We start from the raw sequence: 144,179 nt of genomic DNA, 5'->3' as shown, positions 1-144,179 counted from the left end.
TACCTGTGATGTCGAATGGGCACATATTTCCAAAAATATCTGCACTTAAATAACACTGCAATCAAATCAATAAATTAAATAGCGGTTTTTGGTTTTTCCTGGACGAATCGACCACGATTTGCAAAGCATTTATGTGACATAGATAAATTTATTAATCAATTATAATATTTATTGCTTTATGCCATAGTTGCACATTAATAATGTCATCTTGTATACTGTGTACTGTCCCTAAATACAAGCGTTCTCGCATATTGCATTCGAGTGTTTTTAGTTTTTATTTGTAGAAGTTTTGTAGGAAATAAGATGGTACTGCATTACCTCCGCTACCACATTGTATACGCACCGGTCTCAAATATCGACCTGTGTCTTACGACGCATTACTCACCCCAAATGAGGGAAAAAATGACTCCGACATAAAGAAGTCCGCGTAGGGATGACGATTTTATTTAATTAAACATAATATATAACAATAAGTGATTATATTTGTTTATTGCTTCTAAGGGATCACTGTTTTCCAGATTTTAATATTGCAAGTGCAATTGATAGCTCGACTGCGTTACTATTTATTCAAATATTCAAAACAACTTTCACTTTCGGTTTTAAACTAACAATGGACGAAATACTGTCACGCGTGTTTAAATGATTAGTGGTTTGTAAAACCACTAAAAGATTGCCAGAAAGAGTGTTTGACGCATGTTTTGTGTAAACATGGTGTACTGGCTATTTTGCCTTCAGGGTATGGGAAAAGTTTAATTTTTCAAGTGGCACCATTTGCGTTAAAAGTCAAGTATAATCTGGTTTCTTCAGTATGCATAATTTTGACACCCTTGAACAGCATCATGATGGACCAGATTAATTCATTGAAAAAACAAGGAATAGATGCATGCTGGTTAGATTTTGATTGTCAAAGTGGCCAGGCCCTAGCTGACGATATTTCTGATGATGAGGAGGACACAGTTCCACAGGGTCAAGGTGTTGTTATTAATGTGCCTTTAGAGGACATCATTACAGGAAAATTCACGTTGGTATATGCTCACCCAGAGGCGCTTCTCAGCACCGGTAAAGGGACATACTTATTAAGTGCAATGGAACGAAAGGGCATTATTTCATGCATAGCTATTGATGAAGCACACATGATACTTGAATGGTAATTTCTTTAAATGTTCATTTATATCAGTGTATGCTTAGCAGTTCCCAGTTATAGACAATTACTAAATTATATAACTTTTTGGTTATATCCTAGATTAGACCCCTTATCCCGAGCCTTCTAAACCAGGAGTTATTAATGCATATGTATGTATGTCTATTCCATGACTAGAAGCACTAGCATAGTGTTTTGACTATATTTTTTCTGTGAGCCAAGTTGTTGTGTCTATGCATTACATTTGTAACAAAAAGTATTTCAGGGGTAGTGTACTAGGATGGGACTTGAATTCATGACTGTCAATAAGTAAGTGTTAGCACATAATTCCAAGCTTTTGTGGTGTCATAAACTACACATCTTTCCCGACTATTTGTATATGCCTGGTCTAGGCATAATTGCCTTATATTTTCACATATCGGATTGGTGGCCCTCGTCTCAATCCCGGAGTTATGAGTGCAACCCTTGATTCTCCAACATACATGTATCCGTTTGTTCATATGATATTACTAAATACAGATCTTTCTTTGTATTTGAACAAGAAAGAATAAATAGGGTTTCATATTGTAAGTACGTAACTTGATTGTGTCCTCTTTGTGGCCATGTATGTGTCTTGCACTATGGGTCACTAACCAATACCAACAGTCTACGGACAAGCTTGACAAATTGAAATGTCTCATTGTGAATATAAAGAAACCAATCCGCAGAAACATGACTGAAATTGTTTGTTGGTTTAATTACCTCATACCTTTACTTACAGTATGAACAAGATGCATATTGTAAAAATGCTGAATACGAGGGTCACGTGACCCCACCAGGGTCTATAAAAGAAAACGGTTTTCCAGAAGTAAATCATTCTACAGCTGGAGTTCAAACAGATCACATCGAGGATTACTTAGAACCAAAGAAGTCGCAAGATTGTTACGACAATAATTTGGAAGAAATAATGGAAAGTAAAGGACAAGCTTGCGATGATTGTGGGCAATTATTCGACACTAACCATGACGTGCAAAGACATGTCAAAAGCGGGTGGTGTCCCGAAAGCAGGGACAGAAGAAACGATCACGTGAAGAAATAAGCGATAGTGAGCATGAAGAAGATGCGTTAGAAGATAATGAGGCTTATGTAAATTTATGGAAGCGAGCCAGAAAATCAATTGATGAAAAATTCGACAGAATATATAACAAATTGATTGATGACGGAGAAGAAAGTGACGAAGAACGTATTCAGCAACAACGAAAAGGTGTTTTTCAATAATTACACAATGTTAATTGACAATTTTATATTGCCTCTTAGTAACAATGAACTGCACAGCAACATTATGGCTCAGATAAATAAATTGATTTCAAAAGGTTATAACAAAACTTCAGCCGTGACAAAAGTCTTGAGAAAACATAAGACAGAGTTTGAAAATTTATTTGAGACTGAAATTACTGATGATGAAGAAAGTGACGAGGAAGAAAGTGACATCGATGAGGAGACATCTGAAAACTAATTTATAGGTACGTATAGTTATATGCATTTCATTTCTACCTTGGACACTCAGCAGTAAACATGGCTCCAGGGGATGATTATTTAAAGTCAATATACTTCGACCCAAAACACCCAGCCGCATTTGCTGGGCCACAAAAACTGTACAAAGTGGTCAAAAATGAAGGGAAATTTAATATGGGAATGCACAGAATACGCAAATTCTTGCATAATCAGGAATCTTATAGTTTACACAAACCGGTTAGAAGACGTTTCCCACGAAATCATGTTGTTAGTGCGGGTAAAGACGATTTATGGATGGCTGACTTGATCGATATGGTGAAATTTGCTGATTGGAACCAGGGTTTCAAATACATTTTATTGGTGATAGATACATTTTCCAAGTATGTGTGGTTACAACCGTTAAAACACAAAACTGGGGAAGAAGTAGCTCAAGCCTTTCAGAAAATTTTTACATCTTCAAACCGTTCTTCGACCAAATTATTGACCGACAAAGGTATGAATTATGTGTCAAGTGTTATTTTACTACAACATGTATACGACTGTTTTGACAGCTACTACACATTCCTCTATTTATTTTCAAGTCAAGAATTTAAAGCCAGGAAAGTCCAAGATCTAATGAAAAAGAAAGGAATCCGTTACTATCCCACTCAAAATGAAACAAAGGCGTCCACATCTGAAAGGGCGATTTTGAGTATAAAAACCAGACTCATGCGCTACTTGTCGTACAAAGAAACCAGTACATTTTTATCCATATTACAGGACATCGCCGACAGCTATAACCATACCTATCATAGAACTATTGGAATGAGACCCGCAGATGTCAAAGACAGTAATCAAGAAGAAGTACGAATATCAACCTACATGGCTCAAAACCCTAAAAACAACAAATCGAATATAAATCTCAAACGCTTCAAATTTAAATTAGGAGATTATGTGCGTATCAGTCATCTAAAAACTATATTTACTAGGGCGTACCATCAAACGTTTTCGGGCGAATTGTTTAAGGTGTATAAAAGTTATCACAGAGGTACATTGCCTATCTATCGTCTTCAAGACATGCAACAAGAAGAAATCAAAGGCACATTTTATGAAAGCGAGTTACAGAAAGTGGACATTGATCCTAATGAAACATGGAAAATAGAAAAATATTAAAAAGCCGAGGAAAAGGACGAAATAAACAACTCTTCGTCAAATGGAAAAGTTTCCCGCCTAAATTTAACAGTTGGATAAAAGCTTCGGACTTAAATTAACGTTTTTCAGTTTATGTGTACAATAATTACTATTGGATGAAAGCTTCGGACTTAAATAATCATTACTTTGTGTGTTTGTGAGTTTATGTGTAAAATATTTACTATAAAATTATTACTCTATTAATTGTATTTACATGTTATAAATTGTACCATGAAAAAGAGAAGAAAAAAAAACGTTTGTAAATAAATGTAAATATGTAAACACCGGCTTGTTTTGCTTAAACTTTATCACCGGTGTACACAATGTTGTCCGTATGAATGGGTTTCGCTCTCTATCTGTCAGTATAAGGTTTATTGCCTCGATGTGTATCTATCGGTGGTTACAACACATGTGAAATTAAATTTTTGGAGAAAGGGTTAAATATCATAAACGGGTAAAAGATGTTGCGCCCGACAGCGCACTATTCAGTTTAAAGGCCTCAACAGACGGTAGGATTTTGAAGTACAACACCAATTAAAACTAAGATGTACAGACAAATATTAATGTGTGAAGGCTACTATTTCTTGATTTCGGAAACCTTAAGTCTAGATGTAAGGGATAGGACATGTTCTATTTCGTACCGATTTTTTCAGACCTCCCACAATGACAAGTAACAGATAACCAAATTATCTCCTGATAATGGGTGTAATGAATGAAATTCCAGAACAATTAGGGCTAAAAGGTAAACATAGTAGTAAGATGGGGTAAAAATGATGTTGAAAAACTCTTCAGGAGACCCAAAGTTGTGTTAGGTTCGAATCCCAAATTATTTCGAAAAATGATTATGTCACAGTACCTATTGAACTGTTTTCTAATTAGGGGAGAGGAGGTAGTTTGTAGGTGGCCAGATAGCTTAGTCAGTAGAGCTGCAGTACGGTTTTCCGAGGGTCCCAGGTTTGAGTCTCGGTCAGGCTTCACATTTAAAAAAAAAATATATATATATATATATATATATATACAATGTATATATTTTGAATGGAGGTGTTTCAATCATTACTTATGGCGAAAAAAGTATTTAGTGAGTAAAGTATGTAAAGGATCAATGCAAAGGGATCCTTTTTAGGGGAAACCTCAGATGATTCTTACAGTGTAGAATTACCGTCTGAATGCAAGTGTTGTATAGCTTTAACGGACTATCGGCGGATAAAAATGGGTCGTCTGCTGTATACTGTCATAACCTAAATACAAAAATAAACTTGCGCAGCAGTGCATAAATGGCGGATAAATAACGCCGCGCTTGAATGGTTCCGATTTTTTACTAAAAAAATGTGGTCTATTCTTCGGCCCTTGACTACTATTGACAATCTTGAGGCAGCATTAATGCACTTTGGATGCATTTTTTTTACTATTTAAGATATGCAATAATTATTAACAAATTCTGGAAAGGTTTATCCTTGATAGCAACGACAGAAAATTGCTGAGTTCGTTCGACGAGAGGAATGAAAATCTGGATTATTCGCAGATGTTTCCAGTAAAGTACCTGCGAACTCTGCATATTCTGCATATATAGTGTAAATAAGTATACACAATAAGAAATATTTGAAAATACTCTGTGTTTACTACTTGCATTTACTTGTACTCTATATTGATGTCCAATACTCGTTACATTAAAAAGCAATACTCGTGACACCGGCGGGCAACTCGAAAGCAATACTCGGTACACTGACATGTGTATTCTCAAAATGCACTGTCATCTGAGGTTCTATTGTTGATTAAACATTTCCAACATAAACATCACCTTCATTATCACATTTCACTCGATTCAAGTTTTTCTTTTAAGGAAGTATATGCACAAAAACATCAATTTTGACTGACCCGAGCTCATTTATCACGTGAGCAAGGAGACGAATTTTACCTCCTAATTACATTTCAAAGCTATTTCTCAACATTTTTGGGTTTTCAGTAACTAGAGAAATTATCGAAGTATTTGCTTTTCTCAAACCAATTCAAAATGACTAAATATCGTCACTGAATTTACATTCTTTCCTCGTTCAAAGTCGCGAAATGGGATAAAAGTCCTCATAATATCGAGCAATATCCGGTGTACGGTATACCGCAGTGATTATACCATGCAGATTTAGAAATTTACTTTTTATTTACATGTTTATTTCATTTTCTTTATATTTAGTAATCAAAAACTCACTGATAATTAAAATTCTTATCTATTTCTTTTTTATTTTGAATGAATGCAAAACTTTACGTTATCGTATTAAAGGGAGATAATTTCCTAAATAAGTCTATAAAACTAAGTGATCCCTTGGGCAGTGCCAATTTTGATTCCAGTATTTTAATTTGATACAGATCCACTAGATTATGTTTCTTGCTAGCCTCAATAGTTTTGCAAGTCTTTTAAGCCTTTTCACTTACTATATGCACATACAGAAAACGCAAGGCCCCTGGGACAGGACACATTTTGACACAAGAACTTTAATTGAACATTTTGTAGAGTTCCACTTGACAATGTTTCATGCTAAATATCTTTAAGACATAGCCCTTGCAGTTTTCAAGAAGACAATTTTGAAGTATTTACTATGTAAGGAAAAGGAAAAGCCAAGACCTGCTGGGGTGAGGCCAATTTTACCCTAGGGCTGTAATTTGAACAATTTGTGTAAAGTTTCAATAGATAATGCTATATATGATAAGATTTCATTTGACTCTCGATTTTAAGCCCTTCTTTCCCAAATGTTCATCGGAGCAGAACCGTATGAGCTTCATCCTACGATCATCCCAGGAAAATTTCACCAAATTTGACCCAGTATTTTCAGTGGAGAAGCCGTTTGAAAAAAATATGACGATGGATGCACTAATGAGCGCCAAACAAATTTTGATCATAAACACGCCCGTTTTACTCACAACGAGTGAAAAATGTCCATCGGTAAAAATGTTGTAAAGCAACTTCCGTTCCTCGTTGTGAGCACCCATCTATGACGTGTGACACGATAAACAAGGTGAGTTTTTCATAATTTTTGAAGATTACAGACATTTATGTAAAAATATCGGAAGGCAGTTAGCTAGCGATGTGTTTTCCGAGTATGCACATGTAAAGATATTGCCTGTTGGCGGACAATTTGATGGAAATACCGTGCGACGCAGTCACTCGGGGTAGCTGGAAAACTTGAGACAACTTCTCTTTGGACCTAATTTAACATTGAAAACGTCGATTCTGGTGACGTTTTGTGCATTCTAACCTAACACAGATGCCCACAAGTCTTCAGCGTAAATTATTATCTGAAAGTTTTCATAGAAACGAAGATATACTCTTTTTGCTTTAATCCTCGTTGTGAGCACCATAACCTCGTTGTGAGCAAGACAAGCGCAGTGCCAAAATAACTCTGCCAAAAATCATCGAACCATGACCAAATTTAAACTTGACCTGTATTTTCTCACGACATATCCATATGTCAAGTTTGATTTGAATGTGTAATACCCTTAGGGAGATAATAAACGGAAACTGAAAATTTCATATTATTTTCAAAGTAAAAGGGGCATAACTCTGCCAAAAATCATCAAACCATGACCAAATTTGAACTTGACCTGTATTTTCTTATGACATATCCATATGTCAAGTTTGAGTTGAATGTGTTGTACCGTTGGGGAGATAATGAACGGAAACTGAAAATTTCATATTATTTTCAAAGTAAAAGGGGAATAACTCTGCCAAAAATCATCGATCCATGACCAAATTCGAACCTGTCCATTATTTTCTCATGACATATCCATATTTAAATTTGAGTTGTATGTGTGCAACCGTTACATAGATAATGAACGGTAACTGATGATGACGGAATGACAGAATGATGGAATGACAGAATGGAACAGGGTAACACTATATGCCCCGGCCATTATATGGCGGGGGCATAAAAACATAACAATACAATCAAGTATCAATAATAGAATTTTATTCTCCGATTTTTTGTGTTTTTTCAAAGATATAACAGCAGACTGTACAATTATTCTGGAAAAGTTTATATACACAACTATGGCAATCTCATACTTCACAAACATTCTACTGTTTGATTCAACAAATCTGTAGTCAACATTCTCATAATGCACCTTTTTAAAAATTTCCTTTAACAACATTTGAATAAAATTTTGTGACTTGGTAATAGCCTGATCAGAAAGCACAAATGAACAGATCTGGCTATACATTAATATAATATGAAAATGAACAACAATGGAAAAATGCATGTTCAAGTATGCAAAAAAAATACAAAACAAGGGAAACAATGACTAAGATAGCCTGTTTCTTAGGGCTACTGTTTAAAGCAATATACTGAAAAATATTGACCTTGCTGAGGTATAAATCACATTCATGATTGATACTGTCTAATATAGGCTCATGACTGAATATAGGACAACTAATCGGTCTGTAAAAGATTTCTGCAACTCTTCTATATAGAATATTAACAGTTATATGTAATTTCAATTTAATTCAATTTTTTTTATAATTTACCTTATTCCTAAAAATCATATACATGATTAACTTAAAGGTTTAATTCAACATGTCATCACAAAAGGCTGAAAAGTAAAGTAAATATGAGAGAAAAAGCTCACTACAGATTTGTGAACCAAACATTACAATAAAATACTCTTGAATACTCCTAGTCAACAAAACAACAAACATGTTCTCCATTTATAAAATGGAACACAAAAATTGAACAATAATTGAACAAAGCTGATACAAAAAATCCAATATTCCATTATTTCATTGCATGCATACATGTGATTCTGATTCACTCTGGGTATATAATACTTACTATATTATTTTTCCAAATGAATCTCAAGAACTCTACAACATGATAAATAATGACTATAAATCAAACAGTACCATGATATGATTATCCTACACAAAAATTATTTAACGACTTGCTCTTAACACAAAAATAAATCCAGATAAAGACCATACTTACAAATTTCAACCATTTTGAGAAAGAAGTAAAAAGAAACGTGAATAATTTGACTTTCAGCTAAAAAAATATTCACTGCTTCCTTAATTTAAACTCTTAAAAGATATATTAAGTTTCCATTTTGCAAAAAAAAAGTTTTCCTCACAGCTCTTGAATCATGATTTTAAATACTGAAAGCAGGAAACAGCTTGTCTGGCAAAGCACATAATGAACAAAATGTGACATTTTACTTACAAAATATGACATTTCAATAACAAAATGTGATATTCAACTTACAAAATGTGACATTTGAATCTTTAAATGTGATTTTTTGAATTATAAAATGTGACACTTCACTTACAGAATGTCTTATTTTGTTTATGAAACTTGACATTTAACTACCAAAATGTAACATTTTAAATCATAAATTGTGAAGGTAACCTTACAGAATAAGACAGTGTGATTTACAAAATGTGAACCATCAATGTAATGATATGTGTGATATAACATACCATGTATGGTTAACTTCAATATTTGTTAAACAGACCAGACAAGAACGTGTACTAGTATAACATGCTATGTCATTAAAAACATCATCATTCCTAAAGAAAAGTATAAAATCTTACAAACACTTCTTTAAAAAATAGAATGTTTTTCTTAAAAATGATCTTAATGGAATAACTACCATACTAAATACGATAAAAATATAGAGAGTCGTTAGACAGTAAAATGGAAACAGTTCATCCATGAAGAACCATACCTAATGGAGACTGTAACAATAAAATTCTTGTAAGATCATAACATCATAACGTTTCTGTTTGCTCCTGATTTAAACAAGAAATACAGAACATATGAAAAACTGTATGTGAAATGATTATTTCTTTAGCAAAAAAATAAAATATATGCCTTGCCAATCTGTTAATGTAAAATTATTCTGATATATATTTTATCTTTGATTTGTATGCATAATGTTTCACAGTTTTAGCAAGGTTTATCTGTTATAATCTTAACATAGTTTCAGCTGTAAATCATTGATTGACCTTGACACACAATCATGAGAATATTGCAACAATATTGACAGTGTTTCTAACTACAACAACAACAAGTAGAAGCCATGTGTAATACTGAAGCAAGCTTACATTAATTACTACTCTCAATGAATCTAAACAAAAGGATACCTATGAACTCTTTTAAAGTAATTCTTGTTTAAATACTTAGGATATATCAAAATATAACATGTTTATCCTAAATTTTCATTACAACTTTTAAACAATATATTTATTTTTACAAATTCTACAATCTAAGTTACTAAACTTTAGAATCACTACATGTGGAAAATTCTTTTTTTTTCTCCCCTTTTTTCCTCATTTTTTTAAAAAAGAATATCATTAACATGGTTATTTGTTTTTATTTTATATAACTTTACTGGGTACAGTGTGATCCTAGATTATATATGTGACTGGTTCCCATAAAACTGTGTTCAAAGCTATCCTAATGTCTAAAACCATTTTTTGTAGAAACTGAAAAAAAAGTTTAATTTTCATTTGTACAAAGTTGCATTTTAAATAGAGTATCAATTACATATGCCAACCTAGTCAATTCATTTTTATTTACAAGTTAGATAAATAAATACTATATTTCAATTATCACAAAGTTAAGGCTAAGAACTATATTTTGCATATAAATTTATTACACTGTAACACGTTACATGTTATTTATCGAGGATCAATTGGAATACTGTCACTGTAATTCGGTGACTATGTCAATTATTCTACAAATTATTTCTATATATTGAGAGCATACCATCCTAGTTACGACCAAAAGGTATTGTTTAAGACTGGTAAAAATTTATATCTAAAATAATTGAATGAGAAAACATTCCTGTGATATCATAATCAGATGCTTTATGTAATGTATAATTGTTTTGTTTATTTTTTAGTTGTTTTGTTTTTTAAGTGATTCAAAAACATTCATTTTAGCCTTATCATGAATGCAACAGCCCATATTCATTAACTTTTTGTATCTAAGGCAAGTCTTGTGCTTTTAAAAATGCGAAATTCTGTAAATTTATTCTTTGTAGACAAGCCACATGTTGTAATGTAGAAATACCAATACAAGTATATGTCAACAAAATGACATCAATGATATCTATTATGACAAAAAGAACAATTAGCCATTGAACTAAAGATTGCAAATGTTAATGAATAAGGGCCACTATCCCAATTTTTGAAAAGCTACTGTTGGAAAAAAAAAAGTCAAAATAAGGTCTAGTGACATGTGTCTAAATTCTCGCTTTCACCATTAAATAATTTATAATAATTTACAAAAGCACCAATAGCCTAATCATTTTTAAAATTTTCATCTTATGAAAAACTAAAAGCAATATTTCAAATCTTGCATTAAATCTCAATAATAGAAAATCTCAAACAGAAATGCCCATACTTATTATGAATCCATCAATTCTGCAACCAAATTTCTTCCATTCAACATCATCTACATAATAAACAAATTCTTGAATTTTTTTAGAATTCTGCAATTTTTCAGGTTTTATCTTATTTTTCGATAAAAAAAAAATCACATTTCATGGTACAAAAAAGGGGGAAAAAATATTTCCTTCAAATTTATGTCTCATGATTGCCTTCATACAAGAATTATTTCGTATATGACCTTTCACCTGCTGTTTTTGTGTAATGGATCTGTCCTTTGAATTTTTAACAATACAACAAGAGCCATGTCAACATGGCCATCCCCCGCCTAATGTGTTTGCTCATTGGAAGAATGTATATGTAGTAGAGCAGAATAATTCCATTTTAAGAGGTCTTTTGGTAATGAAAACTGATGGCTATAGTGATTACAGATTTGAAACCTATGTGAATACTGATGGCTGAAAATAACAAAGGGCAATAACTGAAAAATAATGCAGGGTAGGTTATCATCCTTGTGTGCTGCATCCCTCCTCAGTAAAATCTATCCACCTATGATGTTTCAAGTTGATACCTCAAATACTTTTTGAGAAAAAAATTGAATTGAAAAATTAAGTATGAAAAATAACAAAGGGCAATAACTCAAAAATTATAAAAGGTACAGTTATCATTCTTGTGCAGTGCACACCTCCTAAGTGAGATCTATGCACCTATGAAGTTTCATTTTGATATCTCAAAGGGTTTTTGAGTTATGCTCTGGACAAAAATTAATTTTGAAAAATAACAAAGGGCAATAACTCAAAAATAATGCAGGGCAGAGTTATCATTCTTTAGCACTGCACTCCTCCTCAATGAGATCCATCCACCTATGAAGTTTCAAGATGATACCTCAAATACTTTTTCAGATAAGCTCTGGACAAAATAGCATGAAAAAAACAACAAAGGGCAATAACTCAAAAATTGTATAGGGAAGAGTTATCATTCTTGCGCACAACATTTCTCCTCAATAAGATCTATCCTTCTATGACATTTCATGTTGATATCTCAAACACTTTTTGAGTTATGCTCCACTCAGGTGAAAAATTAGGTATGAAAAATAACAAAGGGCAATAACTCAAAAATTATGAAAGGAAGAGTTATCATTCTTGTGCACTGCACACCTCCTGAGTGAGATCTATGCACCTATGAAGTTTCATGTTAATATCTCATAGGCTTTTGGAGTTATGCTCTGGACAAAAATCAATTTTGAAAAATAACAAAGGGCAATAACTCAAAAATCATGCAAGGTAGAGTTATCATTCTTGTGCACTGCACTCCTCCTCAATGAGGTCTATCCACCTATGAAGTTTCAAGTTGATAACTCAAATACTTTTAGAGATATGCTCCGGACAAAAATTTCGGACGGAAGGACGGACGGACGGAAGGACGGAAGGTCAGACGGACGGACGGACGGAGACTATTACTATATCCTCCGCCGAAAATTTTCAGCGGGGGATAACAAGAGGGCCATGATGGCCCTGAGGTCGCTCACCTGTATATAGGCCCCCAGAGCGGGGCCAGTTTAAACCCTAGGGCTTTTGTTTTTAACAAACTTTGGAGACACCAATTAGAAGCTGTTTCATGTTAAGTTTTTACTACACACATATAATGAGAAACAATGATCTCCCTCCGCCCCCCCCCCCCCCCAATTTTAACCCAAGGGCTTTTATTTGAACAAACTTGGTAGACACCCATAAGAAGATGTTTCATGCTAAACATCTAAGCTCTAGCTCATTGGGTTTTTTAAAAGAAGATTTTTTAAGTTTTTACTATACACATATAGTTAAAAACAATGACACCCCTGGGGCGGGGCAAGTTTTGACCCCAGGGGTTTTATTTGAACAAACTTTGTAGACACTTACTAGAAGGTGTTTCATGCTTAATATCTAAACTCTAGCTATTTGGGTTTTTTCAAAGAAGATTTTTTCAGTTTTTGCTTTATACATATAAGGAAAATCAATGACCCCCAGGGCGGGGGCCAATTTTGACCCCAGGGCTTTTATTTGAACAAACTTTGTAGACACTCACTAGAAGATGTTTCATGCTTAATATCTAAACTCTAGCTATTTGGGTTTTTTCAAAGAAGATTTTTTCAGTTTTTGCTATAGACATATAAGGTAAATCAATGACCCCCTGGGGCGGGGCCAATTTTGACCCAAGGGCTTTTATTTGAACAAACTTGGTAGACACTCACTAAAAGATGTTTCATGCCAAATATCTAAGCTCTAGCTTTTAGGGTTTTTTAAAAGAAGACATTTAAAGTTTTTTCTTTTGGTTGCCATGGCAACCAGAGTTCTGCATGGAATTAAACTCTTTGAACAATTTTTAAAGGTGACAACCAAAGGAACATTCCTGTGAAGTTTTAATGAAATTGGCTTAGTGGTTTTTGAGGAGATGTCATTTAAAGCAAAAGTTTACGGACGGACGGACGCCGGACAAAAAGCGATCACAAAAGCTCACCCTGTCACTTTGTGACAGGTGAGCTAAAAAATACTACCAACATGACACAGCCTGGTCAGGCTGCACAGATGTACAAGCTGGCCTGGCTCTATACTGGTGGCAAAGGTTAATCACCTTTCAGCAGGTCAAGGGTCAAAGAATGACTATAATCAAGACATTAAGCAAAGTTTTACAAAGAAAAAATATACACTTTTTGACACTTGTAAATTCAAGCACAGTTGGTTTTTTTTGTGGTCGTTTTTTTCCCCAAACAATTTAAGCAAACCAATGTTAAAAATAAAGCTATTTGGATAAAATTTATTGCTATGACTTACTATGACATATGATTTTAATTAAAATAAACATCAAGAATAACGTTCTATTCATATCTGGTACATTATTACTCATTGTGCAAGTGATACAATGAATTTTATGATGAAATTCTGCCTATTTTAATACCATAAACATCATAAAAAGCAGAGATAAATGCATAAAGCAGGTTTAAATACAATATGAATAACCACTATAACAGCTTATAAACTGAGGATTGTTTAAAACATGAAATAACAAAATTCAATAAAAATCTTTATGTTAAAATGGTTGCAAAATATATTCTGGTAAAACAAAATCTAAAGCATTCAAATTAATAGGTGAATATGATCTAAGTATGACTGGTTTGGTTAAAAATCAATAAAACAACCCTAATTTATCATAACTAATAACCAATCAAAATGGCACAAATGGTGTTTCTTTCATTTGCTGTGATTGGCTGAACCTCGACCAATGAAAGGCTTTGATTCTGATCATGTGCTTGGTGTATTTTGAACTGTGGTAGAATAGGAATCAGGTACATCTAAAATATAAACAGCATGCATACCAATTAAAAATACACAACAAATAAATAAAATCTCAAGAATTACACATAAAAAATACACTAACAGCTCGGCCTGCCTGCAAGCCAAAAAAGCATCATAAAAAGCAATGTCTCTTTCAAACACCAATCTTGCTGTGCAAAAAAAGGGGTAAAAACGACAAGGTAACAAAGTTAAACTAATTGTAAAATCAGTTTATCAGCTATATGATATTAAATATATAGTGACTAACTCGAAACAACACTTCAAGAAACAAGCACAGACTAACATCTAAATAAGATCAATATAGAAAGAAAAATCTATACCAAATCTATTAATGGCATGACATAATGTTGCAAAATTTCATTTGATTCTTAAGATCTTGTTATTGCACACACTAGGTCTTCACTTCTGCCATTTGATGACCTATTACTTTCTTCTAAATTATGTTACTTCAGCAACAGTAAAAGCTATACTCATGGCCAGTTAAAATTTTAAGAAAATTTAGTTAAATATATAGTAGAATAAATTCAAAACTGGAATTTGGGCTAGTAAATTCAAAATCTTAAATTCATTGACTGTATACTGCAGCTTGTGAAACACAAGCCTTAACTTTAGACAAAAGCAAAAATCTACAAGCAAATTCGTTGAATTTATATCCCCCGCCGAGTACTGGTTATTATTAACACAACAACTGAAGACATAAGGCTTTATTTATATATTAATCATGGCATAAACAGTAATATTCTTTGAACTTGATAAATATTCAGGGCAATAACAGAGCCATAACTTTGTGTTAAATAGTAAAATCTGGAAATGCCAATGAGATGTATGCATACTACATAACTAATTAAGGGCCATAAATCTGAGTTATAAGTATCTGACTGGAACAAGGCGACTATATGCACATCTCCTCTTAGTTTCCCATAAAGTTTCATTGAATTCCAGCCAGTAGTAGCAGAGAAGTAGCGAGGAAACAAATATTTTTCTATATGGATACTGCATAACTAATCAAGGGCCATAACTCTGAGTTAAAGTGTCTGACCGGAACAAGCTGACGATATGCGCATCTCCTCTTGGTATTGAAGGTTCCCATAAAGTTTCGTTGAATTCCAGCATGTAGTTGCAGAGAAGTAGTGCGGAAACGATTTTTACTCTATATGCATACTACATAACTAATCAAGGGCCATAACTCTGAGTTAAAGGGTCTGACCGGAACAAGCCGACGATATGCGCATCTCCTCTTGATAGTGATGATTCCCATAAAGTTTCGTTGAATTCCAGCCAGTAGTTGCAGAGAACTACTCCGGAAACGATTTTTACTCCATATGCATATTGCATAACTAATAAAGGGCCATAACTCTGAGTTAAAGTGTCTGACCCAAACAAGCCGACGATATGCGCATCTCCTCTTGGTATTGAAGGTTCCCATAAAGTTTCTTTGAATTCCAGCCAGTAGGTGCAGAGAAGTAGTGCGGAAACGATTTTTACTCCATATGCATAAAGCATAACTAATCAAGGGCCATAAGTCTCAGTTAAAGGGTCTGACCGGAACAAGCCGACGATACGCGCATCTCCTCTTGGTATTGATGATTCCCATAAAGTTTTGTTGAATTCCAGCCAGTAGTTGCAGAGAACTACTCCGGAAACGATTTTTACTCTAAATGCATACTACATAACTAATCAAGGGCCATAACTCTGAGTTAAAGTGTCTGACCGGAACAAGCGGACGATATGCGCATCTCCTCTTGATATTGATGATTCCCATAAAGTTTCGTTGAATTCCAGCCAGTAGTTGCAGAGAACTACTCCGGAAACGATTTTTACTCTATATGCATACTACATAACTAATCAAGGGCCATAACTCTGAGTTAAAGGGTCGGACCGGAACAAGCCGACAATATGCGCATCTCCTCTTGATATTGATGATTCCCATAAAGTTTCGTTGAATTCCAGCCAGTAGTTGCAGAGAACTACTCCGGAAACGAAATTCGGACGGAGGGATGGACAACGCCAAAACTATATACCCCTCCCGATTCCATAAAACTATATACCCCTCCCGATTCCATCGGCGGGGGATAATAAGCCTCACCCCTATGTGGGGAAATTAAAATACTAATGTATTTGTACAGATTCAAACTTTAAGGCTAGAGCCTTTATACTACACGACCTGTGTAAAATGGACTGGTAACTTTTGTTCTGCACAGCTTGCTGCAAGTTCTTTCAACATCAAAATAGAGAATATTGAATGAGTGAAAGTTCAATACTGAATTTATAGAACTTGTTGAATAAAATAATATTATACTCGCCAGTCATGCTCATATTATTATTCAATTAACAAGTTCAATAAATTTATTATTAAACCTACACAAATACATGTATAATATTCTATTTATCACATACCAAAAATAAAAACTGATAAAAGTGAAAAATAATCATTTTTCATTGACAAGCCTTTAGTGTAACGACAACATTTAGTGCGTTTTTAAGCTACATTGTATGTTTATAGAACTCAAATGACATTGCGTCAAAATATATGCACGGCCGCGCAATAACGTTTTTACTAAATTGCAAAAGTGGTACGGGTGTGTGATAAAACCTATTAGAAAGCTGTATAGATACTGATCAGAATGCACAAGCATGTAAGCAGGCCTGACTAGATAGTGGTGGCAAAGACAAGCTATGATCACTTCTAACACTGCAAGAGTTAAGTCCCTCTAAAATGGAATTGTTCTGTATTACTATGTTATATTAAATGATGAAAAAATCCATAACATATCTATCAAGTATTGAATGCTTTCTGTAAAAGTATCTCTTATTTAAGTTCATTAAAGCTTCTATAAATCAGGAACAATTAACTACCTAAAGCTGAAGACTTTCATTTTGTGTAGCAAGCTTTTTAAAAGTTGTTCTTGTTGTTTTTTTTAAAATGAGTACAAGACAAATGTACATTTGAACACAACAGCAAGAACAGTGGAAACACTAATATAAATGAAATGTTAAGCTCACAATATCTAAAACAGAATTTACATAAAAACACAAAATTAAAAGCTCCGGAAGGTACTTTTTTTCAGATTTGAAAGCTGTATCAAGTGTCAATTTCATCACCTCATTTCATAACTGTATTACTGTTTAAGAGGAATAAATTTCTTCATCCAAGGTTTTCTGATATATTGCTTGAAGAAAATAAACATGTGATCTACAATGAATTTAACCATATACATGATTGTGCTGACAAGAACTTTGGTACCAATTTATGTAACCTATATAGATACCTCTACTTAATAAGACTTGGTAAAAACATAAAATGCCCTGAATTTATTCCTATAATTTGGCTATAAATGTGTACAAAGAAATACTAAACAATATATTCTTTCAAAAATGTTACAATATCTGTTGCCATTTTCTGAAATAAGCATAGATGCATGCATAGCAATATATAGAAAATATTCTGTTGTATGCTAAAAATATTTTACAGAAATGATTAATTTCCTAAAAAATTTCATGATTATCAAAAATACAGCAATTTATTAATTGCACATTTCGCACCAAATGAAATTTAGATTATATTTTGAGTTTTTTGTCTCTAAAAATGAATTTGTAAATATCAATTAGAGTTTAACAAACAACTGTAACAATGTACATTAACTGACTTATCACTGCATAAATGTATAATGTAAACAATACTATCAAGTGATGATAGGTTTTAATGAAAACAACATTATCCTATGATGATAAGGTTAAAATGTAAACTATATTATCACATGATAATGTGTTTTAATGTAAACAATATTATCACGTGATGATAGGTTACAATGTAAACAATATTATCACATGATGAATGGGTTATAATGTAAACAATATTATAACGTTATAATGGGTTTTAATGTAAACAATATTATCATGTGATAATGGGTTTTAATGTAAACAATATTATCATGTGATAATAGGTTTTAATGTAAAAAATATTTTCATGTGATAATGGGTTATAATGTTAACAATATTATCACGTGATAATGGGTTTTAATGTAAAAAATATTATCATGTGATAATGGGTTATAATGTAAACAATATTATCATGTGATAATAGGTTACAATGTTAACATTACCGAATGAAAATGGGTTTTAATGGAAACAACATTATCACGTGATAATAGGTTACAATGTCAACATAATCACATGATAATGGGTTTTAATGTAAACAATATTATCACATGATAATAGGTTATAATGTAAACAATATTATCACATGATAATAGGTTATAATGTAAACAATATTATCACGTGATGATGAGTTATCACATCAATGATCATGACAATAACACAGATCAGAATGTACATGAGTGTGGGGAACACTACCTCGTGGAGTCAGCGGAGACGACGCAGGCATACCCATTCTCGGCATCTCACAACATTCACATTTATTCAAGGCCGGATGATTGAGGAGTGTACACGCCGAGCAATTCCACATTTCACCTTCAGCATCGGAATCACCAGAATTGATTGTGGGTTGGTGTGGTGGTGGGGGTGGAACCTGTGTTGCTGCTATACGTGGGGGCAATGGGGGCGGTACTGTAAATATTAAAGAACAAAAAATAATATAAACATGTTTATTTACAGTAACACAAATATTTACGTATATAAAAAAAATTAATAATGGTGTATCTTCAAAACACATGATTTCATCTTCTACTAAAATACATTTAAAAACATGTCTATAAAATATAAACTATCTATAATCATTACTTAAAAACCATTTCAAAATTATATCAACTATATGACCGTATCTAACTTTCTACATATTTATTGTCACTCTTCATAATACAACTTTCAACCTGCTTATTTGAAAAATGGATTTGCCCTGCCTTGAATTTGGAACAGTCCATTTGAAATTTGTGTGGGATTTCAGTATAAAAATACAATAAACTGAGCTTCCAACAGTATACTAACAGGTCAGACTGTATGGATGTGCAAACTGGCCTGGTACTATACTGGTAGCAAAGACTAATCACTTTCTGTTCCAACAGGTTAAGAGTTCAGTAGTATAATCATGACAATGTAACTACATGCGTTGAATTCATTCCCACATACTGACTGTCAAATTTTTCAAAAGAAAATATCTTTCTTTCAACTACAGCACCCAAAAACAAGTCTGTTCAAAGTAATTTAAATACCAACCCAATTATAAAAGCAATGAGGTACAAATTATCAAATGTGATTGTCACAAAATGAAAGAATTTTTAATTTTTCAATAGGATCAGACTTTAGTACTACTACAACATTGTTAATGTCTAAATAATGCAACAATCAATAAACACTTTCAAATGTGATAGTAACTGTATGGTTGATTTTTTGTTTAAATGTACTTATGAGTATTTTCTATTAAGTTCCATAGACCGTAAAAGCAAATTTTACAATTCCGAACAAAATCTCCCAACAAAATAGATTCTAACAACTAACAAACAAGAGCTATCAAGCTGACAGTGTGCTGAACTATTCTTTGAACTTGATAGTAAAACAACAACCATGCTGGAAGTTTTCTAATTCTAATAGTATGGCTCTGAATGAAGTTTTAAGTAATATAATACTTTTAAATTGTGTGTAGATAGAACTATCGCCAGGACATTTCATAATTCACAAAGAGGTACAACTCTGTCAAATTCAGTTTTAGAGTTATGGGCATTTGGTCAGCAATCAAAAAGATACGTGAAATTTCTCCTGTCTCAAGTTGGAGGAATGATGGTGAACAAGTGTGCAAAGTTTCAAAACCATATGTCAATGGGCTTTGAAAATATTTGAGATGGTACGCAAACTTTAACGTATATTCTAAGTCAATAAAAAATGCTTGATAGATGTACCTCCTTCTGTCTACAGGTTGGGAGCATGATGGTGAAGAATTGTGCAAAGTTTCAAAGCCATATGTCAATGGAATTTGATAATATTTCAGGTGGTACAAAAACTTTGACATAAGTGATTACGCCAACACAGACGCTCGGTTGACTAGGATAGCTGATCACAGCCCAACTTATTCTTATTGAAAAATCGAGCTAAAAAGGTGTAGCATTTGGACAATTGCTTGTTTGTCTATTTTTTACACCAATTTTAACACATTCAGTCAACATCTATGCTAGAGTTGTCGGTCATGTTCAGAAAAATATGATTATACTATAAAAACATGTGTGAAGTTTTACATATATACCTTAATGGTAAATGAAAAATTATGAGGTTAACAAAACCATAACTATGTGTTACATCAAAACTTGTCAAGCTGAACTAAACTCTGCCATAACTTGTCAAACAGAAAATCAAAATACAGTAAGTTCTAGGGGAAAGTGCCATCATTTTATATTATTGGCATGATTGCAATTCAAGCATTCTATATTTAGTTTAAACAAAGCAGAAATAAATCAATAAAACAAACAGATATATATATGTCAATGGAAAAAGAGTAGTACATATAGGGGGAAAAAGCATCAAAGACAATTTTTAAAAATTGTAGGGGGTAAAAAAAAAGAAATTATAGTTTCTGTGGGTGATTATTAATGTAAGTTACCATAGTGAAGTCCTAATAAAAAGAAAACAATCTTCATAAATCCAAAGAAAGTAGACATACAATATGAATCAGTGACTTGCTTTAAGATTATCATAAAATTCTTGAACGTTATTAGTCATAATTATACAAGTGAAGGATTCATTAAAGCTTAAATTTTATATGAATTAACGGTAAGGAATACAGAACATATTATTTTAAAGATCAAAAAGGAAGACATGCAACTTGTGATTTTTGTGTAGTAAAAACACATAGGGATTAAACGATGATCGAGTATAATCGAAAATTGATCGGTTATAGAACCGATCGGCGATGATCGATTACAAAGTTTAATAATCGATTATCGGTAATTCATTTTCTTGCTGTTACTTAAGTGACTCACTGTATTATAACAACACTCTAATTTATTGAAACAATAATTTTCATTCAAATGAATATGAAAGCATACAATGGAGTTAATAGTTGACAGTGAGGCATGCTAGTTTAAAGGTATACAATGCTCAAATTTTGACATTAGAAAATATTTAAAATTGCTAGACAGTATATATTTGAATATAAAATAAACATGTTTTGACTTCACACAAAGAAGATATGTTTAATATGTATAATATGTAATATTATATACATAATATGTATAAAACTATTCTACATTGCAGATATAGTGTCATTAAAAAAACTGGCAGTTTTGTTAAGAAAGGACCAGCTTAACTTGTTCCCATGTACATAGTTTATTCATTCCTTTTTTGGAAGTGAGACATAATAATTTCATAGATTTTAATGAATTTATTTGATTAAAATATTTTACTCAAGGATGAGCATAGTATATTTTTAAACTAATTTATTTCAGTTGATAAAGTGGTGGTTACATGGAAATGGAATTCTTATAAATATTAAAGCATGATATGTACATTGTACATATTTACTTTGTTATTGTAAATGTTTCGATTATATAATCGATGATTGATCGAAAAGGGTTGTTCGATTATTTTCGATGATCGATTATGATTTTTGTCCGATTAAGAAACCCTAAAAACACACACAAAATAATTTTTTTATAAAAATAAATGTCATTATCATACCTTCACGAGGCTGTGGATCTCTGGGCGGGAGCTCTGGAGGGATTTCTGGCGGAGGTCTTGTAGGGGTACTCTTATGAGGCACATGCGATGCCCCTCCATATATAGAACCACTCGGCCCCATATTGATGGTCTTGTAAAAATTCTGTTGTTCTAGTGGATCAAGTACTCCTAAAGGAGCTGAAGCATAAAATAACTGACATAAACATATGAGAACATGATTTATTAAGTATGCTTTTTTCCTAAATCCACTCACTGTTAATGTCTCATTCTGACTGCAAACTTTTATTGGCAAAGGTCCTTGTCTATGTGTTATTTATGGGTGAAACCAGAAACTTTCATATTTCAGTTCGACAGTATTTGCCTAATTTACAACATCTTCTCATAATGTTGATGTACTACAAGGTAGAACTTAGTTAGTCTAACTATCATAAATATAATTATTCTGGCTACCCTTTCCTGACAAGATGAAGATCTCGAATCACCTACACAGGTTATACTGAAAGAAACACACACTGTTGGTAAGCTTCTACTGAAATTGTGTGAATACCCATATGTGCACAGTGTGTTAACACGAGTGCAGGTATTAGTTACCCACCTCCACTTACTGCACTGTCTGTTAGGGATAAAAATATAGCATGCTCATTGATTGGCTTATTTTTTCTGGGTTTTACTAATTGTGACGAGAAAGAAAGAGATGATAGAAAATTCATGTACAGATGCTTGTACATTGGTTCCTTTTTTCAGGATTTCATACTATGACAACAGGTAACATGTTTTATTCTTGTTTATGATAAAAAGAAAGAATATCAAAATAAAGAAATCTGATTTATACTCGTACAAATCCATTATCCTAGTATTTCGAGGCACCTTCTATCACTTAGAATGCTGAACAGTTATATTCTTTGTATTTATTAGAAAATGTTTCATAAATTTACAGCATCAATAATTGTCTCGATTATCCAATGAAAATCTCTGTTATAAACAAGCAACATACTATAAAACTTTATAAAGATTAAGATAGGTCGATTGTGTAGGTCGATATTTAATGAGGAACTTACTTTGACCATTATTCATGAGATCAACCTCCCGAGTCATTAACTGGATATCTGCCTGTAGCTGTAGATTGTCTCCCTTTAATTTAGCTAAATCTACAGACTGAAAAAAGACATAACTTATATAACAAGTTGTCACTTTTGTCTCCACAAATATAATTCAAGTGACAGAATATTACAAATATACTGGTCAGTTTAAATATTACAATAATATTGAACTTAAATATTGCAATGTTTTATTTTAGTTTATACAAATTTATTAAAGTTTGATTGTGTTGGAAACTAAATGCTTATTGAAACACTCTCGAATCCCTTCCTGGAAACAACAGCTTGCCCCGGACGCAGTTTGAATCCACCATTTGACAGTACACAGACATAACAATAATTACTTATTCATAATTCACTTTCATACCTGTTTAAATGATTTCAGTAAAAAACATAATTATTCTGTTCATACAATTATGACAGATCTTATTTATAAATGCCAACTGCAGGAATTCCTTTTCCTCATCACTGCTATATGTCCATTATGTAACATCAGCAAATTCATAGACATGGACACCTGTTTCTGTAACTGTATTTATGTTTTAGGTGAATTTTTATAATTTTTACACATTTTAATCATTATTCAGAAATATTAGATTTTTTTTTAAAGTCCATTATTGATTGACAGAAATATATCAATGATACATCAATATTGTTTCTATCAATGACACCTTTATGTCAATTTGTACACAAAATAAAGTTTTGATATCAAGTATACCTTCTCTTATAAACAAAGACTTACAGATGGAAAGACAGATGATTTCTGTCGTTTTCTTTCTATCACACGACTTTCTAATGTTGTCACCTCCCCTCTTAATTGAGCCAATCTTTCTTCAGCCAATTTTAAATCATCCACAAGCTTATCCATCCGGGACTTTTGATGAGACAATAATGCTAGAAATATGAGAACATTGAATGAAAATTATCATAATACAAATGTACACAACATGATACACCTTTATACTAAAAATCTTTATAAAACATACACAATAAATATACTTGACATTCTTTCCTTGCTTACTGACTTGACTACAACATATAATGATGTGCACAAAAAGTGTTGCTTTATCATTAAAAAATATTATTAAATTATACTTAAATCATTACAGGCATTTTTACAATTCTATTCATGTGTATTTTGATTTTCATACAAGCATTACAAAGATAAACTTCAATATGATATAACTTTCAAAATTTTTTAAGCATTTACAGATTAGTATTACAAGTAAATATCTAAAACATTCTTAAGCAGGTGATGGATATAGGACAAATGCTTGCCAAACAAAACTAAAAATGAATAATAGTTAACAGATAACTCGTGATATAGTAAACATACCTTGAAGATAGGCAGGGTCATCCTGAACACTACCCGATCGTTGTCTATCTCGTGCCACTGACGATTCTGAACTAAGGCTACTTGGACTAGATGCTGGTGACATGAAGGGTTGTGTGGGTATGTGACGATAATCCATATCAGAAATAAACACTGAATTATTATCTAAACTAGCACTCTTTTGTATTGGGCCATGTGGATGGCCAGGTACTCGGCACTCATTTGGCATATGTGGAAATTTAAGAAATCCACCATCGTCTCGACTAGTGCCAGGCCCTTGAAAGTTTATCACAGTTGGACGCTCTGGTGTATAATGTCTGTTCACATAATTTGGCTGCGATTCCGGCAAGGGATTTTCATTTGACTGGGTGTATTGACCCAGCATCATATTCTTATGAACAGTTTGTGGGCTTACACCGCCCGGATTGGAATTTGGAGGTCCAGAAAATTTGTTAAAGAATTGAATATGGGATTGCACACCTGGAGCCCTTGGCGGGGGTTTTATTATCTCAACTAAAACAGGTCCAGTTATATTTTGAGGGTTAGGTTGGGAATCGTTCATAGAAGGGTTACGTACATTAGGAGATAAACTAGGGTCACTATAAGATCCATGAATATTAGCATCATTCTGGCCACCTGGTGACACTAACGGTCTTTCACCATGAGGCACCGTGTTCTGTGTATTTGGACTTGCCGTGGGATTTTGAAGAAAGATCATCGCCTGAGAAGAATGTTGTGATTCATACTGCTGCTGTCCATAACCACCAAAACTTCGCTGCTCCTCTATTGGTGACCTATACGGAGAGGTCACGGTCGGCGTGTGATTATTATTATACTGCTGATGTGAAATAGGCGAGGAACGATGATCCGGTGAAAATGCTGTATTCTGATTGGCTGTGTATGTCACTTTATGATAGGGGTTATTATAATGCACAGGATGTTGAACCCAGCCTCGATTTGAATTCATTTGATGTGACGAGTTATTTGCAGTCACATGACCAGTCACAACGCTGGGATTAGAAGCTATTCGAATTTGAAAATAATTTGGATGTTGATTAACAACACTATGTTCTCTGCTAGTCTGAATATGCTGAACTTCAATTTGACGTAAATTTTGTTGTGATGTATTTACACCAGCAGGAATCCCTGAGGGGTTTTGTACATATCCTCCACTATATTGAATCTGTCTGTTTCCATATGGCTGAACACCTTGTAAATTGTTACAACTAATATTTGGAATTTCAGCAGTATTTTGATCACTCCTATACATATCCATGAATTGATTAATTTCATTTGGCAATATCGGAGCTGTTGGAGGGTGGTTATCGTCAGTGCCTATGATTGGTCCACGATACCCAGGTACATTCATAAGACTGTGACTCGAAGTTAACGGTGGTCTAGAAGAGGCACTGCTTGAGCTCGTGTTACTCATGTTGCTGCCAGATGAGTCACTTCGTGGTCTCGGTTCACCAAGGTTTAATTCATTTATCCGTTCATTTACTTGGCAGTTTTGATTGCCAAATAAATATTTTGGACTTTCATTGGTTAACATTTCGATACATCTTTCTCTATCATTACAAAACTGAAAAAGAAGTAATAAGAAAATTTAGTTATTGTCTGAATAAATATAAATACAGTCTAAATCTCAGTTTTCTGGAAGAACTAAAAGTAAGGAAACTAGATTACTTAAAACTGTATACATGTATTTTTAAGAGTGATTTTTTCACCTTGTATTACAGAGGTCTATAGAAGGCCTCTTCCCAATAAAAATTTTCTTTAAATTCTTACAATACAGTTCTTCCAAAAATCCAAACTTTCACCAGCTGATTTACTTTTCAAATAAGCAATTTCAACATAAAGTGAGAAACAACTGTATAATGACAACTAAAATACAGTAATGTAAGTTCGAATATAGAAATCAACTCCAGTTTCAGTTTAAAAATGTAATTATTTTATTTGAAAAATATACAGCGTTTCGACTCAAAAGTCTTCATCAGGTATACTTAAATACAGCTAATTTAATATTGAAGTAAATTATGTTAGTATTCAATATTATTTCAGCTAAATTGTGAAGAAACCTTATAGCTTATAAGGACCACTCTTGGTGAAACAGTAACAGTGTCATATATGAAGAGACATGGTTGTGAACAAGAGCTGTCGGTAGGACAGCAACGCTCGACTATTCTTAGTGCTTGATAGTAAAAAAAATGCCTGATACAGTTACCTCCTCCTGTTTACAGGTTTGGGGTCATGATGGTGAACAAGTGTGCAAAGTTTCAAAGCCATATGTCAATGGACTTTGAAAATATTTGAACTATTACAAAAACTTTAACATAAATTCTAAGTCAAACAGAAGGCTGTCAGTAGGACAGCAACGCTCGACTATTTTTAGTGCTTGATAGTAAAAAAATGCTTGATACAGTTACCTCCTCCTGTTTACAGGTTGGGGTCATGATGGTGAACAAGTGTGCAAAGTTTCAAAGCCATATGTCAATGGACTTTGAAAATATTTGAACTATTACAAAAACTTTAACGTTAATTCTAAGTCGAAAAAGGGGCATAATTCTATCAAAATGCTTGATAGAGTTACCTCCTCCTGTCTACAGGTTGGGGTCATGATGGTGAACAAGTGTGCAAAGTTTCAAAGCCATATGTCTATGGACTTTGAAAATATTTGAACTATTACAAAAACTTTAACATAAGTGGTTACGCCGACGCTCGGGTGACTGCAATAGCTCTACTTATTCTTATCGAATAGTCGAGCTAAAAAGGGGCATAATTCTGTCAAAATGCTTGATAGAGTTACCTCCTCCTGTTTAAAGGTTGGGGTCATGATGTTGAACAAGTGTGCACAGTTTCAAAGCCATATGTCAATGGACTTTGAAAATATTTAAACTATTACAAAAACTTTAACGTAAATTCTAAGTCGAAAAAGGGGCATAATTCTGTCAAAATGCTTGATAGAGTTACCTCCTCCTGTCTACAGGTTGGGGTCATGATGGTGAACAAGTGTGCAAAGTTTCAAAGCCATATGTCAATGGACTTTGAAAATATTTGAACTATTTCAAAAACTTTAACATAAGTGGTTACGCCGACGCTCGGGTGACTGCAATAGCTCTACTTATTCTTATCAAATAGTCAAGCTAACAAAGTAGGGTTGACACAAATGATCTCTAGGTATGAGACCTTGACACCTTGACTTCATGTACTAGACCCCACTTAAAATTGATTTTTTTCTTTTAGGGTAGTATGTTAATACTGAAAATTGAAGTTGTCACGGATACAATATATATCTGTAGCTTTTATAAAAGATACAACTTTTAAGAGTCTTTATTATTTTTTATATGATATTCTGTATCATAGATCCACTCTGCTTTAAGGCAACTGACGGTCAGAAACTAGAAACACTTTACTACTAAAGTTTATCAAAACACCCACCATTCACCTATCCCTTTCCTATTTTGAATTTTTTGAGGTAAGTTATATGTCCTTTAATAGTACAAGATAAAAATATGGTATACAAATCCATGCATAGTGAATGATCCTATAAAAAGCAGAATAGTGTCATAACAAATACCTGAGTCATATATTGTGTTACAACGACATCGGGAACTTCAGGGAACCGATTTTTTAACTCCCAAAATAGGCTTACATCTGCCATATCTAATGAAATTCATCTTTTCTTTAAACTGAAAAAATAAAATACATAATCAAGTTTAATAATTCTCCATTAGGAGTATTTACACAAACCTAAAACAAAAATTTGGCTTAATTAAAATTCATGAATTTCCTCCTTTTTTTTTACATAAAATGTAAATATGCAAACATAATACATTAACTCCTTCAAAGGCTTACAATAATATCTTCCATTCTTTTACTTATTTATCTTTTTCCACTCAATTTTAAGGTCCATTTCTTTTTCTTGGTCATACAAATATACAATGTACTAACGAAAAGACTCAAAATTTTCTTTTTGAATATTTTCTGACACAAGCAACAACAAATAATCCTTTATCTTCACAAAATGTGTTTATCTTTTAATAAAAACAACTTAACTTTGATTTTTTTTCAAATTAAAATCCTAAGGCTAAATTCACCATAGATATAAAAACATGAAACAAGAATGAACATAAAATAACTTCCTTATTTAACAAAGGAAGTTTTGGTTTCAACTTTTGTAAATAATAAATAATCTATCATTATTTTCTCTGAAAAACAACAATAACACAATTTAAACAACACCATAATACAAGGTGAAATATTGGAATGGGAAATGAATCATCCATAAAATTATCAAGGTCAATCATGTACAAGATAAACACATGATCCTTACGAAAATATCACAACTGCACCCACTAAATGTCATACTTATAATGTTCACATTAAATTTTAGGGAATTCCCCATTTCTAAAAATAGAAGATCAAATTTAAAAATAGTTCAATAGAGCAACATAATGATCACTTTGAATGATGACTTAAATTGGGAGACTTGTCTTGGTGCAGATATTAATTATTATCTTAAATTTTAATGCATTTTTGAAGTAAAACAATTGCACAATAAATAAAGATATTTACATGTACATTAAACTCTGCTTATAATCATATTCAGGGGTCTGCCAAATTTATATTATTATATCCAGACATTGTCATTATATATCAGAGAGGCAACCAATTTAAAAACAAGTGTCGGGGGACTACAGTAACAGCATTGTTATAAGCGGAATATTGTGAAAAGTGATTTAGTGGAGTTTATAGTGGTATACACGTACATGTACTAAAATAAAAGTCATGTTGAAAAATGCAATTTCCTTTCAGGTTTTGTGATTTTAAATATCTTATACTCACAGAAATTTGCAACTTTGCAAATTCTAAAAAATGTCACATTATAACCTGTATATTTTTTTCCCCAACCTGATATTTTTGTTATGTTTTATTCACAGTTGCTGTTTATTTTTACTTCTTAAATATTTCAGGAATACAAGAGAATACTTTGTAACTTAAGATTTTAGAAATTAATGCATATGAGCCGTGTCATGACAAAACCAACATAATGGGTTTGCGACCAGCATGGATCCAGACCAGCCTGCGCATCCGCGCAGTCTGATCAGGATCCATGCTGTTCGCTATCAGTTTCTCTACTTGTAAAAGATTGGGAAAAAGCAAACAGCATGGACCCCTGATCAGATCGCGGGGATGCACAGGCGTCGGGTTTCATGCTGGTCGCAAACGCTTTAAAACGTTGGTTTTTTTAAAATTCCCCGGTTTCATTTTTAAAAATTTCCAAATTAAATTTCTAAAATGTTTAGTCTTCAAGAATTTGCCCACACTAACTTAAAACTAAAATATGTCAATATCAAGGTTATTTACGGAAGTCATTGAAGTTGGGTAATTGTGATAGAATATGGAATGTTTAGATTACATTTTATGTTAGAAAAACAGATTAATGCAGTTTTACAAATTCTAAAATTGGTTATATTAACATAAAATGGTGCATTCTGGTATGTTTTTCTAGCATTTTAACACTCAAATATTTTTTCATATTAACAAACACAAAACATATGCAATTAATAAAAAATAGATTCATATCCAGTCAGTGTTGTCCCAATCTTCCAAATTTATTTCAATCAGAATTAATTGATCTGCCTGATTCAGTATTGGGTGGAATGTGTACTTAAAACAAAGAAAACCAAGATGCTGATAGTATAGGAGAGTATTAAGTCCATAAAGATTATGTTAAATTTCATAGACTTCTGAGAATGAAGTAAGCATAAAGTATCTGGGATCGAAAATTCCACTTGTCCACTTGTATTTATGAGTAGACATTGGGACTGGACAAAATACAAAAAACGTTTTCCCCGCTAGTCCGCAAAGGGCAATTTTGGGAAATTTTCCAATATAAAAAGAAAGCCTAGAATTTTTAAAACAAATTGTTTTACCCTTTAATGATGGAAAAAACCAAAAAAAAAACTTTTTGTTAAATTATGTTAACTTGGGGGGGACTTTACAAAACTCTCAAAACCCTTGTTAAATTTGGGACAAATCTGACTATGCCCCCAAAAAAGTGCATGAAATTTTTATAACCCAAAAACACAAGCTTTTTTTTCTGTTTTTTTTCCCCTTTTAAAAAATGTAAAGAAAGATTATAATAATTTTGAGCTGTCTTTTGCATCTATGGCATTTCTTAACTTGTCCGTATGATATCAATATAGTAAATTCTTGAAAATTTTCACTTGTCTGTACAAGCTATGGGACAACCTAGGGAATACAGAAAATTTATTTTGCAGCCCCTATTTAAGTATTTCAAATGTTAAAAAAAATAGAACTGATCATTTTGATAAACACATTAATAATTACTTGGAAAATACTGATAAAGTTCTTAGAGATTTCATATGAACATTTATATTATTAGTTATAAAGATTTTTGACCTTATATATATGCAGCCGTGTATTTAAAACTATATAGATGTCATGATTATCAAATGAAAAGCAACATTACAAACATGCAGTATTATAAGATATATGATAATATTTTGCTCAAGAACAATTTATTTTCTGCTATATAAATATATGATATTATTACTAATATCGGATAATGTATCTCACACTTGCAAACAACATATATGCACCCAATACCCACATTCTGTAAATTTATACATTTTTAAATCTGTAATTTAACAGACTTGAATATGATAAAGTTTGAAACTTTTGTTAAAATTAAACAAATGCAGGTTTAAATAAATAAAGTTTATGTAAATATCGCATCATCATGTCAGAACATTTTTATGGAGTTCTAGTTAATTCCTACTTCTTGAATTATCAGGGTTTCTAATATTATCAGGGCACACACAACTGCAGTGTTGCACCTAGAATTTCAAAATTATGGGAATTTGTGCCCCACTCAACTGAAAAATGTGGGGGATTTGAAAAAATGTGGGGACATACATTTACCTTACGATATGACATACCGAAAAGAATTAATATATTTTATGTTTAGACATTTTTGACAGCTATTGTCAGCGCAACAGAAATAGAAAAAATAAAATATTGATGAATACTACAATAACAGGGCTCATCCGGAAGGGCGATTCAGGTGAAAACTTCGCCGTGTATATTCCAATTTCGCTCTTCCGATTGATCAAAGAGAAGTCAACATCGCCGATAAAATCTTAATTCCCAAATAGTAATTACTTAGCGATGTAAAGAGCAGAGATTGTATCCGCTTATATGACGACCGCTAATTATCATTATCCAATCAGAGCGTCGCTTTATACTACCCTTCTACCTGTAAGCGAAGCGATAGACCGCCTACTCTAAACAGTAAATAATGAGAGCATCGGCCCGAAACGGTATAATTGTGTGATAGTTTTGCGAGTTTAATACGGGATTTGGCGATAATTATAAATTGTTTTTTCCCCGATTATCTAAACAAGTGCAATCTTCCCTAATTGATATACACGATGCACTTCGATGGTGGGTTTTTAACCCTAGTAAAGGCGATGTGCAATGGATTTTTCACGGCTATCACAAAACTGTTAGTCAATTAAAAATAATCAATTTCATTACTGATCAGCGACCAGATTAAAAACTTAATCATAGTATTTAATGATTTCAGTCTGTTAACATCAATTTTTACTGTAAAATTGTTATGTCGCTCACGTCATGGCTACAAGGCGAAATGCCGAAACCGAGCAGTAAGAAAGTTACTGATTTTGATAGTTACACCTACGCGAAAATTTAAGAAAGCCAATTCGCAAAAATCTTGCGATTGGTATGTTGTAGACAGTAGGGGTGTTTGGCATTGTTCTCTTTGTAGAAATGCCAAATTTGACACAGTTTACGCACGTGGGCAAGACATCCCGGCGTAACTACATATCGGTCGTATATCATGTAACGTGTATATAACAACAACATTTGTCTGGAAAGAAGTGTTCTTATTGTTTCAAAATAAATTCGTAAATATGACGCTCAGATTAAGATTTATCAATATTGTAAATTTTAAAAAGCATTATTTATAAAGATATTACCGAATTTAACATTTCATGAAAATAAAGGGAGGTAATTAGAAATTAATTTTCTACAATTTCTCAGTCAAATTTTTCATTAAGAAATCAATGTATGTAATTTTAGTGATCAAATATGCACAAATGTTTGCAGTACATATTTTACATATTCTTTGATGTTTGAAAATTTTTTTATAAGCATAATCAGGACTGGGAATCAAAACTGCGTCGTATCCTACAAAATGTAAACAAACGCCGCCATCTTGGAACGAAAAACGTATGTTTTTGTTTATAACTTTTTTTGTTGGAAATGACTGAAAACCAGCAATATGTATTAACACGCTACACTATTTTCCGCTTCGTTCGGTATATGTTGCTTGCACAACTATTTTGTAAAACAAAAGTTATAGCGAACTTACATCTCGAAGCGGGGCAGATTTTTTATGAAAATGTGTGGATACGACGCAGTTCATATTGCTTTATCTATCGTTTTTTCCTTCAAATCAATTATATATTTGTTTCAAAGTTCACCATAAACATCGAAATATAATTTTGCACCATTTACTAAAATTTCATTAAAAAGAGATGTTTATTTTCTTAGAAAATAATGATTTTTACGAAATGATACGACGCAGTTGGAAATAAAATATGATACGACGCAGTTGTATTTTTGCCAGTCTTTTCAACAAGGATAATTTTGGCAAAATATTTCTATTTTATGGAATAATCACTTGCGCTAGATAAAAACCCCAGATCATTTGCGGTGTATAGCAATGTTCTGTTGCTTTTGATTATTTAGAATACATTTTGTCATGTCCAATATAACATTTAATTTGAAAGTTTACATTGCGGAAGCTACTTCTCAGTTAAACATGTTACCTAATTGATCATAATATCTGAAATAATTTCTTATATTTTCCTGTATGTTCAATATTATCCCTAATTTTTTCACAAAAAAAATATAGAAATCTATTAATTTGAATTCATGTTGGCTAGCTACGCTCTAAGTTAACTGTGGTTCTGCATGTTCTGGGTAATGACTGCTTTTTTGTGGTTTGTTTTCAAACTTTCACTCTACACATTAGCTTTACTAGGGACAAGGACCTCAGGTGCGCCTTTGTGCATTATTTCAGACAAAATGTTGCACCTGCAGAGAACCATCGACATTTTGAAACTAGTTTGATAGGTTTTCCACACGAAAGAATAAAAAGTCCCTGGTGGTTTTCGAAATCATAGCAGTTCAGTTCAGTTCAAGTGATTTGAATTCAGTAAACATAAACAGCTCGGCCACGGTCGGACACACCTGTCTGATTTGTTTTTTCAGCAAAATTTGTTAACGTCAGCTGTACAAATAAGCAGCTTTTTTTATTTACTTCTGGCGTGAAGTTATAAGATTATAAATATTTGAATTAATTATAAAGAGAATAACATTTAAATTTCTTATTTCGGTATGACTAGCAGAGAAATTTTCAATGTAAACAGGGGGTAATCCTCTGTGAAGTCATTTTCTGAAAACCTTTGTTTAAGTTTTCAGGCAATTCATTATCAAATAAAAATCACACTTTAGTATGAAGGTATGTTAAGATGCCATGTCTCTAGTCTGTTGAAAATTCGATGCGATAATCTGCCCTTAATTTTCTGTTCAATAATGTGAAAACTTCTTCAATACTGTTGAAAGATCATGTCTGCCTATATCTGTATCAAATTTATCGGTACACAGCGTAAAATACCTTTGCAAAACGGACACCTTCTTCACAAAATAATCTGTAGTTGTATCATATGAAACTCGATTTTGAAAATTTAAAGTTTTTTAATGGAAAAGAATGATACTTAAGTGCAAATATAGAAAATACATTCCGTAGACCTTTCCTCATCGGCGATAAAGAAATGCAATACGACAAAATCAGAGGTAACGTTCCGCAGCGCTGAACATAAAATGACTAAACGGAACGCATAACCTACTTGCAAAAATATATTGTAGCTTATATAACCATTTATAATATAATTTTAAAAATTTAATGTTCAGTTTCAAATAATAAAGCTCATCTGTTCTCATCGATTACCAAGAAAATGAATACAATAAAATCGGCACGTAAAAGACATAAGTAATAACGGAATTGACGGAAATTATTGCTTATTACAAGTAACAAAGGTAGGCATGCAATTTGCGCATAGCTCTCTTCCGATAGCAAGAGACCTTTTCAAAATCTGTAATTCTTTCTCTCTTTTATTTAAAAAAAAGGTCATTCCTGATTAATACTAGTACAGGGTTCAGGAGAGGTTACACTGGAATATTGAATTTTGTATCAAAAATAGTAATCACTCCCATTTCACGGGAACAATTTTAGAAGCATGCTAAGGCAACACTGGAACACGTTGTCATATGGGTGTGCGATCACGTGTTTATTGCACAATGTATATTGCGTTTGATACAGCTTTTCGGAATTTGTAGATGCTTATGATAGGAACATGTACTTAAATGCGACCGAAAAATGCAGCCTTAATAGATTTGTATTACATTTCCATTTTTATGGAATTCTGCTTTTGACTTAAGTTGTAAACAAGAAATGTTGTTGGACGTTATTAGCATACATAGCACATAATTTAAATAGTTTAAAACCAATATGCAGCCTTCAATGAAAATACAACTGCGTCGTATCATATTTTATTTTCAACTGCGTCGTATCATTTCGTAAAAATCATTATTTTCTTGGAAAATAAAGATCTCTTTTTAATGAAAATTTAGTAAATGATGCAAAATTATGTTTTGAAGTTTATGGTGAACTCTGAAAACGAGTATATAATTGATTTGAAGGAGAAACGATAGATAAAGCAATATGAACTGCGTCGTATCCACACAATTTCATAAAAATTCTGCCCCGCTTCGAGTTGCAAGTTCGCTATAACTTTTGTTTTACAAAATAGTTGTGCAAGCAACATATACCGAACGAAGCGGAAAATAGTGTAGCGTGTTAATACATATATCTGGTTTTCAGTCATTTCCAACAAAAAGAGTAATAAACAAAAACATACATTTTTCGTTCCAAGATGGCGGCGTTTGTTTACATTTTGTAGGATACGACGCAGTTTTGATTCCCAGCCCCGATAATTATATGCATATAAATGTGACATTACAACATTAACGATTTTGAGAGAAATTTCTGTTACCAGAACAGAATAGAACAGATATTATTAATCAATATCCAATGTGACTTCATCTTCTTTTAAAGGTGAGGAAAGTAAAGTAAAAAATATGAAATTGATTTTATCATCATATCTATTCTTACACATTATTATCAACAAATGTACATGAAAATATATAAACACATACAGTCTACTCCACTTATAACGAGATCGGTTTTAACGAGATACCGCTTACAACGTACATTCTACTGTGTCCCGGCTTTTTTCCTTCTATTTTCCTTTCATTTTTTATCGCTTATAACGAGATCGTTTTAGCGAGATATCGGTTACAACGTACGTAATTTCGCCGTCCCATGCGTATTTTTCAGAATTTTAACGAGGTCACTTCATTTGCACTTCGTCTGCATCAGTTTCTCACCTTGAGAAAAACAATGATGACCAATAATAAAGATCAATTTAGGAAGAAATTATTGACGCGGGACGAGATAATGGGTCTAGTAATTACCGATCAAATTCGTCAGCCTTGTTTTTGTCAGCGCTCCGGGCTAAATTGTCCTTAAGGTGACGAAATGTCATAACAAAACAATTTCATCGAGTGATTAGCACAAAGGAAGCGGCTAATTTCGGTGTTCATGAGAAATGCACTGCATGACTTTTGAAAACGAATTTTAAAATGTACATATTAATGAAAAAGCATGCGGTTAGACTTAGGTTGTGTTAACATTTTTTCTTTAAATTCTACGATAGCTAGATATATGTATATACATGTATATTTAAATAAAACAAAAACTTTTGATTGCAAAGAGTAACCTCCCATTATATGCTCTTCAGAAAGGATGCACGCGAAAGCGAAAGTAGAAATAAATGATGCTCGACGGTGTCGGATTTCTCAATTTGTTCTGTCCCGGTTATAACGAGACCCGGTTATAACGAGGAATCATCCGAAGTCCAGACGATCTCGTTATATCCGGAGTGCACTGTATTTAGAGAAAGCTTATAAATAGCTGATCAATAGATATCAAAAATAATTTTTTATTCATATTTGCAGCTCAAAAACATTTAGATGCAATTGCCTGATCTACTACTAAATAATTCATCTACTTTTAATTAATACTACTATTAATTAATACTACTATTAATTAATTAATAAACTGGAGAAATATTATAAGTGATGTTAATTGTGTTTATATTATAATTAAAGGATGTATAGCCATGCATGTTAATGCATACACATTGGGTTGTTTCCCTTCTCCCTAATTTTCGCGAGGTCGTCACTTCTCCCTAAAATTTCCCCCCAGGATGAGCCCTGAATAAACACGGGAGAAGACCCAGTCGGCTGCTACACACGATTTAGTATGTATTTTAGTAATTACCGTGAGTGAAAAGCGAAGATAAATTGTATGAAGTTGAAAAGATCGTCAAATGCTCGGCATTGACTTCATAAAAATGGGTGATCTGCATAAAATATGCCCAAACCGCGCGGACTAAATGCAACACTGCAACTGATTATAAAGAGTGATATTACTGATTTGTGGTGACTTGTAGAATAAATCATCACAGTGACCAGCCTTCAGCAACCATTCAAATTCCTTGATATTTCAAGAAAGTTCAAAGATCATCAAGAGATGGTCAGTATTTATAAATAAAATATCTGTTTATCTTATTAATACATTTATGACCTTTTCTTTGATTATAATGTCTTAAAAAGATATTTTTCGATGTAAATTACTAAAAGAAATCTTCTATATAAAGGTTCATTCACATCTAGACCTAAGCTTCATGATAATACAAGAAGACAGGATTACTTGTTTAAGTAACTGTTGGAAATATCACATCAATTTTGTACGTCAAGAAATAGGTGTCCTCTATAAAATCCTTATTTTACCCTAGTTAGTCTTTTGAGAAAAAAAGGCAAAAATGGTCTTATAAATATTCATACAATGTATCTCAATATATAGTTGGGAACCATAGTGGGGTTTTCACAAAAAACATAATTTGCTCAGCAATAATAAATAAAATGTTGTCTAAAAGTACATCTGTAATTTAACTTTTCAACACTTAGCCATAATCCGAGAAATAATGTAACATTAAAAAGTTAAATTCAACAGTGGGAATTATCCTTCTATCGTGTATCACCGTAAGGACTGTTTGTTGAAATTGATATTTGGCCTTGTTTATGACTTTGTTTTTCATGTTTTTAAAGCAAACCAAAATAATTCCTGATAAATGTATTTAAAAAGATGATCGTAGAGAATTTGTAGTCTCGTGACAACAAAAGATCTTCATTTTGTTTCTGCAACGTACCAATTTTACAATAGTTTAACCGGTAGCTGGAAAAAGTTGCAATAAATTTGACGTTTTTCAGTCTATTTTGCTTTGCTGGGCTATGGCGGACGTGATTGCGCATGCGTATTGAAGTTTCCGGTAAAATAACTTCCGTCTTTTTCAATTTTATTACTCTTTATTTTTCAAAATCTTTCTAATTGTATACTAAACTTTTCATCAAAACTCTTAGAATAACATTTAATTGTCCCAAAAGTTAATGATAAGTAAAAATAATAAGTCTAAAATATAATTGTACGTGATTGAAATCCTGCATTTTTTACGGGAACAATATTCTTAACATTTTACCGATGATAAATAGAATAACTTATTACCACAGATATATATATACACATTTATAGCTATATTTAGCTCCATGTTATTACCAAACATGCCAGGGTAATATTAAAATGTTACATCATATATTAAATATATAATGATACTTTAATACACAAAAACTGTATTGTATCTTATTTTAAGTGTACTATATATTATTCATTTACCAGAGAGAAGTTTCTAGAGTTTCGTTTCGTCTAGAACTCGCACTCTAAAAAGCTTTACAGTCACTCACAAGTATGCTATATAAATTCTTTTCATATATTTAGATGTCATGAATATTTGTATTGTTACCTTATGTACATTGTATGTAATTGCTGTTATTGTTTGTTCAGCTCTTCAAATATTGGAGGAAATAAAAGTATCTATCTATCTAGCTATATAAGCTATTTTCCGACATAACTTATTATCCTATAACAATTCAAGCAAACAATCTGTATAAAAGAAAATATATAAAAGTGTTAAGAAGATCAATGTACATTTATGAAAGACTCTGTAAAACAGTTAAGATTTTTCAGCACATATAAATATGGGTAAGAAAGCATTAAATGATTAAAAGCAAATATACATTACAATCAAACATCACATAAAATTACATCATACAAGAATTCTATTTATGTACACAACCCTAAAATCAGAAAAAAGGATTAGAATTTTTTTAAAAATTTAAATTTTTAAAATAAATTAAAGTAAATGATTCAATTTTATTTTATTTAAATAAAGTTGACCTAATTTCCAGTATGATGCTTGAGCACATATCAGTAGCAGCATCTGATATGTACTCAGTCATGAAAATATGGGTGTAACTAAAACATGTACAAGTATCATAATAATAAAACTTAAAATGTTGAAATGTTTGAAATGTTTGTGTAACAGTTGCTGATCTGAGTTGGCCTAGATAAATTCATGGTCTAAGTTAATTACTTAAATAATTAGAACCAAAAAAATAAAAGTAGTAATAAAAAGGTAAAAATAGACTTAAAAAAGCTATTGTCCCCTTTATGGGATATATGAAAAGCTGATCAGCAGCTGTCACATATACAAACACTAACATGCACTGACAAATGACTATACAAATATACACACAAGAAGCACATGAAAAGCATTACATGATAAAAACAGGTCTTATATAGTATTACTCTATGGCAGACAGAAATACAGGAAAAACAAAAGAAGAAACAAAAGAAGCATGCAGATTCACTTGATCCACATTTCAAAACTCAACAAAAAAAACATAACAGTCAGGCACACATAGAACATTTGCATATGAAGCCACTCCAGGTTTGGATAAGCCTCCGAAATTCACCGTAATCAGTTTCTGTTCTTAGTTCATTCGGGAGGCTATTCCAGACCTGGGTGGCCTCATAGCGAAAGCTTTTCTTACCATAAGTCTCTGTATTTACTCTAGGAACTTCAAGTGTGTTGTTATTTCTAAAAGAGTAATAAGAGGATTTTACTTTAATTAGTTCTTGAACATATTTTGGTGATATATTTTGCAAACATTTAAAAACTTCAATAGCTAATTGTCTTAATCTACTGATATGTAAAGTTGGCATATTAGCTTTACTTAATAGAAATTCATATGATGAGCTGTAATCCCCAAAAACTATCTTCAATGATCTATGTTGTAACTTTTCAAGTTTTTCAGTATTTTGTTTACTACAAAAATGCCAAACTAAAGGACAATAGTTAAAATTTGAACAAACAAAGGATTTGTAGATTAACAATCTAGTATTTTGATTTAAGAATTTACTCAGTCTAGCAAGAATGTTGATTTGTTTTGCAGCCTTTTTGCAAATGTTAGATACATGTAAGTCAAAATTTAGTAAAGAGTCTATTTCAACACCAAGAAGTTTCACGCTTTTTTCACAGACAATTTCTGTACTATTAAGACAAAAAGAGGTTAATTTACTAGTTGTTTGTTTTCCAATACAAATTGCCTGAAATTTGTCCGGATTGGCTTGCACTAAATTATTATCAAACCATTTTATCATAGATAAACTTTCATTTTCCAGTATAGATTGTAAAGAGTCAATATTGGTATCACAGTAAGATAATGTGTTGTCATCAGCATAATTGTACACAGTGGCTAATTTAATAAAGTAAAAGATGTCGTTAATAAAGATGTTAAAAATAAGAGGCCCTAGAATGGATCCCTGGGGAACTCCCTTACTTATTGACATCCAGTCACTACATGCTTTACCAAGCTTAACCCTTTGTTTTCTTTTTGACAGGTAGTTGTGCATAAGTTCTGCGGCTGTGTCAGATAAGCCATAGGCCTTAAGTTTCAATACGATCAAGTCATGTGGGAAACAGTCAAATGCCTTTGACAGATCCATGAGTATTGCTGCTACATACTCATGTCTATCCAAGGCATTTTTCCAGTCTTCTATTGGCCGTAAAAGAGTAGTTTGACATCCAAATTTAGATCTAAAAGCTGCCAGAAAATTATGAAAAATGTTGTCAAAGTATGAAACTAGTTGTTTATTTATTGATTGTTCAAAAATCTTCGAGAAAGTGGGCAGAATACTTACTCTTTAAAGGTCTTCACCTATGCTGTACGTGGTTCTACTCAGGTACGTATATTATATATACCTGTTCTACTGTAGAAAAACATTCTCAAACAAGTCAAAATATACATGCAGTAGGTGGTAATAACTTAGACTCAAGAAGAACTGGACAGTACAATACTCATGTATCTCAAAAACACGAATACTGAGTTACATTAATTCATTTTTTCTCAGAATTGTTTCCGAGTTTATAACAAGTGATAATAAAATCTGCAAATTGTTTTATGATAATTTCATCTTCATTGCTCATTTTCCAAATAAAGTTGCTTCTCTAAGACATTTTTTTTCTAAGTTCTATCTTTTATTTCATTATATAAAAAGCTGCATTGACTAGTAAAAGCGTTCCAAAGAAGTTACAAAGTGAAGCTCATCTTCAACTTCATTGGAATTGCACACCTCACATATGTCTACTTATCTTTGTTTGTAATTTGTGAGAACTTATCCTTATCTTTGTAAAACAAGCTCTTATATCTTTAATTATCTTTGATTTCTGCTAAAATAAGGTTCCCTACAAAAAAATGTTTAAAACAGTGCATAAACAAGTACGTACCTTTCCCTCACTATATATATATACTTTGTGTATGATATGATTTGTTTGTAATATATTTTGTTCTGTTTATCTACAAAATAATGGGAATGTTTTGCTAATTCAGAGAAGTTGGGATACCAATGATACATGCATAGTAGCTATATAGAGAATATTATTATTAATTGGGTTTTTATCTTTGCACTATCCGTGTCCCCGTTTTTTAAAAACATAGACTAACAAAGAGTTTATACATAACTTTTAGCGTGTCTTGTTTCAGTAGAAAGCTTATAATGCAACTGGAGTGTGTGTGCGCGCGCGCGTGCGTGTGCGTGTTCCAGACCACTTTTAATATTTAATGATTCTATAGGTATATTGTTTAAAATTTCAATACTATCATTTTGTACATCTGTTTTGAAATTTTATTTTCGAATTACATGTATTTTTGTTACTTCATTTCCAGTCATACATACCCGTCTTGGAGAATCTCCGGCCTCTGGCATGCCGATTGAGTGGGCACTGTCTTTTTTATTTATTCTAGTCATAGGAAAAAAATCCTTCTAGGAAAAAAGCCATTGTAAAAATGCTTCGATTTTTTTCTCACCAATGCCCTAAATAAAATATTTCTGGTGCAGTATGTAAAAGCCATGCCTACGTTGACTTGTTTAATTGTTGTTTGTACAGTTTATCGTGCTATTAGACAGTATATACGTATAGAATTTCAAGTTCATGCATGGAATCTTATTTTCAAGGAAATTTATTTTGTAAAGTAAAGCATGGTATTTGACCTTTATTGTCTATGACGATATTAATCTAGAATACAGGCACAAATGCTGTGCACGAATAATGCATGGTTCAGATGATCAAATGGAATATGATTAGTATAAGTAGATTTTAAATGTCTGGTAAGATGGATATATACTATCTGAAAAGAATCTGGATGACATCTATGATTTTCAAAAACAATATTTACAGTAATATAGTAATATAAATTTATAGATTATTTATTAAATAATGAATAACGTACTATTTTACGCGCAAATTCAGAAGTTGGGGTAGGTGATACAGGGCCCATGCCCTCCGGCTAGTATATCGAACTCCTCCTAAATTTGATATAACTTTACGTGATTTTTAAAGTCAAAATCACGCAAAACAAGCACTAGTGAAAATCATGCATTTTTTTTACTAATGACCCCCTCTGTCAAATAAGAAAAAAAAAACCTTACCCCCTCTGAAATATATATTTACCTTTATTGAAATTTCCCAACCTGCGCCTGGATTTATAACATTAATGATTATCAATAAAATTTGAAATAACACTCAGAAATCAAAACATCTAGAACGGTATAGATAAGAAGGCTATGTGATAGCAGTTTTTTTTACTTGCATTTTTTATTGTTTTGTGATTATTAAGTGGCAATTAATTACCTAAGAAAACTACTGAATAGCTTGTTGTATGTTTTGTTCCTGGAAAAAACGCAGCTTGCTAGTCTACAAGTAGATTTTGACGCTTTTCGTGGAATGGCACAAACGTGTCACGATGAAGGTTCCATAATAATAACCACAAGTATGAACACATCTGCGGATGAAATCTAACGTCACTTTTTCACCAATTTCATGTTTAAGTGTTGAATGGTCATTAAGCCAGTGCTATAGGATGTGTGGAAGGTTGTTTTCACTTATAGGTACCTTCCATGAACAGGCACAAAATGATACAATTTATTTTTAATTTTGCCGTTTCGGACCTTCTTTCGGGATTCTGTTTTTTTTCTATTGTATATCTGGTATAATATTTCAATATATTTACAGACAACTAAAAATTTTTAAAAGCCCTTTTTCCCCAAAATTTTTGGAAACCAATACTGTTTTTTCTCATTAAAATTTTTTTCCCCTTTTGTTTTTCACTTGAGTTTCCCTTTTAAAGAGGAATAAAAAGCAAAAATAAGGAAATTTTTAAGTTTTTAACAGGTTTTCCAAAAAAAAAAAAACCAAAAACCCGTTTTTAAATTTTTGTTTGGGAGAGGGGGGTTTTGCTTTTGGCAAAAAAAAGGGGGTAAACCCTTTTTTGTTAAAATTACATTTAAAAAGGAAAATTTAAAACTAAACTTTCAAGAACTTTTCCTTGTAAGATTACATCCTGGCTTATCTTTAAAAACTTCAGTAAAAATTTCTATTTAAATTTACTTCCCATTTCCTAAACAATTTTACTTAAATGTTTAACAAAAAAGGTTTAAAACCAAAAACCAAAAATTCGGGTAAAAATTTTGGGGTTTAATTTTAACAGAATTTTTGCCCTTTTTTGTTTTTTTGGACAAATATAAATTTAAATCCTAACAAAACCGATTTTCCGGGCACTTCCAAATTTGTGGCCTTTAAAAATTTTGTTTTTTCCGAAAATTTTTGATATCCTTTTCTTATTATGGCCGGGGGGCCATTTATCTTCTCAAAAAATAAATCTTGGCTTAATTTAAAAAAAGTCCAAATAACGGGTAAAAAATTAAAAAATTTTATAAAAAAGAAAATTTTTGTTTTTTTAAAAAAGGAGAGGAAAATTTTGGGTCCAATTTTGGTAATTTTATATTTTTTTAAATATAAAAATTGGATAAAAAACTAAAAATTTTTGTTGAGAGAAATTTTTTAAAAAATTTAAGATCGAAAAATTTTACCCCCAACGGGCCGGGTGTTCTAGCCCTTTTAAGAATATTATGAAAATAATATAACTTTTTGGTGTGAAATTTTTTTTTTGGGGTTTTTAAAAGTTTTAAACATTTTTATTTTTGGCCGTAATTTCATTAGTTATCTTTAAAATTTTAATTAAACCACTAAAAATTCCAAAAGCCAAATTTTAAAGGAAAATTTTTTGGAGTTGGTTGAAAAAAATGTTTTTACCTGATGTTTTAATTAATTTTATTTTTAAAAAAACCATAAACAAAGGGTATTATAAAAGGTTTTTTAAAAAAAATTTTGAGGGGCGTAATAATATTGTAAATAATAAACAGGAAAATGTACAAAGAAAATAAAATAACCAAGCATCATATAACATACAAATGTACTACTAATACGTAATGGATAGATTATGTTTTCTGTTTGTAATAATATGCATCTAATAATTAAGGTACTATTAATTAGCATTCTGCGATTTTTTTTTCTCTACTTTGGAAATGGTGCCGGTACCAGACTTATTGGGAAAAAGATGCGTTATTTTGACTTAAATTGGATTTTTTTATGCATTTTTTCAGCTACAAATAAGATTTATAGTCATCATTAATAAAGACAGCTAACAGCTTCCACAGTCCAGGTAGAACTATTGAGTGGTGATTTATATGAATATGTTGGATTTAAATGATTTCAGAGAAAGCACTTGTTGTTGGAATTTTGAACAGCCATTTTGGGAATTGAAACATTGGAAATTGGGAATTTTAATGTCTATTTTCTATTGGGAACAGTACCGTTTTAGGGTAATAGTTATATAAAGAAGAAAAAAAAAACACTGTCAAATTTGTAGAAGCATGTACGATACATATCAATATTAATCTTCAAATTATATGTAAAATATTCCATTATAAGGCCACAATCACCTAAAAATGTTCGAATTTCAAAATGTTGACGAAATGCACCAGGACATTTGGTGACGAAGCTTCTACGGAAATGAAATGTAGAAACCCTGGCTTCGTCGCATTTATCATTAATAAAAATGTTATTATTATCCTCCTCCTCCTCCTCCTCCTCCTCCTCCTCCTCATCATCATCATCATCATCATCATCATCATCATCATCATCATCATCATCATCATCATCATCATTATTATTATTATTATTATTATTATTATTATTATTATTATTATTATAAAGATGTATTTAATTCTAATATTCAATAAATATAATTCTGCATGTATGTTAATTTTATACACATGATAGTCTTTTTTGTGCCTACTTGCTGATGTGCTTTTAAGGTATTTTTTAAAAAAACCAACAGTTGCATTTAATACACAAAGAGTTTAAATGCTCAGAACCCGAAGAGATTCGTCTGGGAAGAAAATCCTATACATGTAGATAAAAAGAAGGCAAATATCCAGGAGTATTATAATTAACTGACATTGATCAAACTATTCAGAAAATGAAGAACTTTGGTAAATGCCAACCCTTGAAATAATTTTATAGCAAACAGAATTTTACTATCATTTGATAGATTTTTTTCCTTTTTTGTAAATGACTAATTATGTCACTTGTAACTTATATAAAAGGTAAGAATTTAATAGTAATTAACAAACCTTTTCCCTCATTGCCTTTTCTAAGGGAAAAAATTTTATGTTAAATGTTCATATCAAATCTAATGTTCAATAATATGTTTGGTAAAATGCATAAAAAAGAAGCCCGGCAAAAAAAACCTCTTTGGGGCTATAACAAAAAAATTTAAAAAACAAAACCCTGAAAATCCAAATCTTTTTTTTGGAAAATGGGTTTTTTAAACCCAAAGGCTTTTGCGTTTTTTTGATTGGGCCGAAAACCCAGCCTTATTTTAGAAAACTTTTTATAATATAATATGTAAACTGACCTTAACCCCAAAAAAGCTCTTTAAATTTGTATTTTTTGATGGGAATGGATGTACAAAAGATTAAATAAAAATGATCCCCAATAAAATATTTAATGTTAGATAATGCCGGGACCCACCCATCATCATCTTTCCATCTTTCCATTTCAACAAAACAAAACTTTCTTTGAAAATCATTATAATTTTTTTTCCAAAATCCCTTTTAACCAAAACCACCCCCACCCACCATTGTCAATAACCCATCGGCAAATACAATTGAAAAAAAAAAGAATGACGATTGCTATTTTACAAATCACCGCACGTTTCTAGTTGTAACTTAATTCGTCTCGATTAAAACTAATCGTCGTACAGCTGAACCGGGTAAAGTATTTAGAAAATCAAAGGGTGTAGAAAGCCGGTAAGTTTCAAAACCATTATTTGTTATTTTTGTTTTTTTTAAGTGACATCACGTTTGATATCTTGGGTTGAAAGACTAATTGTTAGGTATTAAAAAATCTAACATCCTTTTTTTTCTATGTAATATTCCAACATGATCCTTCATTGGCATAGGAGTCCGGAGGATTCGCTTTTAAATGTTACCAATAATTTTATTCCCGGATTCGTGCAACAAAATGAGTTCGTGACCAAGATATGTACTTATTGTAATTTAAACGAAAGCCATAAAGTAATTTCGATATAAGTTTTATGCCAAAAAAGTTTTTCAAATTAAAAAAACAAAAAAACACAATTGAAACATCACAAATATAAAATTTTATTTTTTATTGCAAACAATTTCAATCTGCCAAAGTTGTATACAAATTATAGTCACAGGCAGGGAGTGCTCGGACCTGGGGAAGGTAAAAATAATAAATGGAATTTTTAGGCAAAGCCTATGAAAAGGGGAAAGTCAATTTTTAATTTTCTGTTTTAAAAAAGGTGTCATTCGGCATTTATATGCACCGCTTCTGTTTTCACTCGGAATTTACTGGAACGATTAATTTTATCCGAAAAGTTGCGACCATTGGGTCTTTATTCTTGGGGGCAGGACGTATCATTAACCGGGTAATCCGCCAACTTCCTATACAGTAAAATCCCAATAAACGGTAAATTATGCTGTCGTCGCACGATAATCCATCCAGGTACTTGCCGACTTTTATTGAGTTTTATCGACGAATTAATATCGTGGATATTTACACTTGGTTAATTTTAAATTAACCGTCAACATGTTATTTTTCTGTTCCCAAATTTTTTAAAAGTAACATATTCTAGAAAGCTGAAAAGATCTAGATTTTTTAAAAACTATATATTTTTTATAAATCAGTGCGTTTTAGCTATGAAAAAATTACGACGAGTTAAACACAGAGTTTTTTTTTTTTTGGTCTTCCGGCCGATTATGTCAAAACTTCCAGTAAAAATAATGATTTGCCCCTTCTGTCGAACCCCAAATATAAAGATTTTTTTCGTAATTTAATGGGTCCGAAATTTAGCAAAAATAACCTAGTCTTCAAAGAAACTGAGAATTTTGATTCTTTTTAACCGTGTAATTATTTACAAGCCTAAACACTAATTTCCGGAATATGTAACCGAGTAGGTACAAACAAAAACGCAAAAACTTTTTTACTCCCCAGCCAAAATCGCGCCCGGAAAACACGAAAGGGAAATTTTTATATAAAATGTAGTAACAAGTATTTTTGGGGTTTCGTCTTTTTTTGCCCGAAAATTTTGGGGAAAAAATTATTTAAAAAAAAGGCTTAAAAAACTGTGTTTTAATTTTTTTTTATTTTTTAAATTTTTCTTTTTGCGTTTTATTTAAAAAATGCGGAAAAAAGTTTCCCGTAAAGGCACACTGCCCCAAAATCACCCTTCCCATTTTTCCCGGAACGCAAATTTTTTAACCCATATTTTTAACTTTTTAAAGGGCCCCCTTTTTTTTTTTTTTTATTTTTTAACAAATTTTTTTAAAAACGAACTACCCGATTTTTTTTGGCCCCCAGTTTTTCCGGGGTGCAAAAATGCGCAGCGTTTTTAATTTTGGGGAAACCCAACATAATGGATAGCTTCTTTTCATAAACCCGTTTTGGCCCTTTAATAAAGGGAGACCCGAAAAAAATTGGCGGAAATTTGTTTAAAACGGGTGGAACATGGTAAAAAAAATTTCTGCAGAGAAAACAGGGTTTAAACCCTATTTTTTAAAAAAACCAAAAATTTAAATTTTTGCAAAAAAATGGGGGTTTAGAATATTTTTTAAAAGTAATTTTTAAGGGAAAAGGGAACCTTTTAAAGGGGCCCCCTCATTTTCGGTCTAGATTTGGGTTTTTATTGGTGTGCTTTTAAAAATTTTGGAAGGAAAATTTTGAAAATTTTTGCGGGGGAAAAAATAAAATTTCCCCGACCTTTTTTGGCCAACAACCTGCTGTTTAAATAGATGAACATATTAACCCCTGATTAAAAAAAATTTTTACTAAAATTGGGCAGAAACCCGGGGTACGTTTTATTTTTAAAATATACGTACCTGACAAAAAATCAATTATGCCCGGTTTAAAAATTTTGTCCCTTTTTTTTTCACAATACTTTAATAAAAAAAATATGTTTGGTTTTTTCCCAAAAAATTATCGTACCTGGAAAAAACGAACCATTTTTTTTTAAGGGGCTCTTTTCGGGGGAAAGGTTTGAAAATTATTTTAATCAATTTTTTTATTAAAATTTTAAACAAATAGAAAAGATAAACTTCATTCTTTAACATGTTAAAAAACCCGGGTTTTCCTAAACAAAATTTTGCCCCCAATTTTTGTGGATCCCCTTTCCCAAAAACAGACTAGAAAATTTTTCCACACCCCGATTTTACCCCCTTTTTGGGAAACCCGTTAACCCAGTAAAAACAAAGGTAATAAATAAAAACATTTTAAGATTTTCCCCTGTAAATTTTTTAAAGAAATTTTTTTTTTGCCAAGGGCTCGAAATATTAACCCCTTAAATTTAAAATTTTTCATCAAAAAAAATTTTCCCTCCCGTCCCCCCATCAAAACTTAAAATTTTTTTAGGTGGGCATGTGCAGAAAGGGGCGCACAAACCGACCACGACAGCAACCCTCGGCTGGGAAAACCGGGGTTGGCCGGGATACCGTTAATATACGTACCTGGTTACCCCGGGAATTTTCCCGCCTTTTTATATTAAAATTTAATTGAAAATGACCCCCGCCCAAAAATTTACCCCCCGAAAAGGGGAATTGACAAAAAAAAAATTTTCATTAAATTAGGTAAAGGAATTCTTTGGTTTTTCTTTTTTTGGGTTTTTTTTTTGGGCCTTTTTTGTGTCGCCTTCCCCCGGAAGTATTTGGCGACATTTTAGGGTTTACTACCTTTCCGGTCGCCCTTGGGTTTTGTCCGTCTTTCCTTCAAAAAAAACTTGTCCCAGCCCCTACTCCCAAAAACTTTCCCAGGAAACAACCCGGGCCTTTTTAAAACCAAGTCAGTTGGGGCAAATTTGCCCGCATTTTCTGGTTTTCTAATTGTTTTTGCCCAGATTTTTGGGCCCCTTTTTAATTTTTTTTTTAAATTTAAATTTTGCCCGGACTACTTCTCTTATACCATTTAATTTTGGCAAATTTCAAAATAAATTTCCCTGGGGATTGATCTGTAGTTTAATTTCCTTGCCCCCCTTTATTCCCAAGCGGGGTTTTCCGGGTTTTAATGATTTTTGGGGCCGGTTAGGGCCCTTTGATAAAAAAGGTTTCTTTTTCTGTGGTTGCCAAAAAACCAAAAGTTCCTGCCCCGGGGACATTTTCCCCATAAAAATTTACTGGGTTTTTGGCCAACCATTTTCAAATTTTACGGGGAAATAAATCATTTCCCCAAATTTTTCCCTAGCTTTTGCATTATTGTTCATTTTTTCCGGTTCAATATTTTTGTCAAAAAGTTTTTAGGGGGCCCCTTTTAAATTTTTTTAATTTTTTAAAAGTTTGTCCAAAACTACCTTTTTTTTAACCCCCTTTTTTCCCAATTTCAATGAAACTTTTAACGGAAATTAAAACTGTAGCCCCCGGGCCCTTTTGGGGCCGCATTTTGGGCCAAGGGGTTTTTTTCCTTTAAATTTTTTGGGGCCCCGGGGTTAGGGCCCCCTTGAAAAAAAAAGGTTTTTTTTCTATGTTTTTGAAAAGATACGAAAAAAACTTGTCCAAACTACTCCTCATAAAAACTAACTGGGTGAATTTTATAAAAAACTTTACGGGAATGTTTCCATTTACCAAGTCTAGTTTTTGCACTGTCTGCCTTTTTCTGTCCCCCAAAAAAATTGGCCCCAACATGAAAGGGGCACATAAAGGAAGGGGGGACACTTTGTGTTTAAACCTGACCCCCCTTGGGTTTTTAAATACACATGTAGTCTATAGAGATTTAAAAAATGGTGTAGAAAGGAAAATGGGGAAAGCCCGGGTGAAAAGGTTTAAAACCGAATTTTCCCGGGGTATAAAATTTTGCTACGGGACGGTTTTGTGAGTGGTTTTTTTTAAATGTACCTTGGTTTAATATTATATATTTAAAGTCAAGTAAATTTTGACCCCTATTCTTCCTTTAAAAAACATCTTTTAGTCTATTTTTAAAGGTAGAAATTGTTCTACTTTTTTTGCCTACTGGGGGGGGTTTTTAGCAATGAATGCCCCCGGGTTTGCTGATAGATTAGGGAATAAACGGGAAAGGGGCCAAAGAGACTAGGGGTTTGGTTTTCCATTTGGAAGCTTTTAAAAAAACCTTGAAAAAGTGATAAAAGTTTTTTTTTAATTATCTGGAGTCGGGAAAATTTGTTTTCACAATGCCCCAGGAAATTATTCCCGCCTTGCTGATGAGCCCTCGAAACGGGAGATTTCCCCATCCTTCCCCTTAATTTACATTTTTCCAAATAGTATTTTTTTTAAGGGGAAAATTTTTGTTTTGTTTTTGAACATTAATTTGAAAAAAAATTACGAGGGAGAAAAGGGGTTTTTTTTAAATAAAGTGGCCCTATTTTTTTCCCCCGGTTGTCCCTGTGCCGGGGTTTACCCCTTTCTTAGTATTTTTTTAAAAATTTTTTACCCAAACTTTTGGTTTTTGTTAAATTACATATGTCTGGGTTTGGATGGGGGAATTTGTCAGTGTGAAATTATGAATTAAATAAAAAAAGGGGTTTCTTATAAAGCGTTTAAAATTCACATTTGGAATTTTTATTTCTTCAAACAACCCTAAAATAAATGCTGTTTAATTGATTGGGCAAAATTGGATTTTTTTCCCTACTTTTTTCAGCCGTCCTTTTTTGGTTGGGGGGTCACGTGAAATGTTCGTAAAATGTTTTTAAAAAAACTAAAACCCGGGTTGTTTTTAAAAAAAATTTTGTTTTAAAAACCCCCTATAAAGTTTTTTCTTGTTCAATAAAAAAAGGGGGTGTGTTAAAACCCTTGGGGGGTTTCCCAAAAACCTTTTTTGCATTTAAAGTTTTAAATTTAAAATTTCATTATTTTTGATCTCTTGTTTAAAAATCAAATTTTATTTTAGATAAATTTTTAAATTTTTTTAATGGGAACAAAAAATTAAGGATTTGGGGTTTAAAATTTTTTTTTTGCCCAATGGGATTGCGTTTTCCAATGAATCGTAATTTTCTTTTTTATTTTGGGGGAATTGGCAAATTTTTTAAAAAATTTTTTAAAAACCACTAAGCTCTTTAAAAATTTTTTTAGTATGATTTATAAAAATTAAATTTTCGGCAGCGGTTGGTGAAAAGGGTTTTGGGGCCATGGACTGGGGGGCCCAAGTTAGTTTTTGGGGGGGTTTTTGCCCCGGATTCTTTAGACCTTCCCAAATTTGGGCCCGTTTTTTTATTTTTCTAAATTTAGGGAAAATTTTGTAAATTTTTAAATGTTTTAAAGAAAAAAACAAAAGGAAAAATTTCTCTACGGGTTCTACTGTGTATTTTTTTTTAAACAAAACTTTCTTTCAGCCATGAAGGTTCTCTTCTAAATTGGGTTTTTTTGGGGGCCTTTTGGGATCAAAATGGGAAAGTTCGGAAACAGTAGTTTTTTTAAATTTTCAAGTTCTTTTTGGGAAAAAGGATCCCAAAAAACCACTATTAACAAGATTCAAAAATTTTGGGATTTCCCCGTAACTTTTTGTTTAAAGTATTTTTTATGGGGGGAACAAGCAAAATCTTTCTATATTTTTTTATGCAGCGGCAAGGCTGAGTGGTTCATATGTTAAGACTATAGATATAGGATGTTTAGCTGTGTGGGCAAGATGTTTTTGCTTCAGGGACTTTACACTCATTGCTCAGTACTGGTTGGTTCCAGGAACAGATTAAAAGAGTGTTTCATTAAGCTTAAAATAATAGCTTCTTACACAATTAAACTAAAATAAACTCTGTGTAAACAAATTTTTTAAAAAAAATTTCTGATGTCTGATATTAATGTATTTTAATAGTTGTAGAATTAGGTGCAGTTTATTTTATAAATTAGTTGAAATTATGGAGTTATTACAAAAATGCATGAAGTCAAGTTCAGAGTGAACATTCATTTCAGTACATTATTAATACGTTTTGAAAACTTTAATGTTATTCCGGGGGTATTTTGCAGCTCGACCATCTAAAAGTGGCAGATCATTGTCTGGAAACTGAATGTCCACTGGTGGTCGACCTTCAATAGGACCAGGGGGCGGCCCATCAATTTCAAACAGTCGACCATCTATGTCTGGTAGTAGAAAGTCTATGATACAGATTCCTAGGTTTGGTCAAGCACAAAAAAGCAGGTAGGTTGAATGAAGTCTATTCATGAATTTGAATTAAAATTTTAGTTTCCTAAACAAATGTCTTTAACATTGTCATAATGATAAATTAGAAAATATTGCATGTGAATCAACCTTTTTAAATCTTTATTCTTACAGCCAAGTCCATTGACAAAGAAAGTCCAGAAAACTTTATCTTCATTACTATTTTGTTAATATGTTGTTTAGAGTTATGCCCCTTTTTCACATGGAAAATATTATAACTAATTATATAAATACCAATATCTTGAACATTCAAAATCACAAACATTGAATGTTATTTATCTTGTTGAGAAATTAAGTGCATAACAACCTGAACCATAATATCATAACACTCTTGAATTTATTTTTCATTGTTGCCTTTAAGCAACAGTGAAGCATTGGTATTTGCAATATTTGTATCCAGTGCTCTTGCATCATGTTTAATATTTGTCATGTTAGGTTGTCTAGAGGAAGTGGTATAGGAATGAGAAGTAATGGTGTCCCAAAAGATCCAAGACCAGTGTCAGACAAGTCTTATCAACAGAAATCTATAAAGATAGTATTAGAGGTTAGTTTTAATAAAATATAGTAATATATCATACTTGGGCAATATTTCTCTAATTCTCAAACTTGATATAAAGAATTTGATGAAATAAAGGACACTCAAAGCCAAACAAAGGAATGCTCATTAAAAATAAAAAACCTACACTGTGTTGTTTAAAATTTTGCACTTTATGTCCAAAAAGTGTATTTATCTTTGTTAGCATGTTCCTATATTTGTGTCATCATCCTACTTGAAATGAAAAGTGTTGCTGAATAAAATAAGATTTGCGTTTGGGTATTTATTTATTTTATGTTAATAAATAAGGGTCTGTTTGAGATATTTAACGTAAACTAATCTCATGAAAAAAACCAGTTTACAGTTGCTGTCGTTTAAGGGTGCATTTACGTTTATATTGATTTAATTGGGCGGAAAATATAAAATCCCCCTTTTTGGCTGGTCCTTCCAGCAAAACATAAACTTCAGAAAATAATACAAGGTGTAATATGCAATGGTTCTGTAACAATGATGAAAGTCTGTTGGATTACAGTAAGCCTGGACAAAAAAGAGTCGATAGATGTTTTTAAAAATATTTATTTTCTTGATTATTATATGAATTTGATTACAGTTGACTTCTTAAAAAACAGAAATTTTAACGCTTGTCTTCAGGGCCCAAAAAATCTTCTTTGTACGAGGCCGAATAAGGCTGCTTCCCCAACCAAACCCTAGAGCTTTTTTTTTCCCCAGTTTGTCTTTCAAACTTTTCCCAATCTTTTGAAATTTCCATTTATAATTTAGATCAAAATTAAATTATGGTGTTGTTTTAAGGTTTTTTACTGCCTATTAGTATTTCCAGTGCTTTTGCTTTTCTCTTTTTGAAAGAAACTTGTTAAAAGTTTGTGTTAATTTTGAGACTCCTTTTTCCAAAGTATGCCAAAAATCACGCATATTTCCCCAAGAAAAAGGCTGGGCCCCTTCCCCCAAATGGGTGTTTTGGCCCTTGTCTTTCATGAAAAATAAAAAAGTGTTTAAAGTTTTTTTTCAAAATTGCTTAAAATATATTTCTAAGTAAAAAAAAGTTTATTTAAAGATATGGTTTTTCCAGAAATAATAACCAGCAAAAAAAAATTTTGATGCGTAAAAATTTAAAAAGGTGATTATTTTATTAAAAAATTTAAAATATTTTGTTTGCATTTTAGTTTAAAACTGTAAAAAATCTAAAACCCAAAGTCGCAATTTTTTTGAAATTTTTTTTGTTTTAAATGTCCTGAAAAGGGTGCTTTTTCCCCGTCTTGCGATTATTAATTGTTAGTCTTTCAAAAGAGTTTTGTGTTAAGGGGGAAAAAGCTTAACTTTTATTTTTTTCTGCTTCGTTTTTAACTGAGCGGGATATCCCCAAATTTTCATTAAAAAAATTTCAGTCCCCAAATCAAAAAATTTCTTAAAAAATTGAGGTGAAAAATTTTTCTTTTTTTCCCTTTTTTTCTTGTATCATGTACTATTAAAAATGATGTAAGTTTGTATTATGCATCGAAAAAAGCTGAATTTATTTTCCTTCATTTACTTCATTATTAAAAAAAATCTAAATGATTTAAAACCAAAATTTATCAAAAAATGTTTCGCTTTAAAAACGTTGTTATTTTTAAATTTCCTAAGTAATTTTTATTTTCCCTTGTTGAATTTTTTTTATTAAATTTTCTAAATTGTATTAAAAAGATCTTCTTTCCTTTTTTAAAAGAAAAAAATTCATTGTACGGTAAAGTTTATTTTTTTTTAATTTCCTATTTGTGTAAAGTTTTATATAAAAAATTTAATTTATGGGTTTTTATGCGGGGTTATGTTATGTTCCCGGTTTTTTACGTTTTTCATGGATTCATTGCCCAGTACAAACTCCACCCAAAATAGAAAAGGGTTCCGCGAAATTTTTAAGTAACGGCTATCTTTTATATTCGAATCTATGTTTTTATTTGGGGTCTTACTGGCCTCAAATTTGTACCCTTTCCCCTTTTCATTGAAATTATTTGTAGGTTGTTTTATTTTATCTTTTTGTGATATTTCTGGTGTCTAGTACAAATTAGTTCGATTCATGAGGATAATTTAGGCGATCTGCCATGGTGCATTTACTTGAAGGCTTGGTGTTTACAACGGATATTATTAGACTTTTGTTCATTGTTGCATTCGCACTTAACACTTCTTCAGTAGTTCTATTTTGAGAGGAACACATAGGCTTTAGAGGTAGAAAAATAGTATCTCTGTTTTACGTTTCACAGTTTTAAGATGTTTAATGTATGTGGTAAAAAAGTGAATGTTGATTAGAATATATGTTATTTGCCATGTTATGTGCAATGTGTCAGATGATGGGAGATTGTTTGCTCTGGAAAAACATAGGGGGTAACTACCAGTATCTAGTTTTTTGTTGTCCGTTCTTTGTTATACATGTCTTTTTAAGATGATTTCTTTATTGAGGATAATGTTCCAAATTGATTTGATTTTCTTTGTTAGCAACTAATTGTGTGATTTGAAGAAAGAAGAATGTGTCCTGTATGTTGTTGTTTTTAATTATGAAAAATTGTGTTAAGAACGAAGAAAAAACATGGTATCAAACATAGAAACTGTTGTTTCAGCAATATTCAAGTTTATATTAGATGATATATTTTTTGTATGGATTATTGGCATTTTGGTTTACGTATGGATGAGCTTATTAGGGGAGCATATGGAGATATGTGTTTCACGATGATTGATGGTTTTGGATAGTGACTATGTCAGAGGCTCAGTAACAGCTTTCTCTTGTCGGTTTTCTGTGTCACTTGACATTTGGTTTGTTCACACAAATGAGGTCGCTGAGCAATTTAAAAAAATCTAAATTTTACTTTATTTTATGGCATATATATGACAGTTCATTTTATTTTTTTATTAAATAGACAGTATGATTATTAAAATTGATTTATTCAGTTCCATTGTAGTGTATATAGTTTTAATGTAAGATTGAATACCAGTTCTTACCATGTTTCATTTGTTATAGTTTTTACTGCTTGAATTTAAATAAGTTAATTTTGTACAGCTGTTACAATTTTATGGTAATGTAAAATCATAAATCTTGGGTTGAAATCCACACTTGTTCTGTTTATCTTTTATGATGGCAAGTCTGTACCTTTTAGGATTTGCGCCTTTCTTACTGTCAACATGGAATAGTAAGTCGCTTTTTGTTTTTTGTAAGAAATTTCTACATTATCTTTTTTAAACTATTAGTGAGATTATTTACACATGATGTTTTGTGTTTAATTAAAGAGCAATTTATTTGATTTTTGTGTGTCTTATAAGAATGGATTATTTAAAATGGTATTTGTGTTTATTAAGAGCATTTATGTTGATTTTTTTCAGGTATTTAACAGTATGTATTGTAGTAATACATCTTTCATGTTATTTTCAGATATTTTACCAGTATGATGTAAGTAATCCTCGTTCATGTGGATATTTTAGTATTTTTACAGTATGTATGTAGTATTCTCGTTCATGTGATATTTTTCAGATATTAACGGTATGTATGTAGTATTACCATGTTTCATTGTGTATTTTTCAGATATTTTTACCCGTATGTATGTGTATATCACTGTTCATGTGAGATTTTCGATATTTACAGTATGTATTGTAGTACTATCATCGTTCATTTGACTATTTTGATATTGTTCAGTATGTGTGTACATACCACTCGTTTCTTGTATTTATCAGTATTTTACCAGATGGTATGTAGTATACATCGTTCATGTGATATTTTCGATTTTACCGTATGTATTGTAGAATAACCGTTCATGTGTTTTTCGATTTGACCAGTTGTTGTAGTTACATCCACTCGTTTGGAGGGCATGTGTATTTGGAGGACATTCTCTCGAACTCATAGTAGTGACTTTTAGTATTTTCTGTATGGGTTAATGTTTAATTTTATAAACAGCAAAACTTTATGTTTACATGTTTTCATTGCCAGTAGTCTTTTATGGTTTGAGCCATAAAGTCTGATGCTAGTATTTCCTTTGTGTAAATTTATCCTTTATATATGTCAGAAGAATTTTAGGATTTTTTAATCTGTATATGTTCTACAAATTTAATGCGTAGAGACTGCATAGAGTCAGAATTTCCATAAGTTTTGATGTGATACTTGAAGCGTAGGAGCGACTATATGACGTCATACCAGTTAAAGGGGAAGTCGCCAGTGACTTTACAGTGTTGGTGAACTTGAAAACCACCAGACAACAAAAACCATTTAGTGTAGTTATTGTTGCATGTGAATTGTATGCTATTAATTTAAGATAATTTGGTCTTTGTTTTCAGGACACACGGTTTGGGGAGGTGGCATTGATGGTTAATAGAGAAAACATGCCTAGAATCACAAGTTTAGAACTCCTCGGAAGGTCTGTAAGTTGTTTTTATAGTACAATATTTTAGTAGGTGATTTTCATTAAATGAAATATTTCTCACCAAAATAATGTCACTATCTACTTTATTTGACTTTGGTTAGCTAAAATCCGATTTCAACGTCAAGTTTTATGTAATGTTATGAAACATGAGCTTTTGAGGACTTTGATGTCACATCTTGCTGCAATGTTTAATGTTCACAAAAGTTGCATCATAATTGATATAAATAATTAATTGGTAAGGGCTCTTTAGGATTGGTTTGATCAACTTAAGAAATATTAGTGAATAGTAAAAGAGAACACATGTCAACAAGATTTCTTTGTTATTTTGGACCTTTTATGAAGGCAGTCCATCAGGATTACAATTGTTAACTCGTGATGAAAGACTGTCGTTCTCATGGTAGACACATAAAGACAACCTTCACAACAAGCTGACGAGGTCGAGGATTTGTGCTAACTGGGTATGTACACTTTAAACATAAATTTCAGTCAGCATTCATTTTAATATACAGTTCGACAGTACAGATTTTTGTAAGTGTTACTCAAGGAATGTGGGAAAATTATCTTTGGCAAGGAAGAATGATATGAGAAATGTTGTTTTAAACATATTATTTTTTCATGTAGCACATGATTACAGTATTGTTCTTGTAAAAGTGTTGATTTTTTTTCATTATCTTTTCTTTTCTTTTTCTCTTTATGGTGAAGTGTATAACAAGGTCTAGTGTTGTTCAGGGCATTTTAGATGACAGTTGTTATATTATCAATAATACATGATTGCCTTTTAATACTGTCTTAAGCTTATTAGGATGTATTCCAATAGTGTTGAAGTAGCTTGCTTTCATTTTGTATTTCTACCAGTGCTTGGAGATTATTGATAATAATATACTTTCTTTTACCAGTGTAGTCTGGATGCGGTATTGAATTATATTGCTATTTAGTTTTAGGCAAAACTGCAGTGATAAAAATCTAAGAAGCATTTCTTACTCTGTTGTGTGTCTTGAGTTGAAATTGTTGGTTTTCCAATTTTAGTTAATCCAAATTGTTTGTAAAAGTAGAAATATTAGATCTTGAATTAAGTGTTGTTTCATATGAATTTCTGCAGAAATTACTTTAAGTTTGTCTAAGTATACTACAAATAGTTCTTGAACTAAAATGTGCATGAGAGAACTGGAAGTAGAGAAAGTGCCAGTATTGATGCAGTATGTGCGAGAACCAGAGTTTATCAGCGAAGTGCTGGAATTTAACTGGACGACATATGTTATAAGCGCAGACAGCGGAACTTGAGAAGAAATATAAGCTGTATGAAGATATCTGGAGAAGAGGAGATTGGACTTCAAAGAGTTAACAGGTGATTCTTTATATTTGTTTGCATTTTAATTTGATTTGTTTAGATTGTTTTGCTTTAATTTTGTGATTATCTTGTGCTTTATTTCTGAATTATTGTTGTGCTTAATTTGTAAAATATTGTTTGTGCTTATTTCTTGAAAAATTATTTGGAAAATTAGTTTTTCTGTGTCATTTCGTATTTCTGGGCACACTATTACTGTGCAATTTCTCTATTTGGATGGGTTGTGATAGTAGAAATGTATAATTGTATAATTTGGGAGTCTTAGCTTGTCTGCAGCAGTCATGCGGATTACATGACGACTAGTTCTTATAGGTCTCTGTGGTACCCACATTAGTCAGAATAAAGATATGTTCTAGAGAATGAATCAGCACAGCCTGTCTGTCTAATTGTCTAGTAGAGCAATGTGTTGGCATTAAAGTGAAAGTTGTTGTGTTGGGCATTGTCTATATATCTTCAAGCGGATATTCTGTGTGTCGAAAAGTTCGAAATTAAAAATTAAAGCATTTCGCGAGAAACATGGATGCACAATTGTTAAAGGGTGATTATAAGTTTTGTAGTTGAGGAAATATTTACGGATTTTATAATGGCGACTTTCGCCATATTTCCATGCTATATCCATATAAGCCTCCTCATACCTTTGAAACTTCCTAAGCAACTTCCTTTGTCTATTGCTTTTTAGTAAATAGAGGTATCGAACCAGAGCTATCTGATTTGTATAAAGAGGGGTGTAGCTCCCTGTGTTACGATTGCGGATGTGTTTTGATTGTTCTTTTATTTTGCATGTCAATAAAACGTTGCCTGTTGTACAATGAACCCGGGGAAAAATAACCAATGACGGACTTGAAGATTGATATTTCTGTCGTTGCCTTTTTATCCATCACTAGTAAAACCCCAGTAAAATGAGCAATCAATGGGATGCTATAGAGTAGGTGGTTAAATAATACTGCACTTTCATTACCATGTGAGTTCTGTTACGATTTAACTCTGACACAATGTATCAAGAATGGTCCCCAACTATGATACAATTACTATTATATGACATTGTTGTAATTTGCTCTGATATCATTGATTGAAAAATTAATTAAATAGTAAAAGATTTAATATTTATAGCTTTTGTGTACTTTCAGATCCATCAAGAGTGTCAAGCATTTAATTGGCTGTTCAAGTTTGAAGCTAGTATACCTTTACAGCGCTGAAACTCATCTGGTAGTATTGAATGATAATGAAGAAACTTGCCTAGTACAGATGCACTTGTCCAACTTCACGCTTATTAGGTTTCAATATTATATTACTTTGTGCATTTTCAATGAAAGTGAGCTTTTTGCTTTAATGCTTATTACGAGATGATGAAAATGACTGTGTTAAAGTACAGAATAGGTTTTATTTAAATATGGAAAGTGTTTTAGGTGTCTATTTTTTATAAGTTTTCTAAACATCAAATGACTTTTGCACGATTATGATATTATTTTGATATTCTTACTGTCATTTTTCGTCATTATCGCAGAACGTGATTGTCCACTATCATTTGGTGCTCATTTACTCGTTGCACTTAGAAATCATGTGAGATTAGTAGTGTTCCTTCGTAGAAATTGTAAATCACTGGTCAGTAGTCAGGGAAGCATTTAAGGGACTTCAGATGTATCAAATTGTTGTTGAATTCATGTAAAGTGATAAACATCTAATCTGCTTGTGTAGTGCATTTGACTAAACATGTGACGCGGAACATTCAATAGATACCAGCTGTTTATAAGAGTTGATATTGCGGTTTACGTACAGTTTTGATATATTAATTTATTTGGCAAACAAATAGTTCATACATTGTAGGGTCATATAAGATATGATCAAGGACTTAGTAAACAGACAATTTTTTTTCTTGTAGTTGTCAATGTTTTGTAAGATACTCAGGTTATGGATTTATGTTTTCTTTTAGTTCCATAACACTGCCAATGTGATCGAAAGATAAAGTAAGGAGCATTTAGAACAGGTAACATTTACCAACAAGGTTTGAAATAGTTGGTTAGGGTTTCAAAATTATGACCATTGATCTTATCAGAGGATGTTAAAATTCCTTAGTAATAAGATACTCACATGTTAACATACTTAAAAGGTGTATGAAATGTGGTTTTACCCAGGTACATGATTGTGTCTGAAGTAAAGCACAGAGAGGCATCCAAGGTGTGCAACAGTGTAAGCTTAGCTTGGGGACAAGTTTCAATATATGTTATGGTGTGATGTGACAATGTGAAAAACATGCACAAAAGAAACAGATAAGGGGATAAATCTGAATGAGACGGCTATTGCAACATTAGTTTGATTGCTGTTAGGAATAAGTAACTTGTCAGTGCCGCCTGCATAAAGTACATCAATGTAATTTGACTTGTTTTTTTTTACCATTTCCTGCTATATTTTAGCTTAACAGCATTTAAACTTTTTATTATAATAACGAAAATTTCTATATTCATAGCATGTCAAGTCCATTATATGAATGGAGGTGTGTTAGGTTAAGTAAAAGCATTTTAATGTAAATATAGGTAAATCCGTATTTGTTATTTTCTCACTATATTGTTATACATGATGTAAAATGTATTACAGGCATCAGAGTATGTGAGTGATTTACAGAATGAGGTTGGTTTATTAGAGAGTAAATATAAGAGAGCAGAGGACGAGGTGGAGGCTAAGAAACAGGTGTTGTATTTGACAAGTAACATACATGTCTCATCATTATGCCATCAGTAAAACATAATCATTTCATCTTGGTGTAGTTACTTTAACATTTGCTTTAGCGGATTAAATCAAGATTATTGTCAAAAGGCTAAAGACTACAAATTTTCCTAGGCCAGATTTGATTGGCCAGAAACAAGGGCAGAATTTACACAGACCAACTAAAATCCTGAGATTTGAGACAAAGCTCAAAAAAAGTTTTGCACGTTTTCATAACTTCAAGATTTTTAGAAAGATGTTAAAAGTTAATGCAGTTTGTATTGTAAGATAAAGTTGTCTTTATCAACATTCTAACTACGTATTCTGTTACTATACAACATGTGTTTGCCGGGTCTTCACATTAATGATATATAATCAGCTGTTATTCATTTTTATGTACAGATGTATTTCATGATATATAATCAACTGTTATTCATTTGTATGTACAGATGTATTTGAAGGAGATACAGAGAATGCAGGAGTGTGTAGAAGAGCTACAGAATGAGATGGTACATTTAGAAAGTGTCATGTTCCTATCCCAACAAGATGCTTCCACTGAGAAGAAAAAACTTGACTCTTGGTTTGTTCTAACAAGTCTTATATTTGCATTATTTAATTGGAAATTTAATAAATTAATTTAATGATTGATCAGTTCCTTAAATTTTAACATAATTTCAAAAGTAAGAAGAAAATGGAGAAGTACAACATGAACACCAGAGCTGGTTTAGGTTATTTATTTCCTACCAGTTTCAGTTCTGTTGAACCTTCATCATAATTTTCTTAAATTTCTTATGTAAAAGCCTCTGATGTAAACTTTCTTTACTGGTGCAGCTATAGTTAGTCATACATGATACTGAATGAGTGTAAGTTCAATACTGAATTTATTATATTATGCAAGCCACTGGCAAGCATAATATTATTATGTTCAACAAGTTCAATAAATTCAGTGATGAACTTGCTCAAATTTAATATTCTATCTATCACATACTCAAAATAAAGACCTTTGAAAGTGAAAAAGTGTCATTTTTCCTTGATGCGCCGATAGTATAATGCTAACATTTAGCACGTCTTTACACTATGTTTGTATAACGCTAATGACGTCACGTCAAAATATATGAATGATCGTGCAATACCATATTTACAGAGTTGCAAAATAGGCACGAGTGTGTAATTAAAATGTATACTGTTTCATTTCAGAATTTTATCAAATTTTTAAATTGACTTATTTCACAAATACATGTATCCTATTGGGATCCTACATATTACCGGACAAAATATGATGTTTTTTCGCTGTAACTTTTATTCAAAACAATTGCGGCGGTTAAATAAAAAAGAATGGCATTTTATCCAAATAATTTTGGGTTCTTAATACAAGTAAACATTACTTTAACAAACATGAAATTAAATTTTTGACCGTAGAAATGTGTCTTTAAAGTTGGGCATTATAAGAGAGAAAAAATCGTGTAAGCAGCTCAATTTACTGGACATTGCATTTCAAATTTTTTTAAGTCCTGAATTGAAATTAATCTTTAAAAAATCAGCAAGGAAACTACAACTATTGAAAGGCAAGGTTAAGATATTGAAAAGAAAACAGTATGTCACTAAAACAAGACACTGCAGCCATGCTTGTTACGAAGAGGCCAATTTATGGAGTGTAATTGAAATTAACACTATTAACTCAATTAACGTATTGATTCTTAATAAATCTTAAACATATAAAACATTTTGATATTTAAATGGAATTCTGTTTTTTTCATTCATTTTCCTTTTGGTTATCATGTAGCATGTTACAAAAGCTATAAAATCTATTGTATTTACATTTCATGTAGAGATTCTTCCCATGGGCGTAACCCGTTTCCTTATATGTTTTTAATGTGCGTTTCTTCGTTAAAGACAACAATGAGATACTTTTAGGACTAAATTATAAATTACTTATTTATCATTAAAATATGTTACGATTGTCTCCTGAGATAATGTGGAGAAGAATTGAAAGTAATACCTATCTAAAATAACCCATTAAGGGCCTCTTTATTCCGACATGCACAGAACAGATTATTCCCCCGCATGATCAGGTCATGGAAGAACTAGTAAACAAAAGAGCATGGTAGTAAATAAAGAACCGAATCAACCATATTTACCTGAGAGTGGTTTTGTTGTTATTTACTTTGAAATAGAAAGTGTGTGTACGATTCAGACCGGATGATTTTTTAATCAAAGCAAAAATAAATGCACTATTCAGCAGTAATAGCTTTTGTCCAGTAAACTGATTGTCCGGTAAACATGTAGGATCCCAGTACTGTAATTTTGAACAGAATATTACCTCCATATTATCCTTAAGGATGGTCTTGTAAACTTTCAGGTGAACTTTCAAAATACAAATGTGTTGGGTTTTTTTTATAAATAAAAGTTGTCTCCCTTTAGTCATTTATTTTATATAAATTAGGTTACTTTTTTGGTATTACTAAAAAACAAACTCATACACTCAATGTATACGATAGTGAATAAGCTTAATTATCATCCTACAAAGAAAACTATGGCGGCATCGTGGAGTTATTTACTCGTCTGACTAATAACCTGAGGATCTCTAGTTACTTCCTTAAAACCCTGTCCGGTTACAAGCCATTGTTCCCTTAAGCAAGAAACTTGACACTCATTGCTCAGTACTGATTGGTTCTAGGAAAAGATTTGAGAGTGTATCTGTAAGCTTAGTGGTAGTCATAGCTTCCTACACACTCAAACTAAAATAAATTGTGTATAAACCTAAAGAAAACTGTTTTTACTGCAATTTACAAATATTTATCTTTATATGAAAATATTGTTCCTGTTCATCTTAAAATAAATACATCATGTCTTTGTTCACACAAAATGACCATGAATGTTATATTGGATGTTTCTTTGCATTGCTGGGTTTTAAGTCATACCAACACTTTAAACACATGTTGAAAGGTCGTACAGGAATTTCCTAGCTTTACTGATGCAGGAAGACCGCATACGACCCTCCGTGCATTATGTCTTGTACGACCCTCATTATGTCAGACACATGGAACATCTTTATAGAAGCACCTTGTGTAAGCTGGGCAGATAGCATATTCACTGTGTAACCTGGGCAGATAGCATATTCACTGGATAGATTCAGGTCTGTAGTGATGAGGGGCATGCAGTTCAAAATATGTGACCTTTATCACTGGGCCATGGGAGCCCAGTTTAAATGCGTATTTTCTAAGCATGCTTTTTAACTAGGCACCTTTCACATAGGAAACATTTTCGAATGAATCTGTAACAATAATTAAAACATCATTTCTATAAAGAATCAGTAAGCTAGTTGAATCTTTGACTATAGTCTCTAGAATTAATGAAAACAAAATATTTATGGACTTGGATTTGTACATTAATTGGTGTATAATTGTTCACACATAGGTCATTACAAGAAAGAGAGAAGGCAAGGAGAAAATTGGAACAGCATAAAAATTTCTTACAGGAAGCTCTTCAAACCTTTATGGAACATATGGAGAACATGCAGGTAGAATTTGTATTCAATATAATCATTGTTGTAAATGGAACTTTTATCCTGGTAATCTACTTCACTCCTACTGAAGTAACACTTTTTCCTTACATTAATAAACTGCTTTGGAAAGTTACTATTATTTTTAAGTCACATAATGTTTCTTTTCGACCGGGAAATAATGAAATAAAGGGCAAGATTTTTGATTTGTAGAAATTCAAGTCATGTATAATTCTTCTAAATAGACTGCAGTTATCTTTATGAAGTTATGGAATCGTAATTCAAAGTATAAGAAATGTAACAGATATCATCATAATTGATTTGTCTGCCTGTCTGATCCATTAGCTAAGTAGGGAGAGCATTGGATTTATAATCCAGGTTCCAAGGTTATAAACAATTACCCTATGCTCTTCAGATCTCAGATTGGTCAAAAACCAATAGAATTTATATTGACCAATGAAAATCCTGAGATTCGAGACCGATCTCAGAAAAAAGTTTTATTATCTCCAGACCAGGGGAGAGGCGAAATTACTCAGTGTCAAATGATCACAGACAAAAAGTTTTATATCCATTTTTCACTCTTGAAATTTTAGGCAAAGTTAGCAGAAGCCCACGAAGATTCTGAAGCCTTGAAAGAGAAAGTTAGACAGGAGGCTAATGCAAAGGGCATTGAGTGACTGAAGACAGTGTGAGATGTGGAACTGTTTATGTCCACATATCCAGAATAACTCGCCATGAACTGTGTAATAGATCAACTCGAGTGCTGTCAAAACTGTTGAAACCTGTATCACTCTTTGAGCCGCGCCATGACAAAACCAACAGAGTGCGTTTGAGACCAGCATGGATCCAGACCAGTCTGCACATCCACGCAGTCTAATCAGGATCCATGCTGTTCACTATCAGTTTCTCTACTTGTTATTGAGTTGGTAAGCGAACAGTATGGATCCTGATCAGACTGCGTGGATGCAAAGGCTATGTTGGTTTTGTCGTGACACGGCTCATATATTCAAGACTATGTTGGTTTTGTTGTGACGCGGCTCATATATACAAGACTTTGGTCAGCTTGGATGTAATTCAGTAGTCTTGTTATGTTAATTCACAAAGACATAGCTGCAGGCATTAGTGTTACATTAAGATGTTGCTATTACATTTAGTTGTCACAAACAGTTTAACAAGTGTAGTTATGGCAAACTGTTTAGCAAGCTGTTAGAAGACAAATTCAGTTATAATCATTAATTTGTCTTTCCTCTCTAAAGACTGTTAGAGATATTTTTAAAGTACATTTGAAGTATTTATTGTTTAGAATTGTTGCCTCAATATAACAATTAATAGACAGATGCTAGCAGTTACAGGTTACCTTTACACTCTAGGTACTGTTGTCAAAAATATAACTACAATGTGGGTTTTAAGAACAAGAAGACACATTGTTTTAAAAAAAGTTTACTAGATTGAAAAAAAGGGTTCAGAAGAAAATATGATGATGCACATTTAGCAATTCACAGTACACAAATTATTCTATTTCTTTTAGATATTTCTGGCAATTTTTGTTGCTACCTCTTGCTCTGTTATTATTATTATAATATAAATGTAAGTGACATCCTTTCTGAGAAAGTAGAACATTGGTTGTTGTGACAGTATTTTATTGCTTAAAACATATTGAACATTGTGAAAATTTTTACTGTTTTTGTTTTTTATAATGTGGCATTTAACAAATTTTTGCGCCATATAAGACATCCATGTTTTATCCTGAAAACTACTTTTTTCTAGCGTATTATACTTTCCATAGAATTTAAACACAATAATGCTTGTGAAACTGAAAAAATGTTCATAGATGAAAAATTCTAATCTAAAAACATGGCAAGCATTAACATAGAAACTTTATATACTTGTATATATTACAATTTTCCTTTATACATACATTAAAATACCTACATGTAGCTTGAGCAAATTTATTGAACTGTATTGCTGGCTCCCATTTTGATAATATATTGTATTTCCTCTTGTAAGGACATAGCTTTGATAAGATACGCAAACTTTCTTTTATTAATATAATAATCAGTCTGACCATAATCCTGTAATATAGCTCCTGGTAGGCTGTACACAATAATTTGTTAATGCTTAAAGCAAAATGACATATATACAACAGAAAAAAACCCTGATAATACTTAAGTATATTTTATAAGTTATTAAAAAGTGAAGAATGAATTGGTAAGAAAAGATACAACATACTGCATCTTGGAAAGGAAATCAGAGTCTTGCATTGAAGCAAAAATGCATTTGTGCTCTTTTTTTGGCATAAGTGAAGTACCAAATGAAAAGTTTCCTGTATACATATAAGCATTTTGTTAAACAGTTAAAATAATTTGAGAATTTGTACTTGTCATCTGACATACCGTGTTTCATAAAGTCAGATACACAGAAATGGAATATGTCAGACCACTAATGGATGGTCATCATTAACTTCCTATGTACCTGAATTCTGAATTATGAATTAGATGAGATAAATATGAACTCTCTTTGTAATTTACAATTTTTAAAAAAAATTATTTTATCTGTATCATTGCTCTTTCTTTATGTTTTTCTGATAAAATACCATTATACATGTAATTCTATCTATCTATATTTCCCTTCTCAATATATCCACATTGTGTATGTTTTGTCATTTTTTACAAGTAAAGAAAAACTATAGTTGAACACTGATTATTTTGATTTTATCTTAATAATATAACATACTGTTTGAATTTAAGTGTATAAAGCTATATATCTGCTGCAAAAATAAATAAAAAAATAAAGCATCCACATTGCTTGTATGAAATATTTATAGTAGTGATTGTCTTAAAACCAATTTATACACAAAATCATTGCTAAATGGTTAAAACCCTACTTAAAAAACCAGAATAATATTTTGTTCTGGAATTTTATTCTATTTATGTACAATATTCATGTGTGTTAAATAAAGAGACATTCTATGTTACAACTCTTTCGAGAATCGTCCATGAGATTATAGAAGCAATATAATTTCACTGTTGATATATTTTAGACATATTTGGATATTTGTTTGTTTTGCATGTAAGATTGAAATATAATTTCACTGAGTGAACACCAGATTCAATATTTTCACGAGTGGCGTAGCCACGAGTGAAAATATAATAGCTGGTGTTCACGAATGAGATATATTTCAATCTTATATGTAAAACAAATAAATTTCTTTTTATTTCATGCTTTTTAAGTGATTTTTAGGATTTTTTACTGATTTGCCGCGTAACGTCGCGCATTCTCCTTTGTGACGTCACATCATCAATTTTGAAATATAGTTCTGTTAAATTTCTCTAATTTTGTTACATTTTTAACATGATGTATGGTGATATCGACTTTCTTTGCCTAAAGAAGCAAAATGTATGTATGATGGCATGTATTTCTGCCATTTAGTTATGATTTTCTTTTCATCCGCATTCAGATAATGTCCGGCTACAGTGAACATTATATTTTGTAAATTTCAATTTTGGTTTATCAGAACATAATCATCTGATGTATTACAATAAAACACTGGAAAGCATGAAATAAAGCTTTATACCCTTTTAATATGTCTCCAGGAGAAATAACATACACATGTTTACACATTAGTAAAGCAAAGGTTATAAAATTATCCTTATTGGTTTCTATATAGCCTGTCACTGCTGTCCATTTTTTTCCAATATGGATGAAATACATGTACATGTAGATGGTTGTTAATGTAATCACTGAAAAATCTGTAAATGTATGGCACAAAAACAAACATGTTTAGAAAAATTTGTACATGTCGTCTAACATATGACACATGCACAACCAACTTGATCAAATCCTCTCTTGTCTTTGTCACATCCTCTTTCATCGTGTAGCTGAAATACATGTATTCAAAAACATTTTTAACAGATCTCACCATAAACTTTTAACAACTGAGAGCTTTTATATGTCCAACTTCAATTAGTCAGTTGAATAAAATTAAATTCCAGATTTTTCCTCTTATAAATTCTTTTTTTTTAACCTATGTGTGGACTGAATTTTTATGCCCTAATTTTTTGACATGTTGAAGTTTTTATGTGGTTCGTAAAGAACAATTTTACCATTAATAAAATGAAGTTTATCGATCAATTTGACGCTTTCAATCTAGATTGATTGTGTCAAATTGATCGATAAACTTCATTTTAAACTTTGTTTAGTTGTGGCCCTTTTACTAACTTGTAAACGTGGACAGCTCTAAGTTTTGGTATGAAATTGAGACTGGTTTGTAAGTCAAAGTTTTCACAGAAGTCACTTCAACTTCGACTAACCAAAGTTCTACTGTACTAAAAAGTTTTTAAAATCATTTGGAACAAATGATCACCATTATAAGATGATTTGCAGAGCTCAAAAGCCAGGTTGCTTCTTCCAAGATCAAGGTCATACATAAAGGTTGGACAAAAGTTACAAATTGTACGGTGAATAGCGTTGTAGCTAAACATTAGTCTGTCTGTTGTTGTTGATTCACTGTTTTTGTAAAGTTTACAGTTATGCTCCGTAACCTCAATACTATCAAAGCCATTGAAACTTGTTATATGAATGCAGGGTGATGAGTTTTTGCATGCAACACCTATTATCAGAGAAAAAAAATCAAGGTCTTTGGTTACTGTGTTTGTAATAGATCAAGATTTATAAATAACTATCAAAGCTATTCAGTTCAAATTGGTATACTTGTTCTTTATCAAATTATGCCATATGATAAGGACAGCTAAAATTATATTTTGCAAAGAATGTCTCTATTTTGACTCTGACCCTGATTAACTTTGTTATTAGGATTAATTTCTGAAAAATTATCAAATATATTTGCTACTATGTTGGAATACTTGTTCAATATCAATGTTACAATGCATTTTTGAAGGGCAAATAACCCTGAAAAACATTTTGGTGAATATTCTTGCACAGAAAGTTACAGATGTTCACATCAGGCTACTTTTGAACAGAATTATGCCCCCCCCATTTTCTTCTCCCTTAATATCATGCTATCAAAAATTCATTTAAGTGGATTGTGCTGCTCCTCTGACAGCTCTGGCAAATGTTTAATTTTAATATTAAAAGTGAATTTCTCATGGAAAATTAATACACATACAATGATTGATAGGTTAGTGTCATGAGTCCACATTCAAATAATTGGTAGTTTTATTAATTTTCTCACAAATATTCTTTTGTAATCTTTGGTTTTAAACTGGACAAGTATGCTTTCAACACAACTATGAACAAAAATATTTACTCCACTCTTTGTTTCAAACAAAAACTTAAATTGTAATGAATTAAGAAATTACCAAAACAAAACATGGTTTTGTATCAATTAAAAAAATCTTTTTATACAACAGATTGTCCATTAAGTTGAAGCCTGTATGAATAGAACTTAACTTGCATCTAATCAAATTTTCAAGCAAAGGGTGTTTTTTTTCACTGTGAAAAATTAGTCTTTTTTATTTCTTGTGTTGAAATAGAAACTTAAAACTTAATAATAGATTTTGAAATGAAATAATTGAAAATGTTACCTGCTTTACTTCTGCAAATGTGCCAACATGTCCACAGTTGTCACATGTGACTATCTCGTGGGCCATGTCCCTCATGGCAGCTTTATCCAATACATTTTTTTGCTGAAAAATATTAGATAACAGTTTTTTTGTTTAATATAGGTCACAGTTTTTTGCAAATTATTGCAAGTTCCATTAAAATGTCCATTAGAATATTCAAAGAAAAAATGGCATATTTTTCCACCATTCTATGAACATGTATCTTATAGATCAAACAAGTATAGATATGGCAGGAGTAACACATCAAATTGTCATCAACCCCTTCTTCCTCCGCCTACCACCACACACATTTTTTATCATATAGCCGTATATGCTTGAAAAATTAAGCTGTGTGGGGAAAATCTGCACTATTTTGGGGAAAAAAAATCAATGTTTTATTGGCAATTTTCAACAACTTTGTCAAAAAAATCAATGTATGCAGTCAAGATAGATTTAGTTTGCAACCATATCACTAAAGTCTGCTCAGAGTCTTATTCTTTCATTGCATTATTTTGTTTTTAATCAAGAAAGTGAAAATACGAATATTATCACCTTTAGTTTGAAGCAGTCATGTTCGGTCGGCAGGTCGTCCTCAATGCATAGATCACATCTTTTGCCAGATCTAAAATTAAATGTACATTTATGTTGTGTAATATAAAACTTCATTGAAGTTGTGTATACACAAAACTTTTGGAATTTTACACAAGTTGTCATATAAATAACATTTTATCAAACATGTTAAAAAACTAGTAGGAGAGGGAGGCAGGCGAACTTTCAACATTTATTTTCTTGTTTTATGACAACAAATAAGAGATTCATTTTATCACTTTATTTGATTTAATAAGATAAAAGCTCAGATACATGTACATAAAATATGCATCATTTTTAGCTTGACTATGCAAAGATTAGGGGGAGTTATTGTACATATCAGGGGTTGTCATCACACTTCTTTAGGTTTGCATGCAAGTTTGTATTTCCAAAACTACTTAGGTAAATGGGTTAAAACATGTTTTTGAGAGCATAATAGTAGGTCTTTTTGTAAGGCCCATAAGTCACATGGACATTGAAAGAATTATGGCTCTATTTGAAATTAGAAAATTCTACATTATCCAAAGTCTTGTTTTACTATTAAACAGTTGAGTACACTATCCTACTGACAGCTGTTGATATCATATTAACTGTGTTGACTAAAATGGTATAACAACTTTAAACTTTACATTATCGCTTTTAGACAAGGATGTTATTGTTATCCACATATTTTTGTACAGTCACAAAGTTAACTGGAATTTTGTTGGGAAAGGCAAATATAGTAGTATACAATGTTATTTTATCAGAATGTTTTCTGTTAAAAATTTGATAGCACTAAACATTACATATCAACCATATCAATAGGCTGTTGGTCACCAAATTAATGACAAATGAAAAATTACTGTGATCAGTAGTGTAATAATAATTTTATAAATAAAAAGTATAGAAATGCCTTTCAGCACAAGAAGCATGAATAGATGTGTCAAGTTTATACGGGTTAGGTCGGTTTTAGCCAAAAACTGGTTAGAAAATTCAATAACTGGTAACCATAGTATATCAGACCAATAGCCAAAATAATTTAGTAATTATTTTATATATTACCTTTGTTTAACGTTGACATTTTGTTTTAAATTTGGTTGGTCAGACCTGTGTTTTTCTCAGTTGCATGCAATCTTATTGTGCATGTTACTGCTGTTGCAGGAAATAATTACTCTTTAATTGAATTGAAGCTTTTGTAATCTTGTCATGTACATCAAATTCAAACTAAATGGCATATCTTGTCATAAAGAAACAAAGTTAATGTTCATAATTTCAGAATTCTTTTTGTACAGTCAGTAAACCTTTAAAGGGACTCCACTGAGGTTTTTTGACATGATGGGACTGAAAATATTTTTTCCAGATAAATGTACCATTTGATGTAGGTTTAGAACACTAATCTATGTGCAAAATTTCAGATCATTCGCGCACTTCGTTTTATCCAGAATAAGTATTCAAATTGTAAAAAATGAGCGTTTAAATGCTTTTCACTCAAATCGGGCTAAGAAAAGCATAAAAATACTACTTTCGATTTATTTCAAAGTATATTTCTTAACTATCTTTTCATATATTTCTTTATAAAGTGCCCCAGCTCCTTTATGTAAGAAATTCAAACGTTATGTTTTTAGGCTTTTAAACATCAGAGGGGTCCCTTTAAGACAGTTATTGTGTTTCTTTTTCCTTAACTTCAAACAAACAAAAATGAGCATTTGATTACAATACTGATAATTACAATATTGTCATAATAACAATGTTTAAAGCAATAAAAATGATGAGAAAGGAACATACCCTTGCATTTTACAGAGACAGGCCCAATGGAACTTGTGTCCATTGTCTACTGTCTGGCACACATTCTTTTCTAGCCATTCTTCACATACTGGACATCTTCCTTGCAGATGTTTATTCATGCATATAAACTTTTTATTGCCATGTTTCTTCAAGTTTTTTCCCCCAGTTTTTGTTAGATTTTCCATTTTTCTTCTTCTTTTCCACTCCACTGCACTGCAACAGGATGTGCATACTGTCTTCCTGTCATGCGTATTACATTTGTGGTTTCCCGTATGTTGGCGAACGATCAATGTTTACACAATTCTAAATTTATCATATTTACTCGCTCTACCTGAATATTTAAGTGTACAGTTTTTGATTCATATCTTTTGGAATCGGTTCAAAATCAATATTTGAAAATTTCGAATACTTGAATGACAACAAAGCCCTTTGTTCATACTAGGTCTTCATGAAAAGAAGAATATTGAACACTTGAATTGCCCTGTAAATATGTAACGGGTGAAAGACTAGATAACATATGTACTTTTGTCACTTGCATTGTAAAAACTTCCTTTGATCTACACAGTTCTGTGCTTTTGTTTCTGCGAAATGACCCAGACATAAATTAAGTTTTTACTTTATTTGGTCCATTCTTCTCCATTTGTACTTCTCAGTATTCACTTTTTTTTTCATTCATCTCATCTCATTAATAAAATCTAACAAACCCTCTTTCAGAAGCTTTTACCGAGAGCCTTTATTCATTTGATTTGATTTCTTTATTTCTATTGCCATTATTCAGATATTGCTATCTGGTCTTTAATTCTGAATACTTTTCATTCTGTCTCTCAATGACATGCCAATATTACTGTTCCTAAGATATGTCTTGGTTTCAACATTACCATTAATGTTGGATTCTGAAATAGAAAAACATATACTAAATGTACTATTAATCTTTGAGGAAAGATGCATTCTGTAATGTATGAAGGGCAGAAATAAATCATGACAAATGAACTAGTATACCCTTACTTTCAGTTCTATATCAGTTACCAGATACATGTACTTCAACTAAACAAATCTTCCAGGTATATACTTGAACAACAAGCACAATAAACTTGTGATTTTTCTAATACAGCCACCATGTTCCAATAAATTGTTTGCATTTGATGTATCACTGGTACATTGTTTGCATTTGATGTATCACTGGTACATTGTTTGCATTTAATGTATCACTGGTACATTGTTTCCATTTGATGTATCACAGGTACCGTGTTTCCATTTGATGTATCACTGGTACAGTGTTTCCATTTGATGTATCACTGGTACATTGTTTCCATTTGATGTATCACTGGTACAGTGTTTCCATTTGATGTATCACTGGTACAGTGTTTCAAGTTGATGTATCACTGGTACAGTGTTTCCAGATGATGTATCACTGGTACATTGTTTCCATTTGATGTATCACTGGTACAGTACTTCCAGATGATGTATCACTGGTACAGTGTTTCAAGTTGATGTATCAATGGAACATTGTTTCCATTTGATGTATCACTGGTACAATGTTTCCATTTGATGTATCACTGGTACATTGTTTCCATTTGATGTATCAATGGTACAGTGTTTCAAGTTGATGTATCAATGGAACATTGTTTCCATTTGATGTATCACTGGACCATTGTTTCCATTTGATGTATCACTGGTTCAGTGTTTCCAGATGATGTATCACTGGTACAGTGTTTCAAGTTAATGTATCAATGGAACATTGTTTCCATTTGATGTATCACTGGTACAATGTTTCCATTTGATGTATCACTGGACCATTGTTTCCATTTGATGTATCACTGGTACAGTGTTTCCATTTGATGTATCACTGGTACAGTGTTTCCAGATGATGTATCACTGGTACAGTGTTTCAAGTTAATGTATCACTGGTACATTGTTTCGTTGTCGAGGGGTTAGAGTCGATGACTTCTAATCCAGTTACCTCTCTGGCGTGGGTTCGATCCCCGGGAGATGCTTTGGTAGTTTAGCGCCGAGGAAGGTAGTCTAGTACTGGTGTAACTCTCCAGGAACGATGGTTAGGAAACTACCCGCCTATATGACTGAAATACTGTTGAAAAAGGCGTAAAATGAAACAAACAAACAAACAAGTTTCCATTTGATGTATCACTGTTACATTGTTTCCATTTGATGTATCACTGGTACATTGTTTCCATTTGATGTATCACAGGTACAGTGTTTCCATTTGATGTATCAATGGTACAGTGTTTCCATTTGATGTATCACTGGTACAGTGTTTCAAGTTGATGTATCAATGGTACAGTGTTTCAAGTTGATGTATCAATAGTACAGTGTTTCCATTTGATGTATCACTGGACCATTGTTTCCATTTGATGTATCACTGGTACATTGTTTCCATTTGATGTATCACAGGTACAGTGTTTCCATTTGATGTATCAATGGTACAGTGTTTCCATTTGATGTATCACTGGTACAGTGTTTCAAGTTGATGTATCAATGGTACAGTGTTTCAAGTTGATGTATCAATGGTACAGTGTTTCCATTTGATGTATCACTGGACCATTGTTTCAAGTTGATGTATCAAGTGTTTCAAGTTGATGTATCAATGGTACATTGTTTCCATTTGATGTATCACTGGACCATTGTTTCCAGTTGATGTATCACTTGTTAGTGTTTCACATCAATGTTTTAACCCTTCCCAATGTCTTGCTCTACCTGTAAAGCTTGACAGTTGCATTACATGACAAAATTTCTTGAAAAGGAGTTCCCTGATAACTCCTTGATACATTCTGAAAAGAAATTATTTTGATTTGTTACTGTGTAGAAAAGATTTATAAGAAACTGTTCTAAATTTGTATATTCATTTCCTATTAAATTAATACTAAATAAATTACTAGTAGTTAAAAAACCAAAACTGAAAATATAGTTCAGTTATCTTTATGTTTTAACACAATTTTTTATTATACATACCATTATGATTTTTCTTGGTTTCTTTATTTTCTTAATATCCATGCAATTTTAACAATATTTTTAACATGTATTGCTGTCTCAATATTTTTCTCATACTGGAATAATTTAGATACCGGTATATCATTGGAATCATGCCAAATAAAACATTGGAATCATGCCAAATTTACATATACCCATTTATAAAACATTAATAATTGCCACAAACCAATATTCAATAAAACTTCAGTAGGACTAAGTAAATAGCAAACAAAATCAATAGTATACTGGTTTGGAATTTTTAGTGATTTTAGTATGTTCTTTTTTTTATGCTCCCCGAAAAAATGTCCGGGACATAACTTTGAAACAACAAGAGGTATCAACATGAAACTTTGTAGGTAGATAGATCTCATTGAGTAGGTGTGCAGTGCACAAGAACCGTAACTCTGCCTTGCCTAATTTTTGAATTATTTCCCTTTGTTTATTTTTACACTTTGAACTTTGTCCGGGACATAACTCTAAAAGTATAAGAGGTATCAACATGAAACTTTGTAGGTAGATAGATCTCATTGAGTAGGTGTGCAGTGCACAAGAACCATAACTCTGCCTTGCCTAATTTTTGAATTATCCCCCTTTGTTTATTTTACACTTTGAACTTTGTCCGGGACATAACTCTAAAAGTATAAGAGGTATCAACATGAAACTTTGTAGGTAGATAGATCTCATTGAGTAGGTGTGCAGTGCACAAGAACCGTAACTCTGCCTTGCCTAATTTTTGAATTACCCCCCTTTGTTTATTTTACACTTAGAAATTTGTCCGGGACATAACTCTAAAAGTATAAGAGGTATCAACATGAAACTTTGTAGGTAGATAGATCTCAGTTAGTAGGTGTGCAGTGCACAAGAACCATAACTCTGCCTTGCCTAATTTTTGAATTATCCCCCTTTGTTTATTTTACACTTTGAACTTTGTCCGGGACATAACTCTAAAAGTATAAGAGGTATCAACATGAAACTTTGTAGGTAGATAGATCTCATTGAGTAGGTGTGCAGTGCACAAGAACGGTAACTCTGCCTTGCCTACTTTTGGAGTTATTGCCCTTTGTTCATTTTGACACTTTGACTTTGTCTGGGACATTACTCTAAAATTATAAGAGATATCAACATGAAACTTTGTAGATAGATAGGTCTCATTGGGTGGAAGTGCAGTGCACAAGAACCGTAACTCTGCCTTGCCTTATTTTGAAGTAATTGCCCTTTGTTTATTTTTACTTTTTGACTTTGTCCTGGACAATACTTTAAAACTATTAGAGATATCAACATGAAACTTTGTAGGTAGCTAGATATAATTGGATAGAATTGCAATGCTTAAAGAACCTAAACAAAGCCTGGTCTAATTTTGGAGTTATTGCCCTTTGTTCATTTTTACACTTTGACTTTTACCTGGGACATAATTCTGATATCATCAGGAAACTTTATAGATAGATAGATCTCATTGAATAGAAGTGCAGTGCAAAAAAACATAACTCCGCTTTGCCTAATTTTGGAGTTTTTGCCCTTTGTTCATTTTTTTTATACTTTCCTGTGTCCAGAACCTTCTCGGGGAGCATCACCCGGTTCAACCGGTTCTTGTTTCAAAAGATAACAAGTTTCTCATTTTCATTTTTTTAAACTTAACTAGTGCGAATATGCCAAAATAAGGATATCATAGTGGGGTAGATTACTACTGAACACAATATTCAGATGATATATTTAGTAATTGAATAATTGTATGTCTTAAGCACATAGAATTAAATGTAACATGTAACAGTACTGTCATTCATACCTATTTATGCGTTATAATTATTGCTGATGAAAATACAAGAGCGATCAGTAATCACATAACTCGGCCAAAATTTATTCAACCTAAAAACCTGTGTAATATGCATGAATACTTGAGCTACCGATTAATCCTGTAATTAGTTTCATTGAAAATGCATTAGTGGTAAAAGAGGAGTAGTCCAAAATTAAAACCATTAAAGGACCATCACTCTGACAAAAATCAATGAACCGAAAAATGTCAATGAGATGCACGACTAGACATGATTTAACTTTATTAACACCCTTTTCAATCAAGGGCCATAACTCGGCCAAAAATCATTCAAGCATAAAATCGTGTAATATGTGCAAAAAAATGACCTACCTGAATCAATCCTGTAAAGTTTCATTTAAATTCCATAAGTGGTATAAGAGGAGTAGTCTGGACGAACTTAAAAAAATAAAAGTAATCTGCCGTCTGTCAGTTAGTCCCTCACAAAACTTGTGATTCAAGGATCATAACTCATTCAACTGGAAAACTCAAGCAATATGCACAAGGACTTGAGCTACAAATCAATCCTGTAAAGTTTAATTGACATTGCATTAGTGGTATTATAATAAGAGTAGTCCAGACAAACTTTAAAAATTATAAAAGGGCCATAACTCTGACAAAAAGCATTGAACAGAAAATGCAGATAATATGCACAACGAGACTTGGTACTGATCATTCCTGTAAAGTTTGAATGAAATTGCACCAGGTGTTTTTGAGGGGTAGTTTGAACAAGTTTTTAAGTGACAGACAGACGACTGAGAAGTGATCCCTAAATGTCGTTACTACTCTGTAGAGGCGACACATACACAAAGAAAATCAATGAGAATTTAAAACACAATATATTAAATGTATATGGAATACATTGTATATTATTAATAAAAAAAAGCCACACAAACATGAACATTCAGTAATTATGTCTCCCAATATTTTTGGGAGACATTGTTATTGCCTTTGCTGTCTGTCAGTACGTCCGCATTCAGCTTGTCCGGCTTTCACAGGTCAAACTGCTGGCTGGATTTCAATGAAACTTAACAGGAGTGATCAGTACCATCCCTAGTTGTGCATATATATAGCTGGCATGATCTGCTTGGCTGCACAAAATGGCCACCAGAGCTATAAATAGAGAAATCTTGTTACAGGCCAAACTGCTGTTGGGATTTCAATGAAACTTCACAGAAGTGATCAGTACCATCCCTAGTTGTGCATATCGCCGGCACATTCGGCATGGCCGCCAGAGCTATAAATAGAAAAATCTTGTCCGGCTTTCAAAGGTGTAACTGCTGCCAGGATTTCAATAAAAACTCACAAGAGTTATCAGTGCCATCCCTAGTTGTGCATATCTTCCACATGATTGCTTGGCTGCACAAAATGGCCTCCAGAGCTATAAATAGAAAAAAATCTTGTGGTCAAACTGCTGGCAGGATTTCAAATTAACTACATAGGAGTGATCAGTACGATCCCTAGTTGTACATATCGCCGTCACGTTCTGGTTCGCTGCACATAATGGCCTCCAGAGATATAAATCGAAAAATCTTGTCGGGCTTTCCCAGGACAAAAACTCCGCTTAGTTATTTATTGTAGACGTTCTGATTAGATGCACTCAACAGTACATTTTTAAACATAATCCATTTTTTTTTTATACATTATACATATAATTCCTAAAACAGAGAAACAAGTTTTAAGTGAAAACTATAATTATTGTTTTTAATTAACACCGACTGGGGGCTTGCATTTTTAGCTCGACTATACGAAGTAAATGGAGAGCTGTCCTACTCACCTCTGCATCCGTGTCCAGATTTCAGATTAAAGTTTTGGTGCAGTTAAATATTTTTCACTAATACTTTTTCATTTCTTAAGGTATCAACTTCAAATATATGTTCCTTATCATCAACCACATCTTATGCGACAAGGTTCATAATGCTAGCACCAATATATTCAGATTTAACTCCCCTTGCACTTAAAATTTTCCTTAAAAAATATTATTATTTACTGTTACTTCTTTATTTCTTAAGGGATCAACTTTAAGCTTCAAATATATATTTCTTATCATCAACCACATCTTATGTGACAAGGTTCATAACTCTAGCACTAATATTTTCAGTTTTATCTCCCCTTGAACCTAGAATTTCCTTAAAAAATATTATTTTTTACTGTAACTTCTTTATTTCTTTAAGGGATCAACTTCATACTTCAAATATATGTTCCTCATCATCATCCATATCTTATGTGACAAGGTTCATAACTCTTGCACAATATTGCAAGAATTATCTCCCCATTTACTTAGATTTCCTATATGAAAATTGTTACTTTTTACTACAACTTTTTTAGTTTTAAAGGTATCTACCTCAAACTTCAAATACATATTCCTTATCATCAAACACATCTTATGTGACAAAGGTTCATAACTCTTGAAGCAATATTTTCAGATTTATCTTCCTTTGAATTTTATTTAAGAAATTTTATAACTTCTTTACTTTTTAAGGGATCTACTTCAAGTATACATTTCTTATCATTACACACATGTTGTGTGACATGTCCAGGTCTAGTGTGACTTTTTCCAGAATTATTCCCGCTTGAACTTGGAATTTGTTAACAACTAGAACTTAGAAATATATTTATATCATAATTGATTTTTCTTTCATAGTTTTGTCTTCCTTACTGTGTCCAGTATTTAATTAGTCAAGCTTAGCTGTGTCCTGTGACAGCTCTTGTTAGCTCACTTGTCGCAAAGTGACAAGGTGAGCTTTTGTGATCACAATTCATCCTGCATCCGTCCATAAACTTTTACTTTCAAAAACAACACCTAAAAAACCCCTTAGCCAATTTTATCTAAACTTCACAGGAATGTTCCTTAAGTGGTAACACTTAAAATTGCTCAAAGAATTTAATTCCATGCAGAACTCTGCAAATTTCTTTAAAAAACCCAAAGAGCTAGAGCTTAGATATTTGGCATGCAACATGTTCTAGTGAGTGTCTTCTAAGTCTATTCAATAAAAGCCCTGGAGTCAAAATTAGCATGCCTTGGGGGGTCATTGATTTTCGTTATATGTACACATCTTTTGGAACTGTTGTTTTCCCTTAGCAATAGCAACCAGTAATGTTTTACATATGCACTATTCCAGATACAAATATGAACTTTGTGATTTCAGTTTAGGATTTAGATTTTATATATGCTTTTGTTGATAGTTTACAATATTACTTGTTCCTTCTCATGAAGAATTTGTTTATTCAGGTGAGCGATTTCAAGGCCATCATGGCCCTTTTGTTTTTAAAAGTGGTGGAGAGGAAAGTTGCTTATTTAAGCACTTATAATTTGTGCTTTAAAATATGTTAGTAGATTATAAAAGTCAACTATACTTGTGATAAGATTATTTGCTCTTCCATATATAGATTGAATTTTTATGTGAGGAACTTCTGCACAATGTAGAAGGGGAGCTAAATAGATGGAATATTATTAGACACATAATCAGAAGATCTACACATTTATATTACAAATAAATGTTCCCTAATTATGACATACTAGCAAGAGGGAGAAGTGAGGTTGATGAAAACAAAATATTGTTATTAGCTTCATATACATATATGTAATGTTTAAGGTGACAACGGAATCAATTATCACTGAAAATACCTAAAATGAGATTTTTGCTTAGTAGATTTATCAACCTTTAACACATTCGTGATTTAATTTTAGAATCAGTTATATATATACATATATACATATTATTTATATTTATTTATTTATATATATATATATATGCACCTACACACATTTATATATATATATATATATATATATATAATACATATACTATACATGATATATATATATACACACACACCAATAAATGAACAAATCTGAGAAAATTCAGTAATATAACCTTCAAGGTCAAGGTCATTAAAGAGCCCAACCAAATTTGGGTTAGATAAACAACAAGGTCTGGTCCTTAAGAATGTTCTGTTATAATATGAAGTTTATCCCTTCAATAATAGCAAAGTTACAGTCAGTAACCGCCAAAAATTTCAATAATTTGACCTTCAAAGACAATGTCATTAATGAGTGAAGGTCAAGGTCTTTGGGTATATTTTTAACAGTTATCTTTGAAGATTATTATGTTCAAGTTTCAAGACAATCCATTCAAAAATAACAAAGTTACAGCCAATAAAAGCCAAAAAAAATGAAAATTTCAATAATTTGACCTTCAAAGTCAAGGTCATTTATGAGTGAAGGTCAAGGTCTGGCTGGTTATTTTTAAGGGATATCCTTAAAGATTATTATGTTCAAGTTTGAAGACAATCCATTCAAAAATAACAAAGTTACAGCCAATAACAGCATGAACAAGGAAAAATTGGACTTTTAACTATGAAGGTCAAGGTCATTTATGGATGAAGGTCAAGGTTAGTGTGGTCTACTGAAAGGTCTTGTCCCAAGGGTTGTTGTGGCCAAGTATGAAGACAATATACCAAGAAATAAAAAAGTTATGATCCAGGTACAAGTTTTCGGACGGCAACGGCAACGCCGACCTGACTATAACAATACCTCTACTTTATTTTCAAAAAAAAAAAAAGTCGAGCTAAAAATGAGCCACTTTGTTGCAAAGAAACAACAAAAACAAAGTACATGTAGAAAATTTTACTGAAACAGTTATCACAGATTTTGAGAATAACATTCATTATACATGAAATCTCTTCAGGAAATAACAAGTAAAATTGTTGTAACTCCAAAAATGTTGAAATGACAAAATATACAACACTACACTCAAGGACACTTTATGTGTTAGTTTGATGTTGCACACACATGTGAAAAAAGCGTTATAATTAACCCCACCCCCCCCCCCCACCGCCCACCCAAACAAATTAGTGCGTCAGTGTGTTTTTATTTTAAGATATTGTGGGGTAGGGACTTTAAACATACTAGTCACTCTTCAAAGGAGGTGAATCATAATTCTTTAACTTCTCGAAACAGAAAGACTGGTGAGGAAGAAAAACATATTGATGTAATCTTCAGAATAAAATGCTCACACACAATCTTCGGTGTATCTTGATTAAAATGATAATGCTAAGACGTAAGAGTGATAAACTGGTCAGAGAAAGGCAATGCATATAGACTATAGTAGAAAAATCAGCTGGTACCAAACTACAACAGATGCTGTCACAGGGAAAAACTTTGAATAACACCTTCTTATAATCCACAAGAACATATGAACAATAATTAAATATATTGCTGAAACTGTATAAAATTGTTCATCAACTTATTAAACATGTTAAATATTCATCAATCAAAGAAATCTTCTATATCTATGTTAGGGTCTAGTAAATGCTCTTTAAAAGGAGTCAAGTCTGTCTGATTTAATATAAGATTTTCAAATGTTTCCTCCAAGTCTGTTTCCCCAATTAGTATAGCACCTTGTAATCTACCATCCTGTAATACTGCTTTAACATATTCCACTCCTGAAATATATTAACAAGAGATAAATTAGCCCAGGTTTCTATGATATCACGGTACTTAAATTTTATCGGAAAATATTTAAATATATATATATGAATGAGATTTTTCTTCTATTTTACAAGTGAACTCTTTCCATAACTGTTTGTCAAAGATTTATTTCAAAAGATCCAATTTAAATGTCATTTTCTGAACTTAATCAACTATTTCCATTGTCTGCCATTTGGGGTAATCTCACAGGATGTTTCTACAGTATTACGGTATTCCTAAAAATGCAAGTATTGAAGGATAGATGTGTCACCGTCTCAAAATAAAGTTGTGAAAAAATTCAAACAGATAACTTCGTGTAAAATTCAAACAATATGAAAAGACGATATGTCAGTATATGGGATTAGAGCATATATTAATTGACTGTGTAAAAACCGTAGTCAAATATGAACATTTCAAAAAAACACAAATATATTCATTGCTCACAAAATTAAATTTATTGGCAGCTGCTATGCGATTTAGTTAAACAGTTCTGAAAATATTAGCATCGTCATGTGTTGCTTTTACTAGCAGTCGCAGGAAATGTAAATACCGTGATATCATAGGAACTGAGTATAATATCTACATCTTGTGAAAACCAGAATGATAATTTGGTAACCAGTTACCAAAACCATGAGACGTGAATTTACATCTGTAATCACTAAAATGGCATTTTATTAATATTTATTCATATGATGAACATTTTAAACATGCCACAAAATCATATTTTCTCCCATTATATCATATTAGATAATAAAATAAAAGCCATTATTCCCCCCCCCCCCCCCCCCCCAAAGGATCAGATCACAATATCCTCTCAATACTAGTATGCTGAACACTAATTCTGGAAAACTGTGTTGCAATCCATTTAGAAATGTGAAGCAAAAAAAAAAGTTGAAAAAAGCTGTTAAAGCCTAAATGCCTGTTTGTTTAAATTCACCAATAGCCAGAGTTTTCTGTCAGGAGACGGGTAAAAATAAGTACAAAATAAATGCATTCTTAGAAAATATTATGACCATGAGTCAGTATTTCTGGTTATTGACTGCAATTTGTTAGTTTGTTACCATGGACTTTATGATTATTTGAAAAATACATATTCATATCCATTACACTTATTTTAGAAGTCCATACTTACCTTTAGTTACTCTTAATAACAATTCATAATTAGTTCCCAATCCCTGTGCATTAAACCTTCCCAGCAATATAACCTGAAATAAGTTCATAAAAACTAAATTTCACTCAAAAAAAACTCTACAACTAGAAAAAATAATACATTTTATTTACAAGCTTGAGCTAAGTTTCATTTATAAAGAACAATTATGTACTCAGTAGATTAAAAAATATTTTATAATTGGTGGTGTACAATGGAAATGCAGAACACGTGTCTTAGAATTTAAAAATCTACAAGTCATGCATTAAAGTGATACTGAGGACACTTCATTATTCTTTTAGGATGTAATTTACTATGAATTGCTGAAATTACTTCAGCCAGTTGTGATTGGTACCTGAGTAGATGGTTTAATTCTGAGTAACCATAATGTTTGATTCCATAAGCAGAGTAAGACTGCCCTTGTGGACTGATATACATGGGTCAGAGGCATTGAACGCCACCAATTACAAAATGCAATGAATAATGATTAACACAGTGTATCGTTAATACTCATTTGAAAACAATGGTTTGTGTAATTTCGACAATATTTCTTAATATTTAGAAGAAATGATGAAATTGACAAAATGATGTACTAAAAACAATCATGTTGACGTATTTATCATTGGACCAATGTTAGCTGGAAAAGGCCTATGTCCAACATAAAATATAATATAAAACATGACAATAGTTTAACCTCTGTAGACTCGAACTACTGATCTCTTGAACATGCACAGGCCTTCCGAGTTCGATCGAACAAAGTTTGACTGTATTAGGTCTCAGATATCTATTTGTAAATACTTTACCTTGTAATTAAAGAATTTAGTGACATGAGCAAATACTTCGAAACAGAAATCCATTGATATACTCTCATTGCAGGTATGAGCCACCATACATTTTGCTGCGTATGCTGCCATCTGGCGAGCTTGTGACCATAAACGCATCTTAAACAAAAAAGAAGTATAAGGGCATCAAGATTAATTTCTATCCACCTTGATATGCACTGTTACATATTTGAGAGTCAAACTTACATACTTATTAGCGATACCTCACTTTTTATCAACATATTGCAATTATTTTGTTATTTTGCATAAACAGTACTGCCCTCCACACTCAAATGCAAGTAAACAATATCAGATGTTCGATATTCTATTAATTAACTATAATTTTAATCAAAATCTCTCAAACTCAGGTAAAATTAACTATATACAATATTACCCTGTAAAAATGCTTTAAGTATAGCCCAAAGACAATGCGGTCAAGAACTGATGTGAATGGGAAAGTACCTGATAGTGGCATTATTGGTAAAATATTCAAGTAACCTTTGATGTAATTTTTTCATATTAGCCAATAATATTACATTATTTCCCAAACAAATTCCATGGCAAAAGTTCATAGGTCACAAGGAATAGTTTATTGCTGTATGCTATGTCAATAATATAGTCTCCCCCCTAGTTGTTTTTACAGTACATACATGTATATTGCTTGTTGAGCTTAAAACATCTTGACCCAGTTTGTCAAGAAATGCCATGTTTTAACAGTTCATTTATTAAACATAAATTATTAATTTCACCACTGAAACTCTATGCAGAAACAACAGAAATGTTAAATATTTCCATTATAAACTGTATAGCATTCCAGGCTTTTGAAGGGAGAAATGTATTCATCAGTCAAGGTTCACAGGAATTGTTAAGTTAAGAATTATTGACCTATGTTTTTACCATGATTCATGTTCCTCTGTTTTGTCTATAATTTACCCAAGATTTTCAAACTTCGGGCCAAATATTACCTGTAACCAATGTTGAGCATGTTCCCAGCATGCCGTGCAAACATCTCCTGCTGCATATACATCAGTTTCTGACGTCTGCATTTTATCATTTACTTGTATTCCACCATCTTCAGCAAGTTTAAACTAAAATGATGAATTCAAGAGATAAAGTAACAAACAAATAAGAGATATGATCTTTTTGGGGAAAACTTCACTTAACTTCAGTTGAATAATAATAATATGTCTGTGCGATCAATATAGAAATAATATGCTAGCCTGTAATTTAGACTATGCTCATTAAATTCAAGTAAACTCTGTTCCACTGACAGTCGGCTCTTTAAGTTTTTAAATTCAGATCTTGCAATGTGACCACTGGATCTTTCAAAAAATTTAAGCAGGATAGGTACAATACAAACTAAGATTTTTTTTTATTTCATTTATGTTATGACAGACAGAAAGGCAAAACAAATTTCACCAATAATTTCTATTTAACTTCCTTTTTTATTCTTCAATTTTAAGTAAAGTTGTTAAAAACTCTTTAAGTAGCTGGTTGACTTAATGACACACTAACATTATTATCATGGAATGGTAGAGTATTTGGAACAACACCAGTTGCACTGACAACAAAGTCACAACCATACACTGTACCATTAGTGAGCTCAACAAATACAGGCCAATCTGAAACAAGAATTTTTAATTGGATAATTACAATGTTGTATACTTGATATTTATGAATATTCCTTTTTTACAAATTTACATCATAACAGGAAGTGTGCTGGCTTCAGAAAATTGATTTTATGATATTTTTTTTTCTCCCACTTTGCAAATTTGAAAACCCTATTTCACTCAAGGGTCATAAAATTCCTAATCACATGTTCATAAAGCCAAATTCCAATGCCAAAGTGTAGAGGTTTCTGATCTAGTTCCAGGGAGAAAAGTAAATCAGAGAATAAATGAATAGGAGAGTCTCATCCATCTACATTTTTATGGAGCAAAGACGCATGATCAAAAGCAATAAGAAAAACATAATGCAACATTAAAGCTATATTTATGATTAAGGCACCTTACAAACTTGTTCAACAAAAGTAAGACTTATCTATAATTGGCAAATTTTTTACTTTGTACCTGAATTTGTTGATGTTAATACAGATTGCTGTGTTTCTGACTTCCCTGATGACAATAATTCTTCTCTGGTCAATATATTAGCCACTTCCACTTTATATTCTACATGTACACAATGTCCCTTCTGAAAAATCACTGCCAAATTATAATTACTGTAACATTCCTTCATATGCTCTGAGAACAATATACAATTGAAGGAAATTTTGTTTGTTTGTTTGGATTTTACGGCACGTCAACACATAAATGGCCATATCGTGCCGAATGCTAAAATAGGCTTAAACTATTATGTAAAACGTTGTAAATAAAAAAAGAGCCAATCAGATCTTTGAATACAAGTTTATCTCTTTCAAATAATCAATGATGTTTTTTGATGGAATTGTATTAAAGAGTTCTTTGAGTGAGTTTACATTATAAAATCTGTTACGGGCCTGTGAAAAATCATGACATTCCAGAAGAAAATGCTTGACAGTAAAATTTTCATTACAGCCTACACAGAAAGGGGCATTGTCATTCGTGAGGAGATAAGAATGGGTAACTTTAGTGTGTCCAATTCGGCATCGAAGAAGAACTGTTTGATCATGGCGGTTTGACAAAGACAGAGATGGTGACACATCAAGAGATGGGTTTATATCATGAAGTTTATTAAAGACGGCATTGTCCCAATTTGCTTTCCATTCAGATGAAACGAGTTTATTTATAGCCGTTCTAAAATCACAAGCAGGTAACAATAAGTCAGTTTTTTGAAAATTTAAAGCTTGTTTAGCTAAAGCATCTACTTTTTCATTTCCTCGTATACCTACATGACTTGGAATCCAATATAATTTAACAGATTTTATTTTAAGTATATCATGAAATCGCAAAAGAAGTTTCTTTATCATGATATTGTCAGATTTTTTATTTTTAATGGATATTAAAACAGAAAGCGAGTCAGAAAATATCACAAATTTATCATGGGTATGCTGTTCTATGTATGACAATGCTAAATCTATAGCTTTTGCTTCAGCAGTAAAAATTGATGCATTATCTGGTAACCTCATACTAGATGTAAAATCATTTTCATACACAGCCGCACCTACTTTGCAACCTTCCTTTGAACTGTCTGTATAAACATGTATAAAATTTTCATGTTCTTCCTTAATTGCTAGAAACTTCTCTTTGAAATGTTCATGTGAATTTGATGTCTTTTTTATATTTGAAAGGTTAATATAAAATTATGCAATTTTAAATAAGGAAATTTAAAGAAGTTCAGTTTCCAAATATTTAGACATATCATAATACATGTATACTTATTAGTACTGAGGCCCCACATGGAAGATCGGGAAACTGAATGTGTAAGCCTCGTTAAATAAAGTCTTTACTTACTTACTTACTAGTAATTAGCAAATTGATAGCAAAGAATACTTCAATTAATGGAAACATATGTTCTCTATTCAATAATTTATGCAAAATTATCACATGACTATCATGCGATAGTAAACAAACCAAAGTTTATTCCCCTTCAATAATAGAAACATGTACATGTATAATATCGAAGCTAATTTACTCAAAATTAATGTTTAAATATATGGAATATCAAATAATACAAAACAAGTAAATATTTATGATATTAAAATGTAAATTCATTTTGCATTTTCATTGGCTAAAGTTGTTTAAAAGATATTAGTCACCTTATATTTTATCTCTCGACAGGCTGATATTGTTAGTGGTGAACAATTACATTTCTAACACTTGATTAAGAATTGATGATTTTCAAGATGATGAAGAAATTGAAAAGAACGATTATAAAACCCAGTCATATATTTTTTTCTCTACATCTAGCAATACATGTAGCATGTGTCATGCAAAAACAGTACGATTGAAAATGAATTAAATGAAAGAGCAGAATATTCCAATATAACAATATAAGGCAGCTATAGAACGTACCGTATATATGTTACCTAGCAACAGTTGTAAAATTCAGGTAAATTATCTACATACCTTATCAGCACCAGACATTTCAAGATTATTAACCCAGTCAGGACCGAGGGCACTGCCACTTGGTATCTTATTGCCTGAACTGTCAACATCAGTGTCTAGCGAAGTATGAGAAATAATGTAAACATAAAGTATATTATATCACTATCGTTTACTAAATATATTCTATATCAATTCTCAGATATTGGCAGTTCCAAAAATGTGACACAATTCAGAGAAGAAGGAAAGAATTAACCCGGAACCTTCATTCTTTTTTATCATCATCTCAGTAACACTGGTATGCTTAATAAAAGAATGTCACATAGTCATAGAATTAACACTTAGCCTACTAAAACCCACACTGATTAACATTTCACAGTATAGTGCAGTCTGACAAGGCTCTTTACTGTTGGTCAAACTATTTTTTTACTTGATCACATAGTTACTAGTAAGTCCTCTCTTCTGTACACCTGTCTAACTTATCTACCATTCACCATAGCACTTTTATTTATCTGACACCATACTTGCACAAGGTTACAAGTTCATTCAGTCAAGGTCTTAAATATCAAAAGTAGATTTTCGTAATTGCCTCCATTAACACTTAACCTTTCACTTGCTGAATTAATTAGATTGGCTTGTCCAGCTTCCTTATCTTGTACTGTTTATTATAAATTTGGGGGATAACTACACGAAAGCATACTTCTTTTCTGAGAATGCTTACACCAAAGTTCCACATAATAATTATTATGACAGGTGTGAAAATGGGACCAGCTTAATAATGTAACCATTATTCATGGTTCTTTAGGTGTCTTTATAAAATAACCTTACTGTATATGTGCATGATTTAAATACACATTCATTCAGCACCTGAAGATTCTGGAAATATCTTTCAAACATTTATTCAAAAATATCATTTACTTCTTCACATGATTATATAAAATGAAACTGTCATCTTGGTACTTGATTACAGTATCTTCTTATATATAAAGACTTAGAGTTCATAACATCACAATGTGGTAATAAAATATTAGATGCAATATGTACCTTGTTCTGTATATTTCCGTCTTTTCAATGGTTCATCAGATTTGGGTTTTTCTTCATTTAGTTTGGGTAGACAGAAAGTTGCAGCACCAGGGTCAATGAATGTACTGGTGACTGATGAATGTTTGATTGCCCAGATAACCTCACAACCTTCTATCTCACATCTGTGAAATCATGTACAATAATGTTTATTTTAAGTTGGCAAGGTTAAAAATACAGTTGAATATACATGTATGTACTCAATGTTTAAAACAACACATGTACTCAATGTTAAAAACAACAATGTTAACACACTAATACTATTGTAATTAATTGAGTCTTCATGCTGATTCATAAAATACTGAAATCTACATGTGATGTATAATGCTAAACATTATCAAATTGCCTTTAAAAAATATTTATATCATTCAGTAGTACATTATTACATTACACTTACACAAGCTCAGTTGCTATTCCACCATTACCCACTACAACTATCCGCCGTGCTTGTTTTAAACGCTTCTGAAAATCCTACAAAGATAATACAAACTGATATCAAAATAAGATATCTTTACAACTTGTTTGATTTCTTCTTAAAGCTCAGCTAGTGTTATTAAAGGTATATGGACCTTTGAGAAAAAAAATCAGGGGAAAGAATTTTAACTGATGTCCATTTGCTCTTCACTGCCAATCCCCAGAGCAAAAATTTAAGAAACTGACGGTGGTCAACAGGGAAATTATCAATATAAGACAAATACTGATACCAGGAACTTTTTGCTTAAAATTGACATAATTAAAAATATCCTTAAACAAAACAAACACTGCTCTTTAGAAGATAAATCTGCTATTGAATTATCTATGTCACCAGTATAAAGTCAGTTCAGCCTGCACATTCATGCAGTAAGTCAATTTCCTATCAGCTTCTCATACTATTTTGATATTGAAAAGTCTAAAAGTGAATTCTGAAGTGGATTAGTCTACAATGAGTACATTTTCCAAAACTATTTCAAATACACTGTATTGATAAAACGATAAAAAATTATTTTTTGAAAATTCTTTTAAAATATTTCTAAAAAACAAAATGTTGATATGAGTTCTAAAGTGATTTAGTATGAACATTTATATGTTGAATAATAATATTTTGTTCTAGAACATTTTATCATTACTATCAACACTTACCAACAACATCTATCTTATATATAATTCTTTAATGGTTTACTTTCACATAAGACAAGATAATTATTTATGATCTTTTATTATGGACCAACTCACTTAATAAAAAGTGGAAAATTCCCAACTCAAAGCATAGCAAATTCATAGTACAAATTCAGCATAGTGCAGATATATCCTATGCATAATATCTACTCCACAGTTTGTTGACCAAACATTGAATTTCCCATTGCTGAAGCATTGTTGAACACTTAAACTATTGTTTTGAACTAGTCACACCAATTCCGACTACATTGACACCATTCAAGTATTAACATCACATGACAAAACTGACACTATGATCTACATTAATACCAACTGTGTTGTTCAAGTCGATAAAAAAGAAAATGAGCCACGTCATGACAAAACCAACATAATGGGTTTGCGACCAGCATGGATCCAGACCAGCCTGCGCATCTGCGCAGTCTGATCAGGATCCATGCTTTTCGTTTACCAAACCTATTACAAGTAGAGAAACTGATAGCGAACAGCATGGATCCTGATCAGACTGCGTGGATGCGCAGGCTGGTCTGGATCCATGCTGGTTGCAAACCCATTATGTTGGTTTTGTCGTGACGCGGCTCAAATGTAAAAACAAACCTGGACACTCTCTGTATCTCTTATGCCCAACACATGGTCATTATCTTTACATATCACCTGAAATAAAACAGAATATCAAAGATAACATGGCAATGGTCCGAACATATTGTGAAATCTTCAATGATTTCTTTACCAGACTGAACGATGGAGAAATCAATTTAAGATACAGGAATTTAGGTGTGAGGAGAGTTAAGTGGATATACATGTATCTTTAATCTAGATGTGTATTTTGTCAAATCAATATACAATATAATATGTAAATGGATTTCTTTATTTTTTACAGATATTTAAACAAAATTATCACAAAAATTAGAACCCAGCAATGGAAAACTTTAATGTAGGGACAAGTCAATCAGAGCAAGTAGGTATGACTAACTAGCCTAAAAGGCAGCAATATATAAATTTATAACTCACCTTGGGTTTACCACCTGTACATATACACAATAAACCATACTGGATCACTGTCCCGTCATCCATAGTCAATGCCTGTAATTATATAAATCAAACTGTTGACTGTTAGTAGAGATGATGATAATGCAATGCCACCAGTAGAGAGCCAGACAAGACTGTGCATACAAATGTCTATACCAGCTATACTGTAAGCTTCTTAAAGATCTTGTATGTTGTTATTAAGGTGGTTACCACACTTAAGTGAAATTGTGTATATGTATATAATTATGCTTATAAAACAATTTTCAAACATCGAAGAATATGTAAAATATGTACTGCAAATATTTGTCCACATTATGTATGTGTAATCATTAAAATATATGCATTCATATCCTATTGAAAAATTTATATCTTATCAAAAAATTTGACTTAGACTTTATAGAAAATAAATTTCTAATCACCTCCCTTTATTAACATGAAATGTAAATTCGGCAATATCTTTACAAATTATGCCTTTTGGAACTTACAATATTGATAAATCTTCATTTGAGCATTATATTTATGATATAAAATCATAAAAAAAAATTGAGTTACTGGATCTTTAAGCTTAGTGTTTTGAGATAAAATAAAAAAATATCCTTAAGATCAAAACTTGACAATTTAAAAAGTGAAAATCCATTAAACTAATCAGACAGTTGAAATATATCAAATAATATTCAAATACTATTACCTTAATGTAATCATATTAATTTCTGAAGAAAAATTTACATAGTGTACCAGTAATACATGTTCATGTATATAAATAAATACCCAGAAAACACGTGTGTTTTACACAATAATAATTTATGCACTTCAACTACATGTACATATAAATATGGTATATCCAAATACATCAAAAGTAAATTTGTGATTTAACAACACATAGTGACTGAATTTAAAATGAAATGTAAACATACATGTATGATAAAGACTGGCTGAATGTACATTGTATATTCTTAAAAGTGAATTTTCTTTCTGAAGTTTTCTTCTGTATTTGACAACCAAATGTATAAATTTTTCTCACATGTTTAACTGTATCAAGTGTTTTCATCATTTTGTGTATAACCTTGACATTAGGGCATCCTGTTTCCATTGATGACATAGGTCTTTCCTCAACATCAAATTGTTCTAATGTGCGTGACACCTGTAAATAAATATACCACCTGGTTTCAAGAGAACACCTGGAACTAATTGACCTAAGCTAGTGATTTGACGATGACATGAGCTTAATAATGACACAATTATAAAAAATGACCATTATGATTTTACTACTTCATAACGTTTTCTTCCTTAAAACTTTGAATAATTCTCATGGTCAAATTGATACAGTTCTTATGTTGTACAGTACATTGCATATACTATAGAAATAGATTTATCTGGATTTACCTGTTGATAGTTTGTGACAGCTTTGATGAGTTTGGAGGCAGTAATTAAAACTATCTGTTCCTCTGGACATAATGATGATAGCTGAAAGTTGAAAATAGTTCAACAAAGTAACAATCAACAACTGCATAATATATTTGTTGATGAAAGTGTATAGATTATATCAATAAACTAAAACATTTAAATTTAACATAAATTTAACGTAATGACTTTAAATATTCATACCTTAGTTACTTATAGGTAGACTAGTATAAATTAATTCATATGGCTACATTCATTTTCTTATAGATTAAAAATGATAGATCTAATTAATGATAATGATTATATTGCAATATAATTATCAAAATAATAATATTATAATAATAAAATTATAATATACACTTTTTAAAGAAACATTAATACATTTACATGTAGTTTACTGCAGTATAACAGAATTTATTTTATTTTGATTGTCTAGGAAGCTTTAACCCTTTCACTGCCATAGGGACGGCTTAAGCCATCCCTGTTGTTTTTGGCGTATTTGCCATATTTTCGGCGTATTTGCCATATGGACGGCTTTAGCCGTTTCTATAAAAATCATAATGATAATAATAAATTAATAATAATAATAAAAATAATAATAAATATAAAGAAAATTATACCATCGACAATAATTATTATTATACTAGCATATTTGGAAACATATATAATTATTATAATACTAATAACAAATAATAATAATAATTATATTAATTAATAATATAGTAATTTCTTAATTTATACTTCTATATTAAATAGGCCTACAAAATATTAAAAATACATGTATTCATGGTTTGTTATTGTTAATATTTTTTGCCAAAAAAGAATCATAAAACAGCATCATAATTATTACAGTAAATCTATGTTTAAATTTAACATTACATCATTTTCCTATGTAAACTGATGCTGAACAGCTGAAACTTAAGAGCTAAATTTTTCAGGTCAGATGATCTATTTTTAATAACATAACACAGACATATAACAATAATTATTCTGTGATTTCTTACAGTTTCTGCACATGTCACGCCAGCTATTCCACCTCCGATGACGGCAAACTTATATGACATTTTGTTAAATTATAACATGCACTACTGATCCAAATTTGGCGAGGTTTTATTTACATCGACACCGAATTTTCACTCCCGTGTATCTGCGCGTCTAAAATCTTAATGCAGGCGCTCCAGTGTCAGATAAGATCACTACGAAGATCACTTAAACACATTGTTTTATAATAGTGTCTTGATAAAATAGATGTCAAAATAAGGGAAATATATATTCCTTTAGGTATAAAATCGCGCTGTTATTGCTTCATTTTATTTTTAGCGATTTTTTTGTAGATTTCACGGCACTCAAATATAACGACACCGGTTGATTGTCAAAAAATAAAAATAGAAGCGAAACAAGAAATTTGACAAGAGATACGAGTCTTATGGGTAATCGATAGGGCCAAGCAATGGAATCACCTCTTAATTTGGTATGAAAGTCTATCAGGAAGTTGTATTGCCATTTTGATGAACAAATTTTAAAGCCTTATTACCTGTTTTAGTCTGATAGTGGCTGTCATTGTCAAATAATGTATACTCAGTTCCTATGATATCAAGGGTTCTATGATATCAAGGTATTTAAATTTTCTGTGACTGCTAGTAAAAGCAACATATGATGATGCTCATATTTGTAAAACTTGCATACTAGATTCATTTTCATCTGCCAATAAATTTAATTTGGTGAATAATGAATGTATTTGGGGCAAGAATACTATTTTATAAAACCTTCATATTTGACTACCATTTTCCTTAGTGATTTTTACACAGTCAATTAAAATATGTTATAAATACATATACTAACATATAGTCTGTTCATATAGTTTTAATTTTATAGCAAGTTAACTGATGGAAGTTTTTCACAACTAAACTTGAAAGTTTTGACCCATCAATCCTTCCATACTTGCTTTTTTTGGGGATTACCTTGATACCGTAGTAACCTCCTCTGAAATGACCCAAAATGGTAGGCATTGAAAATATTCTAAATAATGTCATTTTTATTGGTTCTTTTGACATAATTTTTTGAGAAATAGTTCTGGAAAAGGTTCATTTATAAGATGGGAGAAAAATCTCATTCATTTATGATATTTATATTTAAATATTTTCCGATAAACGTTAAGTACCTTGATATCATAGAACCCCAGGCTAGCTCTTTGTCATACATTTTATTAGTCCCATTTCAATAACCATTTGTATGAGGTTTGGTATCTTTTTGTCATCAATTAAGAGCTACTTATCAAATGCCTCCACTTTGGCCGAGTTGCTATCCCAATAGATTATAGAAGTATATGTGACACTGACTAGCCCAACAAATTGTGCTTTTTAGCTAGGGCTTATAATATAGACGATGGTTGCCCTTCGCTAAAGTCTGTGTAATATCATTTTGTAAAGTCGGTCGGTCTTGCAGTTGAAATATTGAGACTTGTGTGACACAGTGATCCCTCTTCCGAGCATCACGCCATGGCCATCCCCTGTGTTATAGTTATTAGGTTAATTATTCACAGCGAATCAGGGTCAGCTCGGCCCTAAAACATACTCGGCCCCCGAGTCAGCTTGGCCCTATTCCAACTCGGATAAGGTCAACTCGGCCCTTTATTATATATTACTGGTAATGATTACTTTTATTGACGAAAGTACCAATTAGTATATGAATTTGTAGGGAAAGGAAGAATTTACAATTTATATGCATGTTTTGTCTAACTTAAGATGTTTTTAGTAAAAAATATCATTAAAACAGCAATTTGGTCATATTAAAGAACAAACAGTGTTAAATACAATACCATTTATTGCCATCAAAATGCAATCCAAAAACTTTATTTATGGATCAATATTTATTAACATATATTGTATTGATATCTCTTCTTAACAAAGATAAATTCAATCAATACATACATGTACATGTAAACTGCCAACCTTTTCAATTTCTGTTTGTAAGTGATCGTACTTCTGAATACTTTTATAGTAATTTACTCCTTAAATTTTATATCAACTAAACGATCTATATCCTAATATAAGTTTTTAATGGAGGTCCGAGTTGACCTGTGCCGAGTTGACCCATGCGGAGTTGGTATAGGGCCGAGTTGACCCTTTACCATTCACAGCAATCACAGATCTATCAATTAAAGCATTACTGTTTAAATGCAGTAATAAAGAATTATGTTAATAAATTTTTATACATAAGGTTAAGACTATGTAAATGTAAAAGGACTATTAAAATTTTATGCCAGTTGGCTTATACATGTATTTCTCTAGTTAATGTACTAAATGGCTTTTTCCTTAGAAATTGAGAAGAAGCCTTAAGTAGCCTTTCACGCCAATTATAAGGCAAACTAGAAAAAAGTGAGTTTTGTGTAATTGGGAAGCCACTCATTGTAGCAGCCTAATTATAAAAGGAATACAAATAACTCTGCAGTATTTCTTATGGACAAATTGATTTTTAAATTTACAATAATTAACAAGGCAAATTGGCTATAGACTGAAAGTCTGGCTTTTTATGCCCCACTTACAAAGTGGGAGCATACTTTATTGGGGTCGGTGCATTTGTAAGTCTCTTCATTGTATGACAAATAACTAGAGAAAACCACCAAAAGGCTGTCTAGCAAATAACAAAAGAATGTTTAGATTTAGTGTACAGGCTGGTAATGACCCCTATTGATTTTGAGTACATATGTTAAGGCCACCATGCTCTTGACCACTAAAACCTTTTCTGGCTTATAATTAGAGAACACTTTGGCCTACATTACTAAGATTGGTTGGTGATTATACTGATAGTACATGAGTCAAGGCATGACCAAAATATTTTTTTTGGTAAAAGGTTGGAAGTCAAGTTAATCAATATTTGGCCCCACTAATCATTACCTTGATCCCACTAAAAGCTTGTCAGAACAATATTTAGGGAATATTTTGGCCTACAGACCACAGATTTTGGGTAGTGGTTGGCCATAACTAGTTGATGATCTCTATTGACTGAGGGCCATAGGTCAAGGTCACCATGACTCAGACTACAGTCCAAAGATTTGGTATGGATTTTGGCTGTGAATACTATAGTAGATGACCCCTATTGACTTTAAGGTCATTAGGCCATTGTAGCCTTGACCACTACTGGCACTAGAATCTTGTTCAACCAATAACTAGAGAAGGTTTTGGCCTACAGGCTTATGTTTTGGTTGACAATGACTAGAAGTATGCCCTTTTGATTTGAGGTCATTAGTCAAAAGGTCAAGGTCACTGTTGCCTTGTCCACTAAAAGCTTGTCCACTAATAACTAGAGATAATTTTGACCTATAGCCCTTAGATTTGTTCTGGAGGTTGGTCATTACTATAAGATGGCCCCTGTTGATTTAGAGGTTAAGATAATTGAGGTCAAGGTCAGAGAGACTCATGAAATATTTGTCAACCCTTAGAATCATGAAATACTCATTAATGACATTCACATATATATTCTAGGCAAGAGCTATAAAGCTTGTCTTGCAAAATGACAATAATTAACCATGCCTTTTTCATTATTAAAGACATAAGTTTTCAAAGACCTATTAAGTATATTCTACAGAGAATAAGTACTAGTAGTCAATTTCAGTTTCAAAGTGACAGTTTTGCTCAATGCTTTTTTACTGATTTTACAATTCTTAAGACTTGTGATATAAAAATGATTGAAATCCTTGAAATTTTCTGTTCCAAAATGTAAATTATATACATGATATAAGATATTTATGATTTGAGATGTGAAAGGAATGCTAAAATGTATCAGTACAATTTTAAGTTTCCTCTAAGTTTTGAGAATAATATTCAAACATGTTATGAAAAATAAGTTTAGATATGTCATTTATTTTCAGGCTCACCAGCAAGGTAGGAAGGCAGACATGTTGTTAAAGTCAGGAAAATATGAAGAAGCTATCACCTGCCATAATAGAGCTGCAGGTTTGGTCATTGCTTTGTTTATTATTAGTGTGTGAAATATCCTTTATTCATGATTTATTGATGGAAAGAAAAAGTTTAAAATTCCACATACATTGAAATACCTTCACAGTAAAATTATGATACAATTTTTAAGCTCAGTTGTGTGGACAAGTCACATACATGTATCATGACCCTCTGGTTGGAGTTTACTTTGAAACTTAAAGAGTTATTTACTATAAATAGATATGCTGTTTTATATAATTGATCCTGTCTTGTCTATACAGTTCTTATTTCTATGTTTGGCGTACCCAATTTTTTTTCCAAAATTTAAAGCGCACTATATTACGCTTGCATGATTTCTAGATGATTTGCTTCATAGAATTTATAGGCTGTAAGTTTACAGTATCATATTCTTAACCTTACTACATGTGTATTTCTGATAATAGAAAAGAAGGTTTAGTGAAGAATAATTATAACCTGTTATTTATTTCCCTTCAGAATATTTGTTAGAAGCGATGCAGCAGACAAGGTATACCCCTGCTCTAGAGTCTCTCCAGTTACAACATGCTCATCACCTCAAACAGACGGACAAACTGTATGACAGACAGAGGCGTGCTCATATGCTACAGATCAAACAGAACAAATTACAGCACTGTCATCAATCTACACAAACTTACATTCAGGTTTGTTTGATTGGTTGGTTGTTTTTTTTTTCACAGCAATTTTAACACATTTTGGTCATATCTCTATTTTATTGAATTCTTGAAAACTTCAAAAATTTAAAAAGAAGGTGTTTTTTTGTTTGTTTGATTTTTTTTTCTACATGTACTTAATTATAGAAGTTATATGACTAGAGATAAAAAAGTCATGATATTAATATAATGTTAACAAGACATTATTATTATAGAAATAGACTTTGAACTGAGCTCTGTAATGTACTATAATATAATAATAATAATATTACACAAAATGGAAAATTATTTCTTTTTGGATTTCCATTTTGGTGGATCCTGGAAGGACAGGGTGTCATGCCAAGGTCTGTTTGTCATACATTTTCATAAAACTTGTTCAATTAATGAAAGAAGTTTGTAGCTATTGCTTTACAGATTTTGTTATCAATACCAATGTGTAAAATAAAAACTTATCCATCTTAGTTATTTGAAATTACGACTGATTTGAACAGATTTTCTTGGTTTATTGCTCTATTGAAGTAATGAAATTACATGTACCGTATGTCATATTTTGAAATTAAGGAATAGTTGATTTGAACTAGTATGATACAAGAGATCATAGAGATGTTGCATCTTTCATTATCACTAATTAAATTTTTTATCTCTAATTTAAACAGACTCAGTCATAACAAGCAGTTTTCACCTCATCATTTTTGTTTTCACTTTCATGTGATTTACCAGAATTTTTAAATTCACAACAACAGGTCTGAAGGTCTGTAAATTCAATTACTGACATCTGTTAATGTTGAACATTGAATCCTTCCATCTTTCCATCAATTATGTTTGCAACTTTTACCTTTAAATTATTGTTTTTTACCAGAACCATATACAATAAAAATGAATATTGTTTTATTCTATAGGGACCAGTGGTACCAGCAGGTTCAGAAACATCTAGCACATTCCAGCATACTCCACCTGGAACCAGTCCACAGCATTTGGGTGAAATGCATTCTGGGATGGAAAATCCATCTCCACTTGAAGAGGATTCTATTTATAGAACACTAACTGCTCAAGATTCTTTAATTGGGTTATTGTTAAGACGAAAACAAAATCTTGGTGACAATAATACCTCGTTCCATTCAGGTGTTCCAGTGGAGAGAGTTTTCTATTCCAAATCAAAGGAGGCCCGGCAGAATAACAAGTCTGAAAAGGAGACAGAAGATCTAAGATTTCATAACGAAGACTTAAGGCAACATGTTCAGCAGTTACTAAAAGAGGTAGAAGATGTCAAGAAAGAAAATAAACTGTTAAAAGAAAAGGTAGAAGGAACACAGCCGATCTTCAGCGATGTTGGAGATTGCGAATTACATCTCATTCCTGATTTACCTCCCCTGGAAATGCCTCAGTTTGACCTTGACCTTCTGGAACAAGAAAACAAGAAAAAGCCAGATGAGTCAGAAGCTGATGTTTTTGGGATGTCACCTTTGTAATGGTTTTTCTCTTAAATGAGCATGTACCAGTACTTCATGTCATTTGTCCAGTTGTGAAGCTATTTGCCCTATAATTTCAATCTGCAGCTAACATTTACAAAGCTCTAAACCAGGATTTTGGTTTAACAACATGTCATCACTGTGTGTTCTTTACAAAATCATGTGCTTGGGGTCTTTAATAGGTTATTGGATTTCAGACTTAGTGATTACATGTAAGTCAGCAATAAAATAGCTAAAAGTCTAAATACTAAATTAGAACATGCTTATCAAATCAGCTGATGTGCTGCCATGGGAAAAATAAACATTGATATTATGTTTTTATAATTGAAATATCACTATAATGTTTCATGACTATACTTATATGATGATTAGCTGCATTTATAAATAAGTTTATTCCCCATACCTTTAAATTCATATTTGTGAATAGAATTTTGTTCATCATATTAATATTTAAGAATGAGACTAGAGACTTTACCATTTGGTGGGTGAATTTTTGAAGATTTATTTTCTGCTCACCTAAGCACAAGGTTCTCAGAAATAAGCTTTTTTGGTGGCAAGATGCTTAAGAAAGTAGCGCTGAATGTAAAATTATTAATATTTGTCGTAAATGTAGCAAAATGTAAACAAAGTAGTATTTTGACTTTCATACATAATACTTAATCACTAAAGCTGAGGTAAAATAATGCTGAAAGTAGTACAATGTATAATGAATGTAAGTTCTTTTGTAGTTTATGTCTCTATATGATTGTTAGATAAAGATGATTATTTTAAAGGCATGTTAAGCCGCAGAAAAACATAAAAATTTTCTTTGAAGTGAAGGCAAACTTGTTTTTTACAATATTTTATTAATGGACTTAAGGCATAGCAGATGCTTATTATTGAAGAAAGCGATGTGTAAGGGAAAAAAATGTCATAGATACATACAAGAAGCAAAATGTAAATAAAATTGAGTTCTGTCTCCTAAGCAAATTACAAACTTTATTTATGGCCAAAAAGCAAGATATAAACTATATGGCTGATAAGTATTGCATCATTAACTATAATAGAACATAAAAAAATGAACCACTTTTTTGAAATGAAAATTATAGCATTTGTGGGGCTAAACAATCCCCAGTGGCTGCATGGTCGAGTGGTTAACGCTTAGGATAAGTTTTCTGAAGATCACTTAAAAAGCTGCATGGGTTCAAACCCTGTCAGGGGCAAATCGTTGTTTCCTTGAGCAAGAAACTTTACACTCATTGCTTAGTACTGGTCTGTTCTAGGAACAAATTTGAAAGTGTGTTTATAAGCTTATAGCTTCCTACACAAGCCAACTAAAATAAATTCTTATAAACCAAACAATCCTATTATGTTTCATGTATTTTGTTTTTCAATCTAAGGTAATTCATGATTTATATGTGATATATTGAGAGGACCAATGTTTTATTCATGTTGAATTTTATTTTTGATTCCAGACAATGAATATGGCAATAATTGAATATTGACTTTATTGTTTAAAGTTATATATGTATATAAGTCATCTATTTTAGTCTTTCCAGCATCATTGTGAATGTTTTAATGTTAAAATCAGTATGAATTTCATGCTGTATTCTATTACAGTATATAAAAATGTTTATAAATATAAAATAGAGTGTCTTGTTTATCTTTATTAATAATGTGTACTAAGCAAATGCCCATCCTGTGTGTCCTTGACATTCCAGAGTAAAGGCAGTCTTAGTAGAAAAGTTGTAAAATCATTGACTTCTTGGTTACCGAAAAATATTGACTGTGACTTATAACCCATAGTCACAGTTTGTCATACAACAAAATACAGTCAAATCTCAGTAGAGCAAAACCTGTCATGGGACAAAACTTTCATTTGTTGCAGAGAGATGTTGCTCCGAGATTGAATTTATTTAATTGTCAAGTCTTCTTCGTGAAGCATTGTTACTATTAGTTCAAAGAAGTTATTTTACTATGGAGGGTGAATATCATTCAGCATAGGACTGTATAGTAGCAGTAAGGTAAAACCTTTAAGAAATTAGTGACAAGAGGTAAGACCTTTAAGAAATTTGTGACAAGAGGCTGGGTTACTATATACATGCATTAATTTTTACCCCAAACTTTACTTTTGATGATCAAAAACTATAATTTATGAAGGTTTGAAGCTCCCATCATTGCTAATATATGATAAAATAATGATCTGTTTTGCTTCTTGACTGGCACAGAGACATAGATAACAGAGATAGGCTACTTCCTAGCCAGTTAAAATATCACGCGTGCCTACTAAACTTAAAACTTGTAGCAAGTAAAACTTATTAACCAGATATCAAAATCAGTAAAATAATACATTTTCTGAAAGCTTATGCATTTATCTATGGCTGCAGGTAAAAATATTTACAGTTCCCATTTAAATAAATGTTGTATCATTTTTTAAAGAGAACTACTTAATATTTTTTTGTTACAAAATTGTTCATATGACAAAAAACTGGCTCAATGGGTATGTTCTGCCATGTTTTTCTAAATGAAAGGCATGGAAAGTTACCAATATTTTAACATGCAGCCATAGATGAAAGATTTACCTTTCAAATGGTATATAATATTAAAGGATCAAATGTACATTCATTAAGTTTTATTTGCTACCAAATGCCTAATTTTCCACTTTTTTTTAGGCATGAGTGATATTTCAATGGAGTATATAGGAGCTGCTTATCTCTGTTATCTATGTCTCTGACTGGCAAGGCCACTGAAACTTTTAACCAAAAGATCCATAATATTGACTCCACTTTTTTGAAAAAAAATAAGTAGAGGTATTTTTCTAACCCACTTATTGGTGTTTGCGTTGGTTAACCTTGTGTCATTAACTTGAATAATAACAATGGTATAACATTTAAACTTCCTATGGAGATACATCTTGATCAGTTCTACTTGTTACACAGATTTTGAGGTCAAAGGTAACTGTGACTAATAATAAGGTAAAATTTAATGTTAGGATCCATTCCACGACAAGTTATGTCATGGAGTATCACAAGGACAGATAATCTAAAAGTTATATTTGGCAAAGTTATGCCCCTTTTGACATTTTTTTACATTTTTTTTTTGCACTATGATTAATTTCTCAAAAAAATATCAAAGATATTCTCTTTAAACCACGGATTTATATTATTATAATATAAATGCGCGTTTAAACTTAGAATACCTATGGACTATAATTTTTGTAATGCATATCTTAAAAGGCAGATAACAGAAAGACATTCTTGCTAATCAAAAACCTTTCAAACTTGGAAAAAGGGGGGGGGGGGGGGGAATTGCCAAACATTTTATCAGAATTATGCCCTCCAGTTAAGTTTTTAACAAGTCATTGTACTGTTAACGCAATAATTTGCTTTAAGTTAAGAATACTTCAGTGAACGCACTTAATCATTTTACGCAGTACAGCTTCAATACAGTGTAACAATGACAGCATGGCCCGATTCGGATCAGTTGCGTTTCGTGTCCCAGGCCATGACTGTCATTCAACGGGTAGTTGTCGCTGAATATGGATGTGACAGTTCTCGCTACAAGTGCCCTGGCATTTGTACTGTATTTAAACACTTTAGATGCAGATTTTGCCTATGATGACAGGTAAGATTTTATAATTTATTTCAAAGTTATTTCATAAACAAAAATCCTATTTTAGACAAGTGGTCGAGCAAGTTTCAATAGTTACTGAACCGTAACGCTCTGCACATTATTTTATGCTAATATTGTTATTTTCTGCATAGAAAATTAACAAAACGAACTGATATAAATAAATTTATTTACTACTAGACATAAGATACAATTCTTTATACTTTAAACATGTTGTGAAATGAAAATAACACCTGTGTTTGCAATGTAAACAAACATCCATGTATGTTTAATTTGAATAAATTCGGATATGCACGATATTCGGATAATTCAATGCATGTTCAAAGAATGTATATAGATGAACATTAATTATGCTTCCCTATGCTTGAATTGTTTGAAATGATTTTATATAAGTAAAATTTTGTTGAATAATATTATCAGAGTTTAACAATTATGATAGATCTTGAGATATTTTATGATCCAACAATTGGTGAGATTAAGAATTAGCTGTGAATAATTTGATGAAATGAATACTAAGTCTAAATACACTTAAAGCAATATTTAGATTTTGTTTTGGTTAAATTTGAATGTTAAGCTGACCGCATATTTCAATAAATAATAATAAGCTGCTTTAAAAGCCACTTGCATCCAGATTGAAGCATTATTATAAGTAACACATTAGCTGATATGAATAGAAAAAATAATTTATTCAGCATGGTCACAAGTCACAATAGTGTTTTGGAAAAACTGGGATTGATGTGACGCCCATTTTCTGGGATTGTATATTTCAATTTTAGACTTGTTATTGAAAATATAGTGTAGTACTAGTATACTATAGCTCTTATAATAATTATATTTCAAGCTATGTATTATATATTAGATATATATACTGGTCATTTCTTATAATAATGAAAATAAATTTCACGACATAATATGACTGAAAAATATATTTTTGAGATATGTGTACAGTTTCATTTGGGTCTGAACCAATAACTTATGTGCAAAACTTCAGATCATTCGCTTATAAATTATACTCCATTTGTTTAGAATAATCATTTTTATTGTGCAAAATGACCTAAAAAGAGAAAAGCTTTTATAATAAAGCTGTTATATATATTCAAATCAGGCTAAGAATCATGCAAAAATAATAAAGAAAAAATTATGTTTAATTGTGAGTATAATAATTATTTCTTATTATCTTGAATTAATGTTGGCATGTCTTTCTGATTTATATGTCCCATCTATGTAAGAGGTTCAAATTTTGTGATTTTAAGCTTTTGGACCTGACAGTGGAGTTCCTTAAAATGATGAGCATTGTATTATTGATCATATTTTCATGTGTAATGTTTTAGATATGATTTTTCTCAATGATCAGATATATAACAAGAAGTTTTTAAAATTTGTAACAATTATTCCTGACACTTTTTTTAGAATAATATTTTAAATGCTACTCAGAGGATAAATTCCTTTTATGTCATTTTCCTGAATGTTAGATGAAATTAAAGTTTTTTTCTTCTAATTTTTGACTTTCAAATTTATCTATTAATTGGAATATCAATTTATTACTAACTTGCAAGTTGAATAAAAGCTGAAGCACATACATATTTACTGCTGTAGAAAGATGCAGTCAGCCAATGCATCTGAAAAATTCCTTATTTGGCTTTTATTCACAATTTTGACTTCAAGCTAAATTGCTTATAATGAACAAAGAAAAATGTTCTTGTTTATACAAATTTATCTTTATCTGTTGGAAACTATAAGCTTATATTATGGCAGAGCTGTTTCTGGAACCAACCAGTACTAAGCAATGATTGTAAAGTTTCTTGCTCAAGACACATTCCTATTTAATACTGTTAAACTGGAAAATGGCATAACCAACAAAATATTTCTTTAATATTATATTGTCTTAAGTGGGGAATTAGAAAATAAAACCTTTCCACTTTTAATACTAGATTGCTTTATTGATAGGGAGAGCATCGTATTTGTAATGCAGGAGTAAATGCTGGTTTGATCCAAGGGCAAGGCGAAATTTCACTTTATCTAATGATCTCTGACATTGAGTGTTAGATGGTCAGTCATGTGGGTTTAAGTTGTCAGTCACTTACATAGAAATTAGGATTCTTTCATGTGAGGAAGCTATCCAGCTAGCTTACAGAACATCGAAGGTTTTACTCAGGTGCCTGTTTGTGCCTGAAATAATGCACGAAGGGCACCTGACGTCTTCCTCCACCAGTCAAGCTGGAACGTCGCCATATGACCTATAATGTGTCTGTGTGGCGTAAAACCCAATTAAACAAACAAACAAACATAGAAATTAGGAATTACTAACGGTCAGTGAAAATATGTGGCATTTTATCATGTTGAGTGAAAATATATACCATATTATACGAAAAATGAAAAAATAACCTTTTTATTTAATTTCATTATCAAAGAAAAATGGTAACAAACCCCCTTGCTTGCTACTGCCTGCAATTGTACAGCGCGCAGTAATGTAATTATTCTTTTGTTTTGCACGCGATATTTAGCACTACATTGTGACATCATGTAAACAACTCTTTAAACGTCTGTACAGTGTTAATGACTGAATTAAAAATATTGGTGTTTGGATTTATTTTCTTAGTTAGACAATTTTCTATCATTCTAGATAGTTTTCAAAACAAAATTCAACAAAAGTTGTTTTGTATTCATCAGATTTTTCAAACAAAATGGCGAAAGAAGTCCCTTAAACAAAATAAATATGAGTTTTGACTCCGCCCACTTTCATATTTATATCTCATATTTATTTTTAACAAATATGAAATATGATTGACTGATATATCACCATATTTCATGGGTAAAATTAAATAAATGTATATATACAATAATCAATATGAATATGTAAATTATAAGCTTGTGACTTAATTTATCAGAAATAGTAAAAATTAAGCTATAAAAGGTGTATTTTAAGTTACTAAAAAATTTATAATTAAGGTTTCAGAAATTTATAAGAATAAATAAATTGTCATATAAGAGATCATATTAATGCATGTTAAAAAAAAAACAACAACATTATTTTTCTCCATTCCAGTCATAATTCTGGTGATACATACATTGTAATTACAGAAATTGTCAGACTTTTAAATGTGAATCCTTGGATAACTAAAAAAGTGAACAAAAATGTCATATTTGCAGTTTTAAAATTAATAGGTTGGCTTGCTTTTATATAAATGGGTGTATGCATACAGTCAAAATTTTGTTTACATGACTGATTATGCATTTACTCAAACAGTAATTTCAAGCGTTTCTAGATGAAAGTTGATAAACATGTTAATTTATGGCAATGTTAAAATTATAAATGCATGCTTAATTTGCATGCACATTTGCTTAAACAGCTGATGTTTTTCATATTTGGGGTAGGATGATAACTTGCATGGTCTTCCTTTTGATTGAATTAGGGGTCAGTTGAGTCAATGCTAAAATAAATTTTTACACTTTATTGATGATATTTTTCATATTTAGAAGGAACATACCTTGGATGGTCCAGTGTTTTGAGTCACAAGGTTAAGGCCACCTGTGCTAACAATAGATTTTTACATTTTTTCTTAAACAGCCTTTGTTGTTGTAACCAATGTCTTATATTTAGATGGAACATACTTCAGTTGGTCCTTTAAGTTTGTCTGGAGTTTGGGGTCACTGGGTTTAAGATCAAGGTTTTGCATTTATATATATTTTATAATTATTTTATTTGTATGTTGAATTATTTTTAATTTCATGAAATAGCCATGACAATTGCCAGCTTATATTTTTCACAAGAACAAAATGTCATGACTCTTTCAAATGTATACAATATTATTTTGGCAATTTTCCTGTCCCTAAGTGAGTGGTTTGAAAAATTGTTACTGACAAGAATCATTTGTGTTTACCAAACACATTCTTGTTTTTGTTATTGTGCCCTCACTATAGGGGGGCATTTAGATTTACCCTTGTCCGTCCGTCCATTAATCCATCGGTCTGTTCCCTTTTTGTGTCGCACGTAGCTCAAAAAGTAATTGACCTAGAGTCATAAAACCTTACAGGAATGTTGATCAGCATGTGAAGTTGTGCACCTGGGTATTTTCAACTGGATATATTTAGCATTTTTAGAGTTATTGCCCTTGAATTAGTAAAATTTCCAATTTTCAACTTGTGTCGCACATATCTAAAAAAGTGTTTGACCTAGAGTCATGAAACCTTACTGGAATGTTGCTCAGCATGTGTAGTTGTGCACCTTGGTATTTTCGGCGGATATTTTTAGTATTTTTAGAGTTATTGCCTTTGACTTAGTAAAAATTTACAATATTCAACTTGTGTTGCACGTAACTCAAAAAGTATTTGACCTGTAGGCCTGAAAGTTTACAAGAATGTTGGTCAGCATGTGTACTTATGCACCTTGGGGTTTTCTTGTGGATTTATTCAGTATTTGTAGTATTTGCCCTTTACTTAATAAAAGATTTTTAGTTTTCAACTTGGGCACATGTAGCCAAAAAAAAAATTTGACCTAGAGACATAAGATTGACAAATCGGTGGAGTGTGGGGGCACCCGTGTCCTATTGACACATTTCTAGTTGAATATAAAATTCCCAGGATTATTTAGAGAGTTGCCCTGTTTTGTCCAGTGCATCTTTAATTTCTCACTGATGAACATTTTTGGTATCAGTGGCTGCTATGGTTTTATCTTTGTTAATTAGTGCTTGTTTATATACCCATGTAGAAGGGGCCAGAAAGTTTATCTTGAAATTGTTCACTTTTTATCATTGCCTCTCACTAATGGGCTTGTATTAGATTGTTTTGTTTGTAGAAGATTTCAGTACAGTAACAGATTGTTGATTGAAGATTAGTGTTCACTCTTCAGTTAAGTTCAGTTAAGCCGCCGTCCATGCAATCCACATAATGTCCTCAAACTGTTTATGGTTTATTTAATCCTTGAGATAGTGTTTTCCACTTCAAACTATCAGCATGTTTACTTTTCCTTATTTTATGAGACTTGTAAAGGAGCAAAAAAAAACATACCTGATTTATTACAAAGGACTTTACTTGTTTTAGGGACAATGTTTTTGTGAGAAAGTCGGGTTATTTTTTTGTTTCATTTCTGTCAAATTTAGTAGATTTTCCAATTGTAGGCTTTCCAGTGTGATTATGTAAGGCAAATTACAATGTTTCGTTTTGTTAAACAGAGATTTTTAAGTAATTGAAAGGCAGCAAACAAATTTATTACTGTTTTATTTGATAGAAACTCACAGTGACAAAAACTGAAGTAAAATTCTTTGCCTTTCATTTTGTAAAGAACTATACTGCATACATGTGAACTCTTCCACTTTAAGCAGTTCTGCAGCCATTATTTTGATTATTTTCAAAGACTTTTCTTAAAATAAGGGATATTTTCACAAAATAAAGAAATCTTCCTCTTTTTGATGTTAGAACTTTCTTCTTGCAAATTTTAAAATCTCCCTCTTTTTGAAGAAAAATCTCCCACTTGATCATCAGAAAAAATTAACATGTATGATACTGCTGTCCCTTGTTTACCTGAACTATTAAAGTCATAGTACATGACCCTTGTAATGTAATTTCTGGTGATTAAGGAATATTTAATGAAGTAAACCAGGAAAGTAACAATTAACTTAAGGATGTATTCAGTTTGTAAAGGCATTATGACCTTCAGAGAACAACAGTTTTAGCAAGTAAAAGTGTATTGTAGAATGGTTCCAGCAGGCAAGTAGTTAAATAATTAAAAAAATTATTACATCTAGTACCATTCCAGTTCCAAATTGTCAGTTAATTGCAGAAACACAGATTAGTATTGATTAAAAATTCTTGCATATCTCCTATAAATGCTGTGTTAAAATCCTTGCATGTCTCCTATAAATGCCCTGGTTAAAAATCCTTGCATGTCTCCTATAAATGCCCTGGTTAAAAATCCTTGCATATCTCCTATAAATGCCGTGTTAAAAATCCTTGCATGTCTCCTATAAATACCCTGGTTAAAAATCCTTGCATATCTCCTATAAATGCCCTAGTTAAAAATCCTTGCATGTCTCCTATAAATACCCTGGTTAAAAATCCTTGCATATCTGCTATATATGCCCTGGTCAAAAATCCTTGCATGTCCCCTAGAAATGCCCTGGTTGAAAATCCTTGCATATCTCCTATAAATGCCCTGGTTGAAAATCCTTGCATGATCTCCTATAAATGCCCTAGTTAAAAATCCTTGCATATCTCCTATAAATGCCCTGGTTAAAAATCCTTGCATTATCTCCTATAAATGCCCTGGTAATAAAAAATAAAAATCCTTGCATATCTTCTATAAATGCCCTGGCAATATGTGACTGGAATATGGTTAAAGGGATACTGGGGCAAATTAATGACAAAAATATTAAAATGATCTTATGTCCTCAAATCACCCTAAAATGCCATTTCAGAAAGTCCCAACATGAATTTCTGTATATTAAAATTCTGTATTATTTGGGTTTAAAGCATAAATACATCTGTATATATTGAATGAAATTTAGACGCGATAGAATCACCGAGTAGTTCTAAAACAAGTCATGTGACTGAAACAAACCCTGGAAGTTACAATAACAGATATTGTGGATATTGTATGATTGAAACAAGTCTAAGTCATTCATTTGGCATGTTCTTTTACGTTTTCAGGAGTTCACTGTGACAAGTTTTGTGAAATATTCATGCTGTAACCTAAGTTAGGAAACTTGAATTTTATTCTTTAAATGGCGAAAAGTTTCTTTTCTGTGACTGCCTTGTGTATTCATTTTGAGGACATTAATTTTACAGAATAATGAATGAAAAATTCAAAACAAAAAAAATGAAAATTTTGCCTGTGTCTTCCTTTAAAATAAGCATAAACCCAACCTGTTACAAAATGTTAACTTTTAACATAACATAAAGAATTGTATTTTGAAACTTTCTTTTAACATAACATAAAAAATTGTATTTTGAAACTTTCTGCATAAATCATATCTGACAAAGCTGTCGTGAATTTGCAACTTATGATTCATATGTAATTTAAACTTCAGAAGAAATTAAATTTCTCATTAACTTCTGTATTCTATAATATACAGTATATAATATACAGGATATGTCTTGTTTAAATTAAATGCTCTTACTTAGCAAATTTCTTTAAACCACTTGTGTATTAGACATGCATGTTTTACAAATTGACGTAAATTAGGGAGAAGTTTTTATTTCATGTTTTAAACTTTATACGAAATGACGAGGCTCTTTTAACTGTCCATATTTACTTGTTAACCAACCTTAAAGTGCTGTCAAAATTGTCATAACATAAAAAAGCCAAGATAAATTTTGCAGACAAATTAAATGTACATTACGCTGTTTGTGAAGCAGAGAAAAATTTGCTGACTTATAATGGACAGCCGTAACTTTTTAAAAAAAGATATTTAACGATGTGTTTTCAACTCAAAGCACTGGGGTCAAAAGTAGAAGTTTGGCTTATTTTTGGTTTCAACTTAGTTGTTCAAGATTATGTATGATAGTTTCTACCATATTTGGCATTTAAAAAAAATATCAATCCTTATATTGCGAAATAAAAATGAACATGTCTGTCTTTCAAACTCGACATGAACATTCATCATTTTGAAATAGAAATTTCGAAAATGTTCTGACTGAATATCAAGCAGTGTGGACGAGCAGGTTCAGATAGTGCAGATGTACCAGATTGATGATCTTGGTGCATTTGACATGGGTATGGGTAGAATCTTTTGCTGCCACCAGGCTTTGAGTTAATATTAACCTTAGTGTTATCTTAAAATATTGCTTCATACTTATTATAATATTATTTTTTCATGCAGAGTTTAGAAATATTTCAAAATATGTTCAATGTGTTGAAACCGAAAAAAATTATACTGTACATTTAAACAATTAACATTTTAAACCTGTATTGTACAGCCATGTTTTCAGGTTAACAAAGATGTATAATTGTCACGTCATGTCACCATGGTGTCTATCTCTGTTGTTTCCTCTATTTCACTGTATTAAAGCAAACTATAGCACCATTGTTGTCTGGTTTTAAAGTTGTGTGTTTGCAGGCAAGGTGGCTCGCTCCTTTGATCATTACAAACAAACTTGAAGAAAAAGATTGTTGAACTTTTTTTTGTCTGTAATTTGAATATTATGCCAAAGGCAATTTTTCTATGTTTGAATTTTAATTGCAATTATGATAAAGTTTAAGATAAGCATTTTATGTAATTGAAATATTGTTTTTAAAACGCAAGCAGTGTCTTTATTATTTAGTTACAAATTAATGCATATAAAAAAATCAGTTTACTTCACAGATGGATTGAAAGATTTGTTCAGATATAAAGTCTTTCAACCCTAAAAGCTTACTTAGCTAATTTAGCTACAAATTTAAAGTAGGATCCATATTCATTCATAAATCTGACTAGACTTAAAACTCAGTTTACTGCTTGGTTTTGAAGTAAGTTACAAGAAAAGTTTAAAATAAAGGGGGGTGGGGGGTCTGGGATAATCTTTAAATTGTCAGGGTGAAAAGGTTATAACAGGGATATAATTATGTATACATGAGGCTTTCAATGCTCTCTTTAAGAGACAAAACTAAAGTATTTAAAAAATATTGCACACTTTGCGTAATCATTTCAAATAATAATGATTTAGATATTGAATAAGGCTTCTCGATTAAGCATTAGCAGTAAAAGACACAAAACTCTTCTGTTGATATGGCAACCTCTTATAACAGTTTTCTCTGATCTTGTGGTAGAAATTCTGTAAAGTCATTAAAAAAATTTGCTTTCTTGAATTAGTTCAATGTTGAATGAGTGTATATATAGAATCAGACCATGAGCTTATAACATCCATGCAGTCTTATTACACGTAACTATAGTTACAGTTATACACTGTTGGATGACAAACTTTCAAATGTCTTTGTAATATTCCTAAAGTGTTTATGATTTGCGTAACAGATTTGAAGTCAGTTTCTCTACAGATTAATGATAAGAGTATTGCTTTGTTTCTTTTCAGTCGTGCCATTCAGAAGAATCAAGACCTTGAATCAAAAACGCCACTAATAAATATATTCTATGATGACTTTTGGGGGACACCACTCACACATTCCGGTTCACATAAATCATACAGACCTTTATGTGTGCTCTCTTTCCGTATCAACTATTATTTTGGAGAACTCAACCCATGGGGATATCATCTCGGAAATGTTTTGCTACACACGCTAGTTACGGCCATATTTACAAAATTATCAAGGATATTTTTACGGCAAACATTTGCGACGTTAGTATCTGGAATGATTTTCGCTTCACATCCCGTGCACACAGAAGCAGTAGCGGGGGTTGTTGGGCGTGCCGATGTTGGAGCCTGCCTCTTTTTCATTTTAGCTATCATATGCTATATGGAGTATGTCAAGCTACGTGATAGAATACATGACCCGGGTGGTAAACGATCGCTACGGTTTATATATTTCTTCGGAACGTCTGTGTTGACTACAGCAAGCATGTTGACGAAGGAGCAAGGTGTTACTGTCCTAGGTGTATGCGCAGCTTATGATCTCTTTGTTCACAACAAAATGAAGATTTCAGATATTATACAATTTTACAAAAAGGTGAGTAAAATTTTCACCTATTTAATCCATAGACCTTAGCTCTGTCTTTGATGGAGGTAACAATGGTGTCTTTGATCTTCTTTCAAAGTTTTTAATTTCACCAGATGAATGCAACATTGTAATTTATTGCATGTTTGCAACTGTTTAATAAAGTAGTTACTGTTTTGAAGCAAAACTTTTATAAGTACATATCTCATCTTTTTATTACTTTTATTTGTGTAAGATTTGTTTTGAAGTCCTTTCCCTTTAAATTATACAGGAGGCTACATTACTTTATTAAAAATTCTTTACACTTTAAAAGAACATTATTATAGATAGAATAAAGGCATTGTGCAGCATTTTTTGAAAAAAATTACTCTTGCATATTAATCTTCAGAGGGAAATCATGTCTGCATTGTAAATTAGGTTATAATTTGTTAAACAAAATCACAAAGTGTTACAAGGGCTTAAAAGTTTTATCACTAGTACAAGATGTAGGGATTTGTTTCAAGTGCGAATGTAATTTGTGATTTTATGAATTTATGATAGTTTTCGACAAATGCTTAATGTGTGTGTGTGGCTTATAAGATGTTAGATAAAGCCTTGCAAATTAATTTACAACCTTCAGCTGAGCAAATTTGATTAGAACTTGAAATACAAATCAATATTGTAAAGTTGGTGAAGACTTTCCTGCAGGACAGACAACACTTGAATGTTTTCACTACCCGTAACTCAACAAATATCAATAGACATCTTCCGTGTTTTCTCACAAGTTGTCCTGTTTGTTCATTAAGAATGTAAACATTCTACTTGTTCAAGTTTTTCACTAAGAAGTCCTTGTTAGTCTAGACATTGAAAATATGAACATTCTAAATTAGTAGTCACTTTTGTGCGTCGTAAAGTTATCTAATTTGATTTTTTTGTAGACTTATATAAACTTTACTATAAAGAGAGAGATTTTTTTGTAGATGGGAACATGCAATTACTGACATAACAATTAAGTAATTTGCTTGTTAAATAGTTTTTTTATGACATAAAAAGAAAAAGTGTATCAAATGAAGTACATATTATAATGGCAGTAAAATGTGCAGTTGATGTTTGTATAGTACAAAATGTTTTCTTAATGCAATGAGTTAAAATGATATGTCAATTTTCATTGATGAATTATCCATGTATGAAATATTCCCTAAATGAATTTTGCCCTTTTAGATAATGATATCAGAATTTATAAGCCATAAGATATGAAAATAAAAAGGCCAAACATCTAATAGCCTGATAATGTATATATTATTAATTTATTATCCATAAGAATTAAAGTGTTAATAGTGCATGCTTGCTGTGATGACTATGTTGTCCTGTATAACTGGTCAGACAGGTGTTTATGTTGTTGCAGTCTGGCCCAATGGTCACTTTTATCTGTATGTGAATATGGATTAAACTTTGAAAAAGATCTTGTTGTGAAAAGTCTTGATTTGATTTCTATGTAAGTTCACAGAAAGGCTTTTAAGGAAGCCCTCTACAAAGATTGTACAATTTAATTTTCTGTATTTATCAAAAAAAAAACATGGCCTTTATTTTACCATATCAGTTTTTCCAACATATTTCAGTCTTGCATCAACTCACTGATAGAATTACCTTCCACTAAGTTTAATCTTTGATCTGCAAACTTACAGTAGCAAGGGGGACAGGTCACTTATCTATACTAAGCCTTAACTTACCTGGTTTTCTGAAATGAACTTGTCCATTTCCTATTTTTGGAACTGTCCATTTTCAATTTTAGGATTATCAAGATAAAATTTTTTAAGTTAGTCATCCAACAATATAAGGGCCTGGTAAGACTGAACAGATGTTGTAGGCTGGCCTCGCTCTATACTGGTGGCAAAAGCTAATCACTTTCGGTTCCGGTAGGGCAAGGGCTAAACATTGTTTTGTGTCATCGTTCTTATCTAATAAAGTTAAATTTTACATTTCTGAAGTTGTCCTCTATCAAGATTGTTTCAATGATATTTGTCAAAATTTATTGCCACATGTTTCAATGCAACAGATATTCTGATGTGATTTTGACTCTCGGCCCTCATGGTCACTCATAATTATATTTTATTATCTAGAAATTAAAGCCACAGTGCATTGCTGTTGGTACTTTGTTACATGTTATAGCAACTAACTGACTGTGTAATGTTCATCTTTTTCGTTTAATCTGAAATCCCATCTGTAGTTTTTTTTATGGTCTTTTATCGCCATAATATGGTATTAACATAGGTTTTATAAGCTTTATCAAAAAGAGTTTCCCTAATGGATGATCAGAATCAAGAATTTATCATGTGAACATGATTAATTGCAAAGGGCAGGAGGTGGTGTATGCCTTTTAATGACTTGAATTTTTGTTATAATCCGCTGAACGGATGATTTCCCATAATGCATGATATGTGAACTCAGCCAGAAAGTTTAGCTGCTGATTTTTCTTTTTGGTATGGATCGTAATCAGGTACTCGTATAGTTAAAGCTTTAGATATGAGAAACCAATTTTTTACTAAATGGATATATGAAAAATGAAAGAGTTTTTGTCCAAAGTATGTATTTGATACAGTAATTATACTTAAAATCCTAAAAAGACCAAATTTAGAAAGTGGAAAAATGTATGTTTAAGTAGACTGTTTCTCCATTATACCAAAAGCTATGATGCTGTTATATTAGTACATTTGTAGTAATAAAGGTTTTTGACAGGTTATATGGCCTTATATAAATGGTTGTTTGGATATATAATCTGAGCTGTTAGGACAATTGAAGTGGTGTGTGTTAGTACTTTTCTCATGTACAAAAGCATATGCTTTATATTAGTACATTGTACAGTATGTCCTTATATAGTGTTCGGAATATCAACCAACTCATAGGTGATGGTTATTTTGAAAACAACCGTTTATAGTAACGGCCATATTACCTGTCAGAAATATTTATAAGGTATTTATGATATGTCAACAAGCAACTTTTTTTTAGAGGGAAAAGTGAGATTCCTTCATAAATTGACATCAGCCATGTATATAAAACTATATAAACATCATGATTATCCAATGAAAAGCGAAATTACCCAAATTCAGTTTTATATTTAACATTATACTGCGTGTCTTGATTTGTCCTGTTCTAGTGCTCTTTTAAAGAAGTGTGTTGATTCTGTCTACATTTACAATGTCCTTCTAATAGGGTCCACTGAAACTTGTTGTAAAACCCCAATAACCTTAAACAGTCAATAATTGATATTTACACAATGTTATATGGTATAGCTGGTTTGTTTAAGATGATTCTAAACGTATTTATAACCTGGACACGTCTGTTTGCTAGCTAATATTTGATCAAGTTCTCAAATATTATAGTCTCAAGTATTATAGCCAATATCAAATAAGGAAAATGACTTTCTCTTCCAATTACAGCTATGCCTTATAAAAATAAATTGTATTAATGTTCCTTCAACATGATATAGTGATTAAAGGTGTTTATATTGTTATGTTATAGACTTTAAACACTTAACTTTGATTTTGCATATTGTCAATTAAGTGCAATAACTCAGGTTAACTCCTATTAGATTTAGAAGGACTAAACCCGTTACTGAACTAAGGTGACAATATATTAGTTTAAACTTACCTATTTGTGAAGAAAGATGTTATGATAGTACAAAATTTATGTGACTGATGGTCAAGCTTTAGTCCTTAATGTGTTAAACTAGATACTTTTGAACAGTCCTGTCAAAATTTATATAGAATTTCAATTTCGAACTACGAAAACTGACCTACCAATAATATAGAGATGCGCAGACTTATAATGCCTGGCTCTGTACTAATGATAAAGGCTACCCAATGTTAGGGGTTAGTAATCAGATTCATAATCTGACTTGCTATCTTCATCAACCTTAAATTCAAATATGTATCAAATTTATATTTTATTTCAATTTGCAAACACTGACACTTGGGGTGTGGAGCTCAAAACATCTTTAAAATCCAAATGAAATGTATATTTGTCAATCTTAGCACATGTACTTATCATATATATCATTAAAGCTTAATATAAGCCGTTAAAAAAAAATATTTCAATGTCTATGATCATTATAGATGTTGAAATATGAAATTGCTTGAATTTTTTGGATTTTAAAGATGTTTCGCGCTCAACACCCCAAGTGTCACTGCAAACAATTGGTAGCAATAATCATCAAAATAATTATTGATAATAACTGAATGTGCTTGCTATACAACTGCATGAATACTTGTAGAGTTTTATTTTTAATCTTAATTCCTTTGAACTATTTATGTTATTTACTACCAGTAACTTGACTCTTATTGTATCCTCTATTTTATATACATTACATAATGTTATAAAACTAGTTAAGAAAGGCCAAAGTGATCAGCCTTTGCCACCAGCTGTACTTACCCTGCAGGCATGCTCGTACCAAGGTCACGTGCAGTTTTATTTTGATGATGAAACCCCTTAACATGTGGACAGACTAGCTCAGGTAGCAATCTAAGGCTTATCACTTTCAGTTTCAGCATGGTATAAGCTAATTATAAAAGGCAACTTACAGTAATTTGAAAAGGAAGCACGTTTATAAATTTTGAATAGATTTTAGCTCAGACAGGATATGCATTTATATCAGAATTAGATTTAAATTCAGTAGTAAAATTTAATGGCGTGACATAATGATAATATCACAAAAATCAGAATTCATGAAGTTAAGAAAACGACATAAATTATATTTAACCTTTATGTGTAATTAGTATTTATTACAGGGTGCCAAAATATCTGCACCCAATTACCGTCCTTATATTTCAGGGTAATAGATTAGGTACTGTCGCCAAACTTTTAATGTAACCTTCACTAAATCAGATTGTCGAACAGACCCCCCTTTCAATTCAACTAGATTTAATTGTATATAAAGTAAAAAGCTAGAATGACTTGATTTATGAAAACCACATTTTTGATGAAGTGATACTGTTTAACCCTAAAGAGCTCGATCTACGAACATTTTTTTTGCAGGTATTGTGTAGTTTTCTTGTTTGTGAAATGATAACATCATTATTTGTTCAATAATGATAGTATATAAAAACGCTGATAAAATATCAAATTACATGCATGAAAATGCAGTTTAATCCTTCTCCTTCGTAACTTTTCTTAAATGTCATGCCTATTGAAGTTCAGGACAAAATGGCTATTTTAAAAGTCCAATGTAAGAGGTTGTATTAGGTCTGGAAATTGCCTTTTGTGGTAAATCCTGACAAGATTGTGTTTCAAAATAAGCATTTTACAATTAGCATTATTAAACTAATGATTAATAGCTTTTTGCCATACTGTTTCTGAAAGGGTCACAGGTAGGCCTCTATTTCAATTGAATAGATACAAACATTGTTTGAAAGGGTATATAGACTTTAATTTTACTTCAATATATACACATATAATTATACTCACCTGGTATATACAGTTGTGTTTTGTGTAGAAAAAAAAAACTTTTGCTTTACCATCTTTGGAATCAGATAACACATTCTACACTTTCCTTTTAATCAATAGCAAACAAATCAGCACCATTGCTCAGGGACAGTTACAGCCTTTCCCAACCTTTTATTTTGTGAAAATTGTTCAAAGCAAAAATTGGTAGAGCAAAAGTTACAGGCTCAAATCTGCCATAAGGTTAGACTAGAATTTGCAAGGATGTACACAGTTATATTATCACACCATTGTCAAAGAACTTATTAAGGGTTACACATGGGTTAGAGGAAATTGGTACACTGACAATTAATAGTACAAATATGAAAACAATTCTCCATGAGAGCTTTTAGACATTTTGAAAAGTTGCTGAATCAATCTGTGATCTTTGTCAGACACAACACATTTGATTTTGTTAGATGTGTAGCTGATGTAAATAAGCACTGTAACTAAATAGTACCCAGAGACGTAGATTTGTCTCTGCTTTACCATTGTATTAGAATTTTCTTCATCTTTAAATATTTTTGAACAAATTGTGTAGATTCTTTCTTATTTCAGCCCTCAAGCAAGAGAGCCATGGAAGGCGTGTTTCTGCTTGGAATGCTGGGTATCGGACTCATAGTGTTTAGAGTATACTTCATGGGAAACAAGCCTCCTGAGTTCGCACCATCTGACAACCCTGCATCAGACTCGGATCAGTTCATCACTCGCTGTTTGACATATCTTCTGCTTCCTGTACTGAACATGTGGATGTTTCTTTGTCCAAGAATACTCAGTTTTGATTGGTCAATGTCTGCAATTCCTCTTGTAGAGAGTGTAGCAGATTACAGAAATATTTTCACAATAGTGTTCTACTCTGTTATGGGCTATTTAGCATATTTAACATTAGATTTTATTAACAATCATTCCAAAGCCTCTCCTGTTCATTTGAATGGGAACGGTTTTTCTAGCCATGTGATACAAACTTTAAAACCATCTACGGGTAAACATAAAACATTCCAGACTCAAAGACAGACATCTATTACAGGTGAAAATTTATCAAACTCTACACACAGTCATTCTAGTGGTCTCAATATTTCTTCACATTCCATAGATGTATTAATATTTTCAATTGCCTTAATTGTGCTGCCATTTATTCCAGCTTCAAATTTATTTTTTTACGTTGGCTTTGTGATTGCTGAGCGAGTTCTTTACATTCCAAGTATGGGCTTTTGCCTGTTAGTTGGGCATGGATGTAATATTCTATACAAGAAGTATAAAAACGAGAAGAATAATAAAGAGAAACTTGTTGTCATAGGAACTGTGTTCCTGATTGTGCTCAACAGTGGTAAGACTGTTCTACGTAACAAAGACTGGGCTTCAGAAGAGAGACTTTATTCATCAGGCATAGCCGTCAATCCTCCTAAAGGTAAATACATTACATGGACATTTGAGCCATGTCACGACAAAACCAACATAGTGTGTTTGCGACCAGCATGGATCCAGACCAGCCGGCTGCGCATCCGCGCAGTCTGATCAGGATCCATGCTGTTGGCTATCAGTTTCTCTACTTGTAATAGAGTTGGTTAGCGAACAGCATGGATCCTGATCAGACTGCGCGGATGTGCAGGCTGGTCTGGAACCATGCTGGTCGCAAACCCATTATGTTGGTTTTGTCGTGGAACAGCTCATTTCTTGTTTTAATGTATTTAGCAATCATTTGCAAGTTTTTCTGTTGTAGCATGAAGTATATTGAAATGTTTCCCCTAATCTACTGAATTTTCTAAATGGACTTGCCAAGCTTCCATTTTCTTTCATGATTTTAAGTTAGTGAGGCAAGAATATAGTCGGGTTAGACTGCAGGGATTTGCCGGCTGGTCTTGCTCTATACTGGTGTTATGTATAATTACCATACCTTTTCCCAATATTTAGATATTGCTATTTGTCTGAAAGTTATAAAACTCATAAAGCACTCCTGATTTGCTTGTTGTTATGACTGGGGTTTTTTATGCCCCCGGGCATATAGTAATTGAACCGTCCGTCCGTCCGTCTGTCCGTACGAGGTTAACCTAGAACGGCAAGTTGGATTTTTCTTAAGTTCTACCAGTACCAATGGCTTCTAAGTTTACACACTTACTAATCAATACAAAGTACATGATCTGGGCAAGTTTCATAACTCTGGCTTTCATATTTACCAAGTTATTGCCCTTTTCAGTACTAAGAAAATGGATAATGGTTAACCTAAAACGGCAAGTTGGAAATATCTTAAGTTCTATCTATACTAATGGCTTTATAATTTCCACACTTACTTATCAATACAAAGCACATGATATTGCCAAGTTATATAACTGTGTCATCCATATTTCCCAGTTATTTCCCTTTTTTCACTTTGAAAATAGGGCCTTGTCTGGTTAACCTATTTCGGCAAGTTGGATTTATCTTAAATTTCTCCTAATTGCTTAATTTCTTTACTGATATCTTTCATATTTAGTAGGTGGATACCTTTGATGGGCCTCTAATTTTTTTTTGGAGTAAGCGGTCTCTAGGGTCAAGGTCAAGGTCACTGGTTTAAAAAATAAATATAAACCTTTTTGCTCATACAGCCTTTATTTTTTAGTTGATGTCTTAGTTTAATACAAACACCTCCTTCTTTGGGTGTAGTATGGGGTCATTTGGGTCAAGGTCAATGTTACCAATGTCAAGGTCACCAATGTTAAAAAAAGATTTTTACAGGTGTATTGACCTTATTCTATAGACAGATGTTATTTATAATTGATAGAAACATAAACTTTGATGGAGTTAGTGGTCAGTTGGGTCAAGGTCACCAGTGCTAAAAATAGATTTTTACACATTTGCTCATACAGCCTTTATTAAGTGACAGATATATTTTAAAATTGGTAGGAAGATTACTTGCATGGTATTCATCCTTTTGATTGGGGTAGGGATCAGTGGGTCAAGGTCACTTGTGCTAAAAATAGATTTTTACACATTTGCTCATACAGCCTTTATTAAGTGACAGATATATTTTTAAAATTGGTAGGAAAATTACTTGCATGGTATTCATCCTTTTGATTGGGGTAGGGATCAGTGGGTCAAGGTCACTTGTGCTAAAAATAGATTTTTACACTTTTGCCCATACAGCTTTTATTTATTGACAGTTGTATTTCATATTTGGTAGGATGATAACTTGCATGGTATTCTTCCTTTGGATGGAGTAAGGGGTCAGTTGGGTCAAGGTCACAAGTGCTAAAAATAGATTTATACACTTTTGCCCATACAGCCTTTATTTATTGACAGATGTATTTCATATTTGGTAGGAAGATATCTTACATGGTATTCTTCTTTTGGATAGAGTTAGGGGTCAGTTTTGTCAAGGTCACCAGTGCTCAAAATAGATTTTTACACTTTTGCCCATACAGCCTTTATTTAATGACAGATGTATTTCATATTTGGTAGGAAGATAACTTGCATGAAGTTGAATATTTTTCAACTTCACAAGTCAGAGCAATGACTTGGCAACTTATATATTTCACAATTACAAAATGCAATGCTTTTGTCAAGCTATAAAACTTGTGTTTACAATTTTTTGGCAATTTTTCTGTCCATAACTGAGTGAATGGGTAAAATTTTTTAAGTATTGCTACTGACAAGAATCTGAGCCGGGGGCATTTGTGTTTAACAAACACGTTCTTGTTTTCTCTACCTTTAAACAAAGTTTTATGATTAAAAAAATCCAAGTTGAGTGAATCTGGATTTGTCCCTGAAAGGGTGAAAAATGTTCTGTATTTTCTACTTTTATCACATTCTTACTCAAGAAATTTGATTTTAAATTGGGAATAGGTTGAAAACTTAACAGCAAATTTAAAGCTGTCTCTGGAAAAATATTTTGTCAATATTTATAATGAAATTTACATGGAGTGTAGAGTATAAACAGAGGAAAATAGTCTGTAAATTCTGAGACAAGATCAACATTTCCTACACTAGGGATTTGTCTTACGTATATGCCTGTATAATACATAGCTTGTTCACACAGAATGTTGCATGTCTATATGTTGTTATATAAAACCTGTCACTTTCATCTGAGAATGTTTTAACATTAAGTCTCTTGATTAAAACCTAACAGCAATTGCATGCTAAAGTGAATTTAACACAATTCTGAAGAATTGACTGTTCTTATCAACAGGAAAAAAAATATAAATTTGTTTTGATGTACATTCTTCTTCTTAGTCACTTTGTCACTTTAAATCAAAACTTTATGTGTATTGTGAAATGAAAGATTTGAAAGGATTGATAATTAAAAAAACAACTGATAATAACATGATTGACAGTTTCAACAGCTTTAATTTTTCATTACTTGTAACCACTGTGTGATTGATCATCAATATCTGCATATTAGATTGTAGAAATTACTTTACTGAAACAAACTCATAATATCTGAACTTGAACCAGAATACTTGAAAAAACAAGAACAATAATTTTGGTATTCAAATGATTCAAATCAAAGACAGCTGGTGTCCGAACCCTTAAATCATAGACAACCACTAACCAAATGATTTATATCAAGGACAGCTGGTATCCAAACCCTTAAATCATGGACAACCACTATCCAAATGTTTTAAATCAAGGACAACCAGTATCTGCATGATGTGATATAAAAATTCTATCAAGGACAACTGGTATTCTGCATGATTCGATGTAAAAAAATAAATCAAGGACAACTGGTATCTTGATGATTTAAATCAAGGACAACTGGTATCCTGATGATTTTAATCAAGGACAACCGGTATCTTGATGATTTAAATCAAGGACAACCGGTATCTTGATGATTTAAATCAAGGACAACCGGTATCTTGATGATTTAAATCAAGGACAACCGGTATCTTGATGATTTTAATCAAGGACAACCGGTATCTTGATGATTTAAATCAAGGACAACCGGTATCTTGATGATTTAAATCAAGGACAACCGGTATCTTGATGATTTTAATCAAGGACAACCGGTATGACTTGATGATTTTAATCAAGGACAACCGGTATGACTTGATGATTTTAATCAAGTATCTGTCTTTCTGTAGCAAAAACAGCAATGTAGTAGTATATTGTTATAACACAAGTACCATAATACATTTATATTATGATTCAAATGTGCTGACATCTAATGTTCTATGTAGAAAGACCAAATTTGTGCATCATTCTGAAAATTAAATCTTCACAGTGACCTTCCTAATGTTCAAATCACACTACTTTGCTTTTCTTCTTTGTTGATTTTCATTTTGAAAATTTCTTATATATCAGAAAGCCATTCAGTTATTCTGGAAGATTCTGTGAAGTTTTTTCTGAAAATGTTTGTTTTTTGGCCATGTTTTTTTGGCAGAAAAATAAATGATTTATTGTTGTCAATGTTACCTGATTAACAGTTGTATGTAAATAACCAGAAACCAGCTTGTCTTGTTCTAACAGCATGATGTTCCTTCCTTTTCAGCATGGGGAAATTTGGCAAATATTTTCAACAGTCAAGGGAGAGTTACTGATGCAGAGACCGCCTACAGAAATGCTCTCAAATATCGGCCAAACATGTCTGATACACATTATAATCTGTAAGGAATGCTGGCTTCCTTCATTTTTGTGTTCGTCACAAATCATTTGTAACCAAAACCCTTGGGAAGGTCGGGGGCGGGATAGTAGAGTTTATGATTTTGAGTTTTTGGAATGTTTCTGTCTCAGCACTGCAGAGTCTGAGCAAAGCAGTTTTGTTTTAAAGCTGGGTATATTTCCAAACTGCAATTCCAGATTTTAACTATCTGACTTTTTGCACTAAGTGGGGACTTTACCAGGAGTTAGAAAATCCACAAGTTAAAGTCCCCACTATTTCTCATGGGTGGAGTGGTCATCAGGTTACAATTGATTTGTGTATATTGAGAATGTCTGCTCCTTTAAAGTGACATTATGCTGCCCATCATAGGGTATATAGAGAGTGAACAGGCAAAAGTCAAAATAAAATTACATTTTGCAGTAATTTCTTTCAATCTTATAATTCTTCTCACATGAACAGAACAATAAATAACTCACATGGCCCAAGGAAATTTCTGGAAATATTAATGGGAACGTGCCTCAGAAATGTTGAACTTAAAAAAAGAGAGGGAGGCAGTCTTTTTATATTTTTTAGTCATATTGATATTAAACATTATAAACTTTAAACATTTTCCTATATCATCTGTTGGTAAATCACTATTTTAACAGTCAGTTTATAGAAATATAACTAAATATAGTTAATTCAGCTCAACTTGAGAATGACAAAATGAGCATAATGTCACTTTAACATTTTATTTTAACTTCTATAAAGCTAACACAGATTATATGATTCACTAATGTTACTGTTGTAAAATATACTATTAATCGTATATCAGTAAAGATCACCAAAAAAAATTTTTCTTGCTTAAAATGTGTTTTGTGAAACTTTACTTACAGAGCGGGTTATCTCATGACATTTGTTTCTGGTATTTGCTATTTTTTCATTAAATCAGTCAATTTTTGAATATCTTTTAAATAATAAATATATTCCATTTTCCAGGTAAAAAATAGTCAATTTCATTGCTATATAACTTTCCATTGTAGCTCTTTTACTTTGCTCGTTATGTTTGTAGAAACTTTTCTACGCAGCAATATTTTGATTGAAATATATGTGTCACAATTTCTACAAGTATATTGGGAAAAGTACAAGAGCTACTTTGTACCTTTGAAATTGCAAAATATTTGCCTAGAACTTGGTGTATGTTTATAATTTAAATATTGAAAGATATAACAACAAATTAGCAACTACCATTAGTGGCGACCCAATGTTACGGTAAACAAATATCATGTGATCTCCTACCCTGAACTAACAGTATTGACCTGTGATTATTGATAAATGTCCAGACACTTATAACAATGCTTAAGCAAGTAACATGATGAGAAATTACAAATTTGCACACAAAAAAATTATCCTGTCCTGCAGTTTGACCACTGACCAGACTGTCAATAAATCAATTGATCTATCTTCATATTGAATCCCTTAAGGTGCCCTCACACATAAACCACGACCTTACTGCGACCTGAAAACTAGTAAAATAGCATTTTTCTGTCGAAAATCGTTGGTTTTCTTTCAAATTTCTCTCGCAGACGGTCCGGGACTCTGCAGTCTTGTGTTCAGTGCGTTTTCTCTATGTCCTCAATACGACCCTTCTACGTCCATGGCGTTTCCACTTCGACTGTATTGCGTCCCCAAGGCGACCCCACGGCGATCATCGGCGACCCAGCTGCGACTGTGCTATGTTCTCTGCGTCCTTACGACGACTCTACGACGACTATTGCGTTTGTCCGGCGACTGCCCTGCGACTGTACGACGACCCTACTACGTTCTTGCTACGTCTATAAAAACAATACTTTTTACCAGTAAATTTCATTCTGAGTCTGACCTTACGGCGTCCTTAGTACGAGTGTACTATGTCTATTGCGTTCTTATTGCGTCCTTACTACGATGCTGCTGCGACTATGGCGACTCCACTGCGATCCCACGGCGACCTAACCAGGACTCAGCAAGAACGCAGAGTTTCTGCGACTGTTTTGTGCATGTTCAAAATAGTCGCCGACGGTCTGCGACCTTGTGCGACCTTGTGCGTCCTTGGGTTCCTCGCTACGACCTCGCTGCGTCCCTGCTGCGTCCATGGCGACTGTGCTGCGTCCTGGGTCGTAGCAAGGTCGCAGTAAGGACGCAGTAAGGTCGCAAGGTATCTGTGAGGGCAGTATAAAATGCAATGGACAGTTCTGAATTTAAAGGTGGGCATACATAAGTTTATATGGCTATGTGTTTTCAATATCATAAAACTAAATTTGAGCAGCTGGTCAGTCTAAATGTCTTGGGGTTTTATCCCAATGGAAAACGGGCAGGTTGTCACAGTGCTTATTTCAAATCAGTACTTTTATCAAAATGTGTGTGTTTTAATTTTGTGTTACATTCAAAAAGACATAAGTCTTTTATAATCAAACCAAGCCTGAAACATAGTCTAGTTTGTTATTTTTGACATTCTTTACGTATTCTGTTTTTCTCTACCGTTAACCATAAAGCCAGATATTCTTGTCTGCAGATTATTTTTTAAATAAGATATTATAAATTTTGTACTGTTAAAAATGTTATTATTTTCTGGATGATAAATATTTGCATCTGTAAAGTAATTGATACAAGTTTCTCTTTCATTATGTTTGTGTAAAACAATGTGTTATAAATTAATATTGTTTTATTAGTAATTGTTTTATTTCATATTAATCAATGATATGTTATGTTATTTTAGGGGAATTTTACTACAGAACCAGAAGAGGTATAAGGAAGCCTTGGAAAGTTACTATAAGGCTATTGGTTACAGACCCAACTTATCTAGTATGTTTTATTGTTATTTACTTGTTTTGATAAATCAGTTTAATGGTAAGTAAATTTATTTTCCGGGCCCCATCAATAAGGCCGACCCTATTTATTCTCCCATATAATCAGCATGGGTCGGTGAACCTGTCTGTCCTATACTGACCTTACAAAGTCACTTTTGTATATACATATACAGCAGTTATGAATTAACAAGAAGTCGTAATTTCAATAGCATGGATTATAGTGATACCCTAAGTGATGCCGCCTTTATAATTGGATTTTAAAAAAAGGTTGAAAAAAAATATAGATGGTTTGTTCGTAATAAATACAATCTGGCAATAAGGTTACAAAGAATTCTGTACCATTTACTCAGTTATTTATTTATGCTTGTTAGTATACATGTTTGAAATATTTGCAAATTGTCTTCTCTTCTATGATATTCATTATTTATTTCAGTGGCACATCTTAACCTTGGTATTCTCCTGGCCCAGCTTGGAAATAAAACTGAGGCTGAGAAGGTAATTGTTTTTATGTTTCATAAACATATTAATTTGTGGTGTCTTTGACTGAGTGGTTAAGAGTGTTGTCTTCTAATCACTAGCCCTTCATAGCTGTGGGTTCAAATCTCGCCATGGACTTGGATTCTTTCATGTGAGAGGAAGTTATCCAGCTAGCTCAAGGAATGTCTGCTGTTCTACTCAGGTGCCCGTTTGTGCCTGAAATAATGCACGGAAGGGCACCTGAGGTCTTCCTCCACCAGTAAAGCTGGAACGTCGTGATATGACCTAAACTGTGTCGATGTAACATAAAACCCAAAACAAACAAACATTGTCATGACTGGCAGATTTTTCCACCAGATTAGCTGGAAAGTTGACATTTGACCTATTCTGTGTTGATGCGATGTAAAAACTAACCAGATATAAATAATAAAACAAAAACATAAACACAATAAATATTTTTGAGATTTGGTATGAAAAAGATTTTCATGCAATGTTTTGACAAATATTACAGTGTAAAATAAAGGGGCCATATCATCAGTAAAGTCCCTCTGTTACAGTGTGGGCTTTGACTTGGAACTTGAGATACCACAAATATTTTGTAGACAGTAGTATAGCTTATTTAGCCAAAGATACTTTAATTTATATAACACAGTTGCCATTTATTTTTTTAACCTGCTGATGGAATCAGACTGATGGTGTGTAGTGGATTTATCCTGCTTTGAATTTTGAACTGTCCATTTAAAGTTTAAGGGACATCAATATCAAGTGGGAAAAAGGGATCAGTGTAGGCTGGCCTGGCTCTATTCTGGTGGCAAAGGCTAATTTCAATTTCGGTTCCAGCAGGTTAAATGTAACATTTTGTCCATTATGATGTTAAAATAGTTTGTATCCTATTCTTACTTTGGTTTTGAGAAATAAATGAATTTAAATTTTATTAAGTACCATTTCTTTTTTGTTAATCATTTCTGAAAATATAAATCTAGATTTAATCTTAATATTAAAAACAGGAAATAAATAATTCTGAATAAAGAGGTTTGAAGTAAAGTTATTAAAGACAAATGAGCGGTGTCATGACAAAACGAACATAATGGGTTTGCAACCAGCATGGCTCCAGATCAGCTGGAAACCCGCGCAGTCTGCCCAGGTTTTCCATGCGTTAACTATTATTTTTTTTCTCACTTGTTATTTTGGGTTTGTAACGGACAGCAGGACCCTGATAGACTGCAGGGATGCACAGGCGGGTCTGGACCCTTGCAGTTCGAAAACGCTTTAATGTTACGTGGCTCATTAAATTATTTTTTTTTTGTAGGTTTTATAGAATTGTGCGATTTGATACATCAAATTTTTAAGGACCCCTAGGTTTTAAATGCTTCAACTAAAATATCATTTTGTATAACTGGGCCGATTTTTATATTGTTTTTTAAAAAATAGGTACAGTAAGTTTTTCTTATAATTTCAGGTAAATTTTAAATAATATTTTACAAGTCAGCCATTTAATCCAGGTCTGTTTGTAATTCATTCGGTATATGTTTTGAAGGTTTTGGGTTAAAAATGATGAATAGTTTTGTCCAGATTTAGAGATGGACAAGTCCATTTGAGATTTTTAGTTTGGAAAGGCATTATTAGAGAAATACTCGGTAGATGTTAGAGTAAACTCACAAGGTAATATTTTCAAGTACATTAATGATCTGTGATTCTACCTATTTGCTATTTTTTTTCTTAAATGAGACATCAATAGGTATCCTTTACCAATAAAGCTGGAATGTCACTACAATCATGTATTTTACTATAATTCAAGATTTTTTCAAGATTTCAAAATTTTATCGGCAAAAACATTTCACAATGTCCATTGCTATGTTCAGCAGTTCAATAAAAGTATGTACATAATGATATTATAATAATTATAATAGTATTAACAATTTCTGTTTTCTTAATTTTGTCCTTACTTTATTATTTTGAATTACCCATTAAAATAAGGAAGCAAGTCCCATTTTATTTTGCATCAAATTTTCTTTTGACACAAATTTTCATATTGAGATTGGTGTAAATCTTTTGACAATTCTTTGTTTTCCTATCTAAAATAATCAAAATTGTTTCTATGGTAACAGGAAGCCATTGCAGTGTTTGAGGAGGCCTTGAAGAAAAGACCAGATCACTACAGTCCACAATCTATATACAATCTATATGGTAACAATATAATTTATAGACTATAGAGTTGTAGATATACCTCATTTCACAGCTTTTATGTTGATAATATTTTTTTCTTGCATTCTTTTTTATGGTTGTGTTTTACACAACACAGAAAAGGTCATAATTACATGTATGGTGATTTCCAGCTATACTGGTGGAGGAAGACTGCAGCTGCCCCTTTGTGCATTATTTTAGACACAAAATGACCAGGAACATTCTGTATATGAAAGAATCCTGTTGAAGTTTTAATTGCTTTCTTTCATCATTGATTTCATCCTTCAGTCATACTGACATAACTACATTACCTTTTGAAAAAGCATGCTCTTTGACACAAATTCTGGGTATTTGGTTTGTTGGTAACTTCTACATAACTTTCCTAGAGTCTTAAGGCTGAAATAGATTATACTTTTCCTCACATTAGGCTATGATTGTAGTTTTATCGCAGTGACTTCTTGTTGCAGATATTTCTGTTTAATCAGAGGTGTTACCAGTAACTTGCTAAATTTGTATAACAAACTTTTCTAGCTTCCATATTTGGAACTGTCCATTACTAACGTATGGGATATCAACATGGAGATTTAATATTAGTTAGCCAACATTATAGTATAGCTCATGGTTGTATTACCGCAGTTGATTAACATGTATTCTAACATGACCCGCATTTTTCCTAATTGAACATAGAAGCACCGAAAGTTTGTGTTATTTAAGAAATGATATATCTCAAACTGTGATTTTATTGCTCAATAAAATCACTGTTTTGAGTTCAGATGCGGGGAATTATATCACGAGGGCGTAGCCGAGTGATATAATGATGAGCATCCGGACAACAAACAGTGATTTTATCAAACAATAAAATCACCGATTTGGATATATTATTTCGATTCTAACAAGACATCAACAAATAAATGCTGCTGTACCTTAGATATTAAGCTAAATTGCGCCAGATTTGTTTCTGTGCTTATTGTCAGTGCGTCACATTTTTAGTGGTTATGTCACGTGTATAATGATAACGTCACATGTCTAAATATAGTATGTCAAACAGTGATTTTATAGCGTATAACACACACTTTCGGTTTTTCTATGTTCAATAGGGAAAAATGCGGGTCATGTTAGAATTTGAAATAAAATCACTGTTGACGATCTATATTTAGACATGTGACATAATCATTGTATACATGTGACATAACCACTAAAAATGCGATGTGCTGAAAATAAGTACAAAAACAAATCAGGCGCAATTTAGCTTAATATCAGGTATGGCAGCATTTGTTTGTTAATGTCGTGTTAGAATCGAAATAATATATCCTAATTGGTGATTTTATCGCTTGATAAAATCACTGTTTGTTGTCTGGATGCTCATCATTATATCACTCGAGCTACACCCTCGTGATATAATTCCTAGCATCGGAACTCCAAACTGTGATTTTATTGAGCAATAAAATCACAGTTTGGGATATATTATTCTTAAGCATAACATGTTACTGGTTCGGCTGTGGGTATCTGACAATGAGTCAAGACTCCCTTGATGTGTAGGCCTGTCTAAATCTGTACTTGTGGAATGGGCTAATTATTATCATTAGGTTGTACATGGTAAAGGTTTAATTAATCTGATATTTTCAGATATGAGCTGTGTCATTAGGCAAATCATGAAGCTTATTTACAAATGCTATAATATGTTGTCATTTAACAGTAGCATTTTTGCTTCAGTCCTACTCATAATGTTTTTGATGAAAGTTAAAATTTTAATACTATTATTTGATTATATTTTGTACATGCTTGTAGAATTTATTAGAATTTATGTAGACTATAACTTAATACATGAACTGAAACTCATTCTTTTTTGTCAAAGTAAGTGTTGTGGCTACCTACGATGTACTTGAATCATTTATGTTAACATTGTACTATAAATTAAAAAATGATTTTTTGCAGGAGAAGTGTTTGCTAATATAGGACGTAATTGAGCTATAAAAAAGGGGTGGTTTAAAAAGAAAAAAGGGGTTTTTCGGGGAAAAGTTGGGAAACCCCGGGGTTTTCCCAATATATGTCATTAACCTTTTGGCAAGGCAATCAAAAAATGGAACACGTTTTTTTCTTTTCAAATACAGTATGATTGCCCATTAAGCACATGCTTCTTAACCCTGACCACTGTAAGTATCTGTAATGGACTGGTCCATCTTTCAATCTGGACAAAACCATTTTATCAATTTTAGGTAAAATTTCAAAATATTTACTGCCTGAACAGAAAAGACCATGATCAGAGAGATATTTGTCAGTTGATCTTGGTCTGCACTGGTTGCATGGTTATATACATTTCTGCTAGCGACGTATATGTTGAAGAATACTTGTAAGTGAAACTACCTGTTACTGAAACTTAGCTCCTGTATATATTCTCTTATTACAAAGAAATTTAAGGTATAAAAATGCATTTCCATGTTTGTAAAATTGAAAAACCTAATACAGTAAGCCTATACGTTTTCTGAGACAATTGTAAATACAAATGTATATTAATATTATCCTGTTTTAAGCGAAATTTTTTACTATTGAGCGATACTCAATAATTTTTGCCTTTTGTAAATATGGTGTAGAAATGAACTGTAACATGATTTTGGTTCAGTAAAAATTATCATCTAAATATTTGCTTATGTAATTTGAAAGTCTTTGCATGTTGTTGAGTTTAAAGGCAATAAGTATCTCACATATGTTTTAGTTTTGTCATGTAAAAAATATTTAAAAGTAATATTTTAGAAAATGTCTTTAATTTAGATTTTCCCAAGAAGGACTAAGTCTAATGATTGAATGGTAAATTAAAAGAAAAATATAGATCTGGATTCTTCTTTGAATCTGTTTATTTAGATGATAAATGTTGCATACCGGTATGTGATAAGATATAAGTGGTTTTTGTTGTAGGGGAATCATAAGGAAGCTGAGGAATGGTTTCTTAAAGCAAAGAAGATAGACCCTGAGGACACTTCAGTGTACCAACACTATGGTAAGATATGTTACAAAGTTGTGAATTGTTTGCAGAAAATATATTCAATGTATAGCAAGCTAAGTGAACTTTATGTATAAAATTATCCAATATGTAATAAATATGTAGAAAATGATCATCATAAGCATTAAGCATAGGTCTGTCATTGTCACAACTGGCATTCAGGATAGACCTAACATTGTCATCAGTAGCATTCAGCATAGACCTTACATTGTCATGAGTGGGGCGTCCGTGGCCGAGTGGTTAAGGTCGTTGACTTCAAACCACTTGCCCCTCAACGCTGTGGGTTCGAATCCTGACAGGGACTTTGGCTTCCTTCATGTGAGGAAGCTATCCAGCTAGCTTATGGAACGTCGGTGGTTCTACTCAGGTAGATTTGTGCCTGAAATAATGCACGGAAGGGCACCTGAGGTCTTCCTCCACCAGTAAAGCTGGAACGTCGCGATATGACCTATACTGTGTCCCTGTGACGTAAAACCCAAAACAAACAAACATTGTCATGACTGGCATTCAGCATAGACCTGACATTATTGACACTAGCATTCAGGATAGACCTAACATTGTCACCACTAGCATTTAGCATATAACTTACATTGTCATGACTGACATTCAGTATAGACCTAACATTGTCATGAGTAGCATTCAGCATAGACCTGATATTGTCATGAGTAACATTCAACATAGACCTTACATAATCACCACTAGCATTCAGCATAGACCTGACATTGTCATGAGTAGCATTCAACATAGACCTTACATTATCACCACTAGCATTCAACATAGACCTTACAATATCACCACTAGCATTCAGCATAGAACTAACAATATCAGCACTAGCATTCAGCATAGACTTACATTATCACCACTATCATTCAGCATAGACCTCACATTGTCACGACTGGCATTCAGCATAGACCTTTCATTTTCACCTCTAACATTCAGCATAGACCTGATATTATCATGAGTAGCATTCAGCATAGACCTTACATTGTCATTACTGGAATTCAGCATAGACCTTACTTTGTAACAACTAGAATTGAGCATAGAGTAAAGACATGTTTTTTCCCTTCAAATACAGTATGATTGCTCATTAAGCACATGCTGCTTAACCCTGACCACTCTAAGTATCTGTAATGGACTTATCCATCTTTCAATCCGGACAAAACCATTTATCAATTTTAGGTTCATGCATTCAGCATAGACCTGATATTGTCATGAGTAACATTCAACATAGACCTTACATTATCACCACTAGCATTCAGCATAGACCTGACATTGTCATGAGTAGCACTCAACATAGACCTTACATTATCACCACTAGCATTCAACATAGACCTTACAATATCACCACAAGCATTCAGCATAGAACTTACAATATCAGCACTAGCATTCAGCATAGAGCATTCAGCATAGAACTTACATTATCACCACTATCATTCAGCATAGACCTCACATTGTCACGACTCAGGCATTCAGCATAGACCTTTCATTTTCACCTTTAACATTCAGCATAGACCTGATATTATCATGAGTAGCATTCAGCATAGACCTTACATTGTCATGACTGGCATTCAGCATAGACCTAACATTGTAACAACTAGAATTGAGCATAGAGTAAGACATGTCATATTCAGCAGAGACCCCTTGCATTAAGATAGTCTCCTACCTTATATTTTGCCCTACTGATATATAGAGAATAAAGATTATGGTCTGAGCTGTTACCAATACTTGCATAAAATGGTTAAAGATAACATGAAAACTGATTTTGTTGAAGACTATTTTAGGAAACTAGATAAATAGAGGATATTGAAATAGTGTATTTTCAGTACTGAATTTATTGAATGAGTTGAATAAGATTTTATTGTACGAGCCTCTGGCAAGCATAACAATAATTTAAATTCAACAACTTCAACAGATTATGTAATGAATTAAAGTGCCAAAGAATCTGTTTTTATCGACCTGCAGGTATTGTATTGTCACAGTAAGATATGTATGTTCACGGCCATGCAATACCAATTTTACCAGTCGCAAAATTGGAACTGGTTTGTGATAAAAGTGATTCATAAAACAATGTGACACAAACCAACATAAAATTAAATATATTTGCTTTTTAAAACCATTCAGTGTTTTGAATTGGACTTTAAAGCTGCATGCCTCCAGATCAGCTAAAATATTCCAAGAAAATCCAACTTGAGAAACATGTACTAAGATTGTAGAAAAAGCAAAAAGGTTCAAGATTCAAGTAATAATTTATATCTTACGTGCAATGAATGACTGATTTTGAGGTATTTATTCACCATAGATCTACTGCCTTACTAAAGCACTTACGTGCAATTTTTGCATATTTTGAGGTATTTATTCACCATATTTTTGCATACTTTGACCCATGCACTTAAAGGCTATTTTTGCATACTTTGACCTATTTTTGGTAATTTACGTGGATTGTAAGTGCCGTTTGCAATGTATAAATTACTTTCTTTGTTCACTTCACAATATTTCACTTTTCAATACACTTTCAAAATTTTCATGAAAATCAGGATAATTCTGGAGGTGGTGCTGCTTTAAATTGTTATTGCATTGGCTTAAAGAAAAAAGATCAGTCATGGCATCTTATAATACTGCACGTTTGTAACGTCGCTTTTCATTGGATACTCGTGACGTTTGCTGCTGTTGGTTCATAAAGAAATCTTACTTTTTTTCACTAAAAAATGATGCTTGCTGTATTATAAATTTATTGTAAAGATTGTTGACAGGTTATATGGTCGTATATAAATGGCTGTTTGCAATATAACCCTCGCCTACAAAAAGACGTTTATATAGGGCCATATAACTTGTCTACAATCTTTATAACTAATAATATATCAGCCCCAGTTTTAAGATGTGTATATGAACTTTATTTCTAAATTGTCATTCAGCTCAGTTTCTGGGAGAGGTTGGACGTCTGCAAGAGTCAGTTGATATGTATCGGTTGATCTTAGATAAAGATGAGGACAACTTTGAGATGGTATTCAATGCTGCCAACATATTCCGACAAGTACAAGATAATGAATATTCAGAAAAACTCTTCGAGAGAGCATCTTTATTGAAGCCAACTGTAAGAATAACTTTGTTTCATATTATAATAATATCAAAATAAGTCATATTGAAGTTAAGAAAATAATTCGGAACTCTTTCGTGGTTCGTAAACTTTTATTAAGAAAAAAAATGCGTAAGTAAAGTTAGAAATGACTTACATAAGGCAATTTTGTTATAATAACTTTCAATCTTTGTTGAGTTATAAGGCCACCAGCACATACACATATAAAGATTTATAATACAAAATATACACCTGTGGATGTTACAATAAGATTATCTTTATTTAGATTTTGCTATTACATATTCATGCCAGGCTTGTTACTGCAAAGTGTGATACATTCTGATTAAATTTATTAGAATGAACAGCAAGTTATAGATGAAGATATTCTAACAAATACCCTTATAAAAATTTGGCTGGTCTGACTCGTTTAGTTGTGGTTCTCACTTTCATGTATAGCTGGTTAAAGGGTTAAATGTCAACTTGCACCAAAAGTAATACACTGAACAAATGAAGATAATTGAGCCGTGTCATGACAAAACCAACATAATGGGTTTGCGACCAGCATGGATCTAGACCAGCCTGAGCATCCGCGCAGTCTGATCAGGATCCATGCTGTTCACTATCAGTTTCTCTACTTGCTATAGGGTTTGTAAGCGAACAGCATGGATCCTGATCAGACTGCGTGGATGCGCAGGCTGGTCTGGATCCATGCTGGTCGCAAACACATTATGTTGGTTTTGTCATGACGCGGCTCATATATTTTATTGTACAGGAAGCGGCAGCCCACATGAATCTTGGAGCTATGTATCATCTGAATGGGAAACTAAAGGAGGCAGAAACCAGCTACCTGAAAGCCTTGCAGTTAAAGCCAGACGATCAAATGACAAAAGATAATCTAGCAAAACTTCGCAGTCTAATACAGAGTAGAACTAAAAAATCTTGATTAGTGAAGAAACTCAGAAGAGCTACAGATTCTAGTGACAGGGCATCGATTGGGCAAAACATAGATTATGCCATTTTGATAGTTAAAGCTCAACTATATTTGTTCATGATTTGCTCAGGGCAACAGTAATAAAAACAACAACTTTGAATTTCTTACCAGGGGCTGTGGGGTAAGGTTTTAAACCTATAAATAAAGGCACACAGTGATCTCTTTAATTGAAGCCAGGAGCATCTTTGAGATAATGAGAGGTATTAACTTGTGATGATGAAGATTGATAATGAATATGGAGAAGAGAGGATTGTGGGATTATTATAATAACTTTCACCTTCTTTTACTTAGTGCATCTAGAATAGATGTTATCAGGAACGCGACAAATGTGGGTTTTTCCCAGCTAATCAGTAGGTACAAACAAACTTTTACTGTTATAGCTTCACAGTGCACTACCCATCACAATAGATTAGTCAATCTGTTGCGCTTATTTTTGAAGGTGTAACTGTAAAAGTTTGTTTGTACCTACGGATAAGCTGGGGAAAACCCAATTATTCTTAATTCTGGAGGAGTTAGTCTATTGTCGTTGATTAGTTCTTTGTACTATCATTCTAACACTTTATTCATAAACACCATATGATGTCAGGTGTGACTGCAATAAACGAAATGATGTCATAAAAAATACTTCTCTGCTCAATGTTGTTTAACATATAATTATCAGTTATAGTGAGAATAGAAATGGGCCGTGTCACGACAAAACCAACATAGTGTGTTTGCAACCAGTATTGATCCAGACCAGCCTGCGCATCCGTGCAGTCTGATCAGGATCCATGGGAATGCGTAGGCTGGTCTGGATCCATGCTGGTCTCAAACCCATTATGTTGGTTTTGTTGTGACGCGGCTCAAATGTATATCAGTTATTCTTGTTCTTACTGAACAAATTATTTATAAACAGTTTAATATAAATGTAAATAATAGTTCATATTTTGATGGCAATTGAAAAGAAAAAACAATTAAAAAGTGTTTACTTTTAATGACATTAAAGCAGAAAGAGGTTACTCACAAGATAACAATTCCTGATTTCAGAAATGATGGATTTTTAAAAACATAATTAAGGCAGGAACAAGGCCTATAAGTCTTCTTTTTTGATTTGTAGAAAAGATGAAAAAATAAATTCAACCTAATCTACATTCATGGCCTTAAACAGAAATATTTACATGATTTTCATTGAGTTTATAATGCCATAACATTAACAGTTCTGGTCTTAACAAGTGTTTTTCTGGTAATGTATTTTCATTAGTATTTGGCTTGAGAAGGCCTAAATTAAAAAAAAATCTGGCCATCTTTTTCTCATTTACTGTGTTGAGCATCATTCAATTAACCATATATTCATTTAACATGTATGTCTATTTTGACTGATGCACTTAAATTAAAAGGAGGTCATTAACTAAGTTGCACGCTATTCAGAAATAATTAAACACTAAAAACAACTAGCCTGTTGATTGTCTCTAAGATGTTAAAATTGTTTAATTTTTGCTTATTAGCTTTTAATTATTACATAATGCTCAAATTTATTTAAATTTAGTTGCTGTTTCTCTTTTTTGTTGATATTGTTAGAAATCATTTACAATATTTTGTATTATAATTTACAAAATGAAATTTTGTGTACAAAATTATTGTTTTCTGTTTACTAATGAGAGTTGTATAATATAATCTCTGTAGTGTGACATCCTGTGGGTGACAAATATTTAGTTGTTCATGAGAGGTGTTGTTCTAGACAGGTTTAATTTATTGTGAATGTTTACTTTAATAAGAAATTTTACTGTTGTTGTAAGGAGGTAATGGATCTGAAGAGGGCCACTATGCAGGGGTTATACTGTAGCCAATGAATGAATTTAATTAGCACCTCTGTTTGTCAAATGATTAAATTTCTTAACTATTTCACTTACTTCAGCCAGTGTGGGTTTAAATGTCACTATGTGTGTTAGATAATTTAAAACAAGGAAGCCATCTAGCTAGCTAGAAGATGAGTTGAAGATTGTTTTAGATTTTACCGAGGTGTCTACTTGTTCCTGTACTATGTATAGATGGGAACCAGTGGTCTACCTCCTCCAGAAAACAATCAATTGCCATATCACTTTAACTATGAGAGTTGAAAAAAACAAATCTAAATAAAAAGAACAAATATTCCATACGGACAATTGCAAAAGCAAATGATTATGTGTGGAACTAGATGGTTGTTATTTTAACAAATGTCACTATATTTTACATGCATTTACATTATTCTACTTTATGATATTTTCTACAAATTTTACAATTGTTGTTTAATTAGCAGTTATTATTATTGTTATTACTTTACAAGTAAATGAATATTCAATGTTAAAGGGAGACACAGGCAAAATTTTCATTTCTTAGTTTTGAAATTTTCATTCATTATTCTGTAAATGTCCTCAAAATGAATACACTAAACAGTCAAAGGAACAAAACTTTTCTCCATATAAAGAATAAAATGGTGTTTTCCTAACGTGACCCCCGTGGGTCAGGTTAGAGCGCTAAAATTTCACAATAGTTGTCACTCTGTACTCTGGAAACGTTAAAAAACATGTCAAATCAATTACTTAGACTTGTTTCAATCATACAATATCCACAATATTTGTTATTGTAACTTCCAGGGTTTGTTCAAATCGCATGACTTGTTTTTAAACTATTCGGTGATTCTGTTCGCGTCAAAATTTCGTTCAACATATATTGATATATTTAAACTTCAAACCCAAAATATATAAAATGTATATAGAAATTCATGTTGGGACTTTAAGAAATGTCATTTTAGGGTGATTTGAGTACAGAAAATCATTTTTATATTTTTGCCATTATTTTGCCTGAGTATCCCTTTAAGTTATTCTGAAGCAATTTTATAACATTCCATTTTTACCAAAGCTTTACAAACTTTTCTGATTATTATTTTATTTTTTTATTTATGCATTAAGAGTGAAGGTTGCACATGGACCAGATATCCAAGTCTTGTTTTTGATGCAATAAGTGTTAATTAACTTATATAGTTATTTGTTTTTGATTTATGAATTATTTTGAAAATATCATTGGAGAATTTTACACCTGAACAAAAATATAATTACTAATAAGTTAATTATGTATATGTTCTTTGAATGGATAAAAGTATTTCCAGTTGAATACTTTACGCGTACCAGTGACATAAGGCATTAATGAATTAGTTATGAATATTTTTGACAGGTTATATAGTACAGTGTTAAGCTTTTCTAATATGAGCTGGTAGGTGAGGGTTATCTTGTAAACTGTTGTTGATAAACATGTACTTTTACTTATATTGGTTGCCGATGGGATATGAGGGTTACTTTTATAGGTTGCTGATTGGATATGAGGGTAACTTATATTGGTTGCCAATGGGATAGATGGTTACTTTTATATGTTGCTGAGGGTATATGATGGTTACTTATATTGGTTGCTGTTGGGATATGAGGGTTACTTTTATAGGTTGCCAATTGGATATGAGGGTAACTGATATTGGTTGCAAATGGGATAGATAGTTACTTATATAGGTTGTGGAGAGTATATGAGGGTTACATATATAGGTTGCTGAGAGGATATGATGGTTACTTATATAGGTTGTGGAGGGTATATGAGGGTTACATATATAGGTTGCTGAGGGTATATGATGGTTACTTATATAGGTTGTGGAGGGTATATGAGGGTTACATATATAGGTTGCTGAGGGTATATGAGGGTTACTTATATAGGTTGCCGACGGGATATGATGGTTATTATATAGTTCACCAAGGGGGTAGATGGTTAGTTATATACATTGTAGGTTGCCAAGGGGATATGAGGATTATTATATAGGTTGCGGACAGGATATGAGCTAGTGTTACTTATAGTATTAGTTATAAAGATTTTTGACAGGTTATATGGCCCTATATAAATGGTTATTTGGAAATATCACTCAAGTCAATGAATACGTAGATCTCAGAAAGCTGTAGTCTCCCTTATATTTCATCAGCAACCAACATAACTTATTTATAATATTGCAAATTCTATATTGCAAATTCTTTTCATTTACGTATTAAAACCAAAATAAAAGAGGATATGAAAAATGAATAGATAATAACTATTTCTTTTCTTTATACCCCAAAGGATGCCTCAGTAAGTATTGTATTGTTTATTGTATCGTTTGCATGGTAAATCACATAATTTTTAACATAATGATTTATGAAGCTATTTTAAGATGTTTAAAGAGATTTGTTAAGTTGTCAAATTTGGATGGCATTCTAATGTTTTGATTTTACACTGCAAGGCAGCCTGCACAATAATTTATCAGTTGATTAATTAATATACAACATTCTTCTTTTTATAGAAAGGTTTATTTTGTTTTGTTTATTTATCCTTATATGCAAATGGTGTCAAATTGAATCAATTTGCATTTAAGAATTCCAAGAAAGTATTTATGTAAATGACTATTTCAATACCTTGTTAAAAATTATAATACATCAACAGTTAGTAAAAACAATTTTATTTGTAAATAACAATTGTTTAAGATATGAACCCCCCCCCTTTTTTGAAGCCTCAAACAGTGCAAAAATGCCCTATTTAGACTCCAAACACTGTTTTTCATTTGAGAACTTTTGTTAAAAAAAGTGACCACTTTTTCGGCGCCGTCACCCATCCAAATATTACATTAGGGGGGTGCCAGAAGGGGATGTGCCCCTTTCTGTTTGGGGGGTTTGAAGGGGGCGGAGTCCCCCTCATCGCCAAGAAAATTTTGGACATGTGACAGGCTAAAAATGGCCTCAGGTCGATCTTAGGGTAACAAGTAACCTACGCTGAAAAGCCTTTTACTGTATCTCAATTTATTGAGAAGTTGCAGCACTTTGAAATCAGATTTGATGGAAAAAAACAATGCAAAATAGTGATTTTTGGCAATTTTGAGACGTCCCCCCGTTGCCATGGTAACAGGAAATTTACCATTGAGCATGCTGTTACAGAGGCTATGGTGCAGTCAACATTTGTGCCAAGTTTCATTAGTATTGAAGCATTTTTCACAGTTTCATAGCAGTTTGAACTTGTTACAGGAGGCTTTTCAATGAAAACGGCCATTTTTAGCAATATGCTTTTGGGGTAAAAGGTTAAATAACTAAGGAAAAGAGTGGTAAATATAAAAGATTGATATATAAATAATCAAGTTGAGGTACCTTGCTATTTTGTTGCAAAGTAACTATACTTCTCAAATTTCTATGGAGGCAGGTCTGGTGCTGTAATTTTTTTTTTTTTGGGGGGGGGGGGGGGGGTGTAAAATCTTCGACTTAATATGTTTCCTTGATATTATATACAGGAAAAATGATACAAGTGGCACAAACAATCAACACAGGATAAATTTTAAGGTTGATTTAATGATATTGTACACAAGAATATAATAAAGAGTATTAGTTATAAATTAGTCAAAATTATAGAGGCTCAAAGGGTAGACTGGGTACGCTCACCTGTGTTGTTTTGCCACTTTAAAAATAAAGTCTATATCATTATAATTATTATTATAAAATTCAAGAAAGGTATTTGCAATACTATAAACAACTGTAACTTCATTAAAACAAATTATATATGCTGCACAATTTCTGTATTTGAGAAAATAAAAAGTAATTGATAAAATTCAGCAACCGCATATTATCGTCATGGTTCCAAGAAAGTCAATGTTATAAACATGCAGTATTACAATTCATCCTTCAAATTAACATTACATAGACTGTCATGCAGTCAAGTTACATTTTAGCATAATTTGACATTTTGTGCTCAAAATATGGGAAAGTGATGCAGTAAATGACCTAAAAATTTAAGATTAAACTTTTCTTTGCATGTATCCCATTAACTTAAGTCTTGTTGTTAAAATTGATTATTATGTGAATATAGTATTATATTTGTTTGTCTTTTTACTATACTGTGAAGCAATATGATGTTATCTATCAGTTGTTAATCTGTACATGAGTGGTATATACATGTTTTCATTTACCTTGTACAGTTTCAATTGCAATCATTTTTTATAAAAGTTAAGCAATAACTTTTTTTTCTCAACACCATTTCTTATCTTTATGTATATGCTCATTTAAGTAGTGAAGAACTTAGGTTGGAAATTTATTTCGGACAAACATTGGGTTGGCAAAAAAAACAACCCATTAGTTTTCAGTACAAGGGAGACAACTGTCAGCTTACTAAAGTGTCATCTTTGCAAGACATTCCTCCCTTCTATGATCGAATATTGTTATATTGATTCATCA

At 32.0% G+C, this 144,179-nt stretch overlaps 7 protein-coding genes across 8 annotated transcripts; 4 read left to right on the top strand and 3 right to left on the bottom strand.

Moving 5' to 3' along the window:
• Positions 1 to 12,852: 12,852 nt before the first annotated feature.
• LOC132760606 (TGF-beta-activated kinase 1 and MAP3K7-binding protein 3-like) lies at positions 12,853 to 38,148 on the bottom strand. Of its 2 annotated transcripts, XM_060752614.1 has the most exons (9): positions 38,011 to 38,148; positions 28,140 to 28,251; positions 24,566 to 26,144; positions 23,972 to 24,123; positions 23,191 to 23,287; positions 22,133 to 22,309; positions 21,057 to 21,068; positions 18,863 to 19,075; positions 12,853 to 14,505 (listed from the first exon to the last, which is right to left on the bottom strand). In XM_060752614.1, the coding sequence occupies exons 2-9, from the start codon at positions 28,221 to 28,223 to the stop codon at positions 14,456 to 14,458; spliced, it is 2,364 nt and encodes a 787-aa protein (XP_060608597.1). In that variant the 5' UTR covers positions 28,224 to 28,251; positions 38,011 to 38,148; the 3' UTR covers positions 12,853 to 14,455. The 2 variants fall into 2 exon arrangements, with proteins under 2 accessions (XP_060608597.1, XP_060608598.1); XM_060752615.1 differs by lacking the exon at positions 21,057 to 21,068.
• Positions 38,149 to 52,586: 14,438 nt separating this feature from the next.
• Positions 52,587 to 60,246, top strand: LOC132760611 (uncharacterized). The gene is made up of 5 exons (XM_060752621.1): positions 52,587 to 52,755; positions 53,212 to 53,320; positions 56,724 to 56,741; positions 57,620 to 57,703; positions 60,178 to 60,246. The coding sequence occupies exons 1-5, from the start codon at positions 52,625 to 52,627 to the stop codon at positions 60,244 to 60,246; spliced, it is 411 nt and encodes a 136-aa protein (XP_060608604.1). The 5' UTR covers positions 52,587 to 52,624.
• Positions 60,247 to 61,640: 1,394 nt separating this feature from the next.
• On the top strand, positions 61,641 to 68,378 carry LOC132760605 (uncharacterized). The gene is made up of 4 exons (XM_060752613.1): positions 61,641 to 61,735; positions 62,200 to 62,330; positions 65,168 to 65,270; positions 65,846 to 68,378. The coding sequence occupies exons 2-4, from the start codon at positions 62,200 to 62,202 to the stop codon at positions 65,927 to 65,929; spliced, it is 318 nt and encodes a 105-aa protein (XP_060608596.1). The 5' UTR covers positions 61,641 to 61,735; the 3' UTR covers positions 65,930 to 68,378.
• A 117-nt stretch (positions 68,379 to 68,495) lies between these two features.
• Positions 68,496 to 73,671, bottom strand: LOC132760604 (uncharacterized). The gene is made up of 4 exons (XM_060752612.1): positions 73,166 to 73,671; positions 71,366 to 71,435; positions 70,796 to 70,897; positions 68,496 to 69,130 (listed from the first exon to the last, which is right to left on the bottom strand). The coding sequence occupies exons 1-4, from the start codon at positions 73,348 to 73,350 to the stop codon at positions 69,056 to 69,058; spliced, it is 432 nt and encodes a 143-aa protein (XP_060608595.1). The 5' UTR covers positions 73,351 to 73,671; the 3' UTR covers positions 68,496 to 69,055.
• A 9,129-nt stretch (positions 73,672 to 82,800) lies between these two features.
• Positions 82,801 to 95,277, bottom strand: LOC132760602 (pyridine nucleotide-disulfide oxidoreductase domain-containing protein 1-like). The gene is made up of 14 exons (XM_060752610.1): positions 95,084 to 95,277; positions 94,062 to 94,142; positions 93,700 to 93,819; positions 92,661 to 92,732; positions 92,247 to 92,303; positions 90,895 to 90,968; positions 90,462 to 90,622; positions 89,442 to 89,536; positions 87,468 to 87,588; positions 86,914 to 87,020; positions 86,364 to 86,486; positions 85,381 to 85,518; positions 84,563 to 84,635; positions 82,801 to 83,405 (listed from the first exon to the last, which is right to left on the bottom strand). Exons 1-14 carry the CDS (start codon positions 95,141 to 95,143, stop codon positions 83,230 to 83,232), a joined length of 1,458 nt encoding a protein of 485 aa, XP_060608593.1. The 5' UTR covers positions 95,144 to 95,277; the 3' UTR covers positions 82,801 to 83,229.
• Positions 95,278 to 95,383: 106 nt separating this feature from the next.
• Positions 95,384 to 102,800, top strand: LOC132760603 (nuclear receptor-binding factor 2-like). The gene is made up of 4 exons (XM_060752611.1): positions 95,384 to 95,550; positions 98,950 to 99,034; positions 99,512 to 99,696; positions 100,605 to 102,800. Exons 1-4 carry the CDS (start codon positions 95,530 to 95,532, stop codon positions 101,172 to 101,174), a joined length of 861 nt encoding a protein of 286 aa, XP_060608594.1. The 5' UTR covers positions 95,384 to 95,529; the 3' UTR covers positions 101,175 to 102,800.
• Positions 102,801 to 104,618: 1,818 nt separating this feature from the next.
• Positions 104,619 to 140,663, top strand: LOC132760610 (protein O-mannosyl-transferase TMTC2-like). Its single transcript, XM_060752620.1, has 13 exons — positions 104,619 to 104,777; positions 113,787 to 114,378; positions 120,379 to 121,228; positions 125,282 to 125,396; positions 128,127 to 128,212; positions 128,651 to 128,750; positions 130,126 to 130,130; positions 130,798 to 130,881; positions 132,814 to 132,837; positions 133,592 to 133,617; positions 133,792 to 133,873; positions 136,789 to 136,967; positions 137,722 to 140,663. Exons 1-13 carry the CDS (start codon positions 104,692 to 104,694, stop codon positions 137,890 to 137,892), a joined length of 2,400 nt encoding a protein of 799 aa, XP_060608603.1. The 5' UTR covers positions 104,619 to 104,691; the 3' UTR covers positions 137,893 to 140,663.
• The last annotated feature ends 3,516 nt before the right edge of the window (positions 140,664 to 144,179 follow it).

This window comes from Ruditapes philippinarum, unplaced genomic scaffold, assembly GCF_026571515.1.
Source record: "Ruditapes philippinarum isolate M1 unplaced genomic scaffold, ASM2657151v2 ctg1345_1_1_1_1, whole genome shotgun sequence".
NCBI classification, from domain to species: Eukaryota; Metazoa; Mollusca; class Bivalvia; order Venerida; family Veneridae; genus Ruditapes; species Ruditapes philippinarum.
Note: the sequence above shows the minus strand (reverse complement) of the source record. Positions and strands in the feature narration are given on the sequence as shown.

Excerpts from the sequence above, each read along its gene's own strand:
- LOC132760606 (XM_060752614.1), bottom strand. The coding sequence starts at position 28,223 with ATGGCAGATGTAAGCCTATTTTGGGAGTTAAAAAATCGGTTCCCTGAA. Across the intron at positions 26,145-28,139 it reads TAACACAATATATGACTCAG|TTTTGTAATGATAGAGAAAG; the intron begins GTATTTGTTATG and ends CTTCTTTTTCAG. Across the intron at positions 24,124-24,565 it reads TGACCCTGCCTATCTTCAAG|CATTATTGTCTCATCAAAAG; the intron begins GTATGTTTACTA and ends TCATATTTCTAG.
- LOC132760611 (XM_060752621.1), top strand. The coding sequence starts at position 52,625 with ATGTCCACTGGTGGTCGACCTTCAATAGGACCAGGGGGCGGCCCATCA. Across the intron at positions 52,756-53,211 it reads GGTCAAGCACAAAAAAGCAG|GTTGTCTAGAGGAAGTGGTA; the intron begins GTAGGTTGAATG and ends TTGTCATGTTAG. Across the intron at positions 57,704-60,177 it reads TAGAACTCCTCGGAAGGTCT|ATCCATCAAGAGTGTCAAGC; the intron begins GTAAGTTGTTTT and ends GTGTACTTTCAG.
- LOC132760605 (XM_060752613.1), top strand. The coding sequence starts at position 62,200 with ATGTATTTGAAGGAGATACAGAGAATGCAGGAGTGTGTAGAAGAGCTA. Across the intron at positions 62,331-65,167 it reads AAGAAAAAACTTGACTCTTG|GTCATTACAAGAAAGAGAGA; the intron begins GTTTGTTCTAAC and ends GTTCACACATAG. Across the intron at positions 65,271-65,845 it reads AACATATGGAGAACATGCAG|GCAAAGTTAGCAGAAGCCCA; the intron begins GTAGAATTTGTA and ends TTGAAATTTTAG.
- LOC132760604 (XM_060752612.1), bottom strand. The coding sequence starts at position 73,350 with ATGGAAAATCTAACAAAAACTGGGGGAAAAAACTTGAAGAAACATGGC. Across the intron at positions 71,436-73,165 it reads TGTCTCTGTAAAATGCAAGG|ATCTGGCAAAAGATGTGATC; the intron begins GTATGTTCCTTT and ends ATTTAATTTTAG. Across the intron at positions 69,131-70,795 it reads CATTTGCAGAAGTAAAGCAG|CTACACGATGAAAGAGGATG; the intron begins GTAACATTTTCA and ends CATGTATTTCAG.
- LOC132760602 (XM_060752610.1), bottom strand. The coding sequence starts at position 95,143 with ATGTCATATAAGTTTGCCGTCATCGGAGGTGGAATAGCTGGCGTGACA. Across the intron at positions 92,733-93,699 it reads CACTTGATACAGTTAAACAT|GCATTGACTATGGATGACGG; the intron begins GTGAGAAAAATT and ends ATATAATTACAG. Across the intron at positions 92,304-92,660 it reads GTACAGGTGGTAAACCCAAG|GTGATATGTAAAGATAATGA; the intron begins GTGAGTTATAAA and ends GTTTTATTTCAG.
- LOC132760603 (XM_060752611.1), top strand. The coding sequence starts at position 95,530 with ATGGAATCACCTCTTAATTTG. Across the intron at positions 95,551-98,949 it reads TGGAATCACCTCTTAATTTG|GCTCACCAGCAAGGTAGGAA; the intron begins GTATGAAAGTCT and ends ATTTATTTTCAG. Across the intron at positions 99,035-99,511 it reads CTGCCATAATAGAGCTGCAG|AATATTTGTTAGAAGCGATG; the intron begins GTTTGGTCATTG and ends ATTTCCCTTCAG.
- LOC132760610 (XM_060752620.1), top strand. The coding sequence starts at position 104,692 with ATGGATGTGACAGTTCTCGCTACAAGTGCCCTGGCATTTGTACTGTAT. Across the intron at positions 104,778-113,786 it reads GATTTTGCCTATGATGACAG|TCGTGCCATTCAGAAGAATC; the intron begins GTAAGATTTTAT and ends GTTTCTTTTCAG. Across the intron at positions 130,882-132,813 it reads ATCTATATACAATCTATATG|GAGAAGTGTTTGCTAATATA; the intron begins GTAACAATATAA and ends GATTTTTTGCAG.